General features: G+C 52.5%; 6 protein-coding genes across 17 annotated transcripts; 4 read left to right on the forward strand and 2 right to left on the reverse strand.

Moving 5' to 3' along the window:
* Positions 1 to 11,107: 11,107 nt before the first annotated feature.
* DCAKD (dephospho-CoA kinase domain containing) lies at positions 11,108 to 37,352 on the reverse strand. Of its 3 annotated transcripts, XM_036835688.1 has the most exons (6): positions 37,258 to 37,352; positions 35,854 to 35,964; positions 20,164 to 20,279; positions 19,592 to 19,795; positions 16,295 to 16,382; positions 12,997 to 13,288 (listed from the first exon to the last, which is right to left on the reverse strand). In XM_036835688.1, exons 3-6 carry the CDS (start codon positions 20,273 to 20,275, stop codon positions 12,997 to 12,999), a joined length of 696 nt encoding a protein of 231 aa, XP_036691583.1. In that variant the 5' UTR covers positions 20,276 to 20,279; positions 35,854 to 35,964; positions 37,258 to 37,352. The 3 variants fall into 3 exon arrangements, with proteins under 3 accessions (XP_036691581.1, XP_036691583.1, XP_036691582.1); XM_036835686.1 differs by lacking the exons at positions 35,854 to 35,964; positions 37,258 to 37,352 and adding an exon at positions 29,785 to 29,909 and having other exon boundaries at positions 11,108 to 13,288; XM_036835687.1 differs by lacking the exons at positions 35,854 to 35,964; positions 37,258 to 37,352 and adding an exon at positions 29,785 to 29,897 and having other exon boundaries at positions 20,164 to 20,275.
* Positions 37,353 to 37,481: 129 nt separating this feature from the next.
* Positions 37,482 to 68,364, forward strand: NMT1 (N-myristoyltransferase 1). Its single transcript, XM_036835685.1, has 12 exons — positions 37,482 to 37,833; positions 49,611 to 49,719; positions 52,176 to 52,320; positions 58,254 to 58,372; positions 58,937 to 59,028; positions 60,265 to 60,381; positions 61,182 to 61,352; positions 62,403 to 62,511; positions 65,159 to 65,329; positions 65,927 to 66,094; positions 67,105 to 67,242; positions 67,984 to 68,364. Exons 1-12 carry the CDS (start codon positions 37,703 to 37,705, stop codon positions 68,002 to 68,004), a joined length of 1,491 nt encoding a protein of 496 aa, XP_036691580.1. The 5' UTR covers positions 37,482 to 37,702; the 3' UTR covers positions 68,005 to 68,364.
* A 5,003-nt stretch (positions 68,365 to 73,367) lies between these two features.
* PLCD3 (phospholipase C delta 3) lies at positions 73,368 to 92,130 on the reverse strand. 3 transcript variants are annotated; one of them, XM_036838248.1, is made up of 16 exons: positions 91,394 to 91,526; positions 90,899 to 90,965; positions 82,017 to 82,178; positions 81,690 to 81,918; positions 81,215 to 81,344; positions 80,124 to 80,352; positions 79,465 to 79,666; positions 79,149 to 79,293; positions 78,164 to 78,316; positions 76,880 to 77,023; positions 76,593 to 76,737; positions 75,630 to 75,746; positions 74,818 to 74,984; positions 74,512 to 74,647; positions 74,272 to 74,421; positions 73,371 to 74,056 (listed from the first exon to the last, which is right to left on the reverse strand). In XM_036838248.1, the coding sequence occupies exons 3-16, from the start codon at positions 82,147 to 82,149 to the stop codon at positions 73,968 to 73,970; spliced, it is 2,169 nt and encodes a 722-aa protein (XP_036694143.1). In that variant the 5' UTR covers positions 82,150 to 82,178; positions 90,899 to 90,965; positions 91,394 to 91,526; the 3' UTR covers positions 73,371 to 73,967. The 3 variants fall into 3 exon arrangements, with proteins under 3 accessions (XP_036694141.1, XP_036694143.1, XP_036694142.1); XM_036838246.1 differs by lacking the exon at positions 90,899 to 90,965 and having other exon boundaries at positions 73,368 to 74,056; positions 91,394 to 92,128; XM_036838247.1 differs by lacking the exon at positions 90,899 to 90,965 and having other exon boundaries at positions 76,880 to 77,020; positions 91,394 to 92,130.
* A 99-nt stretch (positions 92,131 to 92,229) lies between these two features.
* ACBD4 (acyl-CoA binding domain containing 4) lies at positions 92,230 to 99,613 on the forward strand. Of its 8 annotated transcripts, none has more exons than XM_036835902.1 (11): positions 93,196 to 93,329; positions 93,434 to 93,542; positions 93,725 to 93,854; positions 94,112 to 94,232; positions 94,289 to 94,388; positions 94,668 to 94,788; positions 95,011 to 95,097; positions 95,419 to 95,489; positions 95,580 to 95,655; positions 96,373 to 96,512; positions 98,918 to 99,613. In XM_036835902.1, the coding sequence occupies exons 3-11, from the start codon at positions 93,767 to 93,769 to the stop codon at positions 99,038 to 99,040; spliced, it is 927 nt and encodes a 308-aa protein (XP_036691797.1). In that variant the 5' UTR covers positions 93,196 to 93,329; positions 93,434 to 93,542; positions 93,725 to 93,766; the 3' UTR covers positions 99,041 to 99,613. The 8 variants fall into 8 exon arrangements, with proteins under 8 accessions (XP_036691794.1, XP_036691796.1, XP_036691795.1 ...); XM_036835905.1 differs by having other exon boundaries at positions 93,203 to 93,329; positions 94,304 to 94,388; XM_036835907.1 differs by having other exon boundaries at positions 93,208 to 93,329; positions 94,304 to 94,388; positions 95,583 to 95,655.
* Positions 99,614 to 103,662: 4,049 nt separating this feature from the next.
* HEXIM1 (HEXIM P-TEFb complex subunit 1) lies at positions 103,663 to 106,527 on the forward strand. Its single transcript, XM_036835908.1, has one exon. The coding sequence runs from the start codon at positions 104,369 to 104,371 to the stop codon at positions 105,410 to 105,412; it is 1,044 nt and encodes a 347-aa protein (XP_036691803.1). The 5' UTR covers positions 103,663 to 104,368; the 3' UTR covers positions 105,413 to 106,527.
* Positions 106,528 to 112,315: 5,788 nt separating this feature from the next.
* On the forward strand, positions 112,316 to 117,610 carry HEXIM2 (HEXIM P-TEFb complex subunit 2). The gene is made up of 4 exons (XM_036835898.1): positions 112,316 to 112,574; positions 112,967 to 113,061; positions 114,087 to 114,197; positions 116,612 to 117,610. Exons 1-4 carry the CDS (start codon positions 112,457 to 112,459, stop codon positions 117,398 to 117,400), a joined length of 1,113 nt encoding a protein of 370 aa, XP_036691793.1. The 5' UTR covers positions 112,316 to 112,456; the 3' UTR covers positions 117,401 to 117,610.
* Positions 117,611 to 118,122: the final 512 nt, after the last annotated feature.

Below are 118,122 nucleotides of genomic sequence, written 5' to 3' on the forward strand. Positions count from 1 at the left end.
GTCCCCCAGAGCAGACAAGGGGATAGAGTCTGAGGGAGGGGTGAATCAATGGTCAGGGTTGGTGCGGGAGGATGGCGGAGCAGGGAACTGGAATTCAGGACTTGCTCTACGGAGCCCTTGTTGTTATTTGGGGTCGGGAGCCAGTTGAGCGGGGGCAGGGAAGGAAGTGCCTTGACCGCATGGCTGGGAGTTGGGGTGGGAGAAACCTCGGAGTTGGCAGCTGCTGGGAGGGCTAAGCCTGGCTCCTGTGGTCAGGGTCCAGCTTCCACAAGGCTAGTACCTGCTGGGCCTCGGGCACTCCAGGCCCCAGGAGTCAAGGTGAGACTCTGGGCGGGGCTGGGGGTGGGGGAAAGGAGGGTGGTGTCTAGTCCCCTTCCTGCACCTCTCAGCCAATCAATACCTGCCCTGCCCCCCTGCCTTCAGCAGGGTTGGTGCTAGCTGTGTCATTCTGGAACTGACTGGCTGGCCCAGAGAGCCCACAGAACGCCCCTCCCCCATGAGGGCTCTGGAGGAGACCTAGCCCTGGGCAAGGTTTGTGCTTCCCTTATCAGTGGCACCAACCACTGCGCTTCATGCCCCCTGGGCCCTCCTAAGCGCATGCCTGTGGCCCCTGCGCCCTTCCTGGCAGGGCTGGCCTCCTGGTCAGCAGCTGCAGGGGTGAGTCACAGATCTCATTAGAGCTTAATTAATCAATTGAGTTAATCAGACAGCTGAGATGTGCTGTGGTTGCAGATGGGAGCAGGAGAGAAAGAGCCAGAGCATGAAGGGCCGGGTCAGGCGGGCTGGGCTGGCAGGGCCAGGGCTGGCAGCGGAGCCTGGCGGGTTGGCATGGGAGGAGGGCGCTGGCCAAGTCCGCACCTGAGTCCCAGGGAAGGAGGACGAATGGGCTCAGCAAAGGCCCAGGATGGGCCGCTCTGAAAGGTGCCCTTTGCTGGGTGCCAGAGACAGCACCTGGGGAAGGAGAAAGCAGGACTCTTTCACCCCGGCTTCCTCTCTCATTTCTTATCTTGTCACGTGTGTCTCTGAAAGCTGTTTGAAATCCTTATTTGAATGGAATGGGAAAAGGAAAAAAAGACCAAAAAAAAAGACAAAAAAGGTAGGTCCTCACTATCCCAGTGATCCCAGTCTGATGGGGGAGGCCAGATGTCTCCTGGGAACACAGACAGAGATCAGGACTCAGAGATAGAGAGACACACGTCTCTCCAGTGAGCCGCTCAGGCTCTGGACATCTGGACTTGGGGGGATGGGGAGGGGCCAGAGGGATCGGAGCCAAGGGCGGGCAGGAGTCCAGGAAGAATATTGGGAGGAGGGGAGCACCTGAGCAGAGTTTACATTGTGATTTGCAAAATGATGTTTCATCTATTTTTTCTCACATCCGACCTTGGTATTACCTTGGGGGCTGGGGGGAGGTGAGCAGGATGGGAAGTGTGGTGGTGGGAGACGGATGCAGAGAGGATTCACGGACACCCCCTCCCCTTAGGCCCTGCCTGCCAGGGGCTTACAGTTTCCACTGGGCGACAAGCTAAGTGCCGTCTCTGGTGACCGAGAGTCTGAGGCCGTGAGAGATAAGGGTTCAGGGCCTGGGCCATGCAAGGGACTGTGGGAGATGAGCTAGTGGAACGCAGGCACTTCTGATGAGGTTGAGGAAGTCTTCACGGAGGAGGCAGCATGTGAGCCAGGTCCTGCAGGCCTTGGGATTCCAATAAGTAGGAGGGGGTGTGGAGAGGAAGGATGTCGCAGGGGCAGAAAATGGCCGGGGCGAAGGCAGGGAGGGTGGACTGAGTACAGCAGGTTAGTTGACCCCACAAGCTGGGCTGAAAACAAGGTTCCTGTTTGTGGCAGGAAGAGAGGGCTCTATGCTAGGGGGGCTCTTTGAATGCCAAACCCAGGGGTCCACAGTTGAATTTGGTAGGCATTGGGAATCACTGCCAGTCTCTAACTGGAAAGAATGGGCTTACAGCATTTTTTGGAGACAGGATGTCTGTGGGGGCAGCCCTGTGCGGGATGGAACCAAGATGGAAGAGACCTGAAACAGGAAGAGAGAAAGAGTGTGTGTGTGTGTGTGTGTGTGTGTGTGTGTGTATGGGGGGGAAGGGGGCTATGTGTGTACATGTGTGTACGTGTGGTTATGTATATACATATTTGCATGTATATGTGAGTGTGTGTGTGTGTCTAGAGCAGTGGTTCTTACTCTTAGGAGTCATAGATCCCTTTAAGCCTTGACAAAAGCTTAGAAAAATGCACGGACTCAAAATTTTGACTTCAATGATGGGGACAGGAGGCGTGTTCGCGGATCTCCTGAAGCCCATTTGCTGGACCTCCTAGGGTTCAGATCACCTTAAAATCCCAACTCTCCTGTTTAGTTGCAGAGTCTGCAAAAGCTGTAACTGAAGGCTCACCATGGTACTTGGTCCTGGGCAGCCTGGAGCCTCTCCCCATATCCTACCCCTGGCAGGACAATTCTGCAGCCAGGACTCGGAGGACCAGTGGGTAATAGGGGCTTTGGGGCCACTTGGGCACAGGATCAGCCAGCCCGGGTGTGAGAGCACCAGGCTGCCAGGCGCCCTTCCCTGGCTCCCAGCATCAGCAAAAAATGTCTGGCTAGACCCAGGAGAGCTGCCTCCCTGCCAGCACTGAACGCCCTTTGAGTTGCCCTGAAGTAGCCCTGTTCACTCCTTTTCATAAATCCTAGTGCTGAGAGCAGCTGAGAAGCGGGACCCAGGTGTCCTGGCCCCAAAGAAGGGAGCTCCAGCAAAGCTGTTTCTGGGTTTGCTGTGTGACTCCTGGGGAATCACACCCTTCCTGGGCCTCTGCTCCTGCCCTCTTCCTGCAGCGGAAGCCAGCCTCCCCCAGGAGTAGGGTGGCCCCTGCAGACCCCGAGAACACACCCAACAAAAGCCACCCAGGATGGGACGGCCTTGGAAGGGGCTCCCCTGCCCTCCCTCCTCACTTTCTCTTTCCCTTGCCCATGCTCATGGCTTCGGAAGCATCCATTCTTTGTGTAAGAAGCCTTTCTACCCCTGTTGAAATGATGTTGATCATGACCATCCCCTTTTGATCGACAGTGGAGCTCAGAGAGGGGCTGTGCCTCAGATCCCACAGCCAGGAAGCAGAAGCACCAGGAATGAAAAGAGTGTCCAAGTCCAGCTGGCAGGCTCTTCCCTCCACACCAGGCTGCTCCAAGGCCTGGGGGATGCCAGACGGGGAGCTCAGTGTTCACCCCAGCCCCAGGTCCTGCCCACATCTGGGGACCTCCGGTGAGCCTCCTGAGGGAGGACCACTGTCGTCACTCTGCCTCCCCCAGGGAGCCTCCTGCGGGGGCGCTGTGGCCCTTTTGTAGCCATAAAATCGCCCCCCTGAAAAGGGGTGCTCTGCCTTTCATTTCAAAGAGGCCCCTCCCCACTGTCACGGAGGCAGAAGCCCCTCCCCTGTGGGCTTTTTATTCTAGATCTGTGCTGGTCCAATACGGTAGCCACTCATCACATGTGGCCACTGAGCACTTGGAATGTGACTAGTGCCACATGTTGAAGTGATAATATTTTAGATATACTGGGTTACATTTTAAAAATATGATTTAAATTAATTCCACCCGTTTCTTTGTACTATTTTATTTTTCCAGATGATTCTTTTATTTATTTATTTATTTATTTTTAGCTGTGTTGGGTCTTCGTTTCTGTGCGAGGGCTTTCTCCAGCTGTGGCGAGCGGGGGCCACTCTTCATCGCGGTGCGTGGGCCTCTCACTGTCGTGGCCTCTCTTGTTGCAGAGCACAGGCTCCAGACGCGCAGGCTCAGTAGTTGTGGCTCATGGGCTTAGTTGCTCCACGGCATGTGGGATCTTCCCAGACCAGGGCTCGAACCCATGTCCCCTGCATTAGCAGGCAGATTCTTAACCACTGTGCCACCAGGGAAGCCCTCTTTGTACTTTTTAAACGTGCCTACTAGAACCTTTCTAAGCGTGTTTATGCCTTGCATTATATCTCTATTGGACAGAGCTGCTCTAGATAGCAATAGCCCCTTACCACTTCAGTGTTTTGTATAATCTCATTAAAAACTCTGCAAGATGAGAGGAGTGGGGTCTACTTGCCTTCATTTTACTGATAGGAAACATGCGACTCTGTGAGGTCCAATGACTTGGTCAAGGTCATATAGCCGGGAAGAGGGGGAGGCCAGGTACAAAGGAGTGGAGGCCAGGTTTTCCTGACTGTAGAACGGAGACCGGCTTTTTCCAAGACAATCCAGAGAGATGGCTCTCTCTCTCCACATTGGTGCTGACCCCCCCCCCCCCCCGCCCCGCCTCCCTGGGCCACTCACTCCTCCAGCCCCCACTGAAGCCACTCTCCCCTCCCCATGCTCTGGAAAGCTCCTGCTAGAAACATCCCCCTGACAACTGCATTAAGACTAATACCCCTTGGGACTTCCCTGGTGGCGCAGTGGTTAAGAATCCTCCTGCCAATGCAGGGGACACGGGTTTGATCCCTGGTCTGGGAAGATCCCACATGCCGCGGAGCAACTAAGCCCCATGCGCCACAACTACTGAGCCTTCAAGCCACAACTACTGAAGCCCGTGCGCCTGGAGCCCGTGGTCCGCAATGAGAAGCCCGCGCAGCGCAACAAAGAGTAGCCCCCGCTCACTGCAACTAGAGAAAGCCCGCGCGCAGCAACGAAGACCCAATGCAGCCGAAAAATAAAAATAAAAAGACTAATGCCTCTTGGCCCTCCATTGAAGCCAGAGTCTGACATTAGACTCTGTGGCCTATGATTCCCCCATCAAACCTGGTGCGTTTGCCCTGTCATTAACAGTGGGCTCCTTTGTACCTGCTGCCACTCACATAAGTGCTCCAGCGCATGAGAAGCAATGGGCACGCTCCCTGGGACGCACCCACTGTCCCTCCCACTCGCGATCTTCCTCTTGCTCCCCCAACCTGGGTTCCACCCCTTTTGCCACCTCCTTGGAGATGAGCATATTCAATGAGGCTCTGTTGGGGGAACTGTTTCTTTAATTTACGCCCCCCCCCACGTCTGTCCCTGGAACGTGATAAAAATACCCAGCATTGATTTTTTTTCTTCCCCTTCTGCCAGGGATAATGTTTACCCAGGTGTCAATCAAGAGAAGAATTTGGCTTCCTAATTTCTCTTCTCCTCCCTGGGGGCCGTGCGTCTCCCAGCCTCACATGGACATTGAGCTGGAATCAAGGTTACTAATAATCCCCCAGCACACACAGACACCGAGAGCACATATATTAAAGTCACATATTGATTTATGTTTTCAGGTCCCTCTGCCTTGCTGCCCAGCCTCAGCCTTTCTCTCTGCCAAGGAGAAAAAAGAATTACACAGCTATATTTATCGCCAGGATGTTCAGTATAAAGAGCACTGTGTCCGAAGGTAATTCCCACCCCACACCCTCTTTGGGGGTATTTTTTAAAAATAGTGTGGCATTGCCTATCCATAAGCATTTATCTTTTGTTGTTCATTCTTTAACTTTTCCCTGAAGGAAGCAGTGAGACATTTAAGGTAGACTGTCAGATGGACTTCCTGACTTGACACATGGCGGCTGCCATCCCCAAGGAGGTGGTGGGGTTGTCTTGCCAGCGGAGATAATCTTGTGGCAGGTGTGCAAAAGGGATGGGTAGGATGTGTGTGGACAGTGGGGCAATGGATTCAGTAACTTCTAGAAGTCACCCACCAGTCCAAAAGGCACCTTGTGATTAGTGGCTCACAATTTATGGTCCCATTTCACAGCTGGGAAATTCAATAAGGTGAGGAGTGAGTTTACTTCCCAAGGCTTCAGCCTTGCCTTCCATCTGGACCCTGAGTTTGATGGGAGAAAACTTTCCTCCAGGCACGGGTGACTCCTGCCCTGAGGAGTCGAGGTGGAGGCATAGGTCTCTGGCTGGCGGGAGGTGGAGGCAGGAAGGACAGACAGTCTGGCGATTCTGATTCTTTAAGGTGAGCTGCGGTAAGGAAGGGCTCTTAGAGCCCTAAGCCTGGCAACAACAGCCTCCTGCCACACCTCCCCTCCCACCCAGAGTGCGAGTTGCTCCGTTTGGTGGGACAGCCATTTAAAAATGCAAAACCGGGCTTCCCTAGTGGCGCAGTGGTTGAGAGTCTGCCTGCTAATGCGGGGGACACGGGTTCGAGCCCTGGTCTGGGAGGATCCCACATGCCGCGGAGCGACTGGGCCCGTGAGCCACAACTACTGAGCTTGCGCGTCTGGAGCCTGTGCTCCACAACAAGAGGGGCCACGATAGTGAGAGGCCTGCGCACCGTGATGAAGAGTGGCCCCCGCTTGCCACAACTAGAGAAAGCCCTAGCACGGAAACGAAGACCCAACATAGCAATCAATCAATCAATCAATTAATCAATAAAATAAATCTTTAAAAAAAATAAAAAATAAAAAATAAAAAAATAAATAAAAATGCAAAACCATTTGACTCCAGTTCCCCCAGCGAAGCTCTTGGAATGGACGCAGTGCTGAGCGTGGGAACTCACACGGACTCAGCACCATTCTCTCCATGTCTGTCAGCGAGTTTCCTTCCCTCTCATATAAATAACATCATCTCCTTTATTCTTCACAAATACTCTGGGAGGGAGAGGGTGTCAGCCCCATTTTACACATTGGAAAACGGAGGTTAAAGAACTTGCACAGGGTCATACAGCAGGGAAAAGGCAAACCTCAACTACAGCCCAATTCCTGATTCCTCCGCAGAGCTCACCTCCGGGCCCCTGCCATGGGCGCAGCCTCCTGATACTCAGCCATTGGTGACCTTCAGATCCCTCCAGCCTCCTTCCCCGGTCCAGCCTTGAGGTCATGGCTCACCTCCAGGCCCAGCTAACTCTCCATCCTTGGTACTGGAGAAGCAGTTCTTCTTCTGATTGTGCCCAGATGTACCTAGGCTGGAGGTCAAAACATTCCGTGATGGAGCCTGACCCAGGTGCCCCCGCCTGCCCGGCTTCTGCCAGGGACTCTGGGGGGCTGGCTGCCCCCTGCTTTCCCTTTGCTGTTCTGCAGGAGCTTGGCTGAAGTGCTTACAAACCCAGTGTCCCTCACTTCATTCTGGAAGCTATTTTACCCCCCTTGCAGGGCTGAGAAGTAAAGCCACGATGTGCCAGCCCAGGGCAGGGCAGGGCAGGGTCCCTCTGCCGTGTTGACCCCATAACCCTGCAACGTGAAGGTTGAGCTCCAAATTACAGATGGGGAAACCGAGGCTCAGGGAGCATAAGCAACTTCTCCTAGGTCACCCAGAGGATAAGTGGAGATACTAGGGTTGGGTCAAGTCCATGTGACCCAAAGTCCTTGCTCTGGAGCTCCCTCTTTATCTCACTGCTCCTCCCGGGCTGTCCCCATCTGACAGGCTGGGTGACGGCCGGGGCGGGCGGGTGGGGGGCAGACAGCACAGGGCGCGGCGGGAGTCAGCAACGAGGACCCTCCCAGGGAACTTTTCCCATTGAAAATCTGTTCCCCTCGCGGCCACGGGTGATGTATGGCTGGCGCTGATGAAAAGCGTGCGGCGGAATGGAGGCGGGCGGCGCGGGCGGCGCGGGCGGCCGGGGCTGGGGCAACGCGGCATTGAGATTCCGCGGGACGCGGGGGGCGGCGCAGGCCCTGACACGGGTCGGGTAATTGATCTGGAGGTGCCAATTTGCAGCAACTAAATATTTGGTTTCTGCCTCTGCCCGCTTCGCACTCTGCTCAAACTTCAATTAAAAGCGAAAAGCGAGGGGGTGGGGGCGCTGCGCGCCCTGGTCCCCGCGGCCCGATCAATGGCGTGGAGCCTGCGGGCTGCGGAGAGCGGCGCGCTGGCCGCGGGGCACCGTGGACGAGGGCGGGCCGGGCGCCCTCTTCCGGATCGCCGAGCACCGGGCGGCGGGCCCGCGAGAGGCAGCGCCCGAGGGAGGGCCCGCGAAGGCGGCTCCACCAGCCTGGAGCCGCGGCTAGGTCTCAGCCTCGCAGAGCCGAGGCCGCCCGCTTTGTGCCAAACGGGGGACACAAACAGGGCCAGCCCTGACAGCCCCCTTGCGGACGTCCAAGCCTGTGTGCTCAGGCAGGGATCCCGGGGAAGGAGGGGCCCCAGGGCGCTGACCCCCTCTCCCCATGCACCCACCACTTTGAGGCCGGCCTTGCCAGTCAAGAGCATTCACTCAGCCTCTTTCCTGAGAGCCGCTGGGTGCCTGGGGGCACTGGGCGCAGAGGTCTGTCTCCTCTCTGGTGTCTGCCCACCTGTGTACCCTTGGGTTGGCCAAAGCGCCAGGGGTAAATCCAACCCAAGCCCCACCAAGGGTGGGGGTCTGAAGGAGACAGGGCAAGATGCTGAGAAATTGGGGAGGGGTCCTGGGGAGGTGCTACAGCCTGGAGCAGGGAAAGGGCTCACTGGGTCACAGCTGCTTCTTATCGGGGTTCCAGATAAACATAGTACCCTGTTAAAATTGCTGTATTGTTAATTAATTAAACAGGTGTAATCAGCAAAAAAAAAAAAAAAAAAAATATATATATATATATATATATATATATATATCCCCTGCATTAGCAGGCGGATTCTTAACCACTGCGTCTCCAGGGAAGTCACTGGGTGCAGTTAGTCCCTGTGGAAATTCCTGTCTGTCGAGGATCTTTCACTACTTTGGGGGAAAGACTCCAGCACTGGTAAAGGGAGCTAATCATTGGTGCTGGGAAGCAGGGGGACCTCAGGGTCTGCTGGGTAGGGCAGCCTGGGAGTAGTTAAGGCAGTTCTGGGAAAGATATGATGAGGGATGTGGATAGCGGTGGGGGTGACAAACAGGCATCCAGGTCAGAATGGAAGGTAGTGGTAGATTCAGATGGATGGAAAGTGAGGGGGTGGGGATTGGGATCTTTTCATCTGAGTGAGTTTCTTAAGGGCCAGAGCTGGGTAGTAAGGCAGAGGGGCTGGGAAGGTAAGTGAGGAAGCCCTTGTCCCCTCCCACATATCTATGCCCCACCTTCTGGGGTGGAAGGATGCTACCAGACTTACCCCTTCACCAAGTGAGGCTGCTGCTGGACCACGCAGCTGCAGGCTGCAGCCCCTTTCCTCCCCTCCTCCTCTTTAAGCCCCTTCTCCCTGTCCCCCACCCCAGGATCCCCTTGGTCCACGGCTGGGTGTGGAAGAAAGGTCCTGCCCGTGTGGGCCCCAGCTTCCAGGTACTCAGATGGCCCTGCAAGGATCCTCTGGGCCAGGGAGGCCTGGGTACCAACCCCATTCCCAAACACAGGGCTCTGGGGGAGATTGGTCTCACCATCCCCCCTTTCTAACCCCTTCTACTCCAAGCAAATGCCTCACCTCCTGGGCCCTCCTCATCAGCCCTCAGTCCCGTTCTCTCTCTTTGTGGCTTGGGCCATGTTTGAGGACGAGGAAGAACCCCTGCTGGGCCACCACCAGAAGCCTCCCCATCTACCCCTGCTCTCCCACCCCAGGCCCTCCCTGGAGCTGCATCAGGCCCCACACAGAGCCAGAGCCCCTTCCCAGCCTGCAAGCTGGGTGTCTGCTCCCTCACATTCCCTCCCTCCCTCCCTCGCTCCCTCTCCCTGGGCTCTGAGCTGTGGAGAAGAATGATTTCCTGTAATTGGCCAGCAATCCGGCTGCCCAACTTGTTCTATCGACATGCTGGTTAGCTGGAAATTGTATTGGAATCTGAGCGATGGGGAGGGGAGGGTGGGGAGCAAAGGGAGGAGGCTCTTTGGGCCCCAGCTGGGTGCAGCCTCAGCTCTGCGGGTGGGACAGAGTAGCCACCAGCCACATCTCCCCTTCCCGGGGAAGGAGCAGGAGAGCAGCCCACAGAGTCTCAGCATCTCCTGCACTTTGCTCCTTTTCATCTGCCATCTCTGGGGTCTCCCCTGCCCACCCCATGTGGCCTCGAGGCCTCGGGTCATCACTGCCACCCTACTCCCTCTCCTGCTCCTGCGACTGGTTCCTCCCGACCTGGAGTGCCTTTTGTGACAGCAGCCCTGGCTGTCCCTCTCCCATCCAATTTCTAGCCATGGTGGCCTGTTATGTAGTGTCCCAAACCTTCCCCTGCCCCTCCCTTCACCCTCCCAAGGACAGAGAGAGACTGAACATCTGAAGAAGAGTTGACAATAACTCCTGGCTAAAGACCCGAGGCGTCATTAATGGGGACAGTGCAAGTAGTGGGAGGGGCATTGTACTGGGAGTCCAGAGCATGGGATTATGCCTATTGGTTACTTGGGCCCCCGTGGCTCAACCTCTGAGCCTCCTGCACTCCTTCTCAGAGTTGGGGGACTTCAAGGAGAAAGCTGCGGGATGTGCTTTGGAATCTGTAAGGCTCTGCTAAGTACCCTATGGCCAGCCTGGGCCTAGGGATGGGGATAGTTTTAGGGGCCCGCCTGTCCCCTTCATTCCCCCCGCCGCCGGGAGGCCGGAGCGCCTGCAGCCCTCGCTGGCGTCTTTACTGCTCCGCGCCGGGGCGGTGAGGCCCAAAGTGGGTGAACGGAGGGCAGGGCACGAGCGCGCGGCTGGAGGGTGGGAGGCCTGGGGAGCGTGCCGGTCGCCCTCGCACGGGGTGGAATGGGGACACATCCGTCCGCCCCGCGGCGCCAGGGGCGCGGGGTGCCCGCAGCTCCAGCAAAGAGGACACAGCGAGCCGCACGGCTTGTTAACTAGCGCCCGGGCCGGGGCCGAGCGCCCGCGCCTCCGCCGCTGGAGGGGGGATCTGACGCCGCCGCGGCACCGTAGGAGAGGCGGGAACGCCACCGGGAGAAAGTTAGTAACCGCTCGGCGAGCGCCTGCCGCCGAGGCCCGACCCCAACCCGGGCGGATGCTGCCACCTGCCGGCCGGAGGGAAGATCGCCCGCCCGGGCACGGGGCCGGGGCTCCCGGGGACCTGACTCCTGCTGTATCCAAGGGGCTCCCGAGCGACCTAGACATGAAGCGACGCCCCAGGGGAAGTAGGATTCTTGTAAGACCATCTTGGACCACCAAGCCTGGGAAAGGGAGGCCGTGGGGAGGGAGGCAAGAGGAGGTGAGTGGGAGCTGTAGCAGGACCAGGGCCAAGGGGAGGACGGGATGGCATTTTCTCCACACCTTAACAGGCTGGCCTTCCTCTGACATTCTGGCATCAAACTCAGTAGACTAGGTCAGGGAGGAAAATAACTCTGGAACTTTATAGTTTGCAAAGGGTTTTCGCTGTTCTCTGACATAAGCATCATGAAGTCAAGAGGTCATGTAAGTAGGAGACAAAGCCCAGTGGACCAGAGCGATGCCAAGTCTGTCCCTTCCAGGCAGGCCCAGGGACACAGCGGGCAGAGTTCTGAAGCCTGGCTCTGACCCGAATCAGATCATCCCTCTGGGCCTGGAATCAGAATAATCAATGCCATGTTACCTCCGGGTGTCATAAATCCAGCAGCGTCCGGCATGTCACGCCTTCACGAGGAGCCATCTTCTCAATGACTAGGGTAATGGGGCACTGCAAGGAGTCCATACCTTTCCTCCCTTACCCGCTCTTGCCAGGTCTCAAAGCGGGGAAGCGGCTGCCCTCTGCCATTCTCATCCTGCCCTGGCCCTCACCCCACAGCCTGCCACCACCTTACCAGCCTTTGCCCCTCGCAGGTTTGCAGTGAGTTAATGAGCTGGTCTCTGAAGTACGAGCAGCTCTGGGAAAGGGGGCACTAAGTATGGCCACCACAGCAGTCGCATTTGTCACACTCATTTCTGGTCTTAATAGGCTGCTAGCCGCAGGATCAACACATCAGCAGGTCTGCCAGCTCTGGCAAGGGGAAGCTGATGTCTACATTGGTCTAATTGGGTTGGGGAAGGAAGATGGAGTACGTGGGTGAAGCTGCCCCAGCACCTCCACCCACCTCTCACACAGGTATGTCCGGACCTGGCTGGAATCCTCCTGGGGCCCCAGAAGTCAGAAGGCAACTGTACCTTCTGGGGCCAGGGAAGTGAGGAGCACAGGTCTTAGTGTGGGAGGAGGCCAAGTTTAACCCCAATGGTATCAGCCAAGTCTGGGAACCTCGGTCAGTCGGTGATGCTGGGGGAACAATGGCAGCACAGGGCATTTCAGATCCACACACTATTCAGCACCAATGGCGAGTCAGGCTCTGCACCAGGAACAGAGATGAATAAGACACAGTTCCTGCCCTCAAAGGGCTTACAGTCTAGTAGGAGAGACTAACCAGTTTTTGGCTGATTATTATACTGTGGATTCAGGTAAAATGCGGGGCGGGGGGTATCCCAGAGCCTGGTATCCCAGGCTGGGTAACCCAGCCTGGGGCTTCAGATGGTGCCTGAGCTGGAAGGTAGCCAGTTGTAGGGGAAAAAAACACATTTTCCAGATTGGGGAGGTGAAGGCAAAGAGGCCAGAAACAGCCTGGTGCACCGCATGCAGACTAGCAAGAGCTCAGGGAGGTAGAGTGGTAGGAGGAGGCGGGGAGCAGGGTGCGGGGAGTGCTAGGGAAATGCCATGGTGGGACAGTGGGTCATCCCAGAAGGGGCCTGGCCTCTGCCCCGCTACAGCATCACCCACGAGGGAATTGTTACTGCCTCCTGGCCAAGGGCTTCAATCTACAGGGGAATCCTGCTTGAAGGCAGTCCTTGGTCCAAACTGATTACCCATGGTCCATGCAGGGGGTTTTGGCCGTGACGGGGTACGTGCTAGGAGAGGGTTCAAGCCCAGGGACCCTCCCAGCTTTAAACACTGGTGACGGCCACTGACAGTGCTCCTCACCCCTGCCCACAAGAAAGTTACAAGAGTCTACCATTGTTGCTTCCACACCCCATGATGGACACTGTTCCAGAGGGAGGGGTGCTGGGGGAGGTGGGAAGGAGCATCTGCTGACAGAGGGCTGTTTCTCTGCCTTGGACAGGATGTGCTCCAAGGAAGGGTCAGCCCAGTCCAGGGCTCCAGCCCAGATCCAGAGTGTGTGTGTTGAGGGGTTGGGAGGAAACCGGATGCGTTCATTACCTGGTTTCAGCCTCTGAGGACATGGAGACCCCCAGGAATTCCTGCCTTGCAGGGTCCGCTAGGGGGAAGACAGGAGGTAGTGGGTGAGCAGGTAGAGGAGACTGACGATGCCGGCCAGCCCCGTGAGGACCCCGAGCCGCAGTGGCAGGTACTCCAGGGAGCGCTCCAGCTCGGCGTGCAGGAGGACCACCTGGCGTTTGGTGACGCTCCACTCGCCTGAGTTGTCTAGAACGTGGCGGGCCATGCGGGCCTTGTCCTTCAGGGGCAGCTGGGCCTTGATCCGGGCCTCTGCGTCGTCGCGGTTCAGGTTGTTCCGCTGCATCAGCCGGGCCAGCTGCGTGTCTCGGTCACTAGGAACCGGGCAGAAGGGCTGCTCAGACATCGCAGGTCCCAGCCTCCCTCCCAGTGGCGCGTTACAGGGGTGGACAGCCCTGGAAGCTCATGGGCTCCCTCCACCACACCCCACTCTTTGTGAGCACCCTAGTAGCACTATGGGCTACCTGAGCCCCTTAGTATAAATGGGGAGGGGAAAGGGGGCAGCTGCTGTTTTCTGCCACCTGGGGTCTCTCTGCTTTGCCACCAGGCCTGAGACTCCCCAGTTTTAAGATGGGAGGATTTGATCACCTGGAATCAGCTACATCCTGCATCCCTGGATGGATGAGCTTTACTGAAAGGCCTGTGTCTGCAAGCTAAACACTTCCTGCAGTTCCCCTGGGGGCCTGGGCCTGCGGCATCAAAAACAGCTTCCCGGTCCACCACAAAGAGCCCTCTCCTTGTCTCCCCACACCTAGTCCTGCACATTCAGAGCAAAAGGACTGTGCTGAGACGGTGGCCACTGGGCTTGATGCCACTGATGAAGCGAGATGCGCAGAGCCCAAGGTGCTTCTAAGAGGAGCGAGGACTTGAGAACTGGATCCCCTCGGTCCTTGGGACAGGACTGACCACTGCACAGTAAGCCAAGCAACACCCAGCCTCCCAACTCCACAGGAAATACAAAGAATGCCTCTCTCGCGCACCCTGATATTACCACCTGGGGCCTTCCTGGGCAAACTCCCTGTCCTGCTTTTGGCTACACAGGAACTGCCTAGCTGCCCTCTGGAACGGGGTCATCTCTATGACTGCCTAAGCCCCTCAATAGGAACAAGGTGGGAAAGGGCTGCAGCAGCTGTTTTCTGCCATCTGGGGTCCCTCTGCTTTGCCACTAGGCCTGAATTTTCCCAGTTATAAGATGGGAGGATTTGATGACTACAGTTTAGTCCCCTCCTACTTGTGGCCTAGACCCAAGGGCCTCCTGGGATGTGAAGACAGACTTTCCAAGGACAGACATAACTGAACACTAGCCAATCCCAACGCCATTCAGAACTGAACGTGGCAGGAAGTCATTTCTGGCTGACTGATCAGGGAAGACCTTGTAAAAGGACGGCATTTGCACTAGCCTTGGAAAGTAGGTAGGACTTCTGATTTCCTTTGTTAGGGGGACAGCATACTGTCAAGGTCATGGGGCCAATCCCTGCCTGGCTGAGAACAAGGACTATATCCAACCCTAGTCAGGGACACTGCAGGTCTGTGGCTGGGAAAGTCTGGGTGACAGAATGGAGATGGCTTGGGGCCACCAGTGAGCGCACACCCTTCAGACGGTGAGGCCGAGACTGGGGGCCTCCTGGGATGTGAAGGCAGAACTCTCTGACAGCCCTTCCTGGAGCTCAGGGATAGTCCCAGATGGTTTAAAGACTGACGTTGTTTGTGGTAAGGGAACTTTTGCCCAAACATTTATCCCACAATTGGCAAGCTCCTCGAAAAAGTGAATAATCACATTTTGGTATAATCACACTTTGGTAAACCCCCATATTATTTCAAATGCACCAGGGGTAGTTTGCCAGTTAAAGGAGTCCACGAGGGGGTCCTTATTTTTGTAAAGCGTGGATCCCTTTTATGAAAAGCAAATAATCACTCATTCATCTCTTGGGCATCTCTCAAGAGCCATACAACCACATGTGGTGAAAGTGGGGCATGTATGGCACCCGAGACCCTGGGAAAGGCTGCTCTGGCTGGTGAGTGGGGCTGGAGGATCTCCTGGGGAGCAGGCAGAATCTACAAAGCCGCAATTATCTGCCAGGAGCCACAGCTATCTCTGCTCTTAGCAAAAGGAAAGCATAGGAAGAGGAAGGTGGCAGGGAAAGCGTGGAGTCACCTGGTGAGTGCAGACGCAACCAGCCCGTCTTGTTTACTCACCTACTAATAAGACTTTTTTTTTGAATCCCTTGGTACAAAGTTTCAATTGTATTAAAATTCCAAGGCAAAGAGAATTCTGTCCTCCTGGAGTTGGCTTGGCCTCAGTTGATAGTCTTTCACAAACAGAGAACAAAGAACCCAGAGAGGCTGCAGGATTACAGGGGGAGACACGGGCCAGTGGGGGAGCAAAGAGGATGCCTGAGTCCCTGCACCAGGCTCAGCAGACTCAGGCTGCCTTTAAATGCCAACCCACAGCGGGGCGCTGGGGCAGAGGGCAGGGTGCTGCCTAGGGCACCGAGCACTCCAGGCCCCGCGTCCCGTGTGCTAGGAGACTCCCTCGCCATTAGTCTCTTGAGAGCCACCCTGTGCCCTAAGTACCTGCAGGGCCAAGTGCCCACCTCTGTGTCTGTTGTACTTATGCATGGCATCCAGGAAGTTTCTGGAAGGCAGAGACACCCCGAAGCCTCATCTGCACTCTCACTCCGCTGGGACCATGACTCATTTTCTCTGACAGTTTGATCCTCCTCTGTTTGCCAAACCTGGATTCTGGTTTGCTTCATGTCCTGGGGGACATGAACAAAGCTCCTTCCTTAGCTGGGTTCTGACAGCTCCCTCTCCGCAACTTTCTGTTCATAGATTTTGCCGATGGGTGACCCTGGACAAATTCTGTAACTCCCCGCCTTGAGTTTTCTATAACTCAGAAATATCAACTCCTGTCCTGACTACCTTATGTTGAGAGGTAAACTGAGGGAAGTAATAAATGTTTGGAAAGTTGAGAAGTGCTGCAGGAGGGAAAAGGGAACCAATGAATAAGAACATGGTCGCCCAGGGCAGGGCCCGGCATCTGGGCTGAAGTGCCTCCAATAGCCAGCAGGGGGAGCCCTTCCCAAGCACTAGAGAGACCTGGGGGCCATCACTCCCCCACACCTACTCCCAGGAACATCTGGGTCAGGCACAGAGGTCAGTTTCTATAGGCTCTGGGCCCTGCTCCCCAAAACCTCTGGGCCTCCTGGCCACCCTGTGGGGAAAGGGCAAAATGCAGGGGGCCATTTTGCAGGTACACGCCTTACCCCAGGGGTCCTCCTTTCCAGCCTCGGTCAGGCCAGGCCGTGCCACACACTCACCAGTATACCACCACTGTGTGCTTCATGTACTTGAGCAGTTTCTTGGTCTCAAACAGCAGGGGGATATCCAGAATCACGTAGCGGTATCCTGGGGGGAGGCCAGGAAACCCACAAATTCAATTCTGCAAGCACACACAGGACTATGTGCTCAGTGTGGGAACAGAGTCAAAGCCACTGTCCCCTACCATCAGGAGCTCCCGGGCAGAGGGGGAGACCTTCCAAGGAGAGGCATAACCTGAATGCTAGCCAGTTCCAATGCCATTCAGAACACAATGCTGCAGAAAGTCATTTTGGGGTGGATGATCCAAGAAGACCTTACAGAAGGGATGGCATCTGTATTGGCCTTGAAAAGCGGGTAGGACTTCTGATACTTGAAAATGAGCAGGTGGAAGTGAGGGTTCCAGGAATGGGAACAGCTCTGGCGGAAGTGGAGGCCTCGAGCAGAGTGAGGCGAAGCTGACAAGGTGGTCGGGGCAGTCACAAAGGGTTGAGTTCACTTGATCTTGAACCCAAAGAGTTGTTATTTCCGAACAGGGAGGTGACACAGCCAGAGCTGTAGGAGACTGGAGAGAGTTTCCGGGAACAAGTGGGCCTGTTCTGCCCTACTTCACCCATCTTTCCTCAAAAAAAGAGAAAAAAAATGATAGGTTCTCCACCAGGAGCCAGGTCCTGCATGGCGCTCTCTGCCAACTCTCCACGAGAAACTCCTATGGGGCAGCGGCCGCAGCAGCCCCAGAAGGAAAGAGGCTGCTTCTCGGCGTCAGAGGCCGCCTCCAGCCAGGGGTTACAGGTACGATTCTGGAGGGGTGGGGTGGTTATGACTCATACTACAGAAGTAACTCCATGGGGTAAAAGGCACCGACTAGCCCTCCCACTGCAAGCCAAGGCCGGCCAAGGGGGTGCACCCTCACCCACTGTGCGCGGGCATGTTCCTGGGCCACTCGCCCAGGAGCACCTGGGGCTCCTAGTTCTCTTTAGGCCAGTGACCGCTGTGTAAGTGTGGAAAAGCTGGCAGGGGTCCCGGAGCAGTGAGAAGTGGGGGGTCATGAGATGGGCTCAAATGACACGCCTTGGTTTGTTGCCACCACTGTCTCCCTTTGGGCCCCTTACCAAACCTCACCTGTGTAATGAGTGAACAGATGGCCCGCTTCACAGGAAGATGGTAAGGATTACATGAGCAAATGCCTGTAAACCTCTCAGCAGCCCCTCACCCAGACCCTCACTCACTGCTCCACAGATGATGGCTGTTATTACTACAGCTCCCTGGAGGAAGGAGGCTGGCAGTGCTGGCTCCCCCACTCCTGTCCAGCCCAGAACAGGGGCCGAGACCAGATCCTCCCTGGGCCTCTTACCTCCCTTTTCTGCTCCACTCCCGTCCCTTCCTCTCCCTGCACTGTCCTTTCTCCTCGGCCCCTCTCGGGAGCTCGCAGACAGTTCTATGGTTCGCTGGCAAAGGGCTATTCAGCTGTCACATCCCTCCTGCTTGATAAGCTCTGCAAACCATCCTGACTCTATTAAGACATCCGTCTGCCTACGCGGAGACCTCCCAACAGCTGGTGATCTTATCTGACGTTTGATTATACCAACTCTGACAGTTGTATTTGTTATACTCATCAGGGGAAAACTGGGACTGTGGAAGCCACAGCTGTCATCCCCATTTTTCACCTTATCGAGCTGAAAAGAGCTTTCTGGCTTTTATTTAAGTGGTGGTGGCTGGGGAGAGGGGAAGTTGGGTGGATGACACAGCGGGAGAACTTTGGAGCGGGTGACATTATCCGATGCTTAATTTCAGAAGGGGAGAGCCACTGCTGCCTCAAAGCCCTGCAGATAGATGTACTCGCACCTGGCCTGGGAGCGAACGTGAAAGGGCAGGAATGAAAGGCAGGAGGCCTCGCTCCTGGCGGGGGGTGGGCAGTGACGGGAGGGGTCTTGGCACAGATACAAGAGGCAGGACAAAGGCAGCAAGAGTCCAGAGACTGCCCTTGAGGGAGGAGGGAGGGAGGCCTGTGGCAAGGTACTGAGACGGGGAGCAAAAGCCGGTCCAGCAGGGAGGATGCTGGGAGCCAGCTCCTGCCTGGCCAGAGCTGGGGGGCTGGGAAGGGAGGGTCAACATCAAGGATGTCTGTCAAGTCATCCCTTTCCTTCTGGAGGGAGGTACTGGCCAGAGGGGGACAGGAGTGGGGAGAGGGTCCCCACTCTGTACATGAGAACTTGATGCATGTGAGAATTTGGCCATGATCACAGTGCAAAAGCCCGAAGAAAAGCAAGAAGCCTCCCCCATACCCTCCAGGAAGCAAAGTTTCAGCCTCGTGACTGACAGGAGACAATCAGCCAGGCCTTCAACCCGGAGCCTGGGCTGGAGGCTCTGTGGCCCAGCGGCTGACAGGCCGCTCTGTAGGGGCCCTGGGCCAGCCTCTCACCTGATCCCAAACCACTGCTCTCAGCTCTCCCCCTTCTCCTGGGGACTGACCCCATCCTGGACAGTAAAGATCAGGTCACCGCTGCCCAACGCCATCCTGAAGAACCGTGCTTGGGCTGTGGCGTACGGCTTGGGAAAGGCTGCCACAGACCCCTGCTTTTCAAACGCTCTCCCCTTCCTTCAGTCCTGCCACATCACTTGGCCGTCCCTGCGCAGGCCAGGCCAGCTCTCTCCCCTGAGGCCCAGCCCGGAAGGATTATCCTCCACTTAGAACCCACCCCCACTGGCCCTGGCCATCCCGGAGCCTCCCCACCTTACACTCTGCAAACTTACTTTCCCAGGCGCTCAACCAGCACCAATCTGACTCTGACTGTGGTTTACATTTTCGTGGTGTTTGACAGTCACGGCGTAGACTCTTAGTCTCCCTAAGAGCTTGCCCAGGTTGGCATTATTAGCCTCACTATGCAGAGGAGGAAACAGGCGGAGGGGTGGGCGCACTCAACAGTCACACTGCTGGAAACCGTGAGGGCCAGGTACTTAAACTCAGGTCTTATGACTCCATTATTCGCCAGCTGTTATTACTCCCACCCCTACTAGAAAAATCAGCTTCCTGAGGTTCATGGCTCAAAAGCCTCAAGTGTCTCTTCTCATTAAACTGTCAGCCCCCTTAAGAGTTGAGGGACATCACTTCTCTCTGGGGCTGGTACGGGGCTGCACGGAGGATGCCAATGAGCAGAGTGAACTCAACAGCCTGGATGATAATCGGCTCCTCCCCCCGCCGCCCCCCACCCCCCTGCCAACCTTTCTGCAGAGGAGAAGGGCCTGGGCCCCGAGGGGAGCCTGCTCTGCCCCACCCCGTCCCAGGCCCCGGCTCTTACCCCGGAGGAAGAACTTGAAGGTCTCCTTCATCATTTCCTTGCAGATCTCGGGGTGGGTGATGGAGTTGAGCAGGTGCCGCCGGTCGGGCTGGTTAAAGATCAGGTCCCCCAGGACCTTTCGATCGATGTCGCCATTCTCCAGCAAGACCTCAGTGCCGAAGGCCTCCACGATACGCCGGTGGGCGGGGTATCCTGGCTGGACGACTGTGGCATGAAGAGGAGCCTGGGTCACTCTCTAGAGCCTCCAGCCCAGCCAGGGGACTCTGAGTGACCAGAGGCAAAATGATGGGGGAACCCAGGGGTGCTTCTTTCAGTTGCAGCAAAAACAAGATGAGGGGAGGGAAAGCAGGGAGGAGAGCAGAGTGCACAGAATCCCTGGTGTTGGTCATGGGGTGAGGGGAGCTGGAGGGAAGAGAGGGGGTGGGGCAGTAGGGGGCAGGAGCAGGAGACCAGGGCTGACAGGAAGGCCCTCCCCTCCTCTGAGGGCTTGAAGGGACCTATAAAAAGGTGAGGCCTCTTGGAAGGAAGGGAGCCCAGGGGATCTGCTGTGTACAACCCGCCCCCCAACTCACCATGCCGGGCAATGACGTCCACATCAATCACCGCACAACCCAGCTGCTGGAACACCTGGATCACCGAGCTCTTGCCTGAGGCAATGCCCCCTGTCAGGCCCACCAGGAACATCTTCCTAGGAAAGAGGGAGGTCAGTGAGAATAGGAACCAGGAGCCAGAGGTCACCGGAGGCCAAGCTCCCCGGTTGCGATGGTCCCGCACAGGAACGCCAGAAGGACCTGCCTGTGGGACAGAGCAGGCCTGGTCAGTGTGGAGCCAAATGGCTGGGGGAGAGCAAGGCAAAGGCAGGGGAGGGAGACACAGCCTGGCCAGGCAGAGCCAAGGCCTGAGCTTAGGAGGCTCAGGGTCCACCCGAGACAGAAAACTCTTTCAGGAAAGGCCTCCGGTATTCTTTCAAAGACACTCATGAAGAAGGCAAACTAACACTGTATAAATTTAGCAATCAAAACTCTGAGCAGGCAGAGCAAGGTCGGGTGCTATTAAGCAAAGAGAGCTTTCTGGAGGCTGCTGTATCCCACTGCAGGCAAGCTCCCCATAGGAAAGGGACACCTGTCCCTCTGGGGTGAACCCAAGGCACTCTCCAGATGCCCCCAGCCGCCGCTTTCTAGTCTGGGACACTGAGGCTCACAGGGAGGAAATGGCCTGCCTGCCACACCCTAGCACCGGCACGGAGCTGGCCTGGGTGACTGGTGTAGACTGAGAGGAATAATCCCTCCTTCTCATCTAAGAAGCGGCCCAGGTGGGGAGCTCAGTGAGAGGCAGTGGCTGAGTGGCCACTAAGCCTGAGGTTTAGAGAAGTGTGGATTGTGCCAAGAAGGAACAAGGGAAGGAAGACAGGCTTGGTGGGGAGGTAGCCTTCAGCCTGGCGTGGTGATCTGCGGTTCTCAGACTGAGCAGTTGAAATACAGCACAGAGGCTAGGAGCACGGACCCCTTCAAATCCAGTTGCTCCACTTACATGCTGTGCAACCCAGAGTAAGTCACTTGCCTCTCTCAATCTCAGTTTTTTCATCCATAAAATGGTGGTAAAATGCAGATGACAGAACCTGCCTCCTAAGGCTGTTGTGCAGACTGACTGAGAAAACACATCTACAGCCCTTGGTGCACTGCCACTGACGTGGTAAATATCCAGGAAAGGAGGTGAGGGTGCTGGTGCAGGACGGATGCTGTGAGTCAGTCATACTGCAAGGCACGGAAAGAAAAAAAGACTTTCATGAAGTCAGGTCCCCATTCCTGCAGCCTCAGGCAATCTCACAGTAGATTTTAAGCCGTGTTGCATTTTCAGTAAACATGGTTACCATGTCCTGGACTCTGTTCTCAAACTGGGAGAAATTAAATCAAAGGCCAGGACTCTCCCATCCTTCCTTCAGCATCAAAGGAAAGATCTCCAGGACCCTGAAATCTGTTCTAGGACTTTTTTTTTTGGTTAAACAGCAGATTTACTGTCCTAATTACATTTTGCTTGAGCTTATACTGAAATGAGTCTGCTTCCCCTGAGGACACACCAAACGACAGGGGGAGGCAGCCGCTCGGGTGTGGGCTGAGTGGGTGGGTGGCTTGGGGCAGCGGGGGACCAACCTAGACGTTTAAATCTGCCCAGGCTCATTCTCACCCAGGGAAGCCGGGGCGGAGAGAGGAAAATATCCACCAGAGTCATCATCCAGATGGAGAGACCTAACTAAATTATTAAACCGTTTACAAGGCATTTCTCTTCAATCTCTCTGAGACTAGAGGTGCCCCCAGGTAGGTCTCCCTCCAGCTTACAAAAGAGGAGTTAAGGATAGGGTTCACTTACGGAAAACAAACAAACAAAAATTTCATCCACACAGCCGAAGCTTTTGAACATTTTTTTAATTAAAAAATTAAAAAAAATTTTTTTTGGCTGTGCCGCACGACTTGTGGGATCTTAGTTCCCTGACCAGGGGTTGAACCTAGGCCTTTAGCAGTGAGATCGTGGAGTCTTATCCACTGGACCACCAGGGAATTACTTTTTTATTTTTTATTTATTTATTTATTTTTGGTGAAGCTTTGAAATGGGATATGCAGCACCAGCGTTTTAAATCCAAACTCTGTCCTATTGTCCCTAAAGCACTGGGTCCTCTTCTGCAGAAGACCCATCTTGAGAACAGGCCGCAGCTGAGGGAAGGGGCAAGGGCTGGCTCTCCACAAGGCCCTGACCCCTCATCGATGAAAGCAAGCCACTGTCACCTGGTCACCCAGGTTTGCCGAGTTGGGTAAGGGGGCCTGTAAGACCATGTGGCCGAGCAGACCTCACCTCCTTCCTGCACACAGGACCAGGACCCGCCTCGAGACCTACTGAATCAGATCTTGGTGGGGACAGTGGAGGCACCCAGGCAGTTCTGCTGTGCCACAGGACTTGGGATGGACTCTTTGTTTACGATGGTAAAGACTGAGGACCAGAGAAGAAGGGACTTGCCGAGGACCACAACTAAAAGCAGAGCGTGGATGGAATTCAGGGCTCCTAACTCCAAGTCTAGACCCCTGCCTTAATGTACCCCGGGAATGGAAAATTAATTTACATTTAGATTAAGACAAAATAAGGATGGTGCATCCGTCTGTAGGCAAATCAATTTGGGGCCAAAGAAAAATTATTTCTTGATGATCACACTGGTGTTTTCCCTCTGCAGAACAGGGGGCCAGGTCTTACGGACAACAACCAGGGCACAGAGATAAATTCCAGGCTCAATTCTGCCCCAGCCTCCTTGGGTAACCCAATGAAGAGCTTCCCTTCTTGGGGCCTTGGATGACCATCTGTAGAAACAGACTAACAGCTGCTTGGCCTCTGCCAGGAAGGTGAAGGGGATGGAGGAGCACATGCCCGGGGAAGCTGTGGGCCCCTGGCTTAAAGGGGCTGGACAAATAACAGCTGTTCCCATTTGACAAGCCACTCCATAGCTCACTCCTTCATGAACCGCTGAATGAGCTCCTCTGGGCTTTGCAGCAACCAAAGGAAAACACAGGTCTTGCCCCGCAGGAAAACTTGGAGAGACAGACAGTAACAAATGGAACCAGCCAAGAACAGAGCACTGACAGGTGAATGAGAGCAGTCACGTGGTACTCACCCTGGGCCTGGGGAGGGTAGGGGATGGGTCTGCCCAAGAGCCACACTGACCGAGAGCCCACTGTCCCCTTAAGGCTCGGCAAGGAGGTAACAAAGGTTTAAGTTCCCAGCTGCCTCGAAGTCAGGCACCCAGACCCACGCAGACCTGTCCCGTAGCTCCTCTGCAGGCACCTACCAGAAAAGTGACCACCTTTGATAGCCTCTTCTTGATCTGGCTCAAAAATCATCAAAAAGCTCACGATAGGGGCTTCCCTGGTGGCGCAGTGGTTGGGAGTCTGCCTGCTGGTGCAGGGAACACGGGTTCGAGCCCTGGTCTGGGAGGATCCCACATGCCGCGGAGCAACTAGCCCGTGAGCCACAACTACTGAGCCTGCGCGTCTGGAGCCTGTGCTCCGCAGCGAGAGGCCGCGATAGTGAGAGGCCAGCGCACCGCGATGAAGGGTGGCACCCCACTTGCCGCAACTGGAGAAGGCCCTCGCACAGAGATGAAGACCCAACACAGCCATAAATAAATAAAAAATTTAAAAAAAAAAAAAAAAAAAAGCTCACGATATGTGTGGCGGTGCTGAGTGGGGGAGGGTATCGAGAGTGATGGGGGTCATTGTTTTAAACGAGGGACCAAAGCAGTCACTCTGAGCGAGGACCTGAAAGCAGCGAGGAAGCAAGCCGCCTCTCTGGGTGCAGCCTCGTCCACCCCCCAAACCCAAATCAGGCCTCTGACATCTCTCACCACTTCATTTCCTCTCCTTCCCTTGTGCCCATTGTGCTTTGTACTTTTGTTTGTGTGACTACGTGTTAGATAAAATAAGCTCCACAAGGTCACGAGCTGTGTCCAGTTTGGACCCTTTTGTCTCTAGCATCTAGCCCAGTGTCCAGTGTCTGTCAGTCACTCACCAGGTGAGTGATATTGGTCACGTTATTTAAGCTTTCTTTGACTTAGTTTCTTCATCTGTAAAATGGAGCTAAGGACACCTACTCTGGGTTGCCATGAAGAGTAAATGTGTTAATACATGCAAAGCGCTTAGAACAGTACTTAGCACACAAGGAACCCTCAACCGATGTTCCCTTCTTGTTCTGAGAGTGTTTGATAACTATGCGTAGAATGAATGACTGAATGACTCCAGAAGCAGGAAAGGGAATGGGAAGTACTTGGGGGTCACATTCTCCCGTCAGTGGCAAAGGGGAGGCTCCCAGCCTGCTCCTCTTTCCATGAGAACATGCTGCTCACTGCCAGTAAATCCCTCCAGGAGAAGAGTGCAAACAAACAAAACACCCAATGGGTTCAAGCAGAATAAGGAACTGAGGGACTTCCCTGGTGCTCCAGTGATTAAGAATCCGCCTTCCAGTGCAGGGGATGTGGGTTCGATCCCTGGTCGGGGAACTAAGATCCCACATGGCACGCCACAACTAGAGAGAAGCCTGCGTGCTGCAACTAAGACCCGACGCAGCCAAAAGTAAATAAATAAATAAATAAATATTTAAAAACAAATAAATAAAAAATGTGTTTAAAAAAAAAAAAGAATAAGGAACTGATATGTGAATGGACACTCTTTCTTTCCTCCCTTGGGAGAGCTCGGGACTTGGGTTGGAAGCGAGTTCTCTTGTTTTGCATCTCCCAATCAACAGCCCCACACCGGCCTGCCCAGCCAGGGCCCGCTCCCTCATTAACTTCCAGCCTCTTTCCTCCTCCTTCTGCAGCCTCTCAGGATTGCACCCTGGGCATGTCTGACCAGCCACACGCTTCTCCTCTGAATTGCTTTCCAAAGGGGATGCATCCACATTGCTCCAATGATCAATATAATCATTCATGAAAACGAGTTGTTCCCTGCCTTGGGACCCAATTATTTTCTTGTGGAAGCAGTGGTTGCAAAAATATATTGTTTTCCAGTTAACTAATAAGTGCTATTTTTATCTACAGTTTCCTGGCTCCTGATATTTCATTATTGGTGAGAGGCTGCTGTTCAAACCTGGGTCCAAGTTCTCGTCTCTTCGTCTGCTGGGCCTATTAAGTCACCACCTCCTCCTCCAGGCTGCCAATGACCTGGAGGGAGCCCCCAGAGCAGGTGCTGGCGGTCAGCCTCCCTCTCCCTCGGCCCTCACCAACACCAAGGGAAGGGAGGGAGGGCGGGAGCAGGTCTTTCTTCTAGGGCCCTCTCCAGGCACACACCATCACTCCAGGGAGCTTTCATGGGTGGAAAGGGAGGTCATTTGGACTGGACTACAACACTGGCGTTGATGCAGAAAAAAGGATCACGGGGAATGCCAAATCTCAGGGGCTGTGAAGTCACAGGGGCCTGGGCTGGGATCGCAGCCACGTGGCCTCGGGCAATTTACTTCAGCGCTGTGGGCTTCTATTTCCTTGCATATAAAATGGGATCAATAATGACTACTCACGGGGGTTTCGTCAGGACCGAATGAGGTACCATATGCCCCCATCACCTCATCTTCCCCAACTCAACGTGTGACACGTCGGTGACTGCGGTCTACTCCCTTTCCCTGAAGGGCACCTCCGTCCTTTCAGTTGCTCAGGCCAAAACCCTCGGCATCCTCCTGGCTCCTCTCTCACAATCTTCATCCAACTCACCCGTGCCCCCTGCCAGCTCTGCCTTCAAGCTTCACCACCTAGCCAGACACGCCCGGGTCCCCCCCGCCCACCGTCTCGCTCCTGGATTACTGCAGCAGCCTCTGAGTGATCTGCTGCCACCTTTGCTCCCCGACAGTCCGTGCGTCAACAGCAGCTAGTGTTGTCGGATAGTGTCACCTCTCTGCCAAAACCCTCCAAGGTCCCCGTCTCACTTCGAGTTCAAGTCCAGTCCTTAGAGTCCCGCAGGGGCCTCCTGACAGACACAGCTCCATTCTCTCCAGGCACCCACCGCTCTCCCCCTCGACTGAGACCCTTCAGCCACCCTGGCTGCCTTGCTGCTCCTTGACCGTGCTGAGCACTCCCACCTCGGGCCTGTGGACACGCTATTCCCTCCACACACAAGGCCCTTTCCCCCGAGGGTGAGGGTCGCATGGCTCACCCCCTTCTCCGCCCAATTGTCACCCTATCAGAGACTGCCCTGAATATGTAAAATAGCACCCCTGTTTCCCTCGTGTTTCACTTTTCTTCACTGCACTTATCACCCCTCAAATATTATGTCTATGTGATTATTTACTGTAATCTCCCTCTCTCCCTAGAATCTGAGCACTATTGAATTCAAGGTGCTTAAAACAGGGCCCGATGAGTAGAAGGGCCTCAAACAATATCTGTTGAATACTGTACATAAAGCACACAGCAAAATGTCCAGCTCATGGGTAAGCAGGAACTCAACATTAACTATTTTAAAATAAGAACATATCTGTTCCAGAAAACGTACTGTGACAATCACAAAACCTCTTCCACATCACTTCCCACCCCCACATTCCTGGGCTGAGATATCTTGGGCTCACAAATGAGGAAACCGAGGCAAGGAGTGCCTAGGAAGCTGAGTTTCCCAGCAGGCAGGAACTGGAGTGTAAGAGCTGCCATCCACCATCTGAGCTGCTCCCTATGTGCCTGGACGTCATGGACCCCATCTGATCAGCACAATGACCCAAAGAAGTCAGTTCTTATTTATTCCCGTTCTAAAGGTGAGGAAATGGAAGGTAAAAGAAGTTAGGTATTTGCCCACCGTAGTTCCAAGTGATCTTCATACTGGGGGAGGCACGAAGATTTTCCAAGAGACACAAAAACATGGTTTAAGAGGAATAAATTTCAACTCAGTTTGCCAAGTGTCTCCCTATGAGAATAGATCAGCCTTGGAACATGCTGCAGGCTGTCTTTTCCCAGGTTCCCAGAAAGGTGTAACTACCCACCCATGCCAAATTTTACTAAGGTGCATTGTTCCACGGTGCAAAATACCCCTGGCACCCCAAAGGGGCAATTCAAAATATAAGTATTCATGCCGAGAATGTGATTGCTTATAGTGACCATGTAACAAATCCTCCTGCTGAGTCCGGTGCTTTCTAAACCTTTGCCTTCAGTAAAGTTAAAGGAGGACCTAAAAGAACTGTCAGCTGACAGGTCATTAGTAATTGAGATCACGGTGATTTTTTGGCCCATAACTCAAAAGATGTTCAAAGAGTTGAGTATTATTGCCACAACGAAATGTCTTCAAGTCCTCTGTATTTATTTACAAGAACCAACTTTTTCAATGCTTACTGGCATGAGAAAAAAAAAAGCTCTGCTCTTTCTAGCAAATATACATGGATACATATATGAATTTTTTTTTTAAAGTTCCATTTGGCTTATTAAGAGAAGCATTTTAAATAAAACTTATGTTTAACAATGATCAAAACTAGTTATTGTGGTCAATTGGGTATTTTACAATTTTTGAACTCAATCCAAAAGAAAATGTTTAATATTATGACAACACAATTTTCAAAACTGTTTTAATTTTTGTATGTATTTTTGTTGCAGAGAAGTAGGACAACAAACCAAAGACTTCGAGCATAAAATCGATTTTACTAGAAAAAAATTCTGTGGAGGAAATAAAGTGGAAATACGAGCTCAAGGACGAAAAAGGAACAATGTAAAATTTCAACTGTTAAATAAAAACTGGTGGACTTCCCTGGTGGCGCAGTGGTTAAGAATCTGCCTGACAATGCAAGGGACACAGGTTCAAGCCCTGGCCTGGGAAGACACCACATGCCGCGGAGCAACTAAGCCCCGTGTGCCACAACTACTGAGCCTGCGAGCCACAACTACTGAAGCCTGCGGGCCACAACTACTGAAGCCTGCGAGCCACAACTACTGAGCCCAAGTGCCACAACTACTGAAGCCTGCACGCCTAGAGCCCATGCTCCGCAACAAGAGAAGCCACGACAATGAGAAGCCCACGCACCGCAACAAAGAGTAGCCCCAGCTCACCACAACTAGAGAAAGCCTGCGCACAGCAACAAAGACCTAACACAGCCAAAAATAAAAAAAAAATTAAAAAAAAAAGAATCCACCTGCCCATGCAGGGGACACGGGTTCAAGCCCTGGTCCCTGGTCCAGGAAGATCCCACATGCCGCGGAGCAACTAAGCCCGTGCGCCACAACTACTGAGCCCGAGCGCCACAACTACTGAGGCTGAGCTCTAGAGCCCGCGAGCCACAACTACTGAAGGGCGCGCACCACAATGAGAAGCCCGCGCACTGCAATGAAGAGTAGCCCCCGCTCGCCACAACTAGAGAAAGCCCCCCGCGCAGCAACGAAGACCCAACGCAGCCAAAAGTAAATAAATAAATAAATAAATTTATGTTAAAAAAAAACCTATATATAAAAAAAACTGGTTCATGTATTCTTTTCAAAGAATGAGGGAAATCAAATCACTATGGTATTCAGATTCCACTGCAGATTTAAGTGCCTGATGTAACAGTTTTATTTTTTAAATGTCAATATTTACAATTAACCAGAAATCATATCCTTTGAAACTTTCAGAGAAAAATTTTTGCAATCTAAAAATGGGAGAGTGGGTAGTTTTCAAAACAAAGCTAAGCTCACTGCTACTGCTGGCCTGCCTTCAGCCCTAAAGGCACAGGTACTGAGGTTCTGAACCCTTTAACCAGATTACCCAGGAGGGCACATTCAGACCTTGCTCGAAAGACAGAAGAGGATCTGGTGGGAATTTAGGGCTCTAAGGAAGAACCACCCCAACTGGCCTGTCCACTTTCTATCATCAGCCAGATCTCTAGCATTTCATCGTGTCCCCAGGCCTGTCTGCACCCTGCCAAATCCATCTGATTTATTTAGGCAAAATCTGCACAGCTGGCCCCCAAAGAAACCATATGCAAAGGCTTCCATTTCCTCAACTTTAAAACTAGGTCTTAACGTCAAAGTTCATTCGGGTGACAATTTCCCCATAACTGGGGGAGAAACATCTTTGAAAACTTCGTCAACAAACTCAGCTCCAGAGGCGCCAACGCCTCCGTTTGGGAAGCTGGGAGGAGGAGAAAAGCAGGGGGTCGGGCTGCCCTCTTCATCAGTGCATGAGTGGGAACTCCATGCCTCCAATTTTTCATATGAGCAAACAGAGTCGGAAAGGTACCCAAGATCACACAACTAGAAGTGGCAGAGGCTGGATTCAAAAATCAAACTTATATCTGACCACAAAGGTCTGAAGTGCAGTAGCTCTGGGCTGAACCAGAGTTTGAATTCAATTTCCACCGCCTTCTAGTTGTAAACCTTTCCCGGTTTCCACAGCTGTAAAACAGGGAAAACATCACCTTACTTAGTAGGGTTACTGTCAAGGCAATGAGCCATGGAGGTAAAATAGTATGTGCTCAATAAACTGTAACCAAGGCTTGAAAGAAAGGCGCGTACTGTACGCTACACCACGCAGCACGACTGGTGCGCCCAGAGCCCGGCGCCGGGACACAATACCTCCGGGGTGGACCCAGCTCTCCAGGCGGGGCGGCCTGGGCGCCCAAGAGAGCAATGCAACCCCGGGAGCCGCCGCCCGGCCCGGCCCGCCCCGGCCCGCCCCTCCCCCGGGCCCGGCAGCTCCCATTTGCCCGTGCGGCGCGCTACGTACCCGGGGCCTCTGACCCGGCCTAGGCCTCCGCGGCTCGCCCCGTCTCAGAGGCGCTCACTGGGTGACTCCCGGAGGGCAGGCGAGGCCTCAGGAGCGCGCGCACGCGGACCGGACGTCCGGCCAGCGGAAGGGGGCGGAACCGGGGAGAAGGGGCGGGACCGGGGAGGGGGGCGCGGGGGAGAGGAGAACCGGGAAAGCGCGCAGCCCTAGGGCGCTGGGCCGCTGGGGACCGCAGGGTTACTCCTCCCTCGGAGCCAAAGCCTTTCCAAGCTGGGGGAGAAAATCCGGCGAGTCCTAGCTTCGAATTCAGGACTTAACATCGCTAGCTGTGCAGCCTCTAAGCACATTCTACCTGCCAGGTCTTAAGAGCACTCTGTAGGCATTAATTATCTCATTGAATCCTCACAGTCCTTGAGGTATATACCGTCATCCCCGTTTTACACAAAAGGAAACTGACATTTAAAGGTTAATCCGTTTGCCCTCTCTTAAAATGTACGTCGGCCGCAGAGCTCATTCTGTCCATACAAGGCTAGTAAGTCACTTTAGCCTCTCACTCTCTCTCCTCCATCAAAGTGCAAATAATCGCTACTGTGCTGCTTGTTGAAAGAACTGGAAATACATAAAAGCATCTAATGGTGCCTCACATATAGTAGGTGGTCCTTAATCAACTCCTACCCTGCCTCCTTTCCCTCTCCCTTAACTGTACTTCTGCTTTCCGCTTCCTTTAAGGTAGGAATCTTGTCTATCTTCCCCACTAGTATGCTCAGTGCCTAGAACAGTGCCCAGCATAGTACGGATCCAATACACTGAAGGATAAAGTAATCCAACATCTTTCTCTGATCACTCCAGTCCCTGAAACCTTTCTCCTTGATATCAACAGCACTGGCTGACATCACCCAATAAATAGGATTGCATCTCCTGATCAAAGGGACCATTTGGTCCAAACACCTGTCTAGATCATCTCTGCTACCTCTACTTGCACACGTCCAGTGTCAGCAAACTCACTGTCTTTCGAGACACATTCATGCTATCTTTGAAGTCCAGTCCTGGCAGTTAGAAAGTTTTTCCTTAGGTAATAACTCTCCTAATTATAATCCATAGAGTCATACTAAAACAATTCTAATTCCTATTCCATAGCACCAGATCTAATGGCCCAGTTCCCTTCCTGGACCAAACAACTTTCAGATAACCTCGATTTGTGGTTCTCCACCTTTTCCCTACTCCTGACACATCAGAGGGGTACTCAGACTCCCATCAGTAACCATGGCTGGCCATGGCAGTGATAGGAATAGGAAGATGCCTGCCCCTCCCCCAAGGTATAAAGCTCTTCCTGGGGCATATTGTTAGGAAACCCCTGCAAGATGATCCTGCTTTTCCCGGATTCTGCCTTACAGTATTGTGAGCTACTGATGTACAAGTGGGGGCTCTGTTTTCTAAGTAGGCATCCTTGTGGTCCAATCTGCCAACAGCAGATGCATCTCTGCTCTGGGATGATCCGGGAAGAAAGGCTGAAGGGCTGCTGCAGGTGCTTCAACCCAGGAACCTCCTCTGAACTGAAGCTCCACCTTTGCAGTTTTGAGGTGTTGCCATCAAGGGCTTTTTTGGCTCAAACACATAACCTCTGTTATTCGGGATGGCAATAATAAACTTTGAGCTGGCTCCGGCTGCTTACACAATCTCACTTCATCCTGACAATTACCTGCATCTCAGTCACCCCTGTGTCCTTAGCATCTAGCGTGATGGCTGGACTACAGAGTTGCATCAAGTTGTGTTTGGTGAACAACCTTCTGAGTCCAATAGAGATGACTCCTTTGACTCCTGGGTCTTTGACTCACTTCTTAAAATTAAACTTACTTTCCATATGTTTATTTTAAATAAATATTAATATGCAATTAAATTTATACCATCCCTCACAAATATCATTAACATTTATCCTTTATTAAATAGCTTAAGGAAACTTTCCCAGCTGGGAGATAAAGTCCAAACTCTGAAGATAAGCCTGAAACTCAAGGCCTTCTGTAACCTGGCCCCTGATCACCTCTCCAGACATGTCTCACCATATGTTCCCCCCTGGGAAAGGCAAAGGAGGAAGGCAATTTAGTTACTACACCAGACTTTGTGTTAAAACACCAGGTTCAAGTCCAAACTCATCCTAAGTAGCAGTGAAACTTTGGACAAATCATGGCACTTCTTGTTTTCTGACTGTAAAACAGGAATAAAACCAGCCCTGCTGGGGCTTCCCTGGCGGCGCAGTGGTTAAGAATCCACCTGCCAATGCAGGGGACACGGGTTTGAGCCCTGGTCCGGGAAGATCCCACATTGCCGCGGAGCACCTAAGCCCGTGCGCCACAACTACTGAGTCTGCGCTCTACAGCCCGCAAGCCACAACTACTGAAGCCCGCAAGCCACAACTACTGAAGCCTGCGCGCCTAGAGCCTGCGCGCCTAGAGTCTGTGCTCCGCAGCAAGAGGAGCCACTGCAATGAGAAGCCCGCGCACCGCAACCAAGAGTAGCTTCTCCTCCCCACAACTAGAGAAAGCCCGTGCGCAGCAATGAAGACCCAACACAGCCAAAAATAAAATAAAATAAATTAAAAAAAAAAAAACAACCAGCCCTGCTCACTGCACAGGGTCAAACAAGACAATTGATGGTAGGGATCAAACGAGATAGTGTGTGAGTGCATTTTGTGGCAACTTTATGCACAAGTGGTCACTATACCGTGTGTTCCTGCCTCGGCCCCTCGTTTGTAACGTTTCTGCACCCTGAAGGCCTTATCACTTTGTTCTCACTATTCGTTCATTTACTCACTCATAAATGTAATCCAACAAATATTAATTGAGGGCCTACTATGTGCTGGCCCAAGGGATACAGAGGTGAGGAAAATCCAGCCTGTTCTCTGTCTTCATAGAACACAGGGTCTTGTGGGGGAAAATGGTTGCAAATTGAATAACCACACAAACAAAAGTAAAACTGCAGCTATGACTCCAGCTCAGGAGTGGGTCCACAGGGCCCCCAGAAACGATAATGATAATGCTTTCCTGCTTTCTCCAGGAAGCTCTTTCTAACAATGCTTCCCCAGAGATCTGCACCCCCTGCCCCACCCCTAACTTCAGTTAACTTATCTATCCAGCTCATTTAATCATACCCAGTCAGGCCTTGTTATTTTGTTTTCAAGTGCATCTGGTTTTCCCGATTTCTTTCTTTCTTTCCTTTTTTGGCTGCGAGCTTTCTCTAGTTGTGGCTAGCGGGAGCTACTCTTCGTTGTGGTGCGCGGGCTTCTCATTGCAGTGGCTTCTCTTGCTGTGGAGCACGGGCTCCAGGCGTGCGGGCTTCAGTAGTTGCGGTGCGCGGGCTTAGTAGCTGTGGCTCGCAGGCTCAGTAGTTGTGGCACACGGGCTTAGTTGCTCCACAGGCATGTGGGATCTTCCTGGACCAGGGATCGAACCCGTGTCCCCTGCATTGGCAGGCGGATTCTTAACCACTGCCCCACCAGGGAAGTCCCTTCCCGATTTCACTGTAAGTGCCTTCTGGGCAGGGAATGCCTGGCACACTCTTTCTTAAATCCCACAGCACCAGGCAGAAGGCTGCACCCACTGTTCTCCAGGCTGGTGTGTCAGGGACTGTCACAGGGAGGAAGGATACCCTTCCTGAAAGTGAGCTCCAAGGGAGACAGGAAGCTGCCAGAGACCACCTCTCCATTCCTTACTTCCCAACTGAGCCCACCAGTCCTGTTCTTCAGAGGAGAAAAACTCTCTTCCTTACAACAGCCAGGCCTCTGCCCAGCATGAACTTTATCCAACAAAAATTTCATCATCTCTCTCCCCAGCTAAAAATCCTTCAGTGGCTCCCGAGTCTTCAGAATAAAGCCCTAACTCCTCAGCATGGCATCTGCATTCCTTCATGGTCTGACTCCTGGCTGCCTCTCTAGTCTCAACTTCCAAAATTCTCCTCATACTCTAAGCCGGTCACATCATTCTCGTTGTGGTAACTCCAAAGCACCCAACTCCCAGAAAGCTGGACTTTCATACCTTCTGCCTAGAATGTCCACCCAGTTTGTCTGCTTCTGCTACCAAAACTCAGCTCAGCCATCTTTTCCTCCAGGACCCCTTTCCCCAGGTTAAGGGTTCCTCCTCTAGTCTGCTGCTGCATCCTGTAGCCCCTGCTGTCTTCTGCACCGTGTTCTGTCAGTCCGTACACCTAACAACTCACTTGTGGAGTGAACCAAGGGTGGGGACGGTGTTGTTCCATCCCTAATTGTCTAGCTCCTGCCATAGAGCCTAACATGTCATGAGTGCTCCAGGGCAATGGCTGAATAAATCATGAAGGCAACCTGGCTCACGCTCTGATATGCTGGGAGCACAGCAAGGGCCTGATCTGTGAGGGATATCATGAGAAAGTTTTTCTTTGATCACCAGTAGTATTGCTGGCTTTCTGGGAGGGGAAATAACTTACTGGGTATTGACTGTCCCAGACACTTTACTAAATGTTCTGTGTACGTTGCCTCATTTCACAGATGAGGACACTGAGGCTCAGAGAGGTTAAGTGACTTGTCTAAGGTGACATGTGAAGTCAGAGACAGAGCCAGGACTTAGAACCCAGGAAGTCAGACTCTGGAACTTACCGTCTTAACCAGTATATTCTACTGTCTCCAGTAACAACCAGGAAGGGATCATGGAGGTAGGTACACTAGCAGTAAATTCCAGAATCTGCAGACGTTTACAGACACGTCCCTCACCCACTCTCTGGGGCCTGCTGTACCTCACTACCCTTGTATAATGCTCCTACCAGAATGGGTGGGTAGGAAGAGCCGGCAGAGCTAGACAGGAAAATCCTGCCATTTTAGTGTGTTGAGGTGCTCAGAAAGCCGGCAATGTTTATCTTGGAAAAAAGGAGAATTTTAGGGAACTGGATTTAATTGAAAAATATGTAACAACAATCTAGAAGGACCCAGGATTATATGTTTCTACATAACTCCATAAGGCAGAACTTGGCCGATGTTCCACCATTGAGAGCTGTCTAAAAGTGGAAGGCTGTTATGGGGGAGTGGGGATGAACAGATATGAGAACTCTTGGAACCCTAAGAAAACATCCACAGACCCAGTTTAGGAATGCCTACGTTGTACTGCTTTGGGTGATCGTCCTGTACTCATGTGACTATAAACTCAAAAGTAAACTTAAGCACCAAAGTCACACGTGGCAATATTCAGTCATTAAGTGGTCATTAAAAAAAAAAGAAAACAACATGCCACGGAGCAACCAAGTCCGTGCGCAACAACTACTGAGCCTGTGCTCTAGAGCCCGTGAACCACAACTACTGAGCCTGCAAGCCACAACTACTGAAGCCCGTGCACCTAGAGCCCATGCTCCACAACAAGAGAAGACACCGCGATGAGAAGCCTGCACACCGCAATGAAGAGCAGCCCCCGCTCACCGCAACTAGAGAAAGCCCGCGCACAGCAACAAAGACCCAATGCAACCAAAAATAATTAATTAATTAATTAATTTTTAAAAATTGAGTATACGAGACATTTTTAAAAAAATAAATTTACTTGATTATTTATATTTTATTTTTGGCTGCGTTGGGTCTTCGCCACGGTGCGCGGGCTTCTCATTGCAGTGGCTTCTCTTGCTGCAGAGCACGGGCTCTAGGTGCGCGGGCTTCTGTAGTTGTGGCTCACAGGCTCAGTAGTTGTGGTTCGCGGGCTCCAGAGCGCAGGCTCAGTAGTTGTGGCGCACGGGCTTAGCTGTCCGCGGCATGTGGGATCTTCCCGGACCAGGGCTCGAACCCGTGTCCCCTGCACTGGCAGGCGGATTCTTAACCACTGCACCACCAGGGAAGCCCCCTCAATTTCTTTTTAAAAACATAAAAATTAAAATTTTTATTATAGAACTATCACGAATCCTACAAAATCTAAGTGAAGATTCCAACTTGGATTCCAGAACTTTGGACTTGTACTTGCATTCTGAACTTGGTCACAACAGTCACATTGCCTGCCTACCTCCCAGAAAGGCTCTCCACTGAGCAAAAACTGCTCAGTTTGCAGTGAAATACAATGCAGACTGTCTTACTTAAGCTTCGAATTGCAAGAATGGCAGGGGCCACAGACACCAGCACCATCATCCTCTACAATCACTCTTCATCAGTCACGTTTCATTAGCCTTCGTTTAACCTCTACGAATCTGTGGGAAAAGAAAATATAGGGCTGGGAATTAGAATAACAGAAGTGGGTTCTGACCCAAGGTCTGCAACTAGGTATCACTGTGATTTTTTCTTTTGCAAGCACGATTTTCTTCAAGTCTCCTTCACAAAGTCACTTAGAAAAGTTAAATCCATCTAACACATGTAAGCCTTTATTATTATCTCTGACCTCCTCCCTTTGCCTTCACTGCATATAAGGCATCGCAGCAGTCTTGGCCCTGGAGAGATGAGTGTGGGTAACAGCTCTCAGCCTGAGAGGGTGTCTTTGCCTCCCAAAGTTAAATATAAATGATTGGGGGCTATCTGCTGCTTTGGATCATATTTACTTCTGCTCTTGCCACTGATATAAAAACCAAAAGTTGACTATATTTAGCTGTTTTATTTGTTTTGTTTCCCTGAGTCAGATGGGAACTATTTCTTCCTACTCTATTCCTCTTCCCACGTTGAGAGTTTCCCAAAGGCAAAGATCATTTCCCTTTTTGGCCATTGGAGCTCTCTGATGATAAGAACTTGTCCTTCCCTCACCACCCACCATAACCCAACCTGAATGGGAAATCTCTAGGAATGGGACCCTTGTCTTTGGGCTTTGCTTCAAGAATCAGGTGCGATTACTCAGTCACAGGAGTGAGACCCAAGGGAGTGGACCACTCAGTCAAGGGTAAAAATAGCTTAAGATGTCAAAATTACCTTCTAATAACTGATTTCCTTGGGTAGATGTATCAGACAATGGGACTTTTGTGGTGGTGAAAAATTCAGAGGGCATATGACAGATCCACATTTGTACACGATTTTGCCACTGATTAGCTATGTGATTGTGCAATTTACCGACCAATCTGGGCCACATTTCTTGTCTGTGAAAAACGGCAACAGTGCCCACATTCTAGGCTTGTTGACAGCATTAAATGAGATGTACTAAAAGCCTTACCACAGAGCCTGGCATGTAAGTGCTCATTAAGAGTAATTGTGAAGGGCTGCTGCGGAGAATGAAAGGGACTGTGTGTGTGGAAGAGCTTCAGTATCTTCCGGCCAATTAAGCAGCAAGGCCTGACAGAGCAGTCAGATGTCCTTGCTAAGGATCAGTGTTCCGCATATCACAATCTACCGCCTCTCAAGAGGCCTCGAGCTACCAACGACCGGGGGCTGCCCGGAGTCCCGAGTGAGGAAAGGCGGCCAGGAGCCAACCTGGCTTCTTGCAGTAAGGGCTCTTCAAGAAGGCCCTATGCATTTGGGCTCCCACTGGGGCACAGCCGCGGGCTTCAAGGCCTCTTACTTACCCGGGAATGGTAACAGTCCTTAACGGCAGCCAATAACGGCTCACCTGTGGCCTAGACGCTAGCAAGGGCGGGATGATGTCAAACCTTGGATTTTGGAACCCACGCCCCAAACCCTTGACCTGCATTGAACTACAATTCCCAGCATGCCACGCGGCCGCCCGGGTGGTGGAAAGTGGGCCTCGCCAACCTTGGGCCGTTCTTTCTTCCCGCGCGGCCGAACTCCCAGAACTTCCGGGTAGTGCTGGCTTCCCACCCACGACAGCCTCCCCTCTTGATTTCTGGGTATTGTAGTCCATCTTGTTCCGGTTTCCAGGGAATGACCTTCTCCTAGCTACGGATACCTTCGCCACAAAAACTACAAAACCCAGAACGTCGCGCAAGTTCCCCTCGTCCAATAGGAACCCCCCATGTAGCGAGGCGCGGAGGCCGGCTCTCGCAACTCAAGATGGCGGACGAGAGTGATACAGCAGTGAAGCCGCCGGTACCTCCGCTGCCGCAGATGATGGAAGGGAACGGAAACGGCCATGAGCATTGCAGCGATTGCGAGAACGAGGAGGACAACAGCTACAACCGGGGGTAACAAGATCCTCGGAGTCCAATTCCCATCCAGTCCCCCACAACCTGGGTCTCTGGGGTGCGGGGAAGTCATCGGGAGCTTAGTGTATTCCCACCCCCACCTTCTTATTGGCTGAGACATTGGAATCCTGCCTGGCGATTGGTTGCTGTCTTTGTCATGTATCAGGGGTGGGTGGTTAGTATATTAAGGCCCAGAGACATTCAATACTTTTATTATATACAAGTTCTTCTGTGTAATGTTCCACTCGTGTGGCTCAGGCGCGTCCGAGAAAAAGAGCATGTTGGACGATGGTCTTCAATGGCACAACACAGGTCAATCTAACTGCAGTTCAAAAGGAACGTTACTTATAAGGTGTTGTGTGAACAACGTGATTAGCAGTAAACGAATAATAAAACGTTTCACTGCAGTTCACCTTCAATGAGGAAATTCATCAGGCTATACCAACCATAATTATGTTGTAAAATATCACTACTAGAGAATCCCAAGATATAAACTCACCTTATAAACCCTGCGTAATTACTGTATGATAATGTTTGGATGTATACCGTGTCTGTTGCTCCAAATAATCCATATGTTTCCTGAACAGCACATAATTAGGTCTTCCAGTATCTTTGCTCTGTTAACTTTGCGAAGTAGCCTGGAGCTTCAAGAAATTGAGTGATGGTGCTTCCTTGGACAGTGTTTGGAAGTGGGTTTAATACTGCATCTCCTGTACTTGAGGGTCTTGCCTACTGGTAACTGTTTCTCGGGTAGAATAAATGCATCAGGCGTTTGAGTGTTGAGCTTCCAAATCAGTGTTCAGTCTTGCAAGCCACACCCTATCATTTCTCTTTCGACATATTGTTACAGTGGCTGGCGCTGACGCTCACTCTCCCTATCTATATTTACATATGTGTTTTCTAACGGAAAGTCATGAGAGACTGTTTTGGATGTATAACTTTGGCTGAGTCTTTGGTAGTCTGATTTTCATAGCCATCCTGTCATTTGCTGTATCAGTTGGTGGTAGCTCTGGAGGTAAAAGTAGAAGGTTGAGATCTTTGGATAAACTTTAAAGAGAAATTCTGCTACCTTAAGGCAGTGGGAGAACAAAGGATTATTTAAGTGGTTTATAAGTGGCTTGTGATGAATGCTTAGGTTAAAAGATCTAGCTTCATGTTCTTCAATCAGCTTTAAAAACCACAAGAAGAACGAAGGGGAAAAGGAAGCTTGTCAAATTTGGTTTTTATAGGACTGTGTTCTTTTGCACACAGATCTCATGTAATGAAAGCCTTGTTTTGAAGTGTCAGATTCCTGAGAAAGGAAGAGCTGAGAAAGAGGAAGTAGGAACAGGAAGGAGGGAAAGTGCAGCCCTTCTGAGTAGAGATTCCAGTCATATGTGAGAGTTCTTGAATTCGAAATTCGTTTCAGAAGTGAAAGTACGGCTTCATCTTTGCTGTGCGTGTAGTTGCTTTTAGTTTTCAATGCTAAACTGTTTCCTTGACCAGTGTCTGTAGCTCGTTAATTGGTTTATAATCTATGAATCACTTTGCAAGACTGTTTGGCGGAAACTTCTGTGTTTTATTTAAAGTACAACAAAGTGGTAACCTAAAAAAAAACCTTTGGAGGTGTGTTGTTGTTGTACATGGTTATGGTCTGGGTGAACAAATTCAGTTTTTTAGCAACCCGAATCTAGAGATCTGTATAAATAAGTTTGGAGGTGGCAGGTGAAAAACAGAGGACCCAGCCTGGAGGACAGAGTCTAATTCTGACACTTAGAATCTGGGATGGAGTCAACATTTTTCCATTAATTGTCAGAGGAGACAGTTTTGGGAAGAAGCTGTGTGGTATGATGGGAAAAGCATGGACTTTGGAATCATTCAAACCTGTGTTCAAAGCCTGGTTCTGACACTTAATAGTCCTGTGACCTTGGGAAAGTTAACCTCCAGTTGTAAAGATTAAATGAGATAACATCTGAAGCAGCCTTCCCCCTTCCTTTTATTCTTCAAATGTTCCCTGTCCTCCTTCCCCCAGCTTGCCCCCCCATCACATACTGTATTTTTTTTGTAGCTTTTATCATGACAGTAGTTAAATAACATTCATGTCCAGTCCGTGTCTTACCTACTGTGAGGTGTCTCAGAACAGGGATCCTGTCTTTGAGATGCCTGGCAGTTAGTGGGCGTTAATGAGTGTTTGCTGGATGAATGAATGACCAATGTTGAAGTTCGTAGCCTAGTGTTAGTGGAGCTTCATTTCTCCTTACTGAGGGGAAGGATGTCAGATTTTCTTACATGTACACTTTCTTTTCCCAAATAAGTCTCATAAGCCTTACTACAGTTTTTGTGAAATAATCCACAGATATCAAGGATCCTTCAATTTTTCATGGAAGTTTTCCACTGTTTTTTGGCTTCTTGAAATTTTTCTTGCCTTTACTTAATATTAGTTTAAATGTTTTCAAAAGTGATAAAAGAATTGAAGGGGAATATCTCCTTTTTATGCTAACAGTTCTAAAAGACAATATGCTATAAAAGTTAATGATAGTTCCAACTAACCCTGGTTCTCTTGGGCCTTTCAGGATGGGCTCAGTGCTTTACACTAATGAAGTGACATACGTTCATGCACTGGAATAATAGGAAATACAATTCTGCTAGTTCTTACATCCCTTCTTTGTGTAGAAGTTTAGCTCTTGATTTTTTTAGTCGTGTGTTTCTTCCATAATTAAATATTTGGTGAGTATAAATTTCATGTATACATATAAGCACACATGTGCACATGCGTGCACATACAGTATATAGGTGTGTGTGTGTGTGTGTATGTATGTATCTGCCTGCAGTTTTTCTATCTGCTGTTTTTTTTTTTTAAATCCACTCAACAGAGGAAAGAAAGGAGGATAGCATTCCACCCCCACCCCCTCCCCAGTAACTTGCCTGGCATAAGTTACCGTGAGCAATTGAGTGGAGAGTCAGATTAAGATCATCTTTATGCTTTATCCCCCTGCAGGTCATGATTCATCTATGGGTTTAATTTGCTTGTTTGGTTTTTCCCCTTTTTAAAATTTTAAAATTTTTGTGTTTTTTTTTTTATTGGAGTATAGTTGCTTTACAATGTTGTGTTAGTTTCTGCTGCTTGTTTGTTTTTAGTGAGAGACATCGCTAAAGAATAAACCTTATCAGCTGGCAGTAGATTTTAATTGTGGGGTAACAAACAAGTAAAGTTTATCTGGGTGTTTTGGAAAGGGAAAACTTTTAGACTATTTTGTTTGTAGAATTCGTTCCTAGAATTTATTCTGCAGTGTCATCGATGCCACTGAGATGCTGGGAAGCCATGGATCAAGAATGCTTTGTTGGGCTTCCCTGGTGGCGCAGTGGTTGGGAGTCTGCCTGCTAATGCAGGGGACACGGGTTCGAGCCCTGGTCTGGGAAGATCCCACATGCCGCGGAGCGGCTGGGCCCGTGAGCCACAACTACTGAGCCTGCGCGTCTGGAGCCTGTGCCCCGCAACGGGAGGGGCCGCGATAGCGAAAGGCCCGCGCACCGCGATGAAGAGCGGTCCCCGCACCGCGACGAAGAGTGGCCCCCACTTGCCGCAACTAGAGAAAGCCCTCGCACGAACCGAAGACCCAGCACAGCCAAAAATAAATAAATAAATAAAAATAAAAGTAGCTATAAAATTTAAAAAAAAAAAAAAAAAAAAAAAAGAAAGGTAGCTGGATATTAAAAAAAAAAAAAAAGAATGCTTTGTTAAGGGATGTCTGTTTCCCATTCTGTTCTCTTACTCCATGGGGACAGGTTAATATGGGTTCTTAAAAGTTTTCCTCACTTCCTAGTCATGAGATATTATCCTTTAGGAAGAAACTTAAGAGAAAAGAAAGGTCTCTTTGAATGGAATTCCATAAAGCTATCCTTACTTGCTTCTGTTTTGTTCTTCCGATTCTCCAAGAGTTGGTTCTTCCCACATTTATTTAATGGCTTATAGCTGTATCTGGCTCTTCGAAGAAGAAATCTTTTTAGTTCCTGTTTCTTAATTTCTCTCTTCAGCTTTTGGTTTTTCAAAACTAGATCAAAGCAGAAATGAAAAGAGAAACCTCATCACTGATATCAAATAAGTGTTCTAATTTTATTTCCCAATCAAGTGGCAATTAAAAAGAAACTAATCAAGAGCTGCTTCAGAGAGAAGGGACTGGAGAGCAGAAGAAATGAAAAGTAAATGAGAGCCTATTTCAGGGAGACTGCTGTTCATGGCAAACCAGTTTTGCTGATTTTTCACATTGTTTAATGTGCTCACTCTAAAATTTCCCAGCTTTACTAAGTCTGCCATTAACCCTTTCCCTGCAGAGTCCATAAGTTTTGGGACCATAAATTTAGTAACTTTAGGAGGATACTGCTTTAGCTCTTCCTCTTTAACCTTTTATCTGAAATCTCTGCCCTGCAAGCCTCTCTTCCAGTTCCCCAAGGATGGTGCTCTTGTGATTCTTGCATTTAAGGCACACAAAACACTATGTTCTCTCTTGAGAGCACCAAAACAAAAACGAAACTAATATTCTTCAACAGGGTTGGTACTTGCTTCAGAATTTTTTCTACTGCTGCTTTCTTTGAGAGGGAGCTAAGGAGGGTTCACTGTTGTTAAGTGTTCAATAAATGTTCTCAGTTGCTAGCATTACTGTGTGCTGGGCACTGTGCTAAGCCCTTTACATGGATTATCTCATGTAGACTTCACTTATAAAGACTGATTTAGCTTTTGTAATGAGGCTTGGGATTTGCAAATCCACCTCTCCCTTTGACACCCAGGAGGATCCATTCTGAACTTGCTGAATTTCTTTTCCCTACTACATTGACTCCTTCCTCCTGACTCTGCAGCAGTGTGAGTCCTGTCTCTGGAGGCATTCAATAACCCATGGACTTTCCCAAACTAGGGAGCCAGTTGGTGATGGAGGTGACTGGCCCCTTTAAACCGTCCTTCATAGACTGATATCTTTTTCAGAGTTCATTCCAGTATGTGAAATTGCTGCCAGCACTGAGTCACTGCTCTGAAAATTACTGAAAATGGTCTCTGAACAGCATTTGACTTGACCTAGGAGTTGCCAGGTTACAGTCTAGCTCACCAAACCAACCCAGAGTATGTAGAATTTACATTTCTGTCTCATTCCCATTGTAAACTACTTAGTGTAGCAGAGCTTTTGTGACCCCTAAAAAACAATTTTCCTTCATGACAGGAATTGGCTTGTTCACGCTCAAAACTCTGGCTAACTATCCCAGGGAGGGCAGAGGGTGGCAGTAAAAGCAGTCTTTTGTAATCCCTTCTCACAACCTGCTGTTCTTTTGACAGGCCTCCTGGGTACCTTGATGGCAGTAGTAGAGTGTTTTTATTTTTACAGTCATTTAGGACTCACAAGCAGTTTTTTATAAGAATAACTGATTGGTGGGAGTTTGCAAAGTTTGGGGGATTGCATTAAGTGATCCTGCAGCCGCAGCACGAGGATCAGCAGCTGATACTGATTGATGCCATGTGGTTTCCACCTGGGCCCCCTTGTAAATGCCATTGCATTCACCTGGCTTTGGGCCTTCTGAATACTGTATCAATAGGATTGCTAGTGAATCATACCTCATGAATAAATTGATTTGCAGAAGGGGAGTTCCCTGGTGGTCCAGTGGTTAGGACTTGGTGCGTTCACTGCTGTGACCCCGGGTTCAATCCCTGGTCCAGGAACTAAGATCCTGCAAGCCACTGGCATGGCCAAAAAAAAAAAAAAAAAATTTGATTTGCAGAAGGATTTCCTGATGTCTACAAGTGGAATCAAAAGGATGTTAGAGGCTAGGATTTATTAAGTTTCTCTGGGAATTCTGAATTTTAGCCTAAAAAAATTAACTTCCAGTTTTTAGGGGTAGAAAACAGGTAACCGAAAGTCGTGAATTTTATTTTCTGAACTCTTTTTTTCTTTTGATCTCATAATCAAAACTGAACCATGGTCTGTGTTTAAGACGTCGGAACCATTCGAAGTGGTTAAAGTGGAGCTTTTTTGTTTTAACTCTTATAGAAATAGAACAGGTCCTAAGGAGGGAGAAGACAATGAATAAGAAAGTTGATAATTTAATAAGAAATTTGATAATTTAAAATCTCAAACGGTGGCTCAAAAGAGCACAGCATCACCACTGCTTTCATAGAACGTTAACACAGCTGTCCTATGGAAACACTGCCAAAGATGTTTTGCTGACCCTCTTTTGGGTTCTAGCTTTTCAGGGTTTTATTTTAGTCTGTTATGCCTGGAAAGCATCAGTCAAGCACGTATTTGTTGAACTCTCAACTGTGTGCTCAGCATAACTAGGGCTGCTGTGGGAAACAGCTGTGAAAGATACGGTCCCTATACCAGGAAAATTTTTATCTCATTGGGAAGCCAGGCAGCAAAACATTATATATATAAAGTATTAAATTGTGTGGGAGACCATAATCTTAAAACAGATGGACATCAATGAGAATGAGAGCTGGAGTAATCAGGGAGGCTTTCTGGATAAAACATGGCTCACTCTCCTCATTGCCTTTAATGTCTGCTCCTCTGATACGCAAAAATTTGTTTTAGGGCTTTCGAAGGTTCTCAGATAAATTCTCACAGGGAATGAGACTTCAGTGTTTGGGGAGGAATGGGCCAAGTGGTTAGATTGGTGACTTGTCCCTGGGTACTAGTTGGTTAGTTGATGCCTCACGTCCCTGGGCCTTGGTTTCCTCTTCTGTAAACAACAGGTTAAGCCAGACGGCCCTGAGATTCCTTCCAGCTCTGGTGATTTAGCTCCCAGGATAACAACTTTCTGTCCCTCAGCCACGCACCTTTGAGTGGATTTTGTTATCAGTAGGATTAAGAGGAGGCCTGTGTCATGGACCTGCACTGCTGCTGTTATCTGGAGGTTGGCTGCTCGAGCTGCCACTCTGTCAGCCTGCCCTTCCCTCCCACCAGCACACACTCTGGTGCTGCATTCTATTTCTAGAAATAAGTACTGAAGTTCATTTTCCATCTCCTTCCTCAGCCCTGACTTTATTTTATTATTAATTATTTATATTTTATTTTTGGCAGCATTGCATCTTCATTGCTGCACACAGGCTTTCTCTAGTTGCGACGAGCGGGGGCTACTCTTCATTGTGGTGCGCAGGCTTCTCATCGCGGTGGCTTCTCTTGTTGCAGAGCACGGGCTCTAGGCGCGCGGGCTTCAGTAGTTGTGGCACGCGGGCTCAGTAGTTGTGGCTCGCGGGCTCTAGAGCACAGGCTTAGTAGTTGTGGCACACGGGCTTAGTTACTCCGCGACATGTGGGATCTTCCGGGACTAGGGCTCGAACCCGTGTCCCTGCATTGGCAGGCAGATGCTTAACCACTCCACCACCAGGGAAGTCCCCAGCCCTAACTTTATACCAGAGCATCCATAGGATTTCTTATATGTTTGAACTTAGAATATTTTGACCTTCATTTAAAAATGACATTTCTTGATTACTTTTCTTCTCTGTTCCTGGTTTGTCATTCTGCTCATTCATCCCATATTTGCTAGGTTGGTCGTTAATGACTTGAGTTGATCAACTTTACTTTAGAATGTACATTTCAAAATTTTTATGTGAATTCCCATCTCCCTTTCCACTGCAGGCAGCCCCTCCCCCCCCCCAAAAAAGGGGGCAAGTTTCACTAATTCTCTGCTCATTATTTTGGAACCAAATGAACCAAAGTTAGACTTTGATTTGCTGTATTCCAAGGTTCTGGCCAATCCCTTTGAAGTATGTTAAGGTGACTGGCAGGTTTAGAGAGATCTCTGAGAGATTTCTGTTTTAATTTGCGGAGTCCCAGCATGCCCAGGGATACTCACCCAGTGGGTATGGACTCCAGGTCCCTTTAAAAATGAAGCCAAATTCTTTTGAGAAGGACCAGCCTAGCTTTCGTGGGGTCCTTTGGTTTGGTTCTTCCCAAATCCAGATTGAGGCCATCCTGTGAAATGGTATTGGCTTCCTAAGATGCTTCCTAAAGACCTACTCTCAAGGCCTCTGAGCTTGGTTTCTTATGGATGATTAAAGGTATTATAATCACCTGGAGAGCTAACCCTACTGTGCTCCTTGGAAGTCTCTTCTCCGAGTCAGTTGTCTTCCTGTTTGGGTTGTTGACTGTCAAACCATGTTGAGCTCATAGTGTTCTCATGGATACGGCTCAATACCTGGTAGCTCAGTGACAGTGACTTTTTTTAAACTTTCCTTTGTTCTTCAGGTGTCTCCGTATTCTTGATGTACAAATTGAGACAGGATCGTTGCTCAGTAGCTGCATGTGCAAATTCAAGCCAATCCAAGGAAAATGAAAGTAGCTCTCTGGTTTTAGTTTGGGTCTTGGAGTTTGCTGGGCACTTGTATTAATAATGCATAAAACAGAACAAGAGTTCTACCCAAGGTCTGTCCACAAAAATGAGGTCCATAAAGAGATGGCTACACGGAAGTGGCTCCACTGAATAGCAAGAGCAAAGGCAGAAAGGGAGTTTTTAGTGATTTTGCCTATTTGTGAAGATGTCTACAGTCGGAGGAAGTAATTTCTTCTATTTTCCTGATGAGAAATTGTGTTTAGTAAGTATTCAGTTAGTAAATATGCAGCAGTTCTTCACTTTAACCTTTTTGATTCTTTTTTCCATAAAAACAGTTCTTACGGTAATTCATATACAGGGACCAGATAATTCATTCCATAAGCTGAAATGAATAAGGACTTATAAATTGTATCAACAGTGGAATGCTGCTTTGTCTCCTACCATCAACCAGCTTTTTGTTTTTTTTAATTTATTTATTTTTGGCTGCGTTGGGTCTTCATTGCTGCACGCAGGTTTTCTCTAGTTGCCGTGAGCGGGGGCTACTCTTCGTTGTGGTGTGCGGGCTTCTCATTGCGGTGGCTTCTCTTGTTGCGGAGCACGGGCTCTAGGCACGCGGGCTTCAGTAGTTGCAGCACGCAGGCTCAGTAGTTGCGGCACACGGGCTTAGTTGCTCTGTGGCATGTGAGATCTTCCTAGACCAGGGATCGAACCCGTGTCCCCTGTATTGGCAGGTGGATTCTTAACCACTGCGCCACCAGGGAAGTCCCCATCAACCAGCTTTTAAACCTTATAATGCTGCATACAATCCGGAGACTGAAGTGAGAATGTCTCTGGAATCAGAAAACCACACAGGGTTGTCATACGCTGCGAACAGGCCTGTGCACAATAACAAAATTGAGATAATAAGAGGAAAGCTTTATCTTCAGTCTGTAAATGGCTTTATGGTTCCTATTCTTTGCCATGGCCTTGGGGGTTTTGCTGAGCATCTGGTTTTAAGGCGTTTACCTTATTCCCCCTCTGAATGTTATTGGTCTTCCTTCCGTGTTATGCCTTCTGTGTCCCATTAATATGGTATCCAGGAGGTGCACTTTCATCTGGATGTCAGAACCTTACACTTCGACCAAAGTCAGGACCTTACTTGCTCTCCCTGACTTTAGTCTTTCTGCAACAGGGGCCTGGTGAGAGGCCTGGCCTCACGGGTGCAGGCACAGTTATTCCCGAGCAGGGGAAGTAAGGGTGGATGAGCTAGATGGGAACTGAATGTGATGGGCCGAGGGGAAAGCGGGGCTTGATGCCTTCCAGAATAAGAAGCTGCTGTCACTGTAGGCTTTCAAGCGTGGGAGGGACTCATGGAAAGCCATTTTCACAGAGGTGCATCCCACTGCTATGTAGAGTTTAGGAGGAGGCAGAGAAGTTGTGATGTCAGGGAGATCCAGGAAAGGCTGGAGATAACTTTAGTCCAAGTGCAAGGTTGTGAAGTCTGGATGCAAGCACTCCTAACCAGGACTAGGACAAGAGAAATCTGAGGACATTCTGCAACGGGAAATAGCAGCACGTTGCCTTCTCCCTATACAGTACCACGTGCTATGAGATGATAATTAATATTCATAATAACTCCAAGGCACTTTAAGACCATGAAGCCTTTCTGAATTATAAAATAAAGCTTAAATGATACTTACCATATGGTATGTAAAATGTATTTTATACTGTTTGAATGCTTTGAAAAATTGATTATCTAGACTGTACAGCTAAAATAAAACCCTGCACTTAGCTGATTCTATAGATTAGGGTTCACCGTACCCTTGCGTTCAACTCCTAATTTAGACTTTTTAATGGAAGATTTCCAGGGAGGATGGCAGAGTGATAGTCCGGCATTACTCCCAGTCTGACAATGCCCAAATCAATTTAGACGTGGCAAAAACCAACTACAACAGTAAATTAAGGGGCTTCCCTGGTGGCGCAGTGGTTAAGAATCCGCCTGCCAATGCAGGGGACACGGGTTCAAGCCCTGGTCCGGGAAGATCCCACATGCCGCGGAACAGCTAAGCCCGTGCACCACAACTACTGAGCCTGTGCTCTAGAGCCCATGAGCCGCAACTACTGAAGACCGCGCACCTAGAGCCGGTGCTCTGCAACAAGAGAAGCCACCACGATGAGAAGCACGCGCACCGCAATGAAGAGTAGCCCCCGCTCACTACAACTAGAGAAAGCCCACACACAGCAACGGAGACCCAACACAGCCATAAATACATACATACATACATACATACATACATACATACATAAATCTATTAAAAAACCAGTAATTAGGAAAGCAACCTGCAAGCTGAACCTTAAAATTCATCAATAAAATGAAGGGAAACCCAGAATCAAAACTATTATCCTAAAATCAACAGGAATTGGGAGAAAACATTTGGGAGCGAATGAATGGAAAATGTTAGCAAAACCCAGTATAATATGTGATTTGTGTCTCAAAAATATTGAGAGACAATACAGAAAACGATAATGAGAGCCCGTAGGAAACTGTTAAATGTGGCTAAGAAACTGTTTTTGCTGCCTTCATCGGGTGAGTCATGCAGAGGGAAGGCAGCATGAGAAATCCCCATTACTGTGGTTCACAGGCACACACGTTTCATGTAAATCTCTTCTTAGCAGGGGTGGCTGGGTGTTCATTGTTGTTGTTTTCCCAGGATTCCTAGTGCCGGGTTTTGCCGGTGGTGATCACCCAGTCTGAGCCGGCTGGTAGTTGTTCTCAGTCCTACAGGCCTGATTTAGGCATTTCTCGTGAGCGTTTGGCTATTTTGGACCCAGATCACAGCAACATTAAACTGCCTTTTTCCTTGTTCCTTCCTCCCTTTCCAATACTGCCTTGTGCTTTAGGTCCAGATGGGGCAACTCAGAAAGCCTAATGCATCGGGAAGGTGGGAGTGGAAGTGAGGGAGAGTTTCCAAAAGACTACTTTGGGCTGTCATCCCTTTAAATTCCAGGCTCTAAGGAAGTGTTGGTGGTATGAATGCCCTGTTAACAATTATCATTTGCCTTTGCTGCCAGCAACCTGGCAATCTAAAGAAAATAACCATTGGAATTCCCTGACTGTCCAGTGGTTAGGACTCCATGCTTTCACTGTTGTGGGCCCGGGTTTGATCCCTGCGGGGAACTAGGATCCCGCAAGCCATGCGGCGCGGCCAAAAAAGAAAGAAAATAAACCGCATAAAATAAAAACAAGAACAGAAAAGGTCCTTTCAAACAAATAGGCCATCCCTTGCACATCACTCCCTCCCTGGGCTCTGGTGGGAGTGGAGAGGAGAACTGTGTCTGCTGGTGTCCTCCAAATGCCCCTTCTGGGGCCTGAATTCTCTGGTCTGCTTCTGAAGCCAACAGGCTTGATTAAGGAGGGTCTGGCTCTACAGAAAGCTCTTTGTCAGTGTAGCTCAAAACAGATGATTTTTTAAAAACCCTGCATCAGTATTTACTTTGTCTTACAGTGGTTTGAGTCCAGCCAATGACACTGGAGCCAAAAAGAAGAAAAAGAAACAAAAAAAGAAGAAAGAGAAAGGCAGTGAGACAGATTCAGCCCAGGATCAGCCTGTGAAGGTAACAAGGAGGCTCTGTTTTCTGGTGACAGAGTCGCTTTTTCAGACGAGAGGGTGTTGGGGTAAATGTATAGGAACAGTGTAGATCGACAGTCTCCGCTGGTATTACTTCGAGAGGGAGGAGTTGGATCCCTCTGCTGCCCTCTGCTGCCCTAGACCTAGGTGATGAAACTGCTATCCTACCTTAGCAGGCACAGCACGTTAGACATGGACTCCCAAGCGTGGTGCCCCCTCAGAATTTACAGGTGCGTACCTGCATGGGGTGTTGTGCTACGTGCCATAGAGTGATTCCCTTGTGACAGCCCCTGTGGCCTAGAGCAGTGGTTCTCGGCCTCTTCTGTCTTCAGTGCCCACCACTCTGAGAATGAAAGGCCTGTTCCTATTAAGGCAGACCTTTATGTATTGAAAGCATTCTGTTGATGCTATAGTTATTGTAATGAGAACTGAGACTCCCACAGAGCCCATTTCAGAGTTCCGTAGTTGAGAACCACTGGCCTAGAGCTTACATCTGAGACTGACACACCGACACAAAACCCAGAAGTATGGGTAAGGATTGTTTTGTTTCTTAAATAAAGCCACATTAAAAAAAGAAAACCTTTTATTTCAGGTAAGTGCTGTCCTCTTCAAAGTAGGCCCTGGAGGAAGCTCAAAACATATCCATAATTCTTTTAGAATTGCCTCAGTTTACAAGCCTCACAAGAAATCCAGTCTTATTCCAGTATACCCACCCCTTGCTTTATGCCTCGAAAGTCATACTCCAACTTGAATCTCCTACCTTACTGAGATATGGCTTCAAGTAATTTTTTTGATATTTTCAATACCAAACCCACTGTGAAAAAAAAAATACTACCATTATTGACCACCATGCTGGCCAGCTAGGTTCTTGCCAGGCACATCGTTTAAATTAACCCCAACCTTCAACTTCTCTACAAGGTAGGTGGGGGGTCTTCCCATTTTAAGACGAGAGGAGGTGGTTTACCCAGGTCTTTCAGTCAGGAATCCTAGCCCAAACCCATGCTTTGGCTTTAGGGATTCTTGTTTGTTTCTTTGTTTGTCTGGGGGTGGGTTTTTGGATGACTCCAGGGGGGTTTGAACTCAAACCTTTATCAAAATGGTTCACTTTGAAATTAGAAAATCTCAACAAAACACCATTTATATAGCCGTTCTGTTTTTCTCTTTATGAGAGTGTTGGAATACATCGTAAAGAATTTAGAAAAAAACATAGCAAGAAGAAGAAAATGAAAATCATTTCTAGTTCTACCTCCCAGGAATAAGCAATATAAATATGTTGGTTTATATTCTCCCTTTCCTTCACAATTTAAATGAAAAAAAGATGTAGGAAAGTGAAAGTATTAGAAGTTATGGGTATTTGTATAATCTTAAGCTGCACATAAGATCCAGAAGCCATAAAAGAAAAAGTGACAAATTTCAAACTTCTCTGTAAAAGTCAAAAGGTAAACAACAAACTGGGCAAATACTTGCAATACATGAATCAGTAAATTTAAGATAATGAAATGAGTAGGCCATTCACAAAGAAAAAAATAAAGGTTTTTATATGAAAAGATGGTTAAATTTGCAATGAAAATTAAAGCAACATTTTTTTTTTTCCCTAGTTTGACAGAGATTAAGATTTGGTAAATCTGATGATGAGGGTCTTGAGAAACACGCTCCCATACACTGTTCACTGGGTTAATTGATATTCTCTTTTTAGAGAGTAAGTTGACAGTATATATAATCTCAAACATGCATCTCCTTTTACCCAGCAAGCCTCCTTTCTTAAACTTTATCCGGCAGAAATACGTATTCAGTGAGCAAAAATAGATGTAGAAGAAAGTTCATTGCAGCATTGTCTGTAAAACTGAAGACCAAAATGCCATTGGTAGGGGGTTGGCCAGATATATTGTAGTCTGTGCACGCAGGGGATTCAGTTGTTGGAATGGGCAGGTCCATGTGACTGCGTGGAACGGTCTCTAAGACATAGTGTTTAAAGAAGAACAGTCAGTAAAATAATACTGTACGATCCAATTTGAGTTTTTGAAAATTGTGTGTGTGTTTGGAACTTGCATGCAAAAAAGTCTGAAATTATATTTGCCTCTTCTCACCCTACCTCCCAAATTTAAGACTGTTGATGACAAGGATTATATTTGAGGGATGGGACTGTTGGGTTTTTTATCTTCTGTGTGTTTTTACATTTCCGCATTGTTTGAAATTTTACACTGAGCCATGTTTTGCCATCAACCATCGTAAGACTAAGAAGAGGAGAAGCCCTGTAGGAAGCACCTCCCTCTCATACTGCTCATCGTCAACCGCTCTTTCTCCACTTGTCCTACAACAGCTGACCTCTGAGGAGCCACACCCCTTCTTTGAGTTGTACCCCCTTAACTCTTGGACTTGAATGAATCAAAAGTGTTTATTAATATAATGGGCCTTTTCTCTCCCCAACTTTGTCTTGTTCAGATGAACTCTTTGCCAGCAGAGAGGATCCAGGAAATACAGAAGGCCATTGAACTTTTTTCAGTAGGTCAGGGACCTGCAAAAACCATGGAGGAGGCTAGCAAGCGAAGCTACCAGTTCTGGGACACGCAGCCCGTCCCCAAACTGGGTATGTATTTGCTTTCTTCCCCAGGCGAAGGCAAAGGCAAAGGCAAGGGCAAGGGCGAGGGATGTGCCTTAGCCATGCTGAGGGTTCTATGCTGGATTTGTGAGGGAGGACGAGAGAGTTCTGTTGTTCCTTGGTGGTAGTTTTTAGAGGATGGTCTTTACAGTGCAGTTCAGAAAAGACTGTTGTTCAGGGACCTTATCATTTCACAGTAACACATATTGAGAACAAATAATGGTCCTTTTAGTCCATCATCATCCAGTATAAATCTACAGAGAAAAACAGGGCATTGGCACATGATGAGTGGGGATGTGTGCTCATGGACCTGTCTTCCTACATAGATTTTATGGAGAGACTTGTTTATCTGGGCAAGCGTTTAATCTGGAGTGGGCCAGTCCCCAGCCTCTTCCCCTTGTCTCAGACAGTGCGTGCTTAATAGATGCAAAATAATTTGACATTTTGCCTAACAGTGATAGTTTAATTCCACCTGGAATACCATATGCAGATTTGGTCGGCACCTCTTTAAAAAGCTATGATGAACTCTCAAAGGGGTGGGGCAGGCAGAAAATAAAAGGATTCCAGAAGAGACTGGTTGTAGCAGAGTTAGAGATGCCTGCTGAGACTGAGTCACAGCTCACCTTGACGGCTGACTTCAGAGGGTGTTATTGACAAAGTTTTTGCAGTGGGTTGCATCATGCTCCTGGACCCATTGATAGCCCAGTTCCTATTTTCTATGTGACTGGGAAAGTAGGTATGTTGAAAAAAACGTGTGTTAACAACAAACATGAGTGACCTTCAGGCTGTCCATGTCCATGCTCCCCTCCAGTGACACAGTGAGATTTGACTATGTTTAGTGGGGAGGAGGGGGGTGAGGGCAGAATGAAAGCCTGGTGAGGGGAGAGGGGCAACTGTGCCCAAGGAGAGTTGTCTACTCCAGAGTTTGCTCCTCCGGCCAGCAGGATGGACATTGCTTAAGAGCTTGTAGAAATGCAGAATCAGAACGTGCAGGGGATTTGTGTCCACTTTGAAAGTTTGAAAAGCTCTGCTCTGGAGCAGATGCAGTTTGTAGACAGCTTAGTCACAATCCAGAAACAAGCTGAGACGTGCCCCCCAGAGGGTGCAAAGCAAAGCAGTGCCTGGATGGTTGTGAGTCGTGAATCAGCAGCAGGCACTGTTCTAGAACCCTGCCCTCACCCATCCACCAGGTCTGTTGAGCTGCCCAGGTCAGCCAGGTCCCAGGCCGCTGGCTAAGCCCTCCAGCAAGGCTTTGGGTCACAGTAATACTATTCTTAGGGTATTACAAGTACGGGCCCCAGTGACCACTCCCGCACGAAGCAGCAGGAAGAATCAAGAGCCACACGTTCCACCTCTGAGTGAATTGCACGAAGAGGCAGTCCGGGGTGGGGGGCTGCTGTGCATCTTGGCTGTTTTCAGATGGGGTTTTGGTTTGATTTTATTTTTCATTAAGAATTTGCAAATGGGTGACTTTGCTCCATTCTTCATAGACATGGAACCTGGTGAAGAGGCCAGTTGGGATTAATGGGCTTCTCTTCTGCTTCTTTCTCAAAGCTCATTTACTCTTTGTTGTTTGCCTCAGTTTCTCCACCTGTATGTAGACAGTGCTCCTGTTTTGCTCTCAGCTCGTGAAAAAGCCACACTATTGCTCACAGGGACCTAGATGGCCTCGGGAAGGTGGAATGAGGCTGTTTTGTTTCTTCTCGATATGCCTTCTGGGCAGTGTGGTGTGGGGCTCTGTGGAAGAGTGATCACTCCGAGCTTCTGGCCAGTCTGCCTTTCAGATCCACGGTCAGTCAGGTCCAAATAAAGGATTCCTTTGTGTCTGTGAGTCAGCCCATAGAAAGTACCACATTATAGGCATCAGCTGGTCCACGTGGCTGAGGTGTCACCCCAGTTCTGCTTCTGACTGTTCTTAGGGTAGAGTGATTTATAGCTTCTTGCTTTAATTTTTTCCACTTAAATGGGGGCTAATAATTGTGAGACTCAAGCATATCAAGTATACTGTGTTTGCAGCACTCCCCAACTTGAGGCAAGAGTTAGATTGTATTCCACTCAAAAGACTTAGAATTCTTTAGAAGTTTAAAATCATCTGGGACTTCCCTGGTGGTGCAGTGGTTAAGAGTCCTCCTGCCAATGCAGGGGACACGGGTTCAAGCCCTGGTCCAGGAAGATCCCACATGCCGCGGAGCAGCTAAGCCCGTGCGCCACAACTACTGAGCCTGTGCTCCAGAGCCCACGAGCCACAACTACTGAGCCCGCGTGCCACAACTACTGAAGCCTGTGTGCCTAGAGCCCATGCTCCACAGCAAGAGAAGCCACCGTAATGAGAAGCCCGCGCACCGCAACAAAGAGTAACCCCTGCTGTCTGCAACTGGAGAATGCCTGCACGTAGCAACGAAGACCCATCGCAGCCACAAATAAATAAATAAATGTATTAAAAAAAAAATCATCCTAAGTTCACCATTGAAAGGCCTGTAAACAGCCAGTGTCTTCAGCTGTGTAACAGTTCTTTGTGCTCCCAGGTCAACTTTTGATCTCCCTTTTCAGACCATGTCCTTCTCCTTTTTCAGTCACCCCTTTTCCTGCGCTAGTGGGGTGAGGAATCCTTTTACTTTGCCTGACCTTAGTGGGGTGGAATCTGGCCGCTGTTAGATTAGTTTAAAAAGTAACTCTCCCGAAGAAAGGGAGAAGGCGGACTCGTACTTGGTTGCCCCAGGCCCTGAGAGAGGAGCTTCCCCACTTTGTCCCTTGTCCTACTCGTTTGGCTTAAGGTCTCCCAGATCTCACGTTCTTTTCTCCCAAGTCCTTCACAGGTGCACTGTGGCGCTTAGTTTTGGATCTCGGGTGTCCGCAGGCAGAGAGAGAATTGGGGGGTAGGGCGTACAGAAAGAAACCCGTTGGAAGTCCAGGGTTTTCTTTCAGAGTTCCCAGTGTCCTCCTCAGCTGCTCGCTGGCTCACGGTGGCCTAGAGACAGCTGGCTGCATTCCTGCCATGCTCTGCAGAGCAGCCCACGCCAACTCAGCCAGAGGCGCTCAGGAGCCATTAGAAGGTGGCAGGCAGGCCGGTCTCCACCGAGCAGCGCAGGCAGGAGCCCTGGGCCGCTCTCAGCTTCGCTGGCACCCCAGACCGCGAGTCTGTTCAAAGTGATTCTGCTTTCTCAGTGTTCCCTCTAACTCTGCTTTGTCAGCTATGTCTTGCAGGTGGCACACAGCCTTGAGGTAACCTGTGAGAGCTGGTTTGTCAACACATAGATTAAGACTTACCAGCTGAATATTGTATAAAAGTTCACTCAGTAATGTCACTTGACAAACACTTATTGAGTGCTCTTTGTAAAATTCAAATCTCAGGATGTCACTCCTCCCTCCCTTCCCCCTTAAAGACCCGTTCAGGATGTCCCACAGCCTTGAGGATGAAGTCCAGCCGCTGTAGTAGCTCGCAGGGTCCTCCACGATTGGTCCCCGCTCTCCTCTTCAGCCTCCTCTCCTAGTTTCCTTCCTTCCCCCCCCTTCATCTCCAGGCCTTGACTGTGCTGTTCCCTCAGTGTACCCACCCTCCCTGGCCCACCCTGTCTACTCCTGCCTAACTCCTAATTATCTTTGAGATCACATCTTTAGATATTCTTCTGAGAGGTCTTTCCTGACCCCTCCACCTCCTCCCCCTTCTACCATACTTCATTGTCGTGGACTCTCATTATACTGAGTGACAGGTGCCTGCTTGCTTGTCCCTTTGGTGCCCATGATGATGAGGACCTGCGTCTGTTTCATTCGCCAGCTCCTGCCCCAGAGCTGGAGCATTCTAGGATTCTGTGAACACATGGTGAAGGCGCAAATGGAAATGCTTGGTGCATGCAGGACCTAGTAACCAGCCTAAATGAAATGATTTGGCCTTGAGACTATTGTCATATAGTGGCAAAGACCACCAGTATCTTGTCCATGAAATCATTTAGGGGAAAAAAATTGATTAGAAGGTTCTGAAGTTTAAAAATGTCTTTTGGAGGGCTTCCCTGGTGGCGCAGTGGTTAAGAATCCGCCTGCCCATGCAGGGGACATGGGTTCGAACCCTGGCCCGGGAAGATCCCACATGCCGCGAAGCAACCTAAACTTGTGCGCCACAGCTGCTGAGCTTGTGCTCTAGAGCCCGCGAGCCACAACTGCTGAGCCCGCGTGCCACAACTACTGAAGCCTGCACGCCTAGAGCCTGTGCTCTGCAACAAGAGAAGCCACTGCAATGAGAAGCCCGCGCACTGCAACGAAGAGTAGCCCCTGCTCGCCACAACTTGAGAAAGCTCGCGTACAGCCATGAAGACCCAACACAGCCATAGATAGATAGATAGATAAATAAAAATGTCTTTTGCAAAGGGTATAAATTCAAAACAAGATGGGAAAATTGATCAGCACCTAGACAAGACTAGAGTAGAAATCCTTGGTACTTTCCAAGGGTCCGGCCCTTGGCTTGGTAGGCTCAAAAAGTTATACCTGGCAGGGAATTGAAAGTGGATTGACTTATGTTAAACCAGTTCACAAGGGCTGCTTTATGAATTAATCAAAAGGCCAATTTCTAAACCAGGGAAAAAAATATATAACCTCTCTCCCAAGGAAACCTATTTGGGAGCAGCTTATAAATAAAAGTTAGCTGGATTCTTCCCTGCTGTGTCCCCATTGTTGCCTGTACTTTGCAATTTGTGACCCTTAGCACGTTGGTAATGACTCATTTCTTGAATATTTCCCCAGAAGATGGTGCATCTTGTGAGGCCAGGGACCTTGTCTTTTCCCAGCTCTGTCCTGTTACACGATGTCTGACTGGTGTTCAGTAAGTGTGCCGGGCGAGAGTTAGATGGTCAGTCCTCATGGTGTTGTCCTCAGCTCGTGGCTGGATGCAGCCGTTTCCACTGCACCTGCCCCACGGATCCGTCACTGGGAGGGTCCACAGCTTCCTGTTACACGTTAGAATGGTGTGTTTGGGCCAGGAGTCCGAATGTCAATAAAAGCATGAACTGAGTGCCTAGAATGTACAGAGCCTTGTGCTGGGAGCCGTGTACTGAGTGGTCCCCTGTGAAGACTCTCTTTTCAAAATGTACTAAACATTTCATTCTTCTAAGTTGTGAACATGAATGAGCTCTGAATTGTAGAATCTGCCAGGGCCAAATAATTCCAGGGGCCAAAATTAAGTGGCTGATTTGTCTGAGTTTATCAGATAGGTCTGATTTGGCTGGGGTTGGGAATCAGGGCTCTGTCTTCTCAGCACCCCCCGCACTTCCTACGCACTCCACAGGGGAAGGGTGTCTGTCCCGGGTGGAGATGTCCCGTCAGACGGTAACTTCCCAGCAGCGTGGTGTAGACTCAGTGATTCAGCCTGAAGGTGCTCACAGGGCTCTGTAAACACCGAGGGCCTGAGCTGGCAGCGGCAGTTAACTGGCCCACGTTGTTCAAAGCCAAGGCTGGCAGGGCCCAGAGTGAGCCTGGCGCCTGGACGCCATTGTCTAGCTCAGGAATAGGCCCAGTACGTTGGCGTTGCTGTTGACACAAAAGCAGCCTTGTTGCAACTCCTTATAAATCCATCCAGGTCGATGGGCCTGGGCCGGGGCCATGACAGCACTCTACACCAACCAGGAGGCAGGAAGCCAAACTAGTCAAGATAAATGTTTGTTATTCAGTAACCCAAGGGAGATTTAAAAGAATGTCCAAGAAACCAGCCACCTTGGATCCCAGTGATTGTTCTTAAGTTTGGCCATGAATTGGCCCTCAGCTAGGGGCCAAGGGTAGCTGGAGAGATGGTCTGCAGTTGCCAAGAACAGAGTGTTCTTCAGATGGAGGGCTCCTAGGGCCAGGAGGAATTTGCTGAGGTCAGTCTTTGCGCTGAGCCCCTTCCCTCCCCTAGGAGGCCAAGGGTGAGGCTCATGGCTGTGCTCTTCTTCCAGGGGAAGTCGTGAACACGCATGGTCCCGTGGAGCCTGACAAAGACAACATCCGCCAGGAGCCCTACACCCTGCCCCAGGACTTCACCTGGGATGCCTTGGACCTGGGGGACCGTGGTGTGGTGAGTAGGCCTGGGTGGGCCAGGAGTGTGGACCAGTTGCCACTTTCATGAAGAGGCCTGCAGTCACATGGAGACAGTTTCTACTCAGGCCTTCCGCAAGGGCTCTCTTAAGAGCTGAGCCAAGCAGGTCTGAGCAGACCCCCCATCTGTTGCCTCTGGGGCCTGCCCACGACTCCACATAAATAGCTCTTGGCTTCTCTGGCAGGTTGAGAGTTAACCCCTGCAGCTCCCCAAGGCAGATACCTTTTCTTCATGCTTTCATTTTTCTTGTTCATCCGTTTATTCAGTTCCTTGTCTTAACGATGGAGTGGTTGGTTAGTTGGATGACATTCTTGGTCTGCCCATTCATGTACTTAAGTCTGCCACTCTACCCTTGGTGGCTCAGTTTCCTATTAAGCACTAGGGCGCTTGTTCCAGGAGTCCCTGCCATGAAAAGGATTTGTGAGATTAAACATAGCTTTTGGTAGTTTGCCTTGTCCTGGAAAGGCTTGGAGCCCCAGGGTACTGGAGTTCGTCCCCACCCCTGGCAGAATACCTCTAAGGCAGCTCCTCATCTCTCTACAGCTGAAAGAACTCTACACCCTCCTGAATGAGAATTATGTGGAAGATGATGACAACATGTTCCGATTTGATTATTCCCCCGAATTTCTTCTGTGGTGAGTTGTAAGGGCTTCCTTATTAAGGTTCCAGAGCCAGGCATAGAGCAGAACAATGACAGGGCACCAGATTTTTCATCCCTGCTAAGAGCCATCCTTTTATTTTTTTATTTATTTATTTTTTTAAAATTTTACACTTTATTTATTTATTTATTTTTGGCTGTGCTGGGTCTTCGTTTCTGTGCGTGGGCTTTCTCTAGTTGCGGCGAGTGGGGGCCACTCTTCATCGCGGTGCGTGGGCCTCTCACTGTCGCGGCCTCTCTTGTTGCAGAGCACAGGCTTCAGATGCGCAGGCTCAGTAGTTGTGGCTCATGGGCCCAGTTGCTCCACGGCATGTGGGATCTTCCCAGACCAGGGCTCGAACCCATGTCCCCTGCATTGGCAGGCAGATTCTCAACCACTGCGCCACCAGGGAAGCCCGAGCCATCCTTTTAATGACAAATTAGTATGCGATTTTTGAGTTTCTGCATCTGAAGGAGACTTGCTTCTCATGGAGCTTAGAATCGAAACCTTATTTAAGACAGAATGACTGGGTGAGGGATTCCTTTATGGAATTGGTACCCAGAAGAAAAGATCATCTGTTGTATGGTGACTTTATGTAAGAAGGGAGGGAGGGATGAGACCTGCTAAGATTTAAAAGAAAAGAGGTCGTTTTCTGTCCATTTCCTGAGCACGCTCAGTTGTATGAAAATGACCTTGCCTGGCTGGGCCACCCACCCTCCCGGGCCTCGTTTAATATCCGGGAAGGTAGAGGCATGAGGCCAGCACGGAGGGGGCCTGCCTGAAAGGGGAGGGAAAGGAAGACTGGCCAAGCGGAGAGAGAGGAGGTGATGGTGCTTGCAGGGAGGTGGAGCGCAGAGCTCCAGAGGCTCCACAGCCAGCTCCCGACCATGGGACCCACTGGACTCGAAGCCAAGGAGGCCGGTGCTCCGGCTCAGGCTGTCAGAGTAAGTGAGCACAAAGAAACTGGATCAGTATGAAATCTTCACTATGACAGCCCTGGGTTGGGTGAGCAAGTAGGCCAAGTGGACTGAGTAGAGAGAAAGGGCTGTAGCTCGATCCCGTTGGTGTCCAGGAGGGTTTGGCCCTAAAGAGAATTAGGAGAATTGAGCTGTTCACCCCTACTCAGGGCGGTGGTAGCATGAGCTTAGAACCAGACTCGGCGGTGGAGCCCAAACAGTCCCCCAAGCCCGCTGGCGAGCAGCACCACGGCTACAGCCCCCGTCTCTCCTCTAGGGCTCTCCGGCCGCCTGGCTGGCTCCCCCAGTGGCACTGTGGGGTTCGAGTGGTCTCAAGTCGGAAACTGGTTGGGTTCATCAGCGCCATCCCGGCAAACATCCATATCTATGACACGTAAGCACCAGCGCCGCTCCCACCCCCCGCATCCCCACCATCCTGCTTGGTCTGGGAAGGTGGGGGGGAAACATGCACATACTTTCCGTAGAAGAAAGAGGGAAGTTCCCACGAAGGGAGGGAACTTGTGTCTTGGGAATAGAAATTCATCATAGGAACCACCTGTCTGGCTCTGAATTGTTGCTGGTGCTCTTGTCTGTGACCTGGGCTGGAAGGAATCCACCCTGAGGGCCGGTGCACTCCCTGACCAGCAGTTCAGCGTTTGCATTTGTGCCACTCACGCATCGACACACTCAAGCCGCTTCAGAAGTGGGCGGGTGTGACTCACAACCACATTGTCACGGGGCCTTCAAGCTCTGCTCTTCATTTTCCCTGGAAACGTCAGAACCATCTACCACAGCCTTCTGGGCTTAGAGGCTGTGGATTCTTGGGGGAGTCAGAACCCCTGAAATCCTAGAATAACCCTTGACTTACTCTGTGGGGTTCCTGACGGCTAAAGGTGGGACCCCACCAGCCTACTATTGGGGCTTCACCAGGGAGATGCTGTGGTGCCTTAAATAAAGGAGTTTGCTTGAGTCCCACTTACCTTTGGAGGTAGAGTCTGTAGAGAGTGGGCCCCTTGCCTGGTGCAGCAGAGCAGGGCGGTAGGAGGGCGTCCTAGTCCCGACTGCTGAGTGCAGGCAGAGGCAGAACACGAGCCTGTGCTGAGGCCCCCGGTCCCTGCAGGGCGCTCCACGTGCTGGACAGGATTACCTTGCCTGTTAAAAGCCTTGTCCCTGAGTTTTTTCCTCCCTCTTCAGAGAGAAGAAGATGGTGGAGATCAACTTCCTGTGTGTCCACAAGAAGCTACGTTCCAAGAGGGTGGCTCCAGTCCTGATCCGTGAGATAACCCGGCGGGTGCACCTGGAGGGCATCTTCCAAGCTGTTTACACTGCCGGGGTGGTATTACCAAAGCCTGTTGGCACCTGCAGGTAAAAAAATCTCTTCTTTGCAAGGTCCTAGCGACATGCCTGCTCTAGTTGAGGAGCTTGTGTCACCGTGAGTCACAGTTCTGCCCCTCAGCATGTGCCCAAGAGCATCTCGCTGCTCTGGTGTCTGATAAGGTGGGTGGTGGTGCCCACAGGAGCCGGGTGGGGCACACAGGGGAGTGACGGGGAGGCTGTAGGAACAGCAGCCTGCACAGTGCGTGCCCTGCCCAGAGGGGTTAGGCTTTCTTAGCTCCCCGTGATTCCTTCCATTTGGAAATGGTGGGGGTCAGTCTGCTGGGGTTTTGTTCTCGTTTTTAAGGATGAGGCCAAGTCTGGAGTTTTATGGTAAATGTCCTAAAGTTTTAAATGGTTGGCCCAATTTTGTTTTGAATATTATGTGGGCCGAAGAGAGCATGTCTGATCCCTGTGTGCACCAAGCACAACCTCTGCCTTCGAAAGTTCTTTGAAACAATTGAATACTCTGCCTTAAGAACTTCAAAAGTGAAAACACCAGACAAATGCTGGAAAGGAGGAGGCAGAGGCTAAACATTCAGAGAACTAGAAGTCTTTTCGATTGACTTGATTCCAGGAGTGGGGATCGCTGTTCCCAGACAAATACTGTTACAGAGGAGTGGCTTGTGAACTTGACAAAGAAAATATGGGAAGCGCTGTGGCCGCTCTGCACTCGCTGTGGGGAGGTTGGAGATCTGGGGCGACGCCACTGGCTCAAGTGGGGCCCGATGGGTCTCTTACGCCACCTGCCGGCCATCTTGAGATCCCCGTGCCATTGTCCTTTTTTTTTTTTTTTTTTAGTATTTATTTATTTGGTTGTGCTGGTTCTTAGTTGCGGCACGTGGGCTCCTTAGTTGCGGCATGCAAACTATTAGTTGTGGCGTGCATGTGGGATCTAGTTCCCTGACCAGGGATCAAACCCGGCCCCCTGCATTGGGAGTGCAGAGTCTTAACCACTGCACCACCATGGAAGTCCCGCCGTTGTCCTTTTAATGAGACTTGCCATAGTCCTCTGAGGACAGGACATTTGTGTCCCCACAGGTACTGGCATCGGTCCCTAAACCCACGGAAGCTGATTGAAGTGAAGTTCTCCCACTTGAGCAGAAATATGACCATGCAACGCACCATGAAGCTCTACCGACTGCCAGAGGCCAGTGGTGCTTCGGGGCCCTGGGCAGGGGCAGGAGGGAGGCCAAGGAGAGCCTCACCCTCAGCAGGAAAGGAGCGGGGCCTGTGGGGGGGAGGGGGCTCTCTTACCAGAAAGGCAACTCAACCCGTAGTTTCCAGATTCCTAGCCTTTCCATCCTGTCGTTCTGTTGCCTGTAGCAAGGTTTTTATTTTAGTTGGACTTTCTCTGTTCTCCTGAGCCTGCATCTGGGCTAGTTTCTGTGCCATCTGTTGGCAGACTCAGAGAACACCTATTCCGTGTAATTTTAGCCTAAGTGAAGCATAATGGAGAGATGAATCCACTCACTGGTACACAGCACGTCCCAGGACCCAGCGGAAATGAGCCACAGAGCATCTGCTGCTCCCTCTGCAAAGTCAGGTGGAGGAGAGGTGGCTTGAGTTTGTGAGGGGAGCCCAGATTTCCAGTCCCAATCCTCCCACCCAGATTTTGCCACCGAAGGACTAGGCAGCCTGCAGTGAGCTGGTTTTCTCCTCTGGGCCTCGGTTTGCCTAGTTTGCCAGTGAGACAGACGCTCCTTGTTCTCCTGTTGTGCCTGTCTTCAGGAGCCTAATGGATCTTAAAATCCCTTCTCTTCCCTCAGAGCTCTTCCGGGCAGTGTCAGCACAGTTATTGGATGCCTGCTGATCAGAGGGCTGCACGCCTGGACTCATCAGCCACCAAACTGGATTAATCGTCCTGGGATTGGGCTGATCCACCCCTGGATTGGGGTCATTAGTGTCCCGCTTTGAGAGCCCGCTGCAGCATAGTTAGGCACTGCCCGGGAAACCAGATTAGGGCGCCACAATGAGTGTCCCCTTGGGCCACTGGAGAGCGTTCTTAAAGTGTAGCAGCTGGAAGAACGTCTTTGGATCTCCCCGCCTGTGGGTGAGAACCCCAGCATGGCTGCTTTTTCAGTCCAGGATTTGAGGTGTCACTTTGGGAGCTATCATGTAGAAACAAGGTCACTAAGTGTTCCCTAGAGACATCAGGATTAGCAAGGAATTATGGCAGCTAGAGGTCCTGGAACTGCAGTTTTACATTTATTTATTTACTTATTTATTTTTGGCTGCTTTGGGTCTTCGTTGCTGTGCGCAGGCTTTCTTTAGTTGTGGCCAGCTGGGGCTACTGTTCGTTGCAGTGCGTGGGCTTCTCATTGCGGTGGCTTCTCTTGTTGCGGAGCACGGGCTCTAGGTGCACGGGCTTCAGTAGTTGCGGTGCCAGGGCTCAGTAGTTGTGGCGCACGGGCTTAGTTGCTCCGTGGCATGTGGGATCTTCCTGGACCAGGGCTCGAACCCATGTCCCCTGCATTGGCAGGCGGATTCTTAACCACTGCGCCACCAGGGAAGTCCCCTGGAACTGCAGTTTTAAAAGCAATTCCTGTACACCTGAAACTAACACAACATTGTTAATCAACTATGATATAAAATCTTAAAAAAAAAAGAAGCAATTCCTGCATTAGGAAGCAGTTGTATCAGGCAGTGACTGAGGTATATAAACTAACTCTACCCTGATTTCAGATTCGGCTGACCCCACCTTTGTGTGTTAAGCCTTTGGGAATGTTCCCTCAGCCCCAGTATTTACTCCGGAGTATCACATGGCTTCACTCCACTGAAGCACTTTCTAAGGAGAAGCAGCTGTGGGGTGGGATTCTGGCATGAGATTAAATCCTGGGAGTTCGGTGCTTTTCTTCTGAATTTTACTTGTAGCAGTGTCCTGCCAGGGGCGGTACTGGTGTAGTGGTGTCCAAGTGGATAGGCAAGGCAGGCATCCAGTGTAGGCTCTGCTGGGCCCGGGGTTCCATGGTGCCTGTGGCTGGGAGGCTGTCTGTGAAGTGCTCTAAGTCTGTAGGAGAGAGAGCGTGGTGTAGGAAGAGATGAGCTGCAGTTCAGTGGGAAAAGGTTGTGAGGCTCGGAGGAGAGGGGCCAAGAAAGGCTTTACTGAGGCCCAGGAGTAGCACCAGGCCGGGCCTACCCCAGCACATCCATGGGGTGGTCAGGGTTTCTCCATCATGGCACCATTGACATTTTGGGTTGGGTAACTCTTCTTCGTGGAGACCGTCCTGTGCGTTGTAGGATGTTTAGCAGCATTCCTGGCTTCTACCCACTAGATGCCATAGCACCCCTCCCCCTAGTGTGACAACCAAAAATGTCTCTGAATATTGTCACATGTCCCCTGGGGGACAAATTGCTCCTGTTGAGAGCCACTGGGCTAGAGAGACAGAAGATCACAGCCGGAACAGCCACTGGTCCGGCGGGTGGAAGGTCTTGTGTTCTGTGTTAGGGAGTTTGGAACAGGGAGGGGTGTGACGGGCTGTGTTTTCTTAGGAAGCCGGCCTGGGCCATGTGGGTAAGAGATTGACGCAGCCTTAGTCAAGGATGGCAGCCTTAACCACGAGGGAAAGGGCCAGAGACACTGCAGGGGCAGGACTTGTGCCAGCGTGGATGTGGACAGTGGGTGAGAGGGAGCTGCCTAGGATAACTGAGGAGTCTCTCTTGAGGGCCTGGGTGGATAGGCTCAGGGTCGGGGTAGGAAGGGAAGCAGTGTGTGGTTTTTGGTTCATGTAGGACTTGAGAGGGAGCCAAGGTGCTCATGGTCAGCACGTCTGATGCTCTCTGGTTCTTTCTTCCAGACTCCCAAGACAGCTGGGCTGCGACCAATGGAAAAGAAGGACATTGCAGTAGTGCACCAGCTCCTCACCCAGTACCTGAAGCAGTTTCACCTCACGCCAGTCATGAGCCAAGAGGAGGTGGAACACTGGTTCTACCCCCAGGAGAATATCATCGACACTTTTGTGGTGGAGGTGAGTGGGGAGGGGTGTTCTGGGCCTCTGCCCCGTGGGCGGGGAGGCGTCCTCCCTAAGTGGCTGGCGTCCCCAGCCTCGGTGACGGAAGAGCGATTGATGGGCGTGTTGGCACCCTAGACTTCCTTGACCATCCGTGCTTGGTCCCCACTAAAGACAGGAAGTTGTAGCTTGCGTTGGCTAAGGTGCGCCCTTCCTCTCCCCCTCCCCCACCCCCACTGGTGACTCACAGTAAAGAGAGCTGAGCCTCTCTCGGTCAGGTGAGCCTTCGACTCCCTGGCTGTCCCCGCTTGGTCTGGCGCCGGCTGGGTGTGCTGGGTCCTGGGAGCCGTGAGAAGGCCCTGTCACCACAGGCGGGGAAGGATCGTGGCAGGTTCAGCCCATAGCCCGGCCTGGATTTTCCTCCCGGCTCTGTCCTCAAGTTCCCTCGGCCATGTGTTTTCTCCTCCCTGCATATCCTGTTTCAGTTTCCACCCGTTCATCTAGAGCAGCAGAGCTGCCTGAGGGTGGTGGAGTGCAGTAGAAAACATTTTATTCCCAGGTTGCAGGAACCCTGTGCCTGTGTGACACTGCCTTCTTCTGTTGTCTTCCCTTCAGAATGCAAACGGTGAGGTGACCGATTTCCTGAGCTTTTATACACTTCCGTCCACCATCATGAATCACCCGACCCACAAGAGTCTAAAGGCTGCTTATTCTTTCTACAACGTTCACACCCAGACCCCTCTTCTAGACCTCATGAGCGACGCCCTCGTTCTCGCCAAAATGGTGAGGAGCAGATCAGAGGGAAGGGGCAGTGGGGCGGTGGTGCGCACAGCTCGCAGGTAGCTGCCCACAGGCTGGGGGCTTTGAGGCCTCCTCCCCCTCCTGCTCCACCAGCCTAGCACTTTTCAGCCAGCAGCTCAAAACTAGGAGGGAGCAAGGAGCGTCCACGCTAAGTGAAGGCATTGAACTCCTTCTGATTTATATCAGTGAGTTTTGTTCTCACGGTAGGCACTGCCAAGGAGCCTGAATAGCCAGGCCTGCTCGGGGAGTAGAGGCGTTCTCCTTACGACCTCCCCGGTGTGGGAATGGGGAGATTGGTGTCTGTTGCGGTGAGTCATTGGAGCGGCTGACAGTAGAGCATGGGGGGAGGGGCCCGGGCTTCTCTTACACTGGAGAGGTCTCCAGGCAGTCCTGCCCCATGGGTTCTGCCTGTGCCTGGCCCAGCCCACTGTGCGCCAGCTGAACAATGACAGGCCAGTCGCTGCCCTGGGAGAGCTTCTGATCAAGTTGGTGAGATTTAGGAAGTGTCTGTTGCAGCCTCAAAGCAGCATATCAAATGTCGTAAAATCCCTCGGTGCACAAAGGCCTCGGGGTTGGAATGTCAGGGAGTGAGGGAGCAGTGCAAATGCCCAGTGGCTCGTGGGAGTCAGCTTTTCAGAGGAAAAGGTTCAGGGCTTGGTCTCCAGAGAGGGCTGTGGAAATTACGAGAGTGTTTCAAGGAAGTGTAACAAGGAACAGTGGGAGCGGTGGCCTGGACACTGAGTACACAAGTGTGTACTCAAGCGCACACCGAGGAGAGGCCGGGTAGGGTGCTCAGAGCGTCATAAGAACCACCACCAGAGAGCGGGGTGCTGGCCGGAGTCTGGATGTAACACGGAAGCAGCAGGAGCTTCTGAAGGAAGATTGCTCCCCTGGCCGCCTGTGGATGGTTTTGATATGATAGAAAAGGGCAGGAAGGTGAGGTAGCTTTCACCTGTCTTCACCTGTTCTTGTCTCTCCCTGCCGCCATGCAGAAAGGGTTTGACGTATTCAATGCACTGGATCTCATGGAGAACAAAACCTTCCTGGAGAAGCTCAAGTTTGGCATAGGGGACGGCAACCTACAGTATTACCTTTACAATTGGAAGTGCCCCAGCATGGGGGCAGAGAAGGTACGTACGTGCTAGGTGCCGCCTCCCACCGAGCTCCCTCGCAGTCAGGCCCACGGCTGGGCCTGTGCGGGTCAGGGAGTTGGCGTCTCCAACGGAACCAGGACCTCGGGTCTGGGATCCAGCATCAGTCTGGGCCCTTGAAAAGTCCCTCCCTCTGGTGACCAGACTAGGAGGGTCAGTATTCTCCTTTCAGCAGCTGATGTGAGGGTGGCAGAGGGCATGGGCCCTAGAGCCACGCAGAAGCAGGAAAGTTGTCTCCAGCCTCTCCCCCCACCAGGTGAGCTGCCTCATCCAACTGGGGGCAGGGCTTCAGGACCATCCCAGGACACTGCGAGTCGCGGGCCCCTGGTCAGGCAGGAAGGGAGAGTCTGAGGACCTGAGGGGGTTTTCCTCTGCTGGGCTGCTGCCCTTATCCCAGTGTGGCCCTTCCTCCTCCGCCAGCTCCAAAAGGCAGCTCAGGGCCATGGGGGTAGCTGGCGTTTACGGGATGACTGACAGGTGAGGGCAGCCTCGTGCCCAGTATTCCTCAGGCTGCCGCAGCTGCTTTCATTAAAAGATCTGATGTGTAAAGCATCAGAGGAGGTTGGGTGAGAGCCCCGGGCTCGCTGTGGGCCTGCTCGCTCAGCACGGTGGCGCTCTGCGGGCTCCACCAGTCATTGGTCTGCAGGACTGGGCGGGGGAGTGGGAGAGGCTTTGGACAGCTGTCACCTCAACTCTGCCTCTCCCCCTTGGCTCTCCTAGGTTGGGCTGGTGTTACAGTAACCAGTTGCCAGTGAGATTCTGGATAAAGCCACTGAGAATTCAAACCAGGAAATGGAGCCCCACCACTTGTTGGTCCAGTTTTCACAAACGTGAGAATCCCTGGCAAAGGGACCAGAACTGAACTGGCTTTACAAACCGCCACTGAACTTGATGATTGTATTGCAATGGCGTAGGCTGCGTGATGTCACCTCTGGCCGTGTCTCTGGTCTCCCTGTTTTCCAATTAATCACATCATTATGCAGCCGTGATCAAGGGAATGTAACTGCTGAAAACTAGCTCGTGATTGGCATATTATGGAATTAACGGGTGAATAATAAAAGTATATATATATTATATATATATATATATAAATATTTTAAATATCTTTCATGTTCCAAATGTACAAGGATGTTTGGTCTCTAATGAAAAACTGAATCCAGATCATTCCTCAAAATTAGAATCTCAGGCCAGTGCCAGACAAACACATTGGTACAGTGAATTGTTTCCTTCTGAAAGCAGGCGTTGACTTTTCTTGGGGGAGCAGGAGAAAGAGGATGTGGGGAACATTATCCAGTTCCCCTCTGAATCAGCTGGAATATTGGCTTCGAGAAGGCGGGGTGGGGTGGAAGGGCCATGCAAGCTTTGGGGAGAGCTCGGCTCTCTTAGAATGGCAGGTGGAGTCCTGGCTGGGGCTGACGCAACTCAGAGGTTTTCCTGCAGGGGCCACACCTTTTCTGCATCCTGAACCTGGGCAGCGGGGATGACCTGTGGAAGCGGGTTTCATGAATCAAGTCCCTCTTCCAATCCTCTTGGCCTGCTCCCTGTAGGAAGTCATCCTGCCAGCTGATTTTTAAATCAGGGCTCATTAGCCAGCTGTTGCCAACCTTATGTTACAGGGATAAGTCCCCTGTGAGATTATGTTTTTCCACTGCCTGGGGTGACTGGCAGTTTGAAGGGGACCTTTGACCTCCTTGTAGCATCTGGATCGTTGTGGAGACCACATCAGTGCAAATCCTGCTTAGCTCATCTTAGAGCAAAGAGCCAGGAGGACCCTGATGCCCCCAGGGTGGTTGGGCAAGGATGGCGTGGGGCCGATGATACCCAGACCTCCAGCCACCAGCCCTTGGCCTGTGCCTTCCAACCCATTAGCCATCTCTCATGCTCCTTTCCAAGACACACAGCCTGCGAGTAGCGGCAAGGAGTGGTGGTTAGACGCCGATCTGGACTTGGCAACAGAAATGATTTCCTGTTGTCGTTGTCTGAGTCTGGTTTTCACTGATGATGTTTTGTGGATTTTTGTGGTGGTGGTGGTGGTGGTTGCTGATGCTGCCGGTGGCCCCCAAAATAATGGAGCCTCTGGTCACGTGGCTGTCGTGTAGGCATTCCTCAGTTGTGCTCAGCCAAGTGGCTTGGGGAGGATTGGGCTGTGAATTGTCCGCAGCAACCCATGTCCAGGCTTGTGTGTAACTTTTGCTCTAGGAGGAGGTAAATGGTGTGGGGTGGGGGGTTTCCTGGCTGCTTTCACCTCTCAGCTACTTGTAGAGGGAAGGAAGCCTTAGCCCGCAGGCCCGTAGGGCTGTATTGCAGGCTGTGGGTTTTGGTGAGACATGCCAGAGGCTGATTCTGCAGGGTCCCCAGAGCTGCCCCTGCACACGCAGGGGTGCTGCCAGCTGCCCGCAGACGGCTGCTGGAGCCAGCAACTCCGCTGATTGGCTTTTCATCAGAGGCCTCTAGGGGCCTCCCTTCTCCTTGTCGTCCCTGTGCTGCAAACTGCAGGCACTGATCATGGCTGACCTTTGACTCCTTGACTCCGAGATGCCCAGACCAAAGAAGCTGCTGTTCTTAGCAAAGTGTGCACTGCATTCCACGGACGGCGGGAGTCAGAGAGGCAGGGCTCGCCCCACAGCCATCGGACACACAGCACCCCGAGGCCCAGAGCAGCCCGCCCTGTGCAGGCTTCTAAGGATGTCAGAGAACAGAGTGCCCAACTCTCCTACCTTGGGCAGGACCTGGAACTTGGAAAAGCTCCCTGTCACAGGCTTGGTCAGCTCGGGGCCAGGTCCCGGCCTGAGCTGCCTCTGAAATTTGAGGTGCACGACAGTGCCGGGAGTGAGCTTTGCCTTGGTGACTGAAGTCATGGAATGGAAACTGTGAGGCCCGTGCCTGCTCTGGAAGAAACAGATTTCCTGGAGAGGTCCCAATGTCTCCCTCCAAAACCCTGCGACTGCTCCTTGGACTCTGCCGTTGTCTTCTGGTCGGGACCCTGCCGCCTTCAGCGCCGCCGCCCAGGTCTGTAGGAGTCGGCTCGGTGGCTGTTGTTAGTCTTCTTTTTGCCCAAACAGTCCCTGGGTTCTTCACTCAACTCCTTCCAGGACTTCAGGTCAGAATGCTCAGAGAGAACCAGTGCTTGGGGTTTGGGGCCTTGCAGGATGGTGGACCCGTGGCTGGCTTGAACCCAACGAGGGAAAGGCCCCGGGGCCTCCATACTCATCCGTGGGGACCTGCCTTGGGCAGCTGCTCTTGGTGGGCTTCCCGGGTGTGGCCCTTGCCCTCTGCGTCCAGCGCTGGGCTCTCGGACTCCATGTTCCAGATGTTTACTCCTGCCTTTGGATTGACTCTGCATTTGACCCCTGACCCTGTGGCACATTCCCACGGCCTCCTGTCTCTGTAAGGAGAGAGCTGGGGAGAAAGGAGGCCTCAGCTCTGGACTGAGGTCTACTCCATAGGGCTCGTTTCCCCAACGCGTGCCCACTTCCGAAGACGCGGACGTCTGGTTTGAAGGCCAGCCCACACCAAGCCACTTCAACACCTAGGTTTATGGAAAATTTATGGAAAATTTCAGGCCTTGCCTGCAGCTCCCTTCTAACTGCCGTCACATACTTGCTGAAGCCCAGGGTGGGTGTCTTGAATTCCTTGCCCAAAGATGACCCAAAGGCCTGGATAGCTTCACAGAGCTACAGCCCGGGAGAGGGTGGCGCCAGGCCGGGGGAGGCGGGGGTGGGCAGGAGCATATTTCTGGCCGGTGCCTCCTCACCCAGGGGCAGCCTTCTTGAGGCCTGGCCCGCCTGCCCCAGAACCAGAGGAGAGCCAGGGCTGTGGTTTACTACTGCAAGGTGACGGCAGGCCTGCAAACAGACCGTCCCGTCCCTAGGGAGGCCGTGGGGAAAATTTCACTCAATTCAGTGCAAGAATATTGACTGCCTGCCGGCGGGGCGCCGCATCCAGAAACAGGGAAGTGGGAAGCTTCACCTTTCTGTCTTGGCTTTTCTCCAGGCTGTGGGAGGGGCATCCATTTCCGGGGTGGGGGGAGAAATGCCAAATGCATCGTTGTTCTGCTTGGTACAGCTCACTTGTTTCTAATAAAGGAAGCAGCTGAACAAAACCCTCCCGCCCTCCTGTATTCCTCTGGTCAGCAGGTGGCAGTGGAACCGACGCAGCCCCCGGCCTGGGCTGGAGCCCTCTCGCTCTGCAGGGAAGGCCCTCGTGACCATAGCACCGGGCAACTTCTGAACACCTTCCTTTGGCAAGGCTGCCCTTCCAGGGCCAGCTTGGCGCTTTGCCCCTAACTTCTCCCACCCGCCCGCACGGAGCCGGTGCTGACTCAGGCTCCTCTGTGTAAGAGCAGCAGTCAGCCTCTGCGCCAGCACCCTCGGTCCAGGGCAGCGTGGCTCCTCTGACGGGGGGGCGCAGGCACCGCCCCTCCCACTTGTCCAGGTGTCACACCTCCCCTTGCGGGCCAGGGGCCAGGTGGTTCTGTTGAGACACCGGGGGTGCTTTTAATGCTGCAGGCTGGCAGGTTCCACTGAACCAGAAAGGTTCCCAGGAAGGGCCTGAGAAACTGCATCTAGACTTCCTGTGTGTCGTGTGTGTCCCCCCCCGCCCACCCCCTCTTCTCTTCCTCTGGACATTTTCATCCATTCCCCCCCATGGCTGGTGCCTCCGAGCCCCTTCCCAGGGAACCTGGGCCCTGAGTGGCACCCTGAGAGGACACAGGATCTGCCCCTGGGATCATCCATGAGGCCTTTTCCCGGCCCTCCTAGACCCCCACCTAATGTCTCTCCCCAGCCCCGGACCAGCTGACTCCAGCTCCTGAAAGCGGGCCTTCGGGCCTTCGTTCCCGTCTTAGGTTTGGGCTGGGAGAACACAGCCCTGTGGGTGGTCTCCACCCAGGGGTCTCCAGAATTATGAGCTGTGTTTCTTCTTTGCCCCCAGCTCCCATAATCAGTTCCTGTCAGCTTTTTTGCCTTAAAGACTCTCGCCCTTTGAAGGCCATCTTCCCAGCCTTCGGGCTCTTCTCCTAGCAGTAAACCCTTCCTCTGCTTCACCAAACCGGAGACGAGAAGCAGGATGGGGGGCTCAGCCGGGGCGCCCGTGTTCACCTGAGAGGAGCCCCAGCCCAGGGGGACCGGACAACTCTCAGTTGCCCTTCATACCCCAACACTGGACCTGGCCTCACCGTGCCCTGCACCATGCGGCTGCAGTTTGGCCGCCTGCCTCTCCTCAGAGCCGTGAGTGCTGTGTACCAAGGCCGCCCAGCCCCTTCCTTCATGGTTCCTGGACAGGGGGGCATCTGGGCCCCTTCAGAGTCTGATTGTCTTCTTTCAGACACACTAATTCATCAGAACCAAATGCCCCTCTCAGTGTAAACTGAGAGCAGGGTGAGGCTGTCACTTCCTGCATCAGGTCATGGCAGGAAGGTGGAGACAGCCCAGCCCCTGCCCCAGGCCACCCTCCGGGAACTGCCATCAAGCTCAGCCCTTGTTCAGTGTTGGTGCTGTTGCTCGAGGGAACCCCAGATGCCAGGGCTCCACATTTAATCCCAGAAAGTCACCTTTCTGATAGGTTTCCTCCGCATTCTGTCTTCTGGTGTCTGGGCACGCTCTCCCAGCATCTCTAGGGGGGCCTGGGGCGGCCCCCTGCTTTCCAGGCCTTTGTCTAGAAGGCTGGTTGGCTGGTAGAAGGAGAGCTCCAGGTCTCTGGGATTCGTCTACTGAGCAGACAGGGGCCTCGAACCCAGCTGAGCCTGGAAAGAGGGACTCTGTCTGGAGTCCCTCAGAGGCCTGTCCCCGCCCCCTTGAGGGCCATAACAATCCTGCTCTGGCAGAAGCCCACCCACCTGCCCCCTCCCCATCCAAGGCCCCTGGTGTACGTGCTGTGGGGGTGGCTTTGTGAACCGCTGTCCTCACAGTCTTGTGATGCTGGCAGCAGCTTTGAGCCAAGAGGAAGGGTCAGGGCTATTTTGAGCTGCGGCAGCTCCTCCAGCACCCCTGGCTGTCTTAGACAGGGAGCCCAGATGCAGCAAGAAGCCCAAGGGACGCTCCCTCTGCCCCGTCCCTCCTCATAGGCCTGTGGGTGTGGCCTCAGAGGTGCTCAGTGGGTAGCAATGGTAAAATAAACTTGCTTCTTTATTTTGTTCTGCTGTCCTCTCCAGGGCTCTTCTAAGACAAGTTAAAAATCTCCTCCTACGTCTCCCCAGGGCTGAGCCTCCCCCCCACCCCTGCTTGCTTTAACAAGGGAGCAGCGCTCAGGTTCCAGAGCTGGAGGGAGGAGCCCAGAAAGCCTGGAGGGGGAAGGAGGGCCTTAGGGGGTGGCTAACGCCTGGGGAGGGGGCAAGGGGGTGGCTGGACTCCTTGTGGGAAGGAGGCTGGGATGGGGCAGAGAGTGGCCAAGGGTTCACGTGTCCTGCTCCCCAAGTCTCCTGGCAGCAACAGGCCTGGCTCTTCAGAAGCCACGACGACCAGGTGGGCTGAGCACCCGAGGAGCTGGGGGCATCTCATGGCCCAGGGAAAAGATCAACTGCCTGTTCTTCAGGAGGGGCTGAGGCGGCCCTCAGCACCCAGTTGAGAACAGAGCCTGGCGGGCAGGCTAAGTGGGAGGCTGGAGGGGCTGGCCCTCCGTCACCCCTCCACTCCGGAGGAGGAGAGGGCCTCCGCTGAGGGATGCAGACTGGCACCTGCAGAACCCAGGGTGGCTCAGCTGTGCCGTCAGGAGCGCTGGATGCAGATGTGGACAAAGAGGGTGGCTGGTGACAGTGAGGCCCCGTCCTTGGAAAGCAGGTGGATGTGGCGGTATCCTGCCGGGAGGGGAGCCCAGTGTCAGCTTCTCTGCCCGCCGCACCGCAGGGCCAGGCGTGTGGGGCAGAGACCGCATCCCAGCCCTGGGGGCTGGAGGCTGGGCTCAGCTCGGGCCGGCTTAGGGCAGGCTCTTGGAGGGAGTGGGCAGCCTGGGTGAACAGGGTCTTGGAGGCCCAGCCCCCCTTCTCTTTCCACCCCCATCAACCCCACCAACCTTGCTTCAGGCTGCTGAGAGGCAGTGTAAACTGGCCCACAAAGTCATTGGGGGACGTGGCGTCATAATCTTCTACCACGAACCGGACCAGCACCAGCTCCGGAGCCCGCAGCTGGAACTGCAGGGTCTGCCCCCAGCGGGGGTTGAAGCCTAGGGCGCAGGTCTGTCCGTCAAGAGCCCGCCCTGCACCTGCCCCGCTCCCCGCTGTCTGCCCCCAGCTCGCCCCAGCAGGGCCCCCACCATTGTTGAGCACGTAGTTGGTCTCCTTGCAAGCACAGTCTGCGGGCACCCCGTGGATCTCAATGCGCACCAGCGGGTCCACGATGGAGTTTGGCTTCTCGGCGTTCAGCTTGGGCAGCTGCTGCGCAGTCAGCACCTGCGGGGGAGGAAGGGGAGCTAGCCTGGCCCGCGGGGCTCACACCGGCCCTCCCGCTCAGGACCCGGAGGCGGACCGCCCTCGCTCAAGCTGTCCCCAGGCCTCTGCTATCCTCAGGCTGGCACCCCGCAGACAGGGACCCCAGGCAGGGTGTGGTCCAGGCTGCTGACCTGGATGGTGAAGGTCGTTCTGGGGGTTCCAGGACACTCAGGGTCAAAGGTTGTGTCAGGCTGCCGCAGACAGGCAGGTTTCAGGACATAGCCGCACCGCCCATTGATAAGGAAGCGCCCGGCATTGAGGTCCATCTCATAACCTGGCGTCTGGAAGTTCAGGGCCACTGTGGACACAGCGGGGGCAGGGCAGGGGCTCTTAGTGGCCCTCTCTTCACTGCTCGGTTTCAGGAGTCTCACTGCCCTCCCCGCCAGGCACACCTCATGGGGCAAGGACTCAGCTCTCTCTAGAGAGGGCTCAGGGTCCCACTGCCTGGGTAGTGCTATCCCACCCCTACCATGGCTGGGGGGTTTCACGGCAGCCAGGGAACCCAGCCTCCGCGGCTGGAACCGGAGGGTGGGGCTGGGCCTGGGGCCGGGCCAGAGCCAGGATCCAAGGAAGCCAGATGCTGCCCTACCTGCCCCCAAGGGGACCAGGCTCCTCTCCTTTGGCGTTGCTCAGCGTCCCTCCAGAGCACACGCTCGTCAGCGTTGACTTAGTGGGGACTGCCGGGGTGTGTGTGTGTATGTGAGGGGCACGTGGGAGTGGAGGTTTTTAATTTCCACCTTCATAAAAAGTTTTGAGATTGTACACTGGCTCGTTTACACAAACGAGCCTGCTTTGTGTTTCCCCACCTTCCCTGTTGATCAGTCTTTTAATAATTGTCATCAACAAGACTCATTTTTCCACCTTCTGGAAAGCTGTGTGGCCTCATCACCGCCGGGGCCTCCGTGGCCCCCTGCCCACCCCCTCTCCTGCTGCTCCCACTCACCCAGCTGACAGCCCGAGTTCCACATCTCCTGGGGGTTGTAGTTGGCGGAGTTCATCCGCAGCCCCAGTGGGTAGACACGGGTCAGTTGGCAGGCATTGTGCCTGATGAAGCTGTTCCCTGAGGGAGAGTTGGGGCAGGACTGTGACAGCCCCTGGGCTGTGGCTCACCGGGTGCCAGGGCCTGTCACCTCCCCTCCCCCACCTCCAGAGACAAGCTGGGAACAGAGGCTGAACTCCCATCCCCAGCTCCCCTGCCCCCGCTCCTTGTTCTCTCTGATGAGGGGACGGGGGTCCTCACAAGGAGGCTGCTGAAGTCCAGAGAGGGGCAGGGACCCCCCCCCCACCGCTCCCGCCGCCTGGCACTGCCTCCCCCCCCAAGTCCCCACGTTCCGACTCCGTGGGTGGAGCACCTGGCCCCAGGCTGGCATCCCCTGTCTTTCATGGCTCATCCCACAAGCACTCCTCCAGCCATGCCTCCGGTTCCAGGAACCCTTCCTTATACCTCAAGCCTCCAGGCCTTGGGGCAACCTGCTCCTCCTGTCTGGAAGTCCCCTCCCCCTCCTCACCTGGCTGCTTCCTCCTCATCCTTCAGTCAGGTGTCTTCTCAGCCATCACCTGCTCAGGAACCCTTCTCTGATCTCACCCCCTCCTGCTGGGCTTCCCCAGCCTCCGTCATGCCTGTCATGCCCGACTGATCACCCTGCACAGTAATTAGCCATCTATGTCTGGCCCCACCACTAGGCTGTGAGCTGGTGAAGGCAGACAGCAGCCTCCCTCTTCCCTGTGCCCTTTTCCCTCTATGTACGCCTGGCCCGGTGCTGGGCATGTGCTGGGCACTCATTCCCTGAGCCCCCCTTTTCACTGCCCCCGAAGCCCTTTCGCACTCCTTTCCAGATCAACTTCAACCTCTACCACCCACCAGGAGCCTGCAGGTCCCCCAGAGGCCCGACGTCCTGGCTCCTACCTGCCTCTCGGATGAGCTTCTTGGCCTTGCGCTCGCTGAGGGAGCTGACCTGGCAGGGCTGGGGCAGGGCAGAGCGCAGGGTCCGCAGGCGGGTGGCACAGCAGTACACGGCCAGGGCCGACAGCTCCGGGGAGATCTGCTTAGCCTGGGAGACGAGCCTCAGCGGGGGTCTGCCCACTCCAGACCCCTGGTCCTCCCACCTTCCTTCCCTCTGCCCCCTGCCCCCAAGCTCCACAGTGGTATCAAGCCCCTGCCCAGCCCGGGCCGGCCCAGCCCGGCCCACTCACCCGCCGCCTCTGCTCTGCGGCTCCCGCCTCCTCTTCTTCGTCCGCGTCTTCGTCGTCCTCCTCCCGGTCTGAGAGGACTCGACCGTCCTCATTCCGAGCAGCTGGCAGCTTCTTCCCCTTCACCAGGACCCGGCCTCTCAGCTGCTGTAGAGACCAACACGGAGCAATTAAGCCCTTTGGCCCCTATGCCAGCCGGTCAGCCTATCATTCAGCCACCACTGTGTGAGGGGCTGGCCCCGGGTGGCGAGCAGCGAAGGAGACAGAGATGAGTGATGTTTCTAATAGGAAGAAACCTATGCGGGAAACAGCTCTATCCACAGGGGACTGGCTAATGGGGCCCCGCTAAGCATCAGCATACTACACAGCAGCCAATAAAATGAATGAGGCAGCTCAGGGTTGAAAGAGTAGGTGCTCCCTTCAAAAAAGATCTCATGTGAAAGAAGCGCGTGTAGAATGTGTGTTCACGTGATCTTCTTTGTGTACCATTTGAAGGAGAAGACAGCTATGTACATAGCTATATATATGCATGGGAAAGTTCTGGAAGGATTCACAAGACACTGTTGAAGACGATTACTTCTTCAGAAATAGGACAGGGGGGAGCCTGAGTGGAGGAAAATCCATTTTTCATTGTGTATGCTTTTCTGCGGCTCCATTTTTTCTTTTACCATATGTATGTTATTTTCATACTGATAAAAAAATCAAATCACACACAAAGGTGAATCTACATTCCTTGCATAATTTGGGATTGGGAGTAGGAGGAGAGTTTTCTCAAAGAGCCTAAAAAGGATAAATGTCCTGAAGGGGCAGATAAAATGCTCTGGGGGTTGGGAGGAAAGGAGGATGGACCACTTCTGGCCAGAGAGCTGAGGAAGTTGTTACGGCCGCAGGAAGAGGCTCTCTGCGCCGAGCTAGAGCTCTAAGCAGGTGGCGCCTGGCGAGCACAGATGGCTAGGAAGGGAGCTGCAGGTGGAGCAGACAGTGTCAACCAAGGCCTTCGAGATGGGAATGGCCGAGCCTGCAGGGACTCCAAGGGCAGGAGGCAGAGCGGGGAGGTCAGGGCCAGGTCGTAGAGGGCCTTCGATGCCAGGTGAGAGGGTGGGTTATGTCTAGTCAAAATGGAAGGCAGACAAGTGACAAGACCACAGGGTGGCAGATGTCAGATGAACGGAGAAGCGGAGGAAGGTTAAGACAGAGAGAGGGGAGGGGGCCTGAACAAGGGAGGTGGATGGTGGACCTCGGAGCCAGACCCTCCCCCCACCCAGGCTGGGGGTCCGGGAGCATCACCTCTGGGGATGGCAGCTCTTCAGGGTTCTGGGAGTCCAGCATCTGCGTCACCAGCATGTCCCCTAGGATGGTGTGGAGGTGACGGGCCATGGCAGCCTGCTGCTCCAGCCCACAGTGGTTCTCGAGGGACAGGATGACGGGGTACGGGGACAGCTGTGGGAGGGAGGGGCGGCAGCTCAGAGTCACTCACCCCTCCCCCACCAGGACCCCTGCTATGCCCGGCCCCCCACGCCTTTCAGGACAGGCAGGCAAAGGCAGGGCTCTGGAGAACCCACTCTGGGGGAGACTGAGTGAGTAGATGTGGGACACACTGGGGTCAGTGTGTACGTGGAGGGGCAGAGGTCAGATCTGGGGCCTCGGGGAAGGGGTGGACTGTCTGGGGAGCTGAGGGTGGCTGCAGGAATGTTTTTCTTTTATAAATGCTCTTTATCTGTTAATGACACTGACCATGTCGTTTAGGTTGCACACTTTTGGTCCCAGCCCATCATTTGTTGATGGTAAGGTTTGTATAGCTCGACAGAAGTTGCAATTTTATGTAGGTGCAACACTGAGCCTCTCTTTCACGATTTTCTCTTTGCGAGTCATGATTAAAATGTCCTTCCCTACCCACAAGGTTTTCTTCTGGAAATTTTACTATTTTAATACATTTACTAAATATAAGGGTGGGAGAAGGGAGCCTCTCACCCAGCTTTATTCTACCCCCATTGGGCAGTTGTCCCAGCAGCACTTGGTGAAAGGGAGTCTCTGGGCAGGGGTTTCTTTTGTTTTGGGGGGCTTTTTGTTTTGGGGTTTTTTTGGCCACGCCACAGCATGCAGGATCTTAGTTCCCTGACCAGGGATCGAACCCATGCCCCCTGCAGTGGAAGCACAGAGTCTTAACCACTGGACCACCAGGGAAGTCCCAGGGGTTTCTTTTGGAAGGACCGAGACCAGCTGATGTCATGGGGAAGGCTCTGGGGCTGGGCGTGGGGGTCCCAGGGCTCACCGTGAAGGCGTGGTCACGCACTGCCTGGATCACATCTCGGAAGAGGATCTTGGAGGTGAGGGTGTGGCCATGGTAGATGACCGGCTCCCCTCCTGGCCCCTCCCAGCAGTCAAGCTCCACACAGCGGCATCCCTGGGCAAAGGCTCTGCGGACAGATGGATGGATGGGCAAGGTGTCATGTGGGTGGCACAGAGCAGGGCAATGGACAGGCCCCCAGGTAGGCCCCAGGAAGCCCAGGGCGGGAGTTGAGCCCCATGTCCATCCCCAAACTGGCTCCCAGACATGTTCACTCCCACCATCCCCCCCACTATGGTACCTAACATAGGCCTCGGTGCTGCTGGGCCCACCGATCTGAGAGTCGGTCAGGTAGGTATTGTGGGAGCAGGAGATGAAGTAGTGGGCCAGGGGCTGGTTCATGTCCTGGAACACACACGTGTGGGCCAGGTTCAGGGCAGCCCCCTCAGGCGACAACAGGTACATCATGAAGCCATCCAGAGTCATCAGTTCGTGCTGCTTGGCTGAAGGAATGGGCAGAAGAGCGCATCACGGGGGACCCCTTTGGCCCTAAAATGCCTCAAAGCTCACTCAACTTAGTAATAGTGAGCACCTGCCTACTGACTGGACTCTACGTAAGTTATGCCTTTTTTTTTTTGGCCACGCCTCACAGCTTGCGGGATCTGTTTCCCGACCAGGGATTGAACCTGGGCCACGGCAGTGAAAAGCTGGAATCCTAACCAGTAGGCCACCAGGGGACTCCCAAGTTATGCCATTTAATTTCAACCCAACCCTGTGAGGACGGTACATTACTATGCCATTTTACAGATGTGGCAGCTGAGTCTCAGAGAGGCAAGGTAACCTGCCCAAGATGGTGCCCACAGCCTGTAATAGCAGAGCCCACTTAGCTGGGAACCCGGACCTGTCAGATGCCGAGCCCTGGGCCGTGTTGGCCCCAGCCCCATCTGTCAGACCCCTCACCTGTCTCGTTGAGCTCATAGGTGTGGATGAGCTGCCGGGCGTGGGCCAGCGTGGCGCCATCCTCACCCTGGTCCTCCAGGAACTCCAGCAGCTCGGAGGTGCTCAACACCCGGTCCTCGCCCGAGTACCGATGGAAGATCTCCTCCAGCTCGGGGCGTTTCAGCAGCCGTCGCAGAAACTCCTCGATCTCAGGCCCCTCCAGCCACTCATTGTTGGAGCGGTCACACTCCTGGAGAGCAGGAGGGAGAGATTCAGAGGAGGAGGACACCCTGGGAGAGCTGGCCTGCGCCGACACACCCGTCATCCACCATGTCTGGGAAGGAGGCGTTGTCCGCAGTTTCACAGGTGGAGAAACTGAAAGCTAGCCAGGCTCCGGGTCTCACTCAGACTCACACAGCTGCTAAATCGCAGGGCTGGGATTCTAAGAAAGGACTCCTGGGTTCATTGCCTGTTCCTCTGCCCCATGACCTACTCCAAGAATCAAGATGTGGGAGGAAAAACTGTGAGCCCTGGGCAGGGCTGAGGCCCGGTGCCAGAATCCCCCCTTCCCGTGTGTATACGCTACCGTTCTCACCCTCACACGTTCACACCCAGGGTCAATGAGCAACACATAACAGAATTCACATGGTGCTATCGGCCCAGGTGCACAGGTGCCATGGCCCTCCTGTCTGTTGGAGTCACAGTCAACATCCACACAGGTGTCTCCACGTGATCCAACTGGGCCACGGATGCAGAGCCCACCTCTGTGGGCCCCTGTCTGTGCTCCCACATGTGGGGTGTACATGGTCACGTGTGGAGGTGCCACACATGCCACAGTGGAGGGGGGTGCGCTCCTGTGTGTACCCATGAGCCCGAGGTCCTCCCTACCTGGGCTCTGCCTGAGGGTGAGGAAAGGAGCTCTGGGCCAGCACTCCCATCCTGGCCCAGTGGCTTCACTGGGATGAAAGTGTACCTAGGCCCAGATGTGGCCTTTCTGCAGAGAGAGGCCACTCACCACAAAAGCTGGGGGGTGGGAAGGGGGGAGGGAACTGATGACTCAGATGGCTGGGGGAAGGCAGAGAGCAGAGGTCAGAATGGTGGCAGATGCCCACCTTGAAGAGGCGGTAGGCGTACATGTCGTTCATGTCCACGTTGACCATGCGGAGCAGGTTCTTGATCTCCTTGAAGCTCATCTTACTGTCCTGGTTGGAGTCTGCTCGATGCAGATAGAAGTGGATCCAGGTGTGGGTGCTCAGGAAATACTAGAAACAGGCTGGGCCCAGCCCCCTGCTGACAGGTAACTGGCAGGTATGGCATACCCTCACCCCCGCCCTGGGGGCTCCCGGGTTTGGGGGCTGTGCTTTCCCCTCAGCCTGTGGACCCCCTGAGTGCCCCAGCCGCACGTCCTCCACGGGACCGGGCTCCCCAGAGACAGGATGCCCCGTCACCACCCTCAGTTCTGAAGACAAGGGGCTCTATCTCAAACCGCGGGTCCCTAAGGGCGGAGCCACGCCTCCCCTGGGCCTGATCCCGGCACAGGGCTGGCCCCCCTCCCCGCGCGGTCCACTGCCCTCCCCGGGAGGATATTGGTCGAGGCGCTCGCGCTGGCTCATGGCATCGAGGCGCGCGCGCAGCTTGGCCAGACCGCGCACCCAGCGCTGCGCCTCCTCGGCCGTGGGCGCCACCAGGTCCAAGTTCTTGCGACGCCCCTTGAAGGCGATGGTTAGGCAGCGCGCCGGCTCGAAGGCGCCCCCGAAGCGCCGCAGGCCCTCGGACTGGTGGCCCTCGCGGACAGCCTCGATATGCTGCACGAAGACTGCGGAGAGGGACGGGACGCGCGCGGCCGGGTCAGGGCGGCGGGGCCGGGCCTCCACTGTCCCCCGCCTGCCCACGCCCGCCCGGGTCCCAGCTCACAGATGTGCTGCGAAGGCGCGCGTGGGATGCGCCGCTGGAACCACACGCTCAGGCCGTCCTCCTGCAGCCGGTACAGCCGCTCCTTCTTCCATGTCCGCGAGCGGATCTTGCAGAGCCGGGAGCCCCGCAGCATGGCGCGCACGTCCTCGTCCTCCGTCAGGCCTGCGGGGGCGGGAGGCCATGGGCATCCTGGCCGGCCCTGCCTGCAGGTGTCCGCCACCCTCCTCCCAGCAGGGAGGTGCGGCCTCCCTGCCCAAGCCTCTGCAAACTCTCCCAGGCAGCTCTTCCTCTCCCTGTAACAGGCCCCAACACTGGCTTTGGCTATAGGCTTTTTGGCCCCACGGCCTGTGCTTGGTGTGTCCCACCCAGGCCCCCCGGGAGGGGTGCCAGTAACAGGCCTGCCCTCCTCCCTGTCAAGCAGCCTCCTCTGGAGGCCCTCAGAGCAGAGCTCAAGGCAGCGCCTGGGACTCAGGCCTCGCTAAAGGTCACTCTTTCTGCCACTCCCCTCCATCACGGCCTCCAGCCTTCAAGCCTAGAATCTGCCATCAATAGCCTTTTCCCTTGACACGAAAACCTGACCATCAAGAGGGTAGTCTCACTATCTAACCTAAATCTTTCTTGCTGCAACCCAAGCTCCTCACCTCTGCTTTCCCGAAGACAAGGGAGGACAGCAGAGGTCACTCTGGCTCCAGGGTCTCAGGCCAAGCATGCCAGGCCCAGTCCTGCCTTGGCCAGCCTGGGACTGATCTCCAGATGCCCTGGTGGGGCCCAGCTGAAAGCATGATCTCCTGTGACACTTGGTATCCCCCTTGCCCAGCCACTGTCACAACCCCGTGTAACCCCTGAGCCCACATGTGCTCTCCAGTCACAGTGTCCATCTTTCTTAATAAGACAAAATGCTTACAAAGTACCTACTACATGCCAGACCCCACTCATGTATTAACACACGAGAAAACAAGTGCAGAGATGCTTCAGCAACTTGCCAGAATTCCATGGCTGGGGAGTGGCAGAAGCAGGCTTCAAACCCTGGAGGTCAGGCTCCAGCACCTTCGCCCTTGGCCACTACACTGACCCCTCTGCTCCTTCTACCCTCCTCCCTCCCCAGCTCCCTGCAACCACCCTGGGCTTGAGGACCTAGGAAAGAGCAGGGTCCGAGGAGTCAAATACCAGCTCTGTCACTTCCCAGTTACACGGCCTTGGTGGCACTACCCTGTGACTGCTCTAAGCCTCATGTTCACCATTCATAAAATGGAGACCACAATAGTAGCTGCTACAAAATCCAAAATTCAGTCAAAATGCTGCCCATCCTGGTAGGGCCACACCCTGCTCAGATCTGCCTCAGCAAGGGTCAAAACCAAAGGTTTATGAGCCATGGGACGATAGAACGTGTGGGAACCAGACAAAATGTAGGGTCCACACCTTTTGGAAGGACGGAGGCAGCCAGGAGTGGATGAAGGCCCAGAGTTCCCAGAGAACTGAATCTGGATTTATATGTGATGCCTCCAGATTTTTCAATGTTGGCAATTAAATCAAATTGAAACAAAAAACCCCAAAACACCACTGTGTGGGCCAAAGGAAACAAGACAGTGGGCCTCGCTTCCTCCCTTTATTTTAACAAGCTCCCAATACTGGGTTTGGCTTTAGGCTTTGTGGCCCCAAGGACCCTGCTTGCCCAGCTGCAAACCCTGACCCGAGGAATCAAGCCTAAATTCCTGGGCCTTCCTCTCACTCTCTCCAGGAGCCTTTGTAGGATCCTTCTCCCGTCTCTTCCTCACACTGCAGTCCTTCAAGGACCACCTCCTCCAGGAAGTCTTTCCTGATTTGTCTTCAAATAGGAGTTCTCCTTCCCTGACCACCAGCAACACTTGTTACTTTAATTAATCACCCCACCTGAACTGTAATTTCAGTGGACCTTAATAAGCCCAAGCACTGGGATATCCTCACCTCAGTGCTTGTCCCAGAGCCAGGCTTGCAGCCAGTGTTTTCTGAAAGGGGAGGCAGATGGACAGACAGCTGGGGACTAAGTGCATTCTAGCCCCAGCCCTGAGCCATCTGTCCAGATGTCAGGGCAGCAGCCTTGTGGGTCAGGGTTTCTCAACTCCAGCTGTGCATCAGAATCACCTGGTGGAGGTTGCAAAACCCATGACCCAGAGATTCTCGTCCAGCAGGTACAGGTTGGGGGTTGGGCATCTGTATGTTTAAAAACCTACCTTATGACTTTGAGAGTGACTATGATGGAGAATCATGGACTCAGGGGCAGGAGGAGAAACCTGCCATCCTTAAGAGGCTATGGTCCCCCTTGGGGCCAATTTGTGACCTTAATGGCTCCAAGGGGTCTCTCAGGGTTTAGACTGTGGCCTTCTGGAAGGGTCAATGCCCACTCAGTGCCACCTAGCTAGGAAGGGGAGGTGGAACCCTCCTTCTTCCAGGTAAAGAGCTGGAACTTGGCATGTGCCAGGCCAAGAGACTCACCAGACCCTCAGGCCCCTATCCCCACATCCAGGCAACCTCTGCATTCTCTCATCCTGAGGAACAACAGAGGGGGGGGCAGGGCATTCAGGGGAACCTGCAGTGCCACCAGGGCTGAGCCCACCCCTCCACCACCTCCTCAGCTATGGGAAAGGGGACTCCTCATTCCCATGACAACCAGGCTCTGCAGCTGGAGCCACCTCCCCTGATGGGCCAGCCCTGTGATGCCAAGGCCAGAGGTGGGGAGGATGGGGAGGAGGCGGTTTGGTGAGTGACTAAGGCTGGAAATGGAGGTGAGTCACTGAGGGCCTCTTTTGTCCAGAGTCTGCTGCAAACACGACATGGAGAAAGGCAGCCTGAGCTCCCGACCAGCCCCCCACTGGGACAGGTTCCCACGTTGAGGAGAGGCCCCTACTCCTGGCCCTCACCCCCAGCTCCCCAGGAGCCTGCTGGGGGAAGGGGTGACATTCCATTCTGCCCACCCAACCAGCACAGGCCCCCGGATCACACTGCCCCTTGGACCACACTGTCCTCCAACCACACTGCCAGAGGAAAGGCCACACAGAATGAGGGTGAAGTGCCAGGCTGGGCCAGGTGCTGAGTCCCTGGGTGGGTGCCTCTATTTCTCCATTGCTTGAGCTTCTGAACCCTGGGGTAGTGAGGGGGCTGATCTGTCAGATGGGAGGGGCAGGACCAAGGGAGGTAAGGGCGTGAGGTCAGGAGGCAGGCCCAGGCCCTGGGCAGTGATGCTGAGAGGGGCCTGGTCCTCTGCCTAGCCACCCAGTAAATATTTATCGGTCTTGCCAGATCCAAACCCACAGATGTCTCCTCGACCTCATTCCTACCTGCTTGGAGCAGGCGTGCAAGCTGCCTGCCTCCTGTGGTTTCCGTGGATTCTCTATCTATCCATCTCTGCCTTGAACCTGGAGCTGGGCTGGGCCAGCACCATGGCCACCTCAACCGAGCAGGTGGGGGAACAATCACGAAATAACAGTAGTAAAAATGAGGACAGACAGTACCAAAAGGTGGAAACAACCCAAGCGTCCATCAACAAATGAAGGAATAAGCAAAATGTGGTCTATGCATACAGTGGGATAATTATTCAGCCAAAAAGAGGAGTGAAATCTGATCTCTGCTACATCATGGATGAACCTTGAAAACATTATGCTAAGGGAGATAAGCCAGACCCAGAAGGACAAATGATGTGCGATTCCGTTTACATGAGGTCCCTAGAACAGTCAAATTCATAGAAACAGATTTTATATCACTTATACCTCAATTTTAAAAAATTCAGAGACAGAAAGTAAATTAGAGGTTACCAGGGGCTGGGGAAAGGGAAGAATGGTGAATTATGTCCTAATGGTTACAGAGTTTCTGTTTAGGGTGATGGAAAAGTTTTAGAAATAGCACAACATTGTGAATGTAATTAATGCCGCTGAATTACCCACTTCAGAATGGTGTACGTGGCCAATTTTATGTGATATATATTTTACCACAATTTTTAAAAATTAAGGGACTTCGCTGGCGGTCCACTGGTTAAGACTCCGCGCTTTCAATGCAGGGGGCACAGGTTCGATCCCTGGTGGAGGAACTAAGATCCTGCATGCCACACAGCACAGCCAAAAAATAATAATAATAATAATGTAATGCCAGAAACCACTGTACACTTTAAATGGCTGAATGGTATGGGATGTGAATTAATTCTCAATAAAGCTGTTAAAGAGGCACAGAGCAGCTAACGAACTTGTCCAGGGTCACAGGGCAGCTGGAGTGCGTTGAGAGTTGGGGGGCCTCACCCAAAGGGCTCTGTGTGACTGAAGGAGCACACAGGGCTCTCTGTCTGAGGCCCGCCCACAGGGGGCTCACAGTAAATGATAACAAAGAAGGAAACCGAGGCAGTGCCCGGGAGGGAAGAGGGACCCGGGTATTCTGCTCCATCCCTGCTCCTCATTCCCACGGCTTCCAGCTGGGCCCCTCTCCCGCCCAGCCCAGCTCCGTGTCATCAGCTGGGGCCCAGACACCTTCCCTGAGCCGCTTATCTCAGCCCCCAGAAAGGGGCCGGGAGGTGGTGAGGAACGGGTAGCCCCACAGTTTCCCAGTGACCATCTGCAGCCTGGGCGGTTTGGGCTGTGTGTGGTTTGGGGCCAAGGCTGGGGGCAGGAATCTGCCCCACTGGCAGAGCTGGAAGGGGCTGTGGGGAGGCCAAGTTTATCCCTGGCCCTTCAATCCCACCTTTCTCACAGATGGGCCACTGATGATCAGAGAGGACTAGCTGTGTATGCTGAAAACAGTGTGGGTGGCCCAAGGCAGGGGTGGATGCAGGGGCCGTGTAGGGCGTGGGCAGAGGCCCGAGTGGGCTGGTGGCAGGGGCGGGAGTGCTGTGTGGTCACGGGGTGTGTATGCAGAGAGCAGGGTGTGTAAGGAGTGAAGGTGTGTGTAGGGTGGTGTGTGCATATCGGGGGGTGTGTGTGTGTGTGGTTGGTGGGTGGGAGGTGGTCAGCTTGGCGTGGAAACTAAGGTGTGTGTGTGTGTGTGTGTGTGTGCCAGTGCACACTCAGGAAGGGCTCACGGGACTCCAGCAGGAATGTGAGACATGCAGGGAACAGCGACAGCCGACAGCCGACAGCCGACAGCTTCATGCCAACGGGGGAGGGGAGGAAGAGCAGCTTTTCCCCCGGTGACTGAGGCCATGAGGCTCTGGGAGGGGACAGGCAACGGCGAGGTCTCTCAAACACCTTCCCACCGGAATCCTCAAGCTAGCAGGTAGCCCCAGCACCTCGGGTACCAAACGTGTCCCCCTCGCCCTGGCTGGCTGCCATACCCAAGGCTAGAGCCTAGCGGAGCTCAGTGCCAGAATCCATAACATTCCTTGAAGCATCAACAAAGTCAAGAAAGGCAGGCGGTGCTTCCCCCGCTCCGGGTGGACATAGTGCGATAAAGGGGGCAGCACTCTTCTCTGCAGGCCCAGACCAGGCGTGAAGCCTGTTTGGGGGTTGAGATCGTGGAGCGGGGCTCCTCAGAGCTGAGGAAGGAGGAGAGGTGAGGGGGGCCAGGATGCAGGACAGAGCCAGCCCCCCAGCCCTGCCTGGCACACACCGGCGTGACCAGGAGGGCTGCCCACCCCTCCCACCACCCAGGCCAGGCACCTACCCAGACCGGGGGCTGCTCTGAAGACTGCCCCACCTGCCAACCTCGCCCCTGGCAGCCCCACTCACCCTGCAGGAGATGCCCTGGGCAGGCCATCGGGAGAGCCCACTTTCCCTGCGGCACTTGGTGTTGTGTGCCGACCGGGGAGGGAAGGGAACAGATTCTGCCCACTTAGTGCTCTGCTCACAGGGAGGATTAGGGGCCGGGTGGAGCATCAGGGGCACAGGGGCAGTTCCAGGCTCTGGGGAGACAGGGCTGCCAGACAAAGTTCAGGATGCCCAGTTAAATGTGAATTTCAGATGAACAACAAATAATATTTTAGTATCAAATATTTACATAATTTGGGACATACTGATATTTTTTTTGGCAGCCCTATGAGGACACCCCTGGCAGCTGGCAGAGCCACTATGGGGGAGGGGTGTAGCAGGCCCCTCCCCACCAGGCTTAAATCACTCATTCATTCATTGTGTTAGGAGCTTGGACTCTGGGCCAGACTTCCTGGGTTCGAATCCTCTCTTAGCTACTTCCCAGCTTGGAATCCGGGGCAAGTTACTGAACCTCGCTGAACCTCAGTTTCCTCACTCGTAAAATGAGGCTAATGGTCCCACCTACCTCATAAGGTTGTGACATTAAATGAGCTAATACGAGAAAAGCGCTCGCACAGTGTTATAAAGGTGTTAATTAGTATTCATTAATTCCAGAAATAAAGAGCCCTCATTGAAAACGATGGCTTTGGTGGCAGACAGACGCTGCCTCTTAGCCGCGCGGCCTTGGGCCGGTGACTTCACCCCTTCCACCTCGAGTTTCTCATCTGTGAGGACAGTGACAGCACCTTCCCCTGGGGTGACCGAGGATTACGTGGGATCTGGGCTACTGCAAACTCAGCCCTGCCCCGGTGCTCCCTGGGCTCCTCTTCTGCCTCTTCAACTGTTCCCTGGCTTCCCTGGCGCAGACCAGGCCAGCAGCCCAGCCTGGGGGCGGGGGATGGGAGCGGAGTGGACCCTAGGCTCCACAAATGACTCCCACTCAACGCGGGGGCTGCTGTCCGTCCCCCCTCATCTCGGTTTCCCCCAGTATGGCCCCCCTTTCTTTTCCTTGGGCCCCTCTTCGCCTTTGACTCTGAGCCACTCCCTGCCCTAGTCTCTTGACCTGATCAGAAAGAAAATCTGTCCTCCGTTAGACTAAGGGGTTTGGCGAAGGCGGTGACAAGACACAGCCCTGAGGGTCATTTCAGGAGAGGCAGCAGCTGCAGGGGTCATCGTGGAAGCTACCTCGGTGGTAGACCTAGGACTTGGCCTTTATGGCCAGGGCAGTTGGGCCCCAGGACACCTGGGTTTCGCCTCCAACCTGTTCCTGGACTCAGTCAGGCCTGCGGAAGGGTCATTCCCCACAGACTTGACATTCCTCTCTCGGAAGGCAGTCACTCAACAGGACGGTGCCGCAGTCAGGGGGGAGGGAGGGTGGCCCAGATGGCATTCTGACACCCACATAGTTCCCAAGAGTGTCACTGTCACAGGGTGCCCGGAGCTCCCGTTCAGCGTTACTCAGCCAAAGGGTAATGAGTCTTGGGCTCAGCTGTAATTATTTGTCTACAAGTGGCTCCTGGCACTAGACTGTTCATTCCCCCAGGGCAAGGTGCTGTGTTCTCCATCTCCGTAGCCCCAGCCCTGACACTGCGCCCTAGCATGCGGACGGGGCTTAGCAAAAGTGTATGGAATGAGGAGGCAGGCAGTGTGCAGGAGCATCACCTCAGCCCTCCCATGGTACCCGTAACCCCCACAGGCAGCTGACTCCTGGGGCTGCTTCTCCGGCCCAACACCAGCCCTTGACTATCTCAGCGGCACCTCAACTCCCCATGGCCATCGACCTCTCCCCAAACAACCACTGCTCCTTAGACCACAGGATGATGACGCCGCCACCCATTAGAGACACCTTCCAGATCCCACCAACTGCAAAGTCCACCCCAGTCCATCTCCCTGTAGTTCTGGAATCCATCTCGGCTGTACCGACCCACTTCTGAGCTCCCCGTCCCCCCCCGCACACACACAGCTTGCCCAGCTGACTCCTCAGCCTCCCTCCTGTGGGTATCCTTGTTTCACCCCTGCCTTCGTCCAACCCACCCCTACTCTACACAATTCCTGCCTCTCTCCTCCGGCCTGAGACCTTTCCCAGGCTCCTGTTGCCCTCCAGAGAAAGTCCATAACCTTATAAGTAGGGGCCTTGAGGACCCAGCCTCCACCTGCCTCTCTCCTTTTGCCTCACTCTAGTCTCCCTCCAGCTCCAGGGTGCAGCCAGGGCTTGCTAGCACCTTGGTCCTTCCTTCATAGCCTTGTTTCTTTGCTTCATTGTCTGACATCCTTGCTGGTACTTCAGCTCTCTGAGGGCCAGGACCGTGCCTGCCTTGTTCGTTGCTGAATCCCCAGGGCAGAGCATACTATAGGCACTCAATAAATGTTTGTGGAATGCATGTGTGATTGATGAAGGGTAGGGCAGAGACCACGTCCTCTGTCTCCATAAGGAGTGCCAGGCACGGTGCTCAGAACACAGCACTCAATAAATTCAGGTCAAATGAATGAGAGGAGGTAGAAGTAAGAACGGGGGGTGGGGCTTCCCTGGTGGCGTGGTGGTTGAGAATCCGCCTGCTGATGCCGGGGACGCGGGTTCGAGCCCTGGTCCGGGAAAATCCCACATGCTGCGGACCCGTGCACTACAACTACTGAGCCTGCGCTCTAGAGCCCACGAGCCACGACTACTGAGCCCACATGCCACAACTACTGAAGCCCCCGTGCCTAGAGCCCATGCTCCGCAACAAGAGGAGCCACTACAATGAGAAGCCCGTGCACCTCAACAAAGAGAAGCCCCCCTCACCACAACTAGAGAAAGCCTGTGCACAGCAACGAAGACCCAATGCAGCCAAAAATAAATAAATAAAATAAATAAAAAATTTTAAAAATCTTAAAAAAGTAAAAAAGAACAAGGGATGGAGGACAGTGGTAAAGAGAAGGTAAGACCACCTATCGGGACCTCTGAATTTTGCTCCAAGGTTCACACAGGTCTTCGGGCAGCCCTGCCCTCTGTTGCCTCAGCCCCGCCTCATTAACTATGCTACCGACCACAGTTCTACTACACCACTTCAGTTTTACAGTATTTTACATTGTATAAAATACTCTCACACGTAAACCCCCTCGTTCAAGCCCTCAGCCCCCCAGTCAGTCCCACTTTGCCCTGGTTCTGAGAGGGGGCCAGGGGCAGTGTGGGGTACATACCAACTTTTGCCCTCTATTAGCTGTGTGGTCATAGACAAATTCCTTTCTCTTGAGTCAGCTTCTTCATCTGTGAAATGGGGATTATACCACCTGCCTCTCAGGAATGTGAAGAAGATTGAAGGGCACCACATCCGTAACCACCCAGTGCTGGCCAGTGTCTGGGAGATGCTTGATAAACCACAGTTTTTCCTTTCCCCCACTGACTTCCCTCAAATCTGAGAAGGCAACTCTGGCTTTCTGACCCGAAGGTAGGGCGCCCCCTGGTGGAAAACAAAAGCCATCCTGGGAGCCTCGCTCGGACCCCAGGACCTCGGGTGACCCCAGGTGCGACCTCCCCTCCCCCGCTGGAACGGTGCTGGCCTTCCATCCCTAGCCGGACTCCCCACAGCCCCATTGGGAAGCCCACCAACGGCTCGCCGGAACACCCGACCCTCCCAGGCTGCGCCGCCGGGGCCCGTCCGCGCCCACCCCGAGCCGCCCCAGCCGCTCACTGACCCATCTTCTTCAGCGCCCGCAGCCCGGGCCTCTTGTTGCCGCCGTCCTGGGGTGCGGGCGGGGACGGGAGCGCGACGGGAGCTGCGACCTGGGCCGGCACCGGGGGCTCCTCGTGCCGCCGGTGGCGGCTCCTCCAGCGGCCGCACAGCATGGTCGCGGGGCCGGGGCCGGGGCCGGGCCCGGGGTCTGTGCGCGGTGTCGAGCGAAGAAACTTAGCGGCGCCGGGAGGGAGTCGGGAGGAGGAGGAGTCGCGAGCAGGGAGAGAGGGAGGGACGAAGGTCAGGGAAGGAGGGACCCGGAGGGAGAGGGCGGGGCCAAGGATGGTGTGGGGAGGTGCGAGGGGGCGGCGAAGGGGGCGGTGACCCCAGGCGGGGAACTGTGCCCTAGAGAAAGTGTGGGGAGGGGGCCCGACCCGCGCCCCCGAGTCTCCGCTTTAGGCCCCTACTCCTGGGTCCGCCTCCCCATTCTCCGAGCAGTCCTGGGATCCCGGCCCTATCGGAGTCCTGAGCCCCCATGGTGCTGGGGGGAGGCATCGGAGGGGGCGAGGGCTGCCCTCTGGCACAGACACCCTCTCCTTTCCCCGGACCCTGACTCAGTGTGGACTCAGGACCCCTCTCCACCCTCCTCCTCCCCGTCCCGCCCGAGGCCTCAAAAGGAAGCCAGACGGGGATAGGGTCCGCGGGCCGGATCGTCCTGGGCCTAGGGTCCGCGGGCCCGGAAAGCCCCGGGAGCTTAGCCGGGCGGCAGGGCAGCCCGAACCGGAGGGTTGGGGGGTGGGGGGAGAAGTGGGAACTGACTGGAGGTGGGGAGGGAGGAAGGCTCTGGCCATGACGCCATAGGATTAACCCTCTCCGCGCCCGGCCAGTTGCAGTCCCCAAAGGGGTAGAAGACTGCAAGCTGACTGGTCTGGAGAGGATGGGGTGGCGCTAAGCCTGGAGACCCCGGCAGAATCTGTGGTTGGAGGCTTGGACAGGTTGGCACCCCCGCCGGGCCTTTGATCGTCCTGGGAGGGCCACCGCACGCTGCGTAGATGTCCTTGGCATCAACTTACGGGTGAGCGTCGAGTGCGGGTTCCGGTGACCGTGTCATGCGTACACTTACTACATAAGAAACCACCAGAGTATTTGTGCGCGAGGGGTGGGATATGTGCGTCTTCTGCAGCAAGTGCCCTGGGTCGGGGGCGGAGAGCTGGGTGCACACCGCCACTCGGCGGCGGCCGGGAGTGTGTCATCCCAAAGATAAAGCTTAGTTTCTCAGGACCTAGATTTGCCACCTACCGCTCTACTCCATTCTCAGATATCCCGGACCCAGAGATTCCGTCCGTGCTGGCTGGCGTCTCCACGCCTCTCTGGATATTCTTTCTAAATATTTAGTCTTCTCCTCTGTACTTTTAATCCTGCAATTCCTTCCTCCAGAAATGACCTTCCTCATTCTTCTCCTGGCTTACTCTTAAGGCTCCCAAACTCAGCTCCAGTGTCCCTCCTTTAGAACCCCTGACCTCAGAACATGATTCCCCTTTTTATCCCCAGCGCCTGTTAAGTGTCTGGAGAGCTGAGTTGCGTGGCTCGAATCTGCGGGACCTGGGTTCAGCTGACTAAGCGGGTTTCCACCAGAGGGGGCGCAAGAGACAGCGTCATTTCACGGTGTCCACCAGGGGGCGCTTCCGCCTGCCTCTGGCGGTCCAGGGTTGAGGAACCAACCCGCGGATTTGCCCCGCCTGATTGGGAGAGGCACCGCTAAACTATTTGCATAATCTCGAAAGGGCCGCGTTGAGTGGTCGAGGTGTAGACGAAATCTGAAACGGGCTCTCTCATTGGCTTAAATTTTCCCCCTTGCTCCGCGTCCCCATCCGGGCCAGACCCGTCCAGGAGGTCAATCGGAAGCCTCCGGCTAGTGGCGAGAGGGAACCCAGGTGTCCGGGCAGTGGGCGCTGAGGGTGAGTGCCGGGCGGCTGGGCAGCTGAGCCGGGGTATGGGGGGCCGGGGTGGGAGGATGTTTGCCCCGCCCTGACTCCTCTCGGCTTGGGGTTCTCCTGTCTAGGAGTTGCAGATGTGCATCTAGAGAGGCACCGCGACCCTTGCCACCTGTCTCTCCACCCACACACCGAGATCCTCTCCACCCATCCTGGCCCCACCCACGCTGCCTTGGGGTAGGAAAAGGAGTCTCCTCAGTCGCAGCTTCTGACCTCCCGGGGTGTCTCACTCAGGCCTCTAAAGAGCTTAGTTTGCTCCTCTGGAAAATGGACCAGTGACTTACAGCGGCGTGTGCCAGGGAGGAGTTGGGGGCGGGGGGCGGCCTGGAGCCTGCTCACACACAGGCTTGTTCTTGCAGAGTCGCTCAGAAGTAGGGCCCCAAGGCTCAGAGCAGCTGGGTATGGGTACCGAAAATGAAAGTCCAGAGCCGGACTGCCAGAAACAGTTCCAGGCCGCAGTCAGCGTCATTCAGAACCTGCCTAAGAACGGTGAGGGCATGGGGACCCGCATTTGGGGGTCAAGACGACTGGGGTCCGCCTCCCAGGAGGCTTTGATCCTGGCAGTTTTTACAGACAATCCCTGCCTGAGTTGTCCTGGGGGTCCCCTCTGCCACCTGCCCCTGTCCAGCTGCCCTGGGAGGGACCCCTCACCATCTCTGCCCTCCCCAAGGGTGGTTCTCCCCCCACCTCCATCCTCTTTGAGCTGGGAGTGATGCTCTCTCTTCCACTTCCCAACCCCTGCCCAGGCTCTTACCGCCCCTCCTATAAAGAGATGCTGCGATTCTACAGCTACTACAAGCAGGCTACCATGGGGCCCTGCCTGGTCCCCCAGCCTGGGTTCTGGGACCCTATTGGACGTTATAAATGGTGAGCTCCCCATCGGCTGGGCAAACAAGCCTCAGCTGTCAACCAGCATTTCACAGCCCTCTGTCCCCCAGGGATGCCTGGAACAGCCTGGGAAAGATGAGCAGGGAGCAGGCCATGTCCGCCTACATCACTGAAATGAAGCTGGTGGCCCAGAGGGTAGGGAGAGGCTGCGGACTCCTCTCTGTGACCAAGCTCTCAGCCAGGTGGCCTGCCCCCCACCCTTCCAGTCTGACCCCCATTATGTTTCCTGCACGTTGCTACCCCTATGGGAATTACCACCTTCATGCTGTTCCCCCACCCCTGCCTGTCTCTGGTTCCCGACTGGGCACAAGGTGGGGAGGTATGACAGGGCAGAAGCAGGGTGGAGGCAGCCCAGCTCAAGGGGGCAGTGGTGGGAGGGGCCAGCCCTTCCCCATTAGACCCCCTCCTGCACAGGTGATCGACACGGTGCCCCTGGGCGAGGTGGCAGAGGACATGTTTGGTTACTTCGAGCCCCTGTACCAGGTGATCCCTGACATGCCGAGGCCCCCGGAGACCTTCCTGAAAAGGGTCACAGGTCAGGCCCCCAGGCTGGGAGCTCCACGAGTGCTGACTGAACTGTCTCGGGGGGCTGCTCTGTTGGAGGGGAGCCTGGGGGCAGAGGGCTCTAGGTGATGTCCCTGTAAGGATCGCAACCAGTGCCCCTGATGGGGTGGGTCTCAGGCAGAGTCCATGGCTAACTGGGGAGCAGGGGCCTGTTGTCTTCCCAGCCCCACCTCTGGGTGTTGTGTCTCCGCAGGTTGGAAAGAGCAGGTACTGAATGGAGATGCTGAGCCTGCCCCAGAGCCTCCCTGCCTTCCCAAGGAACCAGCACCCCCAAGCCCAGGTCAGTGCCTGGGCAGGAGGGGCAGAGGCCCAAACCCAGGCCAGAGGTGGGGGGGACCTCCAGGCAGGGTGGAGGGGAGCAGGCTAGATGCCACGCTGTGCCTGTCACGCCTCATGCCCAGACACTGAGACCTCCTGTGCTCCTAAAGGCCAGGGGCAGGTTCTGGGATTCCTGTTCCAGGGCCCCACTCAGGGAGCTATCTGGGCCTCTTGCGGCAGTATCTCTAGTGTGTCCTGAACAGATGCCTCTGCCTAGATGCACCCGCCTCCCCTCCCTCCGTGGCCTCCCTCTTGTCACTAACCCTACTCATCCCCTTCTCAGAGTCCCAGCCACCCAGGGACCAGGACTCTGAGGTTTTCTGTGATTCCATGGAGCAGCTGGAGCCTGAGCTGGTGAGACCCACTCCCATTGCCTCCCCTTCCCTACCCCACTGGGCCCTAGCTGCTCCCACCACCCCCCTTGGACTTTGTGACTCTTCTCAGCAGGTTTGGGCAGAGACGGGCGCCCTGGGAGGAGAGCTCAACACCAGAAACAGCACCGAGTCTCCTGCAGAGAAAGGTGAGCCCCTGCCTGACCCTTCACCCACTTCTGCCGTTCCCATGGTTCTGGTGCCCTGGGCCTTCCCCTGGCTGCCCTCATGGGGAGAGGTGAAATCCAACGCTAGGCACTGGAGAGAGCAGCCTCTGCCCAGGAAGGGTTAAAGCCAGACACTGGCCTGGATGGGCAAAGTCCCTGCCCAGCCTCCTCTCTGAGGGCCACCAGGAGTCTGTACCCTTGGCTGGCGCTGAGGAAGGGCAGCTGGGGTAGAATTCCTAGACCAGCTCTCTCACCTACACCTATGTGGCCTTGGGAGTCATCCTCTCTCTCTGGGTCTCCCATTTGGGACTCTATTAGGAGAACGAGTTCTGCCCTATCCCTTTCTAGAACTTCCAGTGTGCCACGTCCCATAAGGGGCACTTTCCTAAATATTATCTCCTTTATTCCTCAGAGCGAGCAGCCCTGTGAGGGAGATGACATAATTTTCAGTTGACCAACGAGGCTTAGAGAAGTTACTGACTTGCCCAAAGTCACAGAGCTAAGTGGTAGTGCTGCTGGGATTCAAACCCCTGGCAGCCCATTACTCAGCCACATGGATGGGCTTTACAAGACTCACACTTGGTACAAGGGATCGCACTCTACTCTTACTCTTCCCTGGACCTGCCCCAGCCTGCCACCACCCTGCCCCTAGCTGAGTTGCCTCCTGAGTCCCCTTCCCTGTGTGTCTGTGCACTGCAGGGAGATTGGAAAGCACCCTGCTGGGGCCCCAGGAATTGGACACATGGCTGGTGGGGACAGTTCGGGCGCTGCAGGAGAGCATGCGGGACGTCCAGGGGAGACTGCAGAGCCTGGAGAGCATGGCTGTCCCCTGCAAGCAGGTGAGCCCCGTCCGAAGGCCCAGGGCAAGATTGGGGCAGAACTTTGAGGGTCTCCTTTCTGGGCTCTTCATCCAGCCACTTCTGTCTTTGTCCCCACGTCTCTGCCTGCTCACACCTCTGCCTTCTCCAGAGAATGGTGTGGCTCATGGTGCAGGCAAGGAAGTCAGGGGATCTGTAGTGCATCCAGCCTGGAAGTGGGAGAGGCCCTCCTTTCCTGCTCTTATCTCCCTCTGCCTGAAGAGTAACTGAGGACAGATGGAATTCCAACAGTTGGAGGGGCCAGAATGTGTCTGCTCTTTGCGTTGGGGCTGGGGGGGGGGGTTGTCCCTATTGCCCCTCAGTCAGGACTTCTGTTCCCAGATTTATTGTCTCGCCCTCCCCAAATTCAGCCCTTGCATCCCTCACTCCCTCCTCTCAATTTCTAGATCTGCTTGCCCCTTACACCTCTGCTTATGCAAAATAAATAACAGCAGCCATTTCTGGAACCCCAGCTGTGTGTCAAACACATTACCTGCATTATCTCATTTTATCCTCAAAACAAACCAGTGAAATAGGTTTTCTTTTCATTTCCCTTTTACTGATGAGGAAACTACAGCTCTGAAATGTTGAGTAACTTACCTGAGGGTACACAGCCTGGAAGAACCTCACAGAGCTGCTGTGAGGATTAGATGAGATAATGCATGTAGGTGCTTCCGCAGTGCCTGGGAAGGACTTCTCAAATGGGGTTCATTGTTAGATTAACATTAAGTAATGGAGCTGGGAGTGGCCGTAGGTCTGTCTCCCACCAAAGCTGGCATCCACCGCTCACTATGAGTGAGTCTGTTCTTGCGAAGCCTGGAGTGGTGGGGGCAGGGGACGGCTGAGTTCCTGGATGCGGGGGAATCACTCACGTGACCCTTCACCCCCTTGGCACAGTGGGTGTCAGCCAGGTTGGCAGGAATTCCCTCAGATCCACAGCAGCTAACCTTTCAACACTCACCCCCCAGGGTTTTATTTATTGTTTACCTTTTACTAATTTTATATGCTGAAGATTTTAAAGGTTTCCACCCTGAGATACTTGGGTTTGCATCTCTAAAAATAAGGACATTCTACTACCTAGCAAAAACAACATTTTATCACACACGGTAATTCCTTCATATCATCAAATACACAATCCAAATTCAGATCGCCTTTTCCAGCTTCCCTGTCTGTCCAGGCCAGGAGCCTCTGTTCTTAAGACTCTGTTAGTCTAGACTAGTCCCTCTTCCTTGCTACTGACTTGCGGATGAGACTGGATAGTGGTCCTGTAGAATGTTCCACTCTTGTGGTCTGATGACAGCCTCCTGGCTAGTTTACATGACCAGATTACATCAGAGGTGAGATGTTCTTTCTTTACATCAAGGGACACATATTTGGATGTCCTACCATGAATGATTCTAGCGTGGACCACTAGCAGGGATGAAGGGGTGACAGTCTGTTCCCACCACTTGCAGCCAGGGAATGTCCAGTTCCCCATCAAGCCCATTTGACACACAGCTTTTGACAATTGATAGATACTCCTTGCCTGGATCAATAATTTATTTACTGGTTACAAAAAAACAATGTTGACTTTTAAATTCTATGATTCCTTTAACATTTATTAGCTGTCATTTTTCTGTAGAGTTTCCCTGATCATCTAGGATTTCCCTGAAATACAGTGCCTTATGGAAGGCAGAATAAGTGCTTAATTCTTTCTCTTTAATTATCTATTTTTAGAGTAAGGAGTTGATTTAACAGCCACCTCAATGGTGATAAATTTCCACTTTCTCTTTGAGTATCATCATGAACTCACGGATTTTAAAGACTCAGTATTTCAGCCAACTGCAATCATCATTCTTCTTGATGCCCAGGCTGTCACAAGTTTGGTGGGACCCTCCCTTTCAAGCTGGGTCCTATGTTCTTGTAATCTGACCTCATTAATCTTTAAAAGCTTCCTTGCTTCCTGGTACAAGACATCTCACTTTCAATTCTACCTTCCCTGCTCCAGACCTAAAATCTGCCACTTCTCCATTCAGCAGAGAATGGTATTTAGAAACTAAAATCTGAGCACCCAGGGTCCTCATTTGAAATATGTGGCACATCCTTTACAATATGGGGTGTTCGGGCCACACCAACAGGGTCACTGCTTTGTGGCCCAGAGGAGACAGCCTTGAAGCCAGTCTCTCCACTCAGCAGCCTCTCCAGCCTTCAGCCTTCTCAGCACCTTGGAGGAGGATATGGGAAAGAGTTAGGGCTCAACGTGTCAGGGACTAACTGGGAGCCCCAGTCCTCAGACTGGGGAGAGGGAGGCAGAAGCTCCCACCTGAGCTCTGCAAGCAGGTTGCGAAGGAGGGCCCAGCCTGTGCTGAGGCCCGGGCTGGCTCCTGACTCTCTCCTCTTGGCGGCAGAGGCCTCCGCCCCGTGCCAGGCCTTGGCCCCTCAGGCTCTCTGCTCCCACGCTGCTCTTCTTCCTCCTGTGGCCCTTCATCGTCCAGTGGCTCTTCCGACAGTTTCGGACCCAGAAGAGGTGACTCTCAATGGAGGAGTCTGCAGCCAACGGAGGAGACTCTGAGTCTTCCTAGAGTTTAGGAGAACGGCGTTAAACCCGGCTCCCACCCCCTTCCTGCCGCAATTAGTGTTTGCCTTGGCACCCCTCCCCTAATGGGGAGCCGGATAAGACCCCACTCTTCCTGCAGCTCCACAGGAACTCCCCTCCTCGCACCCCCAACCACCTCAACCTCCCTGGGGAGGCTGCACGTGTGGTGCACGTCCCCAGTTCAGGGTTGGCAGCTGATTCAGGGGCAGGGCTGCCGGGTCTCAGCCTCTGCCTTCCCCACCCTCTGGGTCACCTGACTCCTTTCCCACCCCAGCCTCTCCCCGAGGAGGCTCAGCTTGTGGGCAAGTTGGGACTTGGGCCGGGGCCTGGAAGAATGATTGGCTGGGAGGCCCGACCGAGCTGGGGAAAGGCGGAGAGAGCTAACCCCGGGGGAGGGGAGTCTGCTCCGTTTTCCTGGCCGCCCTACCCCCACATATACTCAGGACGTCTTCACTAAACATTAACTTACAAAAGAGTGTTTCACTAAATAAAATAAAACCTTCATCTTCTGCCGTCTGGGCTGCCACGGATTGAGGCGGGAAGCGGGTCCGGGGCGCACGAGCCCCAAGTCCCTTCCCTGCCCCTCCCCCGCTGCCCGTGGACGGCCCCGAGAGGCCAGCGGTTGGCGTCCCAGAAGAAGCATTTCCCCGCTCCCCGGGCCAGTGGAGGCAACAGCCCAGGGTCTGGAACGGAGGCGGAGGAGATGCAGGCGGAGGGGGCGGCGGGATGCGCCGCGGTTGGGGCGGGGCCAAGGCCGAGGCCCCGCCCCCCGGCCCGTCGTGGCCAGGGGGAGGGGGAACCGGCGAGCTAGGGGTGGCGGGAGGAGAGGAGCGCGGCGGGGTCCGGGCAGCGGCTCCGTCCACGCCCGAAGGGAAGGGCGGCTACTCCCTGCTCTGCGCGCCAGGCGTAGGGTCGGGGCCGAGACCCCGGACCCAGAAGTGCTCACTGCCTCTTTCCCCTCCTCAGCTGCTCGCTCCCCGTGCCCCCGCCCGGTGACCTCCGCGCTCAGGCTTTCCCAGGGAACTTTCTGGAAGGCCAAGGCCGGCGGGAGCTTCGTTCCCGCCCCTCCCTGAGGAGTGGGGGCGGGGCCCTGCACGGGAGCCCCGGTCGGGGTAGGCCCAGTGCCGGAGTGAGCAGAGACCTCCGGGGGTCGCTGGCTGCTGCAGACTGCTGGGGCTCCGAAATTTTGAGTTAACGCGTGTGTTAAGGATGGACAACTGGAGGGCAGTGGAAGAGGGACCAAATTGATGCTGGGGACGCAGGAGTGGGGCGGAAGCCAGCTCCACCAGTTGCACATACTAGCTGTGTGACCTGGGCAAGATTCTTAACTGCTCTGAGCCTGGGTTGCTTTGTGAAATAACGATGAAGATCTCTTCATCATAAGGCACTCCAGGGGTTTAAGTGACCAGGACAGGGGCTTCCCTGGTGGCGCAGTGGTTAAGAATCCGCCTGCCAATGCAGGGGACACAGGTTCGAGCCCTGGCGCGCCACAACTACTGAGCCTGCGCTCTAGAGCTTGCGTGCCACAACTACTGAAGCCCGCGCGCCTAGAGCCCGTGCTCTGCAATAACAGAAGACACTGCAATAAGCCTGTGCAGCGCAACGAAGAGTAGCCCCCTCTCGCCACAACCAGAGAAAGCCCGCGCACAGCCAACAAAGATCCAACGCAGCCAAAAATAAAAATAAAAATTTTTAAATAAATAAATAAATAAATGACCAGGACATGTAAAATGCCTAGCATAGAGTTAAACCTCAGCTAATATCAAGGTGCATGGCCTCCTTTCATAGAATTCTAGAATTACAAACTATCAGTCTGGCCACCCCTCCCCTAATAGGACAAATGAGTCCATACAGCTGAGCCCTGTCCAGTAGACTGAGGTTGGGCTCAGTTTACCTTCCAAACCCCCTAAGTGAGGGTACCCAGGAATCCTCAGGCGTCTGAAAATGTAACAGTTTGGAAGTCTGTGACTCCCAGTCGAGTTCTCTGCAAAGACTCTTTTCCTCGGGGAGCTCCCAGTGTGAGGGGCAGCTCTTGCTCCCGGGAAGCCTCCTGTGTGACTGATGAAGCAGCACAGAGGAGGGGCAGGCTTTTCAAATAGACCTGAGTTCTTGGAAGCCCAGGGAAAACAGGCTAGGATGTTCAACCTCAAAACACCTGGATGTGCCTCAGGGTCACTCTTGCTTGCCTCTCCCTCTGGGCATACCCATCACCACTTCCCCACAGAACCACTCCTGAGTCCCCAGACAAGTCCTGTCTTGGGATGAGATGCTTGCTCTTCATAGAATGCCCTACTTCATGCTACTCTGCCTGAAAATGCTTCATCTTTCAGAGACAGCCAAGAAGTCACCTCCTGCATGAAACCTGTCCACAATTCTCAACTCCTAAGCAACTTGGCTCACAAGATCCTACCAGGAGTTTCTTCACTTGCTTACTGTGGTTTGATGGCCTCTCTACACATTACCTGAGTAGCAAGGATGACATTTTATTCACCATTGTGCCCTTCTATCCGATGTTTGCTAAGTGAAGAAGGGCCTGGGGTACTTCCCTGGTGGTCCAGTGGTTAAGACTCCCCACTTCCACTGCAGAGGGCCAGGTTCGTTCCCTGGTTGGGGAACTGATATCCCTTATGCTGTGTAGTGCAGCCAAAAAAAAAAAAAAAAAAAAAGGAGGGGGGCGGAGAGGGTAAAAAAGGAGAGAGAAAAAGAAAGAAAGAAATGAGGACCTGAATTAGGCTGAAGCTGCTGGGGATGAAAAGGAACCAAATCTAGCGTTCTTACGAAAAAAAAGGAATTCTGTGTTTGTGACAGAAAGAAAAATGGCACGGGGTCACACACAAAGACCTTCGCTTTAGCTGAAATTGCCACTCAGTTGTCATGTGACCTTGGACAAGTCAATTTCTGAGATTTCTTATCTCTAAAATAGAGACAATAATCCCTACCTTGCCTAACTCACTGGCCTGTGGTGGGGCAAATGGTTGTGTGTGTAAAAGAACGTTGTGCGGTGGGAAGTGGTTGGAATGTAATACACGGCAGCTGAGGAAGAAATAGTAAGAACAGTAAGAATAGAACGGGTCACTGTGCGTGTGGCAAGTGGGAGACACTGAGATTTCGGGGAGATTCTAGGCCTAAGTGATTTGGGCGGAGGGTTTGGGCTACTCCCGGCCCCTGTCCTTTGGGCGGGAGCTTGGAATCTGGAGAATTTTCACAAGGAGCCTATGTCGCCGCCCCCCTCCACCCCGCCATGAATCTGTCCCACAGTTCTGGGCCAGAATCCCCCTGCCTCCATTTCTGGGCAAGGCTTCCTCCTCACGGAAGCCTCTGGCTCTGCTTCCCTCCCGGCGTTGCCCAGCGCCCACTGACGAGGAAGAGCGTCTGTGGATGATTCCCCCTTCTCTCTCGACTAGCCAGGGTTGATTATTTCAACTCAGTATTAACTTCGAACCCCTCCCCCAACAAAGAGGCTCATCAGCAGCCCTGGACTCTCCTGTCCGGGCTCAGGAAAATTTCCTGGTCGGTTCCCAACTGAAGAGACCAAGACGGCCCCAGAAGACCATTTTCTTCGATAGAAGCTGAGGCCCGGGGAGGGGGAAGAGGGGGCGAGGCCTTACAGGCCGGGGTCTCGGGGGAGCCCAGGGCGCACACCCGGTGCTTCCCGGCCCAGGCGAGAGCCTCGGTCACGGCCCACCATTTTGCACTGGCCCCTGGGGCGGCGGCGGCCCAGGACTACGCTGGGGCTGGGACTCGGCCACTTTCGGCCAAGGGTCCCGAGGCCAGTCCGAAGGCGGACGTCAACCGGGACTCGAACCTGCTTTCTCATTTTCCGAGGCCTAGTCCGAGGTTGCTGCCCTAACGCAGTCACACTGTCCCTTTAAGGCGGCACTTTTTATTCTTCATTTGTTTACTTCTTCATGCGCTTTTTTAAACAAAAATGCGTTCACAATATCCTTCCGCAAACGTCAATCCCAGTCACTAACCACACACCTTAAAGACATTCCTATAATTTTAAGAATCGAGAATTATTAGCCATGGGCCAACATCTCTCTTTACAGAATTAAATCCTCGTTTACACTTTAGGGACTACTTTTTAGGAGTAAACCATTCTTGCTTTAGCTAACAAGTGTTTATGACGTTCAGAACCTTTCCGCTGAGGACAGAATACAATAGTAGCCTTTAAGACGCACCTTTTCATAAAAATATTCTGTGCGGGCCCTCATAGGCCATCGAATCTTCTCTTATTCCTGAAGCACAATGGTATGGTCCAGAACCCGCCCCATCTTCTCTGCGATCGGCCTTCCTTCCTCGGCAAGACATGTGCCTCTTGACCAATGGGCGCTCACGTTTCTCTAGCGAGGGATAAGCGATGGAAGGAGGTGGCCTGGAAGGCGCCCCCGACGCGCCCTGGGATTGGCTACGTCGCACGGCGCGCGAGGACGGCGGGCCTGAAAGATGGGAACTACGACTCCCAGCTTCCTGCGATGGGGACTCCGTTACGCATGCGCGTGGGCGGGGCGCACCGTCTTCTATATAAAAGGGGCGCAGAGGGCTGGGAGGCAGCAGTTGGAAGTTGGCAGGTGGAGAGGCAGGTTGGGAGGGGAAGTTGGGGGAGGAGGCGGAAGAGGAGCTGTCGGAGGGGGGAGGAGGGAGGGAGGAAAAAGAGGAGGAGGCGGAGGAGAACTGAGCTGAGCAGAGCATCGAGCCAAAGGGGAGATGAGTTTGTCTGTCCTCGGCTGAGGCTCCGGCCGGGCCTAGGGAACTGGGAGCACGGGTTGGAGCGACACCCGTGGAAGTGGGAGGAGGTGGCTCTGGGACTTTAACCCCTTGTGGGCTCTGCGGCAGGGGATTTAACCCTTTGTGGATCCGGCCCCTCGGAGTCAGCGTCATCGGGTAGTTTTAACCCCTTCGGGGCTGGGTTTAACCCATTGGATTTAACCTAATCTCCTTGCCCACCAACTCCTTGATCGCGAGGGCGCTCTGCGGGGAGGCTTGAGGCCCACCCCTCTGCACAATACCTACTGTTCCTGCTGCTGCACCCCCTTGGACCCGCTAGCCGGCCGCGCTGTGGGCCCTTAACCCTTTACTGACTTGAGCGCCCCCAAATTGCAGTTGGAGTTTGCTGACAGAAGGATTGGCTGAAGGCATCACTGCAGGAATTACAGACCGAAGAGGACTGTGTTGGACATTTTTGAAAGAAAAGAAAACCCTTTTTTCCTTAAGGACTTACAGCCAAAATTCTTCAGACTCCGAGAAGAGGATTCTGTTAGCAATGGCCGAGCCACTCTTGTCAGAGTATCAGCACCAGCCTCAAACTAGCAACTGTACAGGTGCTGCTGCTGTCCATGAAGAGCCGAACTCTGATCGCCCCCCAGGCGCGGAGGAGCGGGTGCCCGAGGAGGACAGTAGGTGGCAATCGAGAGCGTCCCCCCAGTCGGGTGGCTCTCCGGGGCAGGGCGGGGAAGGGAGCCTGGAGCTCCAGCCGCCTCCCGTGCAGACCCAGGTCTGCCCAGAATCCAGCTGTCCGGAAGCGGGTGAGAACGGCCAGAATGGGGACGACTTGTCTGCTGGCGGTGCCCCCCAGCCGGCGGCGGGAGGGGAACAGAGGCCGAAGGCCAACAAGTTGGGGGCTTCTGCCGCAGGGGGCGAGGAGGCGTGGGGACAGCAGCAGAGACAGCTGGGCAAGAAAAAACATAGGAGACGCCCCTCCAAGAAGAAGAGGCATTGGAAACCGTACTACACGCTGACCTGGGAGGAGAAGAAAAAGTTCGATGAGAAACAGAGCCTGCGAGCTTCGAGGATTCGAGCCGAGATGTTCGCCAAGGGCCAACCAGTGGCTCCCTATAACACCACGCAGTTCCTCATGGATGATCACGACCAGGAGGAGCCGGATCTTAAAACCGGCCTCTATCCCAAACGGGCCGCTGCCAAATCTGACGACACCAGCGATGAGGACTTTATGGAAGAAGCGGGCGAGGAGGATGGGGGCAGCGACGGGATGGGAGGAGACGGCAGCGAGTTTCTGCAGCGGGACTTCTCGGAGACCTACGAGCGGTACCACGCGGAGAGCCTGCAGAACATGAGCAAGCAGGAGCTCATCAAAGAGTACCTGGAGCTGGAGAAGTGCCTCTCGCGCATGGAGGACGAGAATAACCGGCTGCGGCTGGAAAGCAAGCGGCTGGGCGGCGACGACGCGCGTGTCCGGGAGCTGGAGCTGGAGCTAGACCGGCTGCGCGCCGAGAACCTCCAGCTGCTGACGGAGAACGAACTGCACCGGCAGCAGGAGCGAGCACCGCTGTCCAAGTTTGGAGACTAGACTGAAACTTTTGGGGGGGAGGGGGGCAAAGGGGACTTTTTACAGTGACGGAATGTAACATTATATACATGTGTATATAAAACAGTGGACCTTTTTATGACACATAATCAGAAAAGAAATCCCCCCTGCCTTTGGTTGGTTTGGTAAATTTAGCTATGATGTAGCTTGTGTGCTTTCTCCTGTTCTTTAATTATGTGAAACTGAAGGGTTGCTTTTCTTGTTTTCCTTTTTAGGAGTTTTTTTCTTTTTTCATGTGTAATTTGACCAATTTATAAAGCATTTTTCTGTTAAAAATCCCCTCCTTAAATGGAGCTATAAGGTGGCCAAATCTGAGAACCATTAAATTCATTCTAGTTATAATAAATTTAATATTTGTAAATGTAATGTAGTTTCAGTGTGATTTCTAGAGCTAATTCAGAATAGTACTGATATATGTGATTGCGTTTTTGGGGGGGGTGGGTAAAGGAATCATCTAATTTGTCCATTTTCAAAAAACAATCTTTAATGGGAGAATTTTCAATTTGCCCAGTTTTCCCTTGAATGGGTTTTAGTGTGCTACAATACACAGTTCCGGCAAAATATAAAGATTTAATTATCTTCAATACTTAAGTATGCTTGTTTTCTAGTGCCTTGGTTTTCTTTCTTGATGCTGGAGAAATAAACCAGTGTTGGGTGTTTGGGGAGTAGAAAGTAACTACAATCAGCAGCTTAAAATTTTAATTCTGCTTCTCAGTAGCCGTTCAAAAGTCTATTAACAAAAACGTAAGCCTAATTTGGCAGTTTGTCAGGTTAGACAACTGACAGCCTCATTTCATTCCTACAAGTGTGTTTTTAGTAATTCCCCTCTCCTCCCAATAAGGCTGGAAGGAGTTCTTGGATGCCTGGAAAAGGCTCTTCGTAAACCTCTTGCTTTCTTAGTGCAAGCAATGGTTGGATAAACTTGTGAGGCAGCTCTATATGTTAAAATATTCAGAGGTAGAGAATATTATATTTATAGAGGAAATGGCCATTTGGGGCATTCCAAGGACTTAACCTTAATTGTCCAATACTTAGGTGCTCCCTATACCAAAAAAAAAAAAAAAAAAAGGAATAGAAGCTGTCCACCTTTCCATGAGAGTCAAACTAAAATTAGAAATGCCCCCTCACTGCAAACCAAATGTAAAGCTTCTGGTTAAGGAGCTAAATTAAGTCCTTAGGGGCCAAGTGGGAACCGTGCACCTTCCCTATACAGCCGCTATTCTCTATCTCCTAAACTACTGATAGCTGCTTAGTCCTTGAGTAGTTATGCTCTTGAAAATGCAGGGAGGCCCTGGGAATTAATTTCTGCCCCCAAGTCGAAATTGTAAGATTGTTCCCTCCTGTCACCACGATTAACCCAGCCCATCTTTACCTGCCCTGTGTCAGTGTTTCCCTAGAGCAACTGCATTGTTCAAATCACTAGCACAGGGGTTCCTTCACATGGGGCCTTAGAAACCATAGGGGGCCTTGGGCTCCATGAACCCCATGCAATTATATGTAGACTTGTATTACGTGTACATTTTTCTGGGGAGAGGGTTCGAGAGAATCATGAAATTATCAAACTCCTTGAAGGTTAAGAACCCCTGGGAATAAAACCTCCCATTGGGAAGCTTGCTTTTGCAGCTAAATGAAATAGTGGAGGTGGTGGGAATGTCAACAGTGAAATGCACCTTATGATGCATGAGGAGCATACACAAATCCATGAATCAAGGGAAATTATGGCAGTTAAGACTGACTCAGAGCCTTCAAAGCTGGACTGAGCTGGCCCTATTTTGGCAGATGGTCCACTGGAGGCGATGTATGATCAGCTTTTCCTTTGGCCTAAAAATTATATTAAAAGTCTATTTTGGGGACTTCCCTGGTGGTCCAGTGAGTAGAACTCCTTGCTCCCAATGCAGGGGGCCCGGGTTCGATCCCTGGTCAGGGAACTAGATCCCGCATGCATGCCACAACCAAGAGTTCACATGCCACAACAAAGAAGGCTGCATGCCACAAGTAAGACTCGGCCAGCCTAAACAAATAAATAGAAATAAATCTTAAAAAAAAAAAAAAAAAAAGATTAAAAAAAAAAAAAGTCTATTTGGAAATAGTTTTTGTGTTTTTAATTTTCCTTCTGCCATGACGTCATGCAGCAGTCCCAGAAGCAGCAACACTGCCCTCTGCCTTTACAGTGCACAGCAGAAGCCTCATTTTGACTGAACTATATAGGTTGCAGCAGTGATGACCTCTGATTTCAGAACCTCTTCTTACTTAACAAGATGGATTTAAATATAACCATCTTGTTTCCCCGACTATTAGAAAGACTCTTAGTGCATTTATCATCAGGAAAAAAGTGTAAGCTTTAGGAGACATTCAATCCAGTCTTGAAAAATATATATTTAGTTTTAAGTAACTGTCATAAATTACTTTGATTTACCTTGAGATATGCAACTTTCTGTCTGAATTTTGCTTTCAAAGGCACCGACATTTTACTGCGTTTATTGCATTTATGTTCTTAGAATGATGAGATTTGTGCAAAATTTCAGTTTTCTATCAACAGTTTCTAGACTGAAACACTTGACTAACGTATTGCTCTAAGGGCAGAGAGAGAAGACTCTGAATTACCTATACTAACAGGATCATGACAAATGATCCTCAAGTCCACTCTAGCCTTTCACTAAAGGCTTTTCTGCTAAACATTTTAAATGAGCTGCTCCAAAGATCATGCTTACACATTAGCAATTTCAGTTCTCTTTCTTATACTGGGGCCTGGATATCCAGCCAGGGTAAAGCACTTCCCAAATTTTGGAGACAGCTGGCTGGACTGCTTAATCCTCCTTTGAGTAAGGAAAACTTTTCTTGGGCTAGCCTATAACCTAAAGTGGCCCTCAAGAGACAGAGCCCTTTAGATTTCAGTTTGCAGGGGAACAAGCCAAGGAGCTCCAGATTGGTTTAGTTCTGAAAAATGGACTAGGTATCTCTAAAGAGAGGAAACATTATAAAATTAGACCAGACTAGGAGTCAAAAACCAGGCTCCTAGTTATACCTTTGACAAATACTAGCAGTACAACCCTGGACACATCTCTTAAACTCTCTGAGCCTCATTCTTCATCAGCAAAATGGGGCCGTGCCTGCTTCACGTAACTGCTGTTAAGTATTAAAGGAGACAGAATGAAAATAGGCTATCCAAAAGTAAGGTACCATTGGTATTATTACTCGTTCTTTTTAAGACCAGAGCAGATGCCCATTTGATCAGTATTTTAATTTTCACTTTGTCCAGAGTAAAATAAAAATCCTTTGCTTGGGGAAATATAAATAAATATACTTTACCCCAGTGACTTCAAAAGTGAGAGAAATCAAAGAAGGAATCTACAGAAATAAACAAAATCCACAACTAAATAGTCTACCTTCAGAAAACCACTGTTTAGTCAAATATTAGGTAATGTACTACAGGTGTCCCCCTGTCCACTTACACCACCAGCAGGAAACAAGTATTCACAACAGTGTGACAGAAAAGCTGGCTAGAGTTAAATAGCACTGTACTTGTACCTAAGTACACCTGAGTTTGTGAGTTTTTTTAAATGATTTTTCACATTTCTCAAGCAAGATTATTGGAATAAAATTCCACTATCCTTTCTCATGTAAAGTGTAAATGGTTGTTGCTAGAAAAAAAAACTAATTTTTAAAAGTAAGTATCAAATTCAGGCCCTGAAGAGTGGGATCTGCTGACCAAAGGGTAATAGTCATACTCTGTAAGTAAGACAAAATATATGGTCTAAGAGGCGAAGATTCACTATTTGGCCAATTTCTGCCAGTTGTCTTTGAATGCTGGAAAGCATACAACCTCATTTCATTGCTTGTTGAAAAAACAAAGGCTGGTTTTAGACAGATCAATAACACAGCTCTCACAAATCCTCCTGAATAAAGTTTTTCTTGGGCTTTACTTAGAGGCAGTTCAATTATGACAAATGATGTAACATGCGTAACAGCAGGAATAATCCTAGCAGTTTACTAACAAACTTCTGCACACCAACAAAATTCTTTCAAATGGTTGAGCTGGTACCAGGAACTGTTGGTAAGTCTCCTGAAACAGCTAGTGTGATTCTTTCCCTCAATACAGCACCAAGAGCAGTTACATTTGGCTTAAAATTTTCCAAAAAGAGCAAAAATTCAGAAGAGTGTTGTAAACCCTCATCTGAAGGCACATTCTATTTGATACATCCACTGACTGTGTGTGAAGTGTTAAAAAGCCCTGGATCTACGGTGAGCAAAAAGGATATTCCTGAAGGAAAATGTGGGAGTTGTAGAGTGTTCCATGCACAAGAATTTGAGAAAATGACAGCATCACTGCTCTCGTAAACCACTGAGTAGAATTTGTCCTAGACTCCAGAGCGTCAGAGGAGAAGATTAATTTGAAGTTCTGAAGTCGGCTTTAAGCACGCAATTCTGCATACCTGGATAACTCCAGGACAACTTTCAGCAAAGGCAGAAGACCAACCAGAGGATGGAAGGGAATGTCTAGGAGGTTAGTTCTACCCTCCTCTCTGGGTCTTACTAAAAGTGCATTTAAAACGGCAAACATTTGAATTTAAAAAGAGAAAAGACAGAGAAGAGGATGGTGAGGGCTAAACAAAGTAAAAAACTAACTGGAAATCACATAGTTCAGAAGCAAGTATCTTCATCCTGAAGAGGAGGACTGCTGCAAAGAATTACTCCTACCTCTGTCAATGAATGCTGCTCACACATGGCCACTACTCCCAGGAGGTGGCCATCAGGCAAACGTAAAACATCCAGGACTTGCGGTAACAACTGCTTGGTACCCTGAGACTGACCCTCGTTCAACCTATTTGGATGGCCCATGGCAACCAAGGCCACACTTTGGTAAGGCAGGCCTCCCAACTGCCCCAAATAACCTTTGAAGCAGAAGTCCTAAAGTTCCCAAGTAAAGTTAGAGCAAGTAAATGTTTACATAGCCACTGAAGAGTAGTTACTCAAGGTATTTATGAGGGAGGCTGCATTGATACCATTTTCAAATTAGGAAACTGAGGCATATAGGGTTTGTAGAATTTGTCATAAACCACAAAGCAACTCATCTGAAAGAGGAGAGCTGAGGAGGAAGTTGAAGGTCTAGTTGAAAGTTAGACGCACATTAGACTCAGCAACAAAATGGCCAGTTTGGCCTCATCTTCAGGATTTGGCCTCTAGCCAAGCCAACCAAACCTGTGGTAGCACACACAGAAATAGAACTTGGAGTTCCTAACTTCCAGTGCTGTGTTTTGCTCAGTAGATAACCAAGGGACCATTGATTAACTGATTTTACTCCCAACTTTTCTTATCAAGGCATGGAAAAGCTTACGGGTCAACCTTAAATATGATAAGCTTTCATCTTTAAAAATGAGTACCAAATTTCTGCACCTGGTACAGTGTTCTCCACTTAGTAGCTTCCAAAGGTTTAACTAGATTAATCCACAATGGAGGATGAATCACAGTCTGAGATCCTCCGCCATTAAATTCTTGACAGAGGAACCACAAAGATAATCTTTAAAGCCCCTTTCAGCTATAACTATTTAACTCCTACCAAGTTAGTGTCAGCTTTTCCTAACTGGCATATTCTCTTGATCTGAACAACAGTGTGAAGTGAACATGACATAAGCCAAGTCAACCCACAGCATGAATCAAGTGTCCTGAAGCTTTATTTAGGATAAGTGGTTCAAATTTTAGATTAACCTGAGTCAAAGGTGATCGTATTTTTGCAATCCAGTTCTAAGACTTTCTCTGAGAACATCTTGGGGGCAAAGGGAGAAAACAGTTAAAGCTATGGAACTGTCACTCTTACAACTTAAAAAAAAAAAAAATCACTTTATTAATAGGAGGAACAGGGCTTCAGTTCCGAAGAAACTTTGCTATTAAGGCCAAATGCTTAGGAACGATTTGACCATCTGTAATCAGCAATGAGACGCATCACAAGGTACCCTCTAAGATAAAGCTCACCGCCCACTCTCCTAATTCCGAGTCTACCTAGGCATAATTGCAAGTGACCTTTTAGCAACATTAAGCTACCCCTGACCTATGAATCTCTCTGAATTTAGATTTCAAGCAGTAAGAAACAAAATGGTTTCATCTGCAATTCAAGAAAAGAATTTCACATCAAACTTCAATCCTTAAGAAGCTGCTACAGCTATAAGGTTGAGTGTTTATTTTTCTCAAAGTAGGTTTCCCCTGCTCCCCCAAATGCCACATATATGAAGTAGCTCAAAACTGCAATTTCTATTTTGGTGGCCATCTGGGATCCACAGAAGTGACTTTCAATTACTTGGAATTTCAAAATAGAGGTTCCCTAGTAACAATGCACCAGTGGCAAAATACTCCCCCATTTTGTTTCGTCTGTGGGAGAAAAGTTCTTTAAACTGGAAAGAATTTGTAGCCTTATAAAGACTACATTGGAATTAGTTCGTTTTTTCCTTTAGGAGGGCGGCCATCTCCAAAAGTTTTGGTAAAAGTTATGGCTCAGATTTCAAAATGCAAACAGATGTTCCTGAAGCATCCGAAATGGGCCACTCCATGTTTATTCCCAGAACCGTGGCGACTCCAAGTTGTTTTGTGTCCCAACTCTGCAAAGGGCAAAAGCCCAAACCCCTTTGGTGTCAAACTTTAAGAGAAGTGGAACAGCACACTTTTGGAGTTTCCCAAAGCGGCTGGCGACGTGCGAGATCAGGTCGTTCTGAGAATCGGGGCTGGACAGGAGAGATCTCGAGGGCAAGAGCGCTCAGAGATTTCCACGTGCCCCGATCTAGCTGGTCCCTGGGGAGAATCAGTGGTTGCTACAGTAGGAAGAAGGCTGTTCCTGTTCACAGCCCTGGCCGCGGGATGGCCTTGGTGTACGGGGGGGAGATGGTGGGTGCACCTGGCTCTCTGCCCTCGGAACCTCCAGCTGACTGCCACGCCAGAGGGGCGCGCGGCCGGAGCTGCGACCTCCACCCGCCCCCGCGGCGCCCATAAAAGTGGGGGTTCCCGCTACGCCGGGCCTCGCCGCTATACCCAGGCCGCATGGGGGTGGGGAAAGAACTCAGCGGAGCTCGGCCTCAGGATCTGCGCCCCCGTGGAAAGAGCAGAGGGGAGTCATTTCACCCGGTCTCTCCTCAGCTGGGGTCTCGGGAAATACGCGGTAATTACCCAAGAACCCCGCCCTCTGTGAGAGGCGAGGCTGCGGGGCTGCCGGGATGGTTTGAGGACCGGGCCCAGCCAGAGAGACTCCAACCTTCACCCCCCCGCGGTCCCCGGTCCCACCCCCCGCCGTCTCCCGGCGCCGCCACTTCAGGCAGCCCACTCGGCCCGGCCTCTCCCCGCGCCCGGACCACCCCCCATGGGGTGCTCTCACTGCGCAGCGAGTCCCTCCGCTGCCTCCTCCCAGCCCAAAATGGCGGCGGCGGCCACCGATCCTTCTCGTCGCCTTCCTCTAGGGCCGAGGATCCCTCCGCGTCCAAGCCCCTCCCCTCTCAGCCGGATCTGTTTTCTGCCCAGTAAAGATTAACGCCATCAATGAACTCTTTAATTGAGCTCGGATAGGTGGATCGACTTGTGCTTCCGCACAGCTAATCGTTGACGAAAAAGGGAATATTGGCAGGCGAGTGGGCCAATCAAAGGAGGCATCGGTGAGCGCGGGACGCCGCTCGCGCAAGGGTAGATGGGTTTTAGAGTTTTCTGTGTGCTTGTTGACGTTACAGGCTCTTGATCCGCCTTCCCCAGCTAGAAGAACTACAATCCCCAGCAGGCACCGCGCTGCCAGGCCGGGGTGGGGGGGCCTCCCCCCAACCTCAGTGCCTGAGCGGCTTGACCAGAGCTGCAGCAACTGCAGCAAGAGGTAGGGCTGAGGCGTTGGGAATTGCACAGACAGGCGGTCGCACAGAAAGACACACAGATGTAGTCCTGTGCATAGCCCCTGACAGCAAATAGGTCAGTTCCGCCTTTGCAAAATCTCCTTCCCGGATCATTTCCCCTCTTCCAAGGAATCCTTCCTTATCCCTGTTGGGTTTCCCTCCCAGCTGCCTGTAGTGCGAAGACTTCTCCTTACCCTTTCCTCCGTTTCCCATCCTGAGAAGAAGGAGGGAGGCAGGCCAGGCCCTGTAGATGAAAAGGCCTCAGCCCCAGGCTGGGCCCAGTCGTGTTTTTTGAGGTGTTGACTTCTGGAGCCCAGCCTGGGGAGGAGGTGGGGGCCTGCAGTCAAGGTTGGGGCCTCTGGAGGCAGTGGGGAAAGGACTCCTCCTCGGGCTTGTCGGAGCCACCGACCCACTCCACTCCCAGCCTGACCAGGTCATTGCTGTGTCTTCGCCTCCCCAGGCAGTCTTTTCCCCTCTTTGGTTGCTGGGGGAACAAAGCTTAGGCCTAGCTTCCTAACTGCCAGCCTGCCTCAGTGAGTTTCAGGAGAAGAGTATAGGATCTAAGCCCTGGCCTGGGCCCTGAGGAACCCGACTGGGAAGATGGCCCCTTAATCCCCATTTGACCCCTTGCTGGCTGGAGGTGTGAAAACCAGGCTGCAGGCGGCCCTTCATTTGAAAATGAGGGTGTGCAGGTCTGGTGCTACAAAATGGCTGCTGCTGCCTTGGTAAAAATTTGCTGGGTAGCCAGAGTCTTCCTGAAAATTCTCCCTCGGGACTTAGGTTTCTATTATTTAAAGCAGGTGTCACTAGTTAAAAGGCATCTGCTGAAAGATTTGGAACAGAAGAAGGTGGCTACTCCAAACCAGACCAACTATAACACAGAGTCACCAGCAGCCCTGGAGGAGGCTAAGGTAAGCCCCACTCTCCCAACCACCTGAGTGCCCTGAACACGGGTCCTGCCAACTGGGATCCTGGCTTCTTGTCTCAGATGTGTTAGTGGATTTGGAAAACCAGTATTTTTAAATGAGTCCCCACTATGCGCTGAGCAATATGGCAGATGTTAATTCTGCGCTATCTCATGAAATCCTAGTAGCCATTCAGGGTAGAAATTACTATTTCCATTTCAAAGAAGCTGATGTTCTGAGAGCTGACATGCCTTTTCTAGAATCATGCAGCCAGCAAGCAGAAGACCCAGGGTTTAAACTTAGCGTCTTGAACAACAGAACCCTGCCTTGCATTTTTGTCTAGGCTGAGAACCAAGTCTGAAGCAGGGAGAAGAGTTTGAGCCATCGGTTCATAATTTAGGATGGAGGTTAGGGGGTAGGAAATCACCCAGGAGAGAGGGGAGAGACAGATTGTATCAGGCCCTCAGAGAACATCACCTTCTGATCTGGCAACAGGAGCCCAAACCCTCCCACCCTGTGCTCTCTCTCACTGGCCCCCACCTTGCCCATTCTTCTCCCTTAGTCCACAACTCCCTATAGGTAAGGGGGGAACTCTAGTCCTCTGATCCACCCTACCTAGCTACTTCCAGTAAATTTTCTAGATTTATTTAACTTGGAGTTCATGGCATGTCAGGGCCTGAAGGTTCAGAGAGGGCAAATGACTCACCCGGGATCACACAGCTTATCTGCAATAGTGGTAATGGTGGAAAGGGGACAAGCCTTCAGGAGGGAGGCAGCATGTGGGGCTGAGGGGCAGGGCTGGCTTGGGTGGGGGGAAAGATCATGGGGGACATTCGCTGAGGGCTGGGAACGGGTGAATGATGTGCGCACCGAAGCGAGACCCCCTGCCTCGGACTTCCCAGCGGCCTTGCCTCTTCCTGGGTGGGGCAGAAGGTCTCCTCAGTTGGCCCAAGACACTGGTGGAGACAAGGCCTGTCACTCTTGATTGTATTGTTACTTTATGACATTCTCCCTGCAGGTAAAGTAACAATACAACACAACAAACAACACACATGTACACACACTCCAACGTACCCCATCCCAAATTATGAAGAGAACTTTGGGGTCTCCAAAACGCACATTAACACACCTCCAACTCTTACAGGGCTGCATACACCTCTCAGTACACTCCCTACACTCGTGTAGACCCATGCTCAGATGTCTCTGAACCGTGTTGAACATTATAAAACACTGTGCCAGTGGTGGTGGTTATTATTAGAATTCCCCAAACCACAAACTTCCAGCAATTCATTCTCCTCCCCCAGACTCAGTACTCCCACCCTCACCACGGCAGAGATAAACAGATGCCCTGAACACACGCACTCTTGACAGAATCCTTTCCGCCTCTTAGATAAGGTGTAGAATTCTCTGGGCTACAGACTGGAGATTGGCCCTTCCTCTCCCTAGTGCTTTCCTGCCCCTCATGTAGAAGAGTGATACCAACTTGTGCCTGGAATAAATACACTCCATTCACCCTAGAATGACAGAAGCGAGAGTCTCATGTTCCAGTATCTTTTGGATCCCCCCCACTTCTGGGCTTATGTCATTTAACATATATTTATTGAACACTCACCTTGGGCCATGCTTAGCGACACAGTGGTGAGCTGAACAGACAGGACACATTCTTCTAGGAGAAAGACAAGTGGTAAATGGTAATGTGCTAAATGCTAAGTGGGACATTAACTGTCACATGACAGGGAGTCACTGGGAAGGGGAATGGGGGCTGCTTAGATAGGGTGGTCAGGGAGGGCCTCCCTGAAGAGCTGACATTGGAACTTAACCCTAAAGGATGAAAAAGAATCAGCTACGCAAGTAGCTGGAAGCAGGATTGGCAACATGATTTGTGGGGTCAGTGCAAAGGGCTCTTAATTCAAAAATTACTAAGAAGTTCAAGACAGTGACAGCAGAGCATTAAGCAAAGCATGGGGCTTTTCTGAATGGGGGCCTCTGTGGGACTGTACAGGTCACTTACAAGGAAACCAGCTCTGTCTGAAAGATAAGCTTTCTAGGAAGAGGGAAGAGCAAGTGCCGTTTGGGCTTCTGATCAACCAATAATACATCAGGAGCCACTTCCCATCTCATTTGAAAGAGTATTTATTGAATGTCTACTCTGTGCCAGGTACTGTTCCAGGCATTGAAATTACAGAGTGAAATACACAGGCAAGATTCTGGCTCTCACCATGAGTTTGCTTGGGGAGGGTTGGGGGACAGACAGTAGACAGGTAAGCCCAGAAACAGACAAATGGTTGTAGAAGGTGTGAGGCTAGAGAGGGACCAAGTGAGCTGGGTGCGGGCAGGTCGGCTTCAGGCTGGGTGAACAGAGGATTCTACCATGGGACGGGCCATCTGTGATCTGTCCTCCTTTTTTCCTCTCTCTTTAGATCTCTCGTGTTCCTGGGAGCCCCAAAACATCCCCTGAGCCTCATGACCCTGGAGGTTCCCTGCCCCTGACACCCCGGATGGAGAGCCACTCAGAGGAGGAAGATCCTCCTGGCAGTGGCCTAGGCTGGAACGGTAGGGGTCCCCGGGCCCAGAGCCCAGGGAGCTGCTCAGTGGAGGCCGTACTGGCACGGAAGAAGCACCGCCGGCGGCCTTCAAAGCGCAAGCGGCACTGGCGGCCCTACCTGGAGCTGAGCTGGGCCGAGAAGCAACAGCGGGATGAGAGGCAGAGCCAGCGGGCCTCCCGGGTCCGAGAGGAGATGTTCGCCAAAGGCCAGCCCGTGGCACCCTACAATACCACCCAGTTCCTGATGAACGACAGAGACCCCGAGGAGCCCAACCTGGATGTGCCCCAAGGGGCCTCCCACCCAGGCTCCAGTGGGGAGAGTGAGGCCGGGGACAGCGACTTGAGGGGCCGAGCTCATGGGGAGTTCCAGCAGAGGGATTTCTCTGAGGCCTATGAGCGCTATCACACTGAGAGCCTGCAGGGCCGCAGCAAGCAGGAGCTGGTGCGCGACTACCTGGATCTGGAGAGGCGGCTGTCACAGGCCGAGGAGGAGACGAGGAGGCTGCAGCAGCTGCAGGGGTGCACCAGCCAGCGGCCCTGTCGCCAGGTGGAGGAGCTGGCCGCTGAGGTAGAGAGGCTCCGGACGGAGAACCAGCGGCTTCGGCAGGAGAACGAGATGTGGAACCGAGAAGGCGGCCGCCGTGGTGGGGAGCCGGGCACCTAGGGGTGCCCCCCCATCCAGGCTGACCCAAGGAGAAGGTCCTGTTTTGTACACACTCAGGCCAGCCGAGTCTCAAGGAGGCAGGTCTCAGCACCCCTGCGCCCCCTGAGAACAGCTAATTTAGGTTCCGGCTTCCATCTTGTCATTTCCACAGTTTGTTCTTTGATGTCATCTTATTTTTCACAAAGGAATTAAATGATTTTGGTGAGATCACATGGGAGTGGCTAGCATTGATTTCACTAGGGCTGCTCTGAGAATCAAAGCACTTCCATCGCAGAGAGGCCTGGGGCTGCCCCCAGCCTGGGAGGACAGCAGACCCCTGCATTGGGGGCTTCTCAGCGTCTCCAGAATGTCTGAAATCTGCTCTGTGTATCTGGGGGCCATCAGACTGCTCTGAAGGTTTTAGAGAGGGGAAGGCAGAGGCGGGAGGGGTCTCAGTCAGGAGTCACCAGGTTCAGCCAGAGCCTGACTTAAGATGCAAGATTGCTGTGAGGAGCTGGGAACTTCCCCTGGAGGAGAGAGGGCTAGGCTCAAGTCCAGGGGTTTCTTCAGGGTTTGTTCCCAGGCTCCCTGTATTTTCTCCTATCCTCCCCGCAGTGTAGAGGGCTGGGCTAGACAAGGTGCCTTGTGTCTCTTTGTGCTTGACAGCCTCCCCACCCGCCCCCCATCTCCCAGCTGGGGGTTGGGCAGGAGGTTAGTTGTCAGGTTTGCCCCCTGACCTCCTA

Source organism: Balaenoptera musculus, chromosome 20 (assembly GCF_009873245.2).
Source record: "Balaenoptera musculus isolate JJ_BM4_2016_0621 chromosome 20, mBalMus1.pri.v3, whole genome shotgun sequence".
NCBI lineage: Eukaryota > Metazoa > Chordata > Mammalia > Artiodactyla > Balaenopteridae > Balaenoptera > Balaenoptera musculus.

Coding starts and splice junctions, on each gene's coding strand:
- DCAKD (XM_036835686.1), bottom strand. CDS start 20,275: ATGTTCCTGGTGGGCCTGACAGGGGGCATTGCCTCAGGCAAGAGCTCG. Junction 19,796..20,163: donor GGACGTCATTGCCCGGCATG/GTGAGTTGGGGG, acceptor TTCATGCCACAG/TCGTCCAGCCAGGATACCCC. Junction 16,383..19,591: donor CTTCAAGTTCTTCCTCCGGG/GTAAGAGCCGGG, acceptor GCCTCCCCCCAG/GATACCGCTACGTGATTCTG.
- NMT1 (XM_036835685.1), top strand. CDS start 37,703: ATGGCGGACGAGAGTGATACAGCAGTGAAGCCGCCGGTACCTCCGCTG. Junction 58,373..58,936: donor ACCTGGGGGACCGTGGTGTG/GTGAGTAGGCCT, acceptor ATCTCTCTACAG/CTGAAAGAACTCTACACCCT. Junction 61,353..62,402: donor AAGCCTGTTGGCACCTGCAG/GTAAAAAAATCT, acceptor GTGTCCCCACAG/GTACTGGCATCGGTCCCTAA.
- PLCD3 (XM_036838246.1), bottom strand. CDS start 91,544: ATGCTGTGCGGCCGCTGGAGGAGCCGCCACCGGCGGCACGAGGAGCCC. Junction 80,353..81,214: donor ACGCCTACCGCCTCTTCAAG/GTGGGCATCTGC, acceptor CCTGCTCTCCAG/GAGTGTGACCGCTCCAACAA. Junction 74,985..75,629: donor GAACTCGGGCTGTCAGCTGG/GTGAGTGGGAGC, acceptor CTGTGTCCACAG/TGGCCCTGAACTTCCAGACG.
- ACBD4 (XM_036835899.1), top strand. CDS start 94,230: ATGGTGAGCTCCCCATCGGCTGGGCAAACAAGCCTCAGCTGTCAACCA. Junction 95,656..96,372: donor CGAGTCTCCTGCAGAGAAAG/GTGAGCCCCTGC, acceptor TGTGCACTGCAG/GGAGATTGGAAAGCACCCTG. Junction 96,513..98,917: donor TGGCTGTCCCCTGCAAGCAG/GTGAGCCCCGTC, acceptor TCTTGGCGGCAG/AGGCCTCCGCCCCGTGCCAG.
- HEXIM1 (XM_036835908.1), top strand. CDS start 104,369: ATGGCCGAGCCACTCTTGTCAGAGTATCAGCACCAGCCTCAAACTAGC.
- HEXIM2 (XM_036835898.1), top strand. CDS start 112,457: ATGGGGGTGGGGAAAGAACTCAGCGGAGCTCGGCCTCAGGATCTGCGC. Junction 112,575..112,966: donor GGGGTCTCGGGAAATACGCG/GTAATTACCCAA, acceptor TCTTTAATTGAG/CTCGGATAGGTGGATCGACT. Junction 113,062..114,086: donor GCCAATCAAAGGAGGCATCG/GTGAGCGCGGGA, acceptor TATTTAAAGCAG/GTGTCACTAGTTAAAAGGCA.